This window comes from Choloepus didactylus, chromosome 5 (assembly GCF_015220235.1).
Source record: "Choloepus didactylus isolate mChoDid1 chromosome 5, mChoDid1.pri, whole genome shotgun sequence".
Lineage (NCBI taxonomy): Eukaryota > Metazoa > Chordata > Mammalia > Pilosa > Megalonychidae > Choloepus > Choloepus didactylus.
Window position 1 is genome coordinate 81,482,250 of NC_051311.1, and position 144,179 is coordinate 81,626,428.

The 144,179-nt window shown below is 37.4% G+C and overlaps 2 protein-coding genes and 1 non-coding gene across 6 annotated transcripts in view; 2 read left to right on the forward strand and 1 right to left on the reverse strand.

The window, feature by feature from the left end:
• Nucleotides 1–460: 460 nt before the first annotated feature.
• TMEM168 (transmembrane protein 168) lies at nucleotides 461–96,795 on the forward strand. Of its 4 annotated transcripts, XM_037836347.1 has the most exons (5): nucleotides 461–706; nucleotides 5,569–5,700; nucleotides 85,855–85,997; nucleotides 87,877–88,151; nucleotides 93,133–96,795. In XM_037836347.1, exons 2-5 carry the CDS (start codon nucleotides 5,638–5,640, stop codon nucleotides 93,678–93,680), a joined length of 1,029 nt encoding a protein of 342 aa, XP_037692275.1. In that variant the 5' UTR covers nucleotides 461–706; nucleotides 5,569–5,637; the 3' UTR covers nucleotides 93,681–96,795. The 4 variants fall into 4 exon arrangements, with proteins under 4 accessions (XP_037692275.1, XP_037692276.1, XP_037692273.1 ...); XM_037836348.1 differs by lacking the exon at nucleotides 5,569–5,700; XM_037836345.1 differs by lacking the exon at nucleotides 461–706 and having other exon boundaries at nucleotides 5,573–6,824.
• Nucleotides 96,796–134,461: 37,666 nt separating this feature from the next.
• Nucleotides 134,462–144,179, reverse strand: part of LOC119535357 (NPC intracellular cholesterol transporter 2-like) — a 20,593-nt gene continuing 10,875 nt past the window's right edge. The window contains exons 2-3 of the mRNA XM_037837765.1: nucleotides 134,540–135,033; nucleotides 134,462–134,508 (exon numbers count right to left, since the gene is read on the reverse strand). Coding sequence (XP_037693693.1) covers nucleotides 134,462–134,508; nucleotides 134,540–135,033 — 541 coding nt within the window. The remainder of the gene's footprint in view (nucleotides 134,509–134,539; nucleotides 135,034–144,179) is intronic.
• Nucleotides 142,718–142,824, forward strand: LOC119535639. The gene has a single exon (XR_005217252.1). It is a non-coding gene; the product is annotated as a U6 spliceosomal RNA (small nuclear RNA).

Consider the following 144,179-nt stretch of genomic DNA (forward strand, 5'->3'; position numbering starts at 1 on the left):
TTAAAGGGAAACTTAATTAGAAAAGCAGGTCGGGGCTGGACGCGAAGGGCGTTTAAGGCGAACCTGAGATGCTTGGGTTTTAGCTAGTCAGTGGACACAACGCCATCTATCAAAGAGCTGCAAAGGCTCTCTCATTATTTACAGTCCACGTGTGGCCTTCCCTCTAGTCTTGCCCCAGATTCAGTCCAGCCCGAGGCGGCGACCTGGATGTTTGAAGGATAAGGTCAGTCTGATCCTTGCAGGTCTTTTCGCTTCGCCACTGATTCCACTTCCCGGGGACCGGCGGAGGCCGGTGCTCATCAAGCGCCAGTGCCGGGGCTGCTCGCGTCCGAACAAGGTTCGGCGCACCTAGGTCCTCCGCCACGCGGCGCGTTTGGGCGCTGAGGGGTGGGGTGGGGTAGGCGGGCTTCCGACGGGCCTCAAAAAGGAAGCGCGCCGCGCGGTTTGGGCCCGGCGGCGTTCCGTATCGCGGCGGAGTCGGCAGCGAAAATATGGCGGCCGTGGCCGGGCCGGTAACGGAGAAAGTTTCCGCTGAGAATGCTTTGTGCTAGTGCTCTTGGCCTTGGGACCCGGGCCCGCCTCCCTTCTGGCCTGCCGTCTCCCAGCTACGAGCCATAGGCTCAATCCCAAAGGCTACCTTTAATGTGTTGGCCTCGAAAGCAGACTCCGAGGATAGAGAGAGCATTGGTGGCGGCGGCCGAGCCAGGTAGAGAGACCATGCGTTGAACGGCGGGGCGGCGGGAGCGGGCACAGACACATCCCAGGGCTCCGCGTAGCTCTGTCCCCAGGCTCCGCCCAGCAGGTCCCCGGGCGGGGGTAGGGGCATCTGCGCTGAAAGGAGTAGACCGTGGGGAGTGGAGGGTTTGGAGACGCCTCCCCGTATCCTCCAGTGGCTCTCCATTCACCTTTGTGTTCACTTTCCCCCAAAGTGAACGGGCGGCCAGCCAGGCTCCAGCTCTGGCCTCCCACGTCTCGCTAGCAGGAGGCAGAATGGGAGGAAAATTGCTGTTGCTGCCCTGTTGCTAAGGGATTTACTATTCGAGGTGCTGTTCTCCTCTGAGATGGGCCCAAAGAATTAGCATGAATCCAAATGGACTGAAGCACTGGAATTCCCCAACCCTGCCTTCCTAGTACGGTTGGTTCAGTTCAGGCCACTTCCCCTAGATGGGACAGAAATAGTTTCTGAGTAGAAAGTTGAAGGAAGTAAGTGATAGAAGGTTGATGGAAGTGATAGAAAGTTGATGGAAGTGACAGAGTGTATCTTGGACTGCTTAGTGAGCCACTCCCTAGAGGCAGAGTATGAAAAGAGAACTTACTGGTTTGGAGACATTTAGGTGAAGCTTTATCTGTGAAGGCAGGAGTAAAGCCGAGAAGGAAACAGAAACCTAAACTGGTGGAATCTCTTCTAGCTCTACTGCTTACTAGCTGTGCGATCTTAAACAAGTTATTTATCCTCTTTGTGTGTTAATAAGTGTTCGATAACTAATAACCTTTATTATTTAAATGTAGTTATTTCTGAATTAGCCTTTATTTTTTCAACAAGGATTTGTTGAAAGCCTTCTTGGTACCAGATTTTCTGCTAGACACTGGGCTTACAATATTGAAAATAAAACCTTGACCTTTTGATCTAATGGGGAATTCAGACATTAAACAAGTGATGCTAAGTATTTTGCTATTATAAAGGAAATTCAGGGATCATATAATGAGTCAGGGGAGACATAATGATTTAAGCAGAGACCTAAAGAGTAGGTGAAGTTCAAGGACTGGGTGGGGCCAGGAGAAGGAATAGGAAAGTACCTGGAGAAGTATTATTTTGTGCAGTTCAGAGTTGAAAGGTGAGTATCACTGGAATACAAAGAGAGAAAGACTGGTAAGAGATGAGGCAGGAGAGTTATTCAGGTTCAAAGTGGAAAACTTTATAAGGCATGTGAAAGAGTTGAAACTTTATTGCTACTGGTGATGGGAAGACATTAGAAGGTTTAAATAGTAGTGTGAGGGGACAAATTTTGATTTTATAAAGTACACTTCTTTGGAGAAGGGCAAGAGTGGCTCAAGCTGAGCCCAAACTGAGATGGTGACTTTGGGATGGGGAAAAGTAGAAACATTTAAGAATTGTTTAGGAAATAGAGCAGACAGGACTTGATGAGGATTAAGGTGAAGGAAAGGAGGGTTAGAGTAGTATATGTTTTTTTTTTTAAATGCATTTTTAAACTGTGAACTTCAATTTATATACATAACAGTGATAACTTTCAAAGTACGATTTAACAACTAGTTAGCAAATTTCAAAGAATGTTATGGTAACAGTTCCACCATTAAAGTTATTTCCATTATTGTAAAATATAACATGTATACAGAAAGGTGTTAACTTTCAATTTGTACGGCTCAATGAGTAGTTATATAGGTAATTTCAAAAATTGTTGTGGGTTATAATTCCAGTTTCAGTTCTTTCCTTACTGGGAAATATAGGGTATATACAGAAAGGAGAAAACTTTCAAAGCACAATTCAACAAATAGCTATAAAGCAAATTTCAAAGAATGTTATAGGTTACAGTTCCACCATTTCAGTTATTTCTTTTTAGCTATTCTAATACCTTAGCATCTAAATATATATTTATTTATTTATATTTATATAAAGTTTCAGTATGCTTAATCCTTTGTTAAATCCTATCTTTTCTGTTGCTGCCCCTTCTTTTTGTTTAATCTCTTTCTCAATCTTCAGCGGTGTCTATGCAGTGACCACTCTAACTTGTTCATATTGCAAGAGGGTGTTGACAGTATGGGGAAGGGGGCTGCATCTGACTGTTGTTCTTAAAGAGACTGTATATGGGGTTTTATAAAACAGACTGTCAGTTGTTAGTTAACTTTTCCCATATGCAGATCGACTCTTCTGTACTCTATGTCAACACGTTTTTATCTGCCTTTGGAGTAAGAATTATAAGTGATGGCAGACCAACTGAAAAGGATTGCAGTACATTTTTAGTTTTACTTTGATTTAGACTGTTAGTCTTTTGAAGAAGGGCAGAATGGGAAAATATATTTTTTTTTATTTAAGCCATGTAAAAATAATTATCTGCCACAGATAATTATCTGCCTTAGAAGGTGGCTGCATATATTTCATTATATGAATGTACCATACTTTATTAAATATTTACATGTTTGCATTTATTCCCCAGGTTTTAGCTCTGTAAACAGTGTGGAACAGAGCTGATGCTTTTATTTCGGTAGATTAATACATTTGTGTTAATAGAGATAGTAATTGAAAACATGGAAACAGATGAGATTGCACAGAGAAAGTGTTTAACAAAAGAAGAGCCTAGGCTAGCATTGAACATCCATAGGATGGTTTAAGAATGAGGAGCTCAGGGAGCTGGAGGAGAGACCGATGAGTTAGGAGGAAAATCTAGAGACTGGTCCTTGGAAGCCAAGGGAAGAGATTTCAGGAGGTGGGAGGAGTCAACAATGTCAAAGGTCTTTTGAAGAATGAGTAGGATACAGAGTTTGAAGTGCCCATTGGGTTTAGGAACATACAGGTCATTTCAGCATTTGCTTTGGTGTGGTGGGAACTACCATTTAGTGGTTTGAGAAGTGAATGGGTGAGAATTGAAGTAACCAAATATTGGCAAACAAGAGGAGGAACAAAGATTGAACCTGGAAGAAGAGATGGGGGTGAGAGAGGGTTGTTTTGTTTTGTTCATTTGTTGTTTTGGTTTCTAGTTTGTTTGTTTTTGTTTTGTTTAAAAAAGGAGATCTGCAAATGTTTAAGTGCTGATGAATAAAAACCAGAGATGAAGAAGGGTTTGCAGAGTGAGGTCCTTGAGGAGACAATAGGGAAGAGATACACAGTGCAGCTGAAAGATTTGGCCATAGGTAGGGAAGGGACACCCTTCTTTCCTTGTATCAGCCATCAAGAGATGTAGATAGAAGTAGGTTTGTGGTTGTTGGAAACTCATGAGCTCCTTTCTCATGTCTCTTCAGGCTGCAAAGTCATCTGGTGAGAATGCAGTGGGAAGTGGGAGGTCAGAGGCTTGAGAAGAGGGAAGAGAGGTTTGAATAGTCATGGAGTATGGGAGGAAATGTTGACTAGGGAAACACAGAAGGATGTCTCATGAATTTAGAGTGGCACCATTCAGCCTGGTGTGTGATTTTTTTTTTTTTTCCCTCTGGTAGTGTTCAGTAGTTTGAACTCAGAATGTACCATCAGCTCTTTGAGGATCTATAATCCAGCATATTTGTTGAATGATTGCATTAACACAAAGGAGTGATGTTTAAAAAAAAAAAAAGATGAAACCAAAATATACCAAAGGAAGACACTTTCTTTAACAATGTGGTATCTAAAGTAAGAAATGGTTGAATGACAATGTAACTGAGGAAAATCAGAATACTTTGTAATTAAATAGATTTAACTTAAAAAAAAATATGCTTGTTGACCATATAGAAGTAGAATTAATAATAATACTTGGAACCTCCCAGAAACCCTAAGGGTAATTCAGTGATATTCTTGTTCAGCCATATGGGTTAATTAGGGTTAATTCCAAAGTACTCTGATGTTCCTGTTATGTTTTCCTTTTAGTGTTCTGTTATTAAGAAAGTATAAATAAGCTTGTCACAAAATAGGTTCTTTTTGAATTTTTGTCTGGTTGAGTTCTTCATATATATGCAGTGTGACATGAGCCATTACAATACATCAGTTCTTTTTAAACAGTATACTAGAAAATTTTGAAGAATCATCCAATAGATGGTTAAATAATTTTTTGACCACCGTCATCTTTTAAGTGAAACTTGCTGGGGTGCTTAAGGTTGTAATAATTACCTCGGTCATCTAACAAGAAATCATTGTGGTAACTTTTTTTTTTAAAGTAGAATTCTGAAGTTCTTAATTTACTTTACAGTAACTGATGGTCAGCATTCCTATTTTTGAATTTTGACTAGGAATTTCAGGAATTGATTTGCTACTGAGATAGTATTTAGATTTGGAAAGTAGGTTTAGTAAAGCAAAGGAATTTATTTTAGTAGAGATAAAAGCATAGGGAGAATTATGAATCAACTCTAGGGACTGAGTAACTTTAATACAGTTAAACTTCCTTCTAATAAGTTTATTGGTTAATCAATGTAAAGACTAAACTTTTACAGCATTTTAGAGCTGCCTTGTAAAAAGATGTAGGCGATTTTAGGCAGATACTAATGTATATTGTTATATTGGTGCTTTTCAAATTAGAGATAATGATGAGGTCTCTTATTCCATGTAAGAGCTGAGTTGCTTTGCACTGTGCCATAATCATCCACTGCAATCTAAACTAAGTCAAACACCTTATATTTGCATGTTGTTAGAAAACCCGATATTGGAATAAGAAAGCACACACATTTTCATTTGGATAAACTGCTGAGTTTTCAAGCCAGAAACGATTGCCACTAAAAAATGTGCATATACAGATTTTAAATTGTGTTTCAGAAGAAACTATTTTCCAGGTATTCACTAGTTCATATAAGAAAGAAGCATTTGAGAGGTAAATTATATAAAATTAACACTGAACTATTTTTTCTTTTTCTTTTTCTTTTTTTTTTTTTTAGATGATTATAAACAAAAATTCCACCTGAGAAAATGTTGAAGTAGGATTGCGGATACATTGGATTTGCTGGATGAAATACAAGCAGTTCATTTTCATAACGTTGGGGAAAAGCCCAAATTGCCAGATTACATGTGTAAATCACTGCGTTATTGCTTTAGTCATTGTCTCTATTTAGCAATGACAAGACTGGAAGAAGTAAATAGAGAAGTGAACATGCATTCTTCAGTACGGTACCTTGGTTATTTAGCCAGAATGAACTTACTGGTTGCTATCTGCTTAGGTCTTTATGTAAGATGGGAAAAAACAGCAAATTCCTTAATTTTGGTAATTTTTATCCTTGGTCTTTTTGTCCTTGGAATTGCCAGCATACTCTACTATTATTTTTCAATGGAAGCAGCAAGTTTAAGTCTCTCCAATCTCTGGTTTGGATTCTTGCTTGGTCTCTTATGTTTTCTTGATAATTCATCATTTAAAAATGATGTGAAAGAAGAATCAACCATGTATTTGCTTCTGACTTCTATAGTATTAAGGATATTATGCTCTTTGGTGGAGAGAATTTCTGGTTATATCTGTCATCGACCCACCTTACTAACTACAGTTGAGTTCCTGGAACTTGTTGGATTTGCCATTGCCAGCACAACTATGTTGGTGGAGAAATCTCTGAGTGTCATTTTACTTGTTGTAGCTTTGGCTATGCTGATTATTGACCTGAGAATGAAGTCTTTCCTAGCTCTTCCAAACTTAGTTATTTTTGCAGTCTTGTTACTTTTCTCCTCATTGGAAACTCCCCAAAATCCAGTTGCATTTGCATGTTTTTCTATTTGTCTGATAACTGATCCTTTCCTTGACATATATTTTAGTGGACTTTCAGTAACTGAAAGGTGGAAACCCTTTTTGTACCGTGGAAGAATTTGCAGAAGACTATCAGTTGTTTCCACTGGATTGATTGAGCTTACATTTTTTATTCTTTCAGCATTTAAACTTAGAGACACTCATCTCTGGTATTTTGTAATACCAGGCTTTTCCATTTTTGGAATTTTCTGGATGATTTGCCATATTATTTTTCTTTTAACTCTTTGGGGATTCCATACCAAATTAAATGACTGCCATAAAGTATATTTTACCCACAGGGCGGATAACAATAGCCTTGATAGAATCATGGCATCCAAAGGGATGCGTCATTTTTGCTTAATTTCAGAGCAGTTAGTTTTTTTCAGTCTTCTTGCAACAGCAATTTTGGGAGCGGTTTCCTGGCAGGTAAGCTTATGCTTTATTTATTATGTCAATGCCTGTGATGTGTGATTAAGTTCTAGCTTCAACGGTTGAATTATTAGAATTGTAAGGTCAAGTTCCTGATTTTGAAAGGAGATTCTTTTTTGGTGCTTAAATTTAATTTTGGTTATGGAATTGAAGCACTGAATAAATCTTGATAGGATAATTTAGTTCCATCTCTAGCAAAGGGGTACCAAAATGTTAGGGATGCTCAGCATGTGACCTGCCTCCCACCTCCTGATTGTTCCTTAATGAATCACTCACATATTAAAGATCCTTAGAACATTAGCATGTGAAGGACACTTAGTGATTATGCTCCAGTCCTTTCATTTTATGGGTAAGGAAACCAAAAACCAGAGAAAACATGTCCATAGTCAGTAATTCTAGCCAGGACCACATTGCCTAGCTTCCATGTAGGTCGCTAGTCTCCCCACTACACATTTCTTTTTATGTAGCCATTTCCATGAAGATTTTATTTAAAGAATGATTGGATATACATTAACAGATCAGGTTCTTAATTATAGATTAGAGGCCTTCCTAAGGGAGGGAAAACATTTTTTATGGCAGATTTGCTTCCCACAGTGTGTTAGAAAGATACAGCATAGATGAAGACGTACAAACTGTACAGTTGGAATTTATATCTACAATAATAAAAAACCCAGTCTTTATGTTCTTTGGGTGTTTATTAACTATGCACTATATGTCAGGCACTGTACTGGGTGCTGAAGATCTAAAGATGAATAAGAAATATCTCCAGACTTAAAGAAGGCACAATCTACAGTGGGAGGGGGAAGGGGCAGACATGTAAACAAACAATTATGATTACTGTGTGACAGATGCTATAATTTGAGCACATCAGGCTGGGATGTTGGGCATAAAGGGAGGTAAACTCTACTTAATCCTGTACTCTACACCAGTTTGTTACTGCAGAGTGATATCTAGAAGTGAGTGTTTGAAGAAAGATGTGTGAAGTTGTCTGGACCTGGTGTTTTCTAGTTCCTTTGAGTTGGGGCAGGGAGCCTGTGTGGGAATCAACCAAATGATGAAAACTGTGGGTGTTGCCTGAGGGTATCTTCCTCATTTTGTTCTTAGAAGTGGCCAAATTCTTTGTCTTTTATACTAGTAGTCTTCAAATAGAGTCCGCCTATCACTGGAAGTACACAAAAGTTTCCAAGGAAGAATATCAGCAAAGATATTTTCAAGGGATTCAACTTCCAGATTCTCACCTTCCATTCTACTCTTTCCTGAAATTGATTTACTTGAGAATGTCGCTTAATTTAGATGTGGAGGGGTATCTCCCTGTGGTTTTAATTTACATGTTTGTAATGACTAATGTTGAGCATCTTTTAATGTGTGTATTAGCTGTTTACTTATCTTTGTTGTTGAATTGTCTATTCAAATCTTCTGCCCATTTTAAGAATTGTAAATTTTTTTTTTACAGAAAATTTCTTCAAGAAATTGAAGTTTTAAGTTTTAAGAGTTGAGTTTTAACAGTTCTTTACATATTTGGGTTATAAGCTATCAGATGTATGATTTAGAAATGTTTTCTCCCAGTTTGTGGCCTTTTTATTTTCTTAATGATGCCTTTTGAAGAGTAAAAGTTTTAATTTTATGAAGCCCACTTGGTAGGATTTTCTTTTGGGGAGCATGCTCTTAGTATCATACCTAAAAAATCTTTGCTGAACCTTAGGCCACAAAGATTTTTCTCCTAGGTTTTTGTCTAGAAGTTTTATCATTTTAAGCTCTTACATTTAGGTGTATAATCCATTTTCAGTTAATTTTTATGTGTGATATGTGTCACAGCCTGAGGGGGCTTTGCCAGTCAAAAGACCAAAGAAGACACTGAGCATTTCCTGAAACATGAACTTTATTTGGGGCTTACTTACAGGGAGGCAGATATCAGCAGAAATCAAACAGCTTTTTTCTTGCCAGGCAGTTACCGCTTTCGCAGGGAAGTTGGCCACGCAATTGAAAGAGAACAGCAAGCCAGTTATAAGAGCTTAAGACAAAGACATTTCTAAGGGTGTGAGAGCATCCTTTGACATGGAGGTGGTGCAGGAAGGAAAGAATTACAGGATGGAGCATTGTAAATAACCACAAGAGTGATAACATTCGGGGGCCAGGAAGCAGGTAGACTAGATAGATAATAAACCTATTGGCAGGTGGCACTATGGCCAAGTTAATGAGTTCCAACATTTAGACAAGAGGATCATTAGATAAATGATCACTACTTTGTATGTGATTTTGCTTATGATCAGGAGTGTGGGTTACAGCAGAAGCCCACTGTAAAAATGTGTTTCCTACAGTGCTATGGGTGAAAAGAAAGCTGTTATTGGAGTACAATAAGGGGTAAATCTTGGTGATCTAACCATACAGAAACTACATTCCTGTCCATAGACAACAGTGTTCTAGGCAAAGGAGCATCGTGGGGGGTTTGAAATACCACACATTTTCCCCCTGGGGTTGAATAAAGCTTTCAGGGGTTAGATCTAAAGTTAACCTGGGCATAATAAGAGTCCGCAAAGTAATACATATAGTTCCCTGGGTATGGGGGGCCTGGGATTAACAATATAACACCACTTTAGGCATTTTTTGAATAAATTGCAGCAGAATGTTTAAGTTTTGGGCAACCCCAACCTCCATGGGCTTAGGATGCCCAGCCAACGAGGCTGCATAGGCCAGGACCAGGGCCAATTGACCTTATTATCTCTAATTTCTAGTGTTTGCGGCAGATGCAAGAGCAGGGTATTATCACTGCCTTGCTGTGGCTTGAGAGCCCCTGGGCCGCCTTATTTGGATTCATAAGGCCTGCATGGATCCCGTGGTTACCATTTCCACAGGAGCAGGAGCAGCCGCTCTGGTCCTGGAGTTAATGCTAATCAGAGCTAGATACAGTCGTCAAGTCTATTGCTGTATGGAGTTTTTATCATCCTTTAAGTGTTCCTTTAAAAGACCATCCATTCTTTCAGTCAGCCCTGCCACTGTGGGGTTATCGGGCAAGTGAAACATCCAAAAGCCATCATGTTCTGTAGCCCAGGCCTGGGTTAATTACCCGGTGAAGGGGGTCTCGCTATGGCTGTCTACATGTGTGGGGACCCCGAAAAAAGGCACTTAACTTTTCTAAACTACATATGGTAGTTCATTGGTTGGCTTTTCCCACTGGGAAAGCTAATAGAAGTCCCGTAGCCATGTCTACAGCCATAAAAGCATACCTTGCACCTTCAGATAGAGGAAGCAGCCTGATGTAGTCTACTTGCCACCAGGTAACAGGAATTTGATCCTGGCCATTGTGTCCAAGTTGGTGAGGAAGCATTCTGGGCCATCGCAGTGAACAGGAAGGACAGGCATCTACTACCTCTTTTAGTTCCTGCCAAGTAATGGGCAATTTGAACTGCTGTGCCAATTTCCACAGGGTTAGATACCCTCGGTGCCCAGCTTTCTGATATAGCCATTCAGCTGCCTCATGTGTTTTTGGTGCCAAGCTGCTGATTTTTATCAGGTTGTCTGCTTTGATGTTGCTGGGCAAGGAGTTGGCGTTATGGGCTGATACATGGAAAACAGTTACCTTACTCTTTTGGCAGACTGTCCAGGTGTCTTCCCACATTTCCTTCCCATAAGGGGTGACCGACCATGGTCCATTGTTCTTGCTTCCGTGTAGCCACTGTCAGGCCTTGGTAAACAGCCCAATTATCTGTACAAACAGTTAAAAGCATCTCCCAGCTCATGGATAATCACCATCCATACCACCCGTAACTCAGCCCATTGGCTGCTTTGCAGAGTTCCCGTTTCCCCACCAGATAGTGTCGCTGCTCAGCTGGACAGCCACCACTGTCCAATTAGCTGGCTGCTCATGTGCCAACCCATCTGTATACCAAGCAGAGTCAGGTATATGTCCCTGTCGATCAACAGTGGGCATTGGAGGAGGAGGTACCTCAGGAAAGCTGGTAGGTAGGTAGTAGGATAAACTGTTCTATATGGGAGACTGGTCCCAGGATTGCATGCATTTCTGCACTTAAAGGGCTGTTGAAAACACTGCATTGTAGGAGGTAAGCTTTCCACTTTGTTAATGTGTTCAACTGAGTGCTCCAATAATGTGGCTTGCTTATGGTGTCACGGATCCATCCCTGTATAGGTATGGCTGTTTTGTTAAGTCACTGGGCATTTTTGAGTTAACCCTTCTGCTTGTAATAGGGCATTATAAGCACCACACAATTACTTCTCTAAAGGACTATATTAAAGCTCTGCTCCTCTCCATAATTGTGACCAAAATCTGATAGGTACATGTTTAGCCTGTTGCCTTTGCCACAGACCCCACCCAAAGTCAATGTCAGTACTGGCCACATACAATTTGGAAGGCACATTTGGGTCCACCCCCTTAAAGCTTGTGCTTATGCCTGTGCCATGGCATGCTTTATCTCTAAAAAGCAGCCTGTTGAGGAATGTCCTACTCTGTTTTTCACTTTCAAACTTAACAGATACAAAGGTTTAAGAATTTGCGCTAGGTGAGGTATAAAAGACCTCCAGTAACCCAGTAGCCCTAAATAAGCCATTAATTGTTTGGGGGTACATGGGGTAGGGTAATTCTGCACTTTACCAACAACAGCAGAAGGAATAGTTCTTGTCTTACCCAACCAGACCATACCCACAAATTTGATAGAACACCCTGGTCCTTGCATTTTTTCTCAGTTTATCACCCATCCTCTACTGTCAAGGTGGGTCACTACTGTTTTAGCAGCCTCTTTCTAGGTCTGGAAGAGAATTGCTAGTTAGCATTATATCATCAGTATAATGGAACCATAGTGACAGCATCAGGAGGAGTCCATTTTGTTAAATCTTTAGCCACTAGGCTGTGGCAAATAGTGGGGCTGTGAATATACCCTTGTGGCAACACTGTGAAAGTCCACTATTGTCCTCCCCACGTGAAGGTGAACACAAATTGACTGGAAAAATCTAGAGGAATGCTAAAGAAGGCATTAGCGAAATCTGACGCCAAATGAAACAGGCCTAATTTTGTGCTAATATCCTGGAGCAATGTGGTGATGTTTGGCACTGCTGCAAACAAAGGAGGTGGTACCTTATTTAGCTCTCTATAATCAATAGTCATTCTATAAGAGCCATCGGAATTCTTTACTGGCCAGACCGGTCTGTTGAAGGGACTATGGGTGGGAATAATAATACCCACCCTTTCTAACTCCTTTATGGTAGCTGTAATTTCCTCGTGCCTTCCAGGTACCTTGTACTGGCGAATGGCAACTGTGTGCCTAGCAGGAGGCACCTTTCCTGGTGACCATTTAGTGTGTCCTCTCAGGACTACTTTTACAACTCGACACCAGAGGTGGAATTCCCCTATGGTGGTTTGCAGGGTGACATTCTGCAGAATATCAATCCCCAATATATATTCTGGAATAAGGGCTGTATATACTGTGTAAGTTTGGGAAGGTAGGTGGCCAATTTGCATTAAAACCCATTTTTGAGTTGCTTTAACCCCTTGGCCCCCATAACCGGCAATGGTTAGTTTGGGGCCTCCACTTTGTGGTTTTCTCCTATATATTAGAGTCCATTCTGCTCTACTAGGGCTAAAACTCTGTTCATTAATGGGAGACTAAAACCTGGTTAATTCAGTGTGTGGCCTCCGATCCCTAGTGCCCCAATTTTACGTTGTTTGACTAGCCACTGAAAAAGCGAATAAGTCTCTATGTTAGTTCCAAGCAAGTACAATTGCTGGCATAGGGAGGGGTAAGTGGAAATGGTAGCTAACTTACTCATTTCCCACCCAGTGAGCAGAGTGCTGTCTGCACCATCATCCCATAGCTGTAGCAACCAGTTTGCTAATGACTCTCTAGGCTTTTGCCAGTGTTGATTCCCAATATCCTTTGATTCTGCTGGGGAGAATTCCCATGATATGACAAGCACCTTTGGCTCATCAGGCGCCCATTCTGCCTTACCCTCCCCTCCTTCAATAGAGCCTACCAGCCATTCTGATTTGATTTTGCACCAGACCAGAGGACAGATGATCTTATGCTTGTCTTCCACCTACCATTCCAACTGTGACTCTTCCTCTGAAGAGAAATCCACAGGGTCCCAAACCTTAGGATCCCAGTCAGGCAAGGTTAGAATTTATCTGATTTGCATTATGTACAGCTTGTGCTCTTTCACTTTAGCATAACGGCATGCAAGCGTGGCGTGCAAGCGTGGCCAAATTTTCATCTACTTGCTTTACTCTTTCATTCAAAGCATCCCTCAGCTTGGCTTGCACCAGCCTCATATCCTTTTCCAGTTTTAGTTCATCCTCCAGGCAGTGTACAGCCGCCTTTGCTGCTAAAGCTTCCTCAGTAGTGGTGCATACAGCCTCTAACAATGACCAGCCCATGACAGCTTCAGTCTGGCGGCCCCTTTTCTCTTTCTGAATTCCCAAAACTCCTGCAGCCTGCTGCAGAATATCTATTAGTTCTGCCAGGGAGGTGCACACACATCCATATTCCTCAGCAGGCCCCATTCATCCAGGAGGGTGGCTACTCCTCCCCACGTCAAAGTCCCAGGCCACCCTGGTATCCCCCCCAGTGTCTCTCCCTTCCCCGGGTTCATTCCTGCAGTGGGGGCCCCTTTGGTCTCTTGGCTGGCCCACCAATTGTCACAGCCCGAGGGGGCTTTGCCAGTCAAAAGACCAAAGAAGACACTGAGCATTTTCTGTAACATGAACTTTATTTGGGTCTTACTCACAGGGAAGCAGAAATCAGCAGAAATCAAGCAGCTTTTTTCTCGCTGGGTGGGTACCACTTTTGCAGGGAAATTGGCCGCGATTGAAAGAGAACAGCAAGCCAGTTTTAAGGGTTTAAAACAAAGACATTTCTAAGGGTGGGAGAGCATCCTGTGACATGGGGGTGGTGCAGGAAGGAAAGAATTATAGGATGGAGCATTGTAAATAACTACAAGAGTGATAACAGGAAGCAGGTAAACAAGATTAACATTCTTACTCTTGTGAGAACAAAAGTGTCTCACTTCCTGCTTACTTCCCATTTAAAGTTACAGTTTACCCTTTTTCTCTTTACTGGCTTACAAAGATGATAGGTTAAACATCAGCTGCCTAGGTGACGCAGACTGCTGTACACCAAGGTCCGCAGGCCTGTTTTGTTGAGGCCAGGGGCTGCCACAATATGAAGTAACGGTGTAATTCCTTTTTTTTTTTTTTTTTTTTTTTGCATATGTATGTGTAATTTCTCAGTCCAAAATCAGTTACTTGTAAATGAAAGATTTTATTTCTTGGCTCTCTATTCTATTGATCTATATCTTCTTAAACCAATACCATGTTGTCTTGATTACTATAACTTTATCATAAGTTTTGAAATCAAGAAGTAAAGGCCTCCAGCTGTTCTTTTTCAAAGTTGTTTTGGCTATTCTAGCTTCTTGGCATTTCCCTCTAAATTTTAGGATCAGTTTCTCAATTTATAGGAAAAAAAAACTGCAATTTTAATAGAGATTGCATTGACTATATAATTTGGTGGCACTTCCCATCTTAACAAAATTGAGTTTTTCAGTCCATAAACATGGAATATCTCTCCATTCATTTAGAGCGTCTTTAATTTTTCTCAATTTTTTTTGTGTGTGTTAATATACAAGTCTTGCTCCTCTTTTAAATTTATTTCTGAGTATTCCTTTTTAAATAAATTTTGTGAATGCAATGGTTTTCTCAATTTATGTTCAGATTGTTGGTTGCTGATTACAATTGATTTTTTAATTAAACTGGTATTCTACAACCTTGCTGAACTCAATTTATCAGTCCAAGTAGTTTTTCTGGAGATTTTGTAGGATTTTCCACATATAGTAAGTATTATGTCATCTGTAAAGACAGTTTTACTCTTCTTTTCCAATATGTATGCCTTTAAGTTCTTTTTCCTGCCTTATTATGCTGGCTAAAACTTTTAGTACAGTGGCCAGTTAGAGTGGTGAAAGGAAACATTCTTGATTTGTTTCCCATCTTAGGGTGAAACATTCAGTTTTCACTTTTAGGTATGATATTAGGTTTTTTGTACATGCCCTTTTTTCAGGTGGAGAAAGTTCCCTTATTTTCCTAATTTCTTGAAAATTTTTACTGTAAATGGATGTTGAATTTTGTGAAATGCTTTTTTTTTTTTTTTTTTTTCATCTGTTGAGGTGATCACGTGTTTTTTATTCCTTTATTCTATAAATGTAGTATATTACATTGATAGAGTTTTAAAAATGTTAAATCAATTTGGCACTGCTGGGATAAATTCCACTTGGTCAACGGTATATAATCCTTTTTATATGCTGCTTGCTTTGGTTTCTTAGTTGTCTGTTAAAGGATTTTTGCAACGGTGTTCATGAAGTTTTCTTTTCTTGTCAGTGTCTTATTTCCTGCTTTGATATCAGAGTAATACAGGCAACATAGAGTGAGTTAGGAAGTTTTCCTTCTCTGTATATTTTCTGAAAGAGTTTGTATAGGATTGGTATTCTTTCTTACTTAAATTATTGTTAGAATTCACCAGTGAGGCCATCTGAATCTGAGCTTCTCTAGGTGGGAAAATTTCCAATTATTAATTCATTTTTTTTTACTTGTTATAAATCTGTCTAGGTATTCTCTTTAGTTTTGCTTCAATGTTGGTAAATTATGTCTTCCTAGAAATTATCCATTTCATTGTAATTGATTAATCTGCATAATGTTCATGACATTCATGATATTCCCTTATAATCCTTTTTAATTTAGGTAAGTTCTGTTTTATTATTTACTTTGATAAATGTGTATTCTCTTATTTTCTTGGTCAGTTTAGGTAAAGATTTTTCAATTTTGTTGATCTTTTCAAAGATACAATTTTGGAGTCATTGACTGTTTTTTCTCTTTCTGTATTGTTGATTGCTGCTCTGAGGTTTATTAGGTCCTTCCTTTTGTTTGCTTTGGATTTGATTTGCTTTTCTTTATGGAGCTTCTGAGAAGTTGGAAGCCTTAGATGATTGATTTTAGATCTTTCTTTCTAAGACAGGCATTTTAAAGCTATAACTTTACCTCTATTCAGTGCTTTGGCTGCATACCATAATTATTTTGGGGGAATGATAATGTATTTTTTTTTTTTATTGTGGCAGAGTAGATATAACATGAAAATCATCTTGACCATTTTTAAGTAAACAATTTTGAGACACTAAGAACATTGACAATATTGTGTAACTTCCAACACTATTTCCAGAGTATTTTCATTACTCCAAACAAAAACTCATTAAGCAATAACTCCCCATTACTCCCTTCCATTACCTCTGGTAACCATTATTCTACTTTCTGTCTCTATAATTTTGCATATTGTAAGTAGTTCATATAAGAGAAATCATACAATATTTGTCCTTTTTGTCTTACTTATTCCACTCAATGTGATGTCTTCAAGGTTCACCCATGTTGTTGCAGGTAGCAGAACTTCATTTCGTTTAATGGCTGAATAATATTCCCTTGAATGGATATACCAGATTTGTGTATCCATTCATCCATTGATAGACACTTGAGTTGCTTCTACCTTTTGGCTGTTGTGAATAATGCTGCTGTTAACATTGGTGTACAAATATCTGTTCAAGTTTCTGCTTCCAGTTCTTGTGGGTATATACCTAGAAATGAAATTTCTGTGTCATATGGTAATTCCATATTTATCTTCCTGAGGAACAGGCAAATTGTTTACACAGCACGTGCACCATTTTACATTCCCACCAACAATGTATGAGGGATCCAATTTCTCTTTATCTTCATCAGCACTTGTTACTTTCTGTTTTATTTTTTAATGCAATTTTATTGCTATATAATCACATAACATACAGTCATTCAAAGTATGCAATCAGTTGACAGTATTGTTATATAGTTGTGCTTTCATCACTACAATCAAACTTTGAACATTTTCATTACTCCAAAAAATAAAATGAAAATGAAAATGAAAAAGAACATCCAAAATATCCTATTTCCCTGCTCTTCCCATTGTTCATTTACTTTTTCTTAAATACAGTTTAATTGAGATATATTCACACACCCTACAGTCGTCCACAGCGTACAATCATTCACAGCCCCATCATACAGTTGTGCGTTCATCACCAGAATCAATTTTTGAACCTTTTGCTTACTCCAAAATAAAAATGAAAGCAAAAAAGAACACCAAGTTTTTCCATCCCCTCCATCCCACCCTATTCTTCATCTAATTCTTGTCCCGTTTTTTCTATTCATCTGTCCATACACTGGATAAAAGGAGTGCGAGCCACAAGGTTTTCGCAGTCACGCTATGCAAGCTCTATAGTTATACAGTCATCTTCAAGAATCAAGGTCACTGGGTTGTAGTTTGACAGCTTCAGGTATTTCCTTCTAGCTATTCTAATAGACTAAAAACTAAAAGGTGACATCTATATGATGCATAAGAATACCCTCCAGAGTGACCTCTTGACTTCATTTGAAATCTCTCAGCCACTGGAACCTTATTTTGTTTCATCTCTCTTCCCCATTTTGGTCAAGAAGATCCTCTCAGTCCCACAGTGCTGGGTCCAGGCTCATCTCCAGGAGTCATTTTCCACATTGCCAGGAGGATTACACCCCTGGGTCTCATGTCCCACATAGGGGGGAGTGTAGTGAGTTCACCTGCCGAGTGGGCTTAGAGAGAGGGGATGCCATATCTGAGCAACAAGAGGCTCTCTGGGGAGGATTCCTAGGCACAATTATATGTGAGCTTAGCCCCTCCCTTGTAGCAACTAGCCTCACAAGAGAAAGCCCCGAGATTGAAGGCTCGGCCCACTAAACTGGCAGTCCTGAATGTTTGCAGGAAAATCTGCAATAGCCTATGGGGAAGTCCAACATTTCTGCATTTCTCCCCATTTCCTTGAGGGACCCCACAAATACACTTATATTCTCTGCCCATATCACTGTGGGATGTATTGGGATTTCACCTCAGCCTGTACAAACTCACCATATCCCACTTCCATTCATCACTCCCTGCACCTATGGTGTTCAAACTGATTATGCAAGTTAATCTAGGCTGCTACAGAAAATACAGATCCTGCACCAGACAAACATCTGCCTTGGTCTCTCATAAAAGTTGTAGTTTTAAAACACAGTCAGTATTGTTCTTTACCCTTGGGCCTGATATGCCTTAGTCCTAACCACATCCTCTTTGTTCATGTCTCTAATTAAAGTCTGAATTTTTTGCAGCTCTTTCAACAGTGCCGTATGGGGTAATACTGACATTCATAGCTGCCAAGCTCTAGCTCCGAGTCTCCTGTGTCACACAGATACTCAAAGTTCCAGAGACCGACCAGGTTATACAGAGAGCTCAGCATCTCAGTATTTAGAGATAACCATTATAACTCAGGAGTACATGTGACTGCTGTAAGAGCTTATAATCTAGGAACCATTACAGGATGTGTTCCCCTGATAAGCTGTGCCCTAAGATTCAGTTTTCAGAGTTTACAGTTTATAGTTAGTCCATATTTGTGAGGCATTATAATGTTTGTCCTCTCATTTCTGGTGTGCTTCTCTCAAAATGCTGTATTCAAGATCCATTCAGCTGGTTGCATGTCTCACAGCTTCATTCTTTCTTGTAGACACTCAATATTCTATTGTATGCATACATCACAGTTCACCATTCTGTTCATCAGTCAATGTACTCTTAGGCCACCTCTGTCCATGGAAAATAGTGAATACTATGCCATATATAACAGTGCATAAATGTCCATTCATGTCCCTGCTCTTCGATCTTCCAAGTATAAACCCATACTGAGGTTGCAGGACCTTGAATTCCCCACATACCTAGCTTCTTTTGGAGCCACCATACTGTCCTCCAGATAGGCTACACCATTCTACTTCCTGATCAACAGTGAATATGTACATCTCTCCAAGTTCTCTCCAGCACTTGTGTTCCTCTGTTTATTTTTTCCCTGTAATTTTAAAGGGTCTATTCAAATACCAATCATCCAGTGTACAGTTGTTTACAGTATCATCATATGGTTGTGCATTCGTCACCACAATTACCACTTACACATGATGAGTGCTCATAAAAAAAATTGAAACAAAAGAATAATAAAAATGATAAAAGGAAAAGTAAAAATAAAATAAAGTACAGCAATAAGGTCAGTCAACAATACCACTACCTAGAATCCTGAAACCCTCTCCTACACCCCTCCCTCCCAGACATTCAGCTTTGGTATATTGCCCCGTCACATTTAATGAGAGCATACTACAATGATACTGTTAAGCCCAGACTCTAGTTGTGTTGATTATATTCTTTCCCCCAATACCATCCCCTTTTCAACATTCTGCAGGGTTACCATTCATCTGTTCTCCCACATGTAAAAGCATTTTTACATTTGTGTATTTAGTCACCAGCACTGACCACTCTATGTTTCACCAAGCTACAGAGTCCCAGTCTCTATTGTTCATCCTTACTTCTGGTATCACACATGCTCCCAGCCCTCCTCCCTCAACCCTTCTCACAGACATCCTTGGTCAGTGCACCTACAATGCTGTGCTACCATCACACAGCACTGTACTCTCCATTTCTGGATCTACACAGTCAATCCTGTTGAGCATTCTCTAATCCTTCAGCATGAAGTGCCTGATCTCTACCAACTTTCTATCTCCTGATTACCTGTGTTCTTAGCATTCATTCTCAAAGTTTGTTTATTAATGTTAATTCATATTAGAGAGATCATACAGTATTTGTCCTTTTGTTTCTGGCTAACTTCACTCAACATAACATCCTCAGGGTTCATCCACATTATTATACATTCTATGACTTTGTTCTGTCTTACAGTTGTGTAATATTCCACTGTGTGTGTATACCACAGTTTGTTTATCCACTCATCTGTTGATGGACACCTGGGCTGTTTCCATCTCTTGGCAATCGTGAATAATGCTGCCATAAACATCAGTTTACAAATGTCTGTTCATTTCTTAGCTTTCAGTTCCTCTGGGTATATACCTAGTAGTGGAATTGCTGGATCATATGGCAATTCTATACTTTGCTTCCTGAGGAACTGCCACACTGCCTTCCAGAGTGTCTGCCCCATTCTACATTCCCAGCAACAGTGAATAAGTGTACTTCTTTCCCTACATCCTCTCCAGCATTTGTAATTTTCTGTTTTTTGGATAATGGCCAGTCTTGTGTGAGATGATACCTCATTGTGGTTTTGATTTGCATTTCCCTGATAGCCAGTGAAATTGAGCATCTTTTCATATGTTTTTGAGCCATTTGTATTTCCTCAGAAAAGTGTCTGTCCATGTCCTTTGCCCATTTTTTAATTGGATTGTTTGTCTTTCTCTTGTTGAGTTGTATGATCTCTTTATATATTCTGGATATTAAACCCTTATCTGATCTGTGGTTTCCAAATATTGGCTGCCTTTTTACTTTTCTGACAAAGTCTTTTTATATACAAAAGTGTTTAATTTTGAGGAGATCCCATTTATCTATTTCTTTTTTGATTGCTCGTGCTTTGGATGTAAGGTCTAGGAAGCCACCTCCTATCACTAGATCCTTAAGATATTTCCCTACATTTTCTTCTAAAAGTCTTTTGATCTTAGTGCTAATGTTTAGATCCTTAATCCATTTTGAGTTAATTTTTGTATAAGGTGTCAGAGAGGAGACCTCGTTCATTCTTTTGGATATGGGTATCCAGTTCTGCAAACACCATTTATTGAAGAGGCTGCTCTGTCCCAGTTGCTTTGACTGCCTTATCAAAGATCAAATGTGAATAGATGAGAGAGTCTGTTTCTGAAGACTCAATTCAATTCCATTGATCAGCATATCTATCTTTATGCCAGTACCATGCTGTTTTGACCACTGTTGCTTTGTAATATGCTTCAAAGACAGGTAGTGAGAGACCTCCCACTTCCTTTCTCTTTCTCAAAATATTTTTGGCTATCTGGGGCACCTCGCCCTTCCAAATAAATTTGGTTATTGGTTTTTCTATTTCTGCAAAGTAAGTTGATGGGACTTTAATTGGTATTGCATTGAATCTATAAATCAATTTAGGTAGAACTGACATCTTAACTCTGTTTAGTCTTCCCATCCATGAACGTGGTATGTTCTTTCATTTTTTTGTAAGGTCCTATTTGATTTCTTTTAGCAGGTTCTTATAGCTTTCTCTGTATAGGTATTTTGTGGCCTTGGTTAAGTTTATTCTTAAATACTTGATTCTTTGGGTTGTTATTCTTGATTTCCTCCTCATGTTTCTCATTACTTGTGTATGGGAAAACTACTGATTTTTGTTTGTTGATCTTGTAACTTGCCACTTTTCTGTATTTATTGATTAGCTCTAATAGCTTTGCTGTAGATTTTTCTGGATTTTCTACATAGAGGATCATGTCATCTGCAAACAGTGAAAGTTTTACTTCTTCCTCTCCAATTTGGATGCCTTTAATTTCTTTTTATTGGCTACTTGCTGTAGCTAGAACTTCCAGCAGAATGTTGAATAACAATGGTGATAGTGGGCATCCCTGTCTTTTTTCTGATCTTAGAGGGAAAGCTTTCAGTCTTTTCCCATTGAGTATGAGGTTAGCTGTGGGTTTTTCATGTATTGCCTTTTTCATATTGAGAATATTTCCTTCTATTCCTATCCTTTGAAGTGTTTTCATCAAGAATGTTGAATTTTGTCAGATGCCTTTTCTACATCGATCTAGATCATCCTGTGGTGCTTCTGTTTTGATTTATTGATGTGGTGTATTGCATTAATTGATTTTCTTAAGTTGACCCAGCTTTGCATACCTGGAATAAATCCCACTTGATCATGGTGTGCAGTTCTTTTAATGTGCTGCTGGATTTGATTTGCAAATATTTTGTTGAGGATTTTGCATCTATATTCATTAAAATGAGTGGTCTATAGTTTTCATTTTTTGTAGTATCTTTGTCTGACTTTGGTATTAGGGTGATGTTGGCTTCATAGAATGAGTTAGGTAGTTTTCCTTCCTCTTCAATTTTTTTGAAGCATTTGAGCAGGATTGGTATTAGTTCTTTCTTGAATGTTTGGTAGAATTCACATGTGAAGACATGTTCCTGGGCTTTTCTTCTTTGGGAGCTTTTTGATGACTCACTCAATCTCTTTACTTTTGATTGGTTTGTTGAAGTTGTCTCTTTCTTCTTGAGTCAACATTGGCTTTTCTAGGATGTTGTCCATTTCATCTAGGTTGTCTTAATTTATTAGCGTGTACTTGCTCATAGTGTCCTCTCATTATCCCCTTTATTTCTGTGTGGTCAGTAGTTATGCCCCCTTTTCCATTTCTGATTGTGGTTATTTATGATCCACTTTTTGTTGTTCAACTTCTGGTTTTGTTGATTCTCTCTATTGTTTTCCTGTTCTCAGTTTCATTAATTTTTGCTCCAACCTTTGTTATTTCTTTCCTTCTGTTTGCTTTGGGGTTAGTCTGCTATTCTTTCTCTAGTTCCTCCAGGTGAACATTTAATTCCTCAATTTTTTCTCTTCCTTCTCTTTGAATATAGGCATTTAGGGCAATAAATTTTCCTCTCAGCACCACCTTTGCTGCATCCCATAAGTTTTGATATGTTGTGTTTTCATTTTCATTTGCCTTGAGGTATTTAATGATTTCTCTTGTAATTTTTTCCTTTACCCACTGGTTGTCTAAGAGTGTGTAATTTAGCCTCCATATATTTGTGAATTTTCTGACCTTCTGCCTGTTATGGATTTCCAACTTCATTCCATTATGTTCTGAGAAGGTGTTTTGTATAATATCAGTTCTTTTAAATTTGCTGAGATTTGGTTTATGACCCAACATGTGGTCTATCCTAGAGAATGATCCATGAGCACTTGAGAAAAATGTGTATGTTGTGAGTTGCAGTGTTCTATAAATGTCTGTCAAGTCTAGATCATTTATTGTACAATTCAACATCTCTGTTTCCTTATTGGTCCTCTCTAGATGTTCTGTTCTTTGGTGAGAGCTGTGTATTGAAGTCTCCAACTATTATTGTAGAAGTATCTACTTCTGCCTTAGTGTTGACAGTGTTTGCCGCATGTATTTCGGGGCACTCTGACTTGGTGCATAAATATTTATGATTGTTTTTGTTTTCTTGATGAAATTTTCCCTTTTATTAATATATAGTGTTGTTCTTTGTCTCTGTTAATTGTTTTACATTTGAAGTCTGTTCTGGTTTGGTAATGCTGCCAGAATGCAAAATACCAGAAATGGATTGGCTTTTATAAAAGGGGGTTTATTTGGTTACACAGTTATAGTCTTAAGCCCATAAAGTGTCCATCAACAAAGGGTACCTTCACTAGGGAGGCCATTGGCATCTGGAAAACCTCTTTTAGCTGAGAAGGCACATGGGTGGTGTCTGCTTGCTCCCAGATTGCTTTTCAAAATGGCATTCTCCAAGTCTGCATCAGCTTCCAACGGCCTTCTTCAAAATGTCTGTCTGAGCTACAGCTAGCTCTCTCAACTCCTGTGTGTTCTTTAAACTGTCCCTCTTGGCTGTAGCAAGCTTGCTCCTTCTATCTGAGCTTATGTAGTGTTCTAGTAAACTAATCAAGGCCCAGGCCGAATGGGCAGGGCCACTCCTCCATGGAAATTGTCCAATCAGAGTTATCACCTACAGTTGAGTAGATCGTGTCTCCATGGAAACATGCAAAGAAGTACCATCCAATCAACACTAATACGTCTGTCCACACAAGATTGCATCAAAGATAATGGCCTTCTGAGGGACATAACACATCCAAACTGGCACAAAGTCCAATTTGTATGATATTAATATAGCTTCTCCTGCTTTTTTTCTGATTGTTTCGGTGCTGTATGTTTTTTCAACCTTTCGCTTTCAGCCTATTTTTGTCCTTGTGTCTAAAGTGAATTTCTTGTAGACAGCATATAGACAGGTCTTGTTTTTTAATCCATTCTGCCAGTCTGTGTCTTTTTATTGGGGAATTTAAACCATTGACACTTAAAATTACTGTAAGCATAGTACCTTCTTCGACTGTTTTGTCTTTTGGATTTTATATGCCATATCTTATTTTTTCTCTCTCCTTTTACCCTTCCTGATAGTCTTAATTTCTACACTCCTCTCCAAACCTCTCTTTCCTGTCTTTTCCTATCAGTCTTTAGCACTTCCTTTAGTATTTCTTGAAGCGCAGGTCTGTTATTCAGAAACTCTCTTCAGTGTCTGTCTCTCAAAATATTTTGATCTCTCCCTCATTTTTGAAAGACAGTTTTGCCAGGTATAGAATTCTTGGTTGGCAGTTTTTCTCTTTCAGTATCTTAAATATATCATATCACTGCCTTCTTGCCTCCATGGTTTCTGCGGAGAAATCTGTAGTTTTATCGAGCTTCCCTTGTATGTGGTGGATCATTTTTCTGTTGCTGCTTTTAGAATTCTGTCTTTGACATTGGACGGTCTGATCAGTAAGTGTCTTGGAGTAGGTCTGTTGGGATCTGTTCTGTTTGGGGTACATGGTACATCGTGAATCGGTAATTTTATGTGTTTCATAAGAGTTGGGAAATTTTCAGTGAATATTTTTTCTATTATTTTTTTCTGCCCCTTTTCCCTTCTACTTCTGGGACACCCATAACACATACATTTGTACACTTCATGTTGCCATTCAGTTTCCTAACACCCTGCTCATATTTTACCATTCTTTTCCCTATCTGTTCCTTTATGTTTAGGCTTTCAGATGTTTTATCTTCTAGTTCACTTATCCTTTTTTCTGCCTCTTCAAATCTGGTGTTGTTATTATCCATTGTGTTTTTCACCTCTTCTGTTGTACATTTCATTGCCATAAGTTCTGCCATTTGCTTTTTCATACTTTCGAGTTCCTCTGTATGTTCACCCAATGTCTTCTTTCATCTCTTTTGCCATATCTTCCCTCAGCTCATTGATTTGATTTTTGAATTGATTTAGGAGATCTGTTTGATTATTAATTAGTTGTTTCAATTCCTGTATCTCAGTTTAAGTGTTAGTTTGTTCCTTTGGCTCATCAATATTTTCATGTTTCCTAGTATGGCCTATTATCTTAAGCTGTCTAGGCATCTGGTTTTCTTGATTAATTTATTCTGGAACTTGTTTTCACTCTTTTACCTAGGGTTTTCTTGTTGGTTGGCTTTGTTCTCTATCTGTTCTTTGGCGTTCAGATCAACTTATTCTAGACCTTTACTGTAACTTCTGTTTAGTTGATGAGTTTTTCACCTCTCGTTTTTTCTGGTTCTTGCTCTACCTCTATGTAATCTTTTTGTGAGAGAGTCCCCTGAGATATGATCAACCCCAGTCAGATTTTCCCAGTCCAGACAGGCCCAAGTTTCAGGAGGAGGGTATGGAGTTTCCCTGAGAATAAGAATCTGCAGGTTGTTAGACCCTCCTGTGAAGCTTCTACTCTGTGCTTTTCCTATCCTGTCCAGCAGGTGGTGTTTGTCTACCTACAACTCCCCACCAGTGTAAAGAGGTGTCACAGGTGCCTTTAATTTTCTGCAGACCTTGTCCCTGTCAGGGGCATGGCTGATTCAAGCTGGTTTCTGTTTTCCAGCACCTGGTCACTGAGTTCTCTGAAGGTGGGCTGGCCACCTGAGCTGCCCCCCCCTCCCCTTTTCTTGTGGAAGTTATGCCTTTTAGGAATTATCTCCCCCACTAGACTCATTGCTTTGTCTCTTGGAACTATCTTAGCTTCACTCTTTCCTGGGTCCAGCAGCCAATTTCAAATCTTTGAGGCTTTCTGTAATGGGCTATTTAGAATAGTTATTCAAAAAATAAATAAATAAAGGAAAGGAAAAAGGAAAGGAAAGAAAAAGAAAAAGAAAAAGAAAAGAAAGGCCTTTCCCAAACCCCCAAGTTTTTTCAGTCCCAGTAAAGAGAATTTAAAGATAAGCCCTTTAGGCTGTTATCTCTTTCTACTGAATAGTTACTCAGCCAATTTTAATTCTGCCCTAGCAGGGGGCTTGGTTGAGACAGAAGCTCTGATGGCTTATTGAAATGCAAAGTGATAAAGAGTTGGAGAGCAAGAGAAGAGGGAAAAAGAAACCAGAAAAATGGGCTTTTCAGAGCAGGGCCCCAGATTCCCAGATTTGCATATGTGCCCCTTTCTGTTGGAGCCAAGCCCTTCTCCCATATTCTGAACACCCCAACTCCCAAAGTCTCTTTTTTGTTGTTGTTTTTTTTTGTTTGTTTTTGCTGTTTTTGCTAGCCCTGACTCCTCGCCACTGGGCTGATTGCTCCCAGATTCTCTCCTGTCTGGTCTCAGTTTATCTGTGTTTGGAGCTTTTACTCAGCATTCTGAGTTTTTTAATCAATTCTGCAGTTGGGGCCGGGTTGAGCCTCCCTCCCTATTCCCAGCACAGACTGCTTCCCCCTCCCTTGGGAAACCAGTTACAAGACAGTCTGCCATGCCTGACGTGGAGGGGCATCAGCCCCCTGGCTGGGGAAACTTACAGGTTTTGCTGTGATCTCAGCTACTCCACCCATTCCAGACTGTTGCATGATGCATGACTGATCAGATTGCCCTGAAGTGGCTGCTCCACACAGTTCCTGGCTGTCTGCCAGCTGCCCCAGAGGAGTAACTAAAACCCACATCTCGCCATACTGCTGTCTTGCCCCACCTCCACTTTCTGTTTTATTTTTAGTAACAGACATCCTAGTGTAGGAAGGTGTATCTTGTAGTTTGACTTGCATTTTCCAGTGACTAATGATGTTGAGCATCTTTTTGTTTATTGGCCATTTTTATATCTTTGGAGAAATGTCTATTCACGTCCTTTGCCCATTTTTTAATGGGGTTGATTGTTTTTTTGTTGATTTGTAATAGTTCTTTATATATTCTGGATAGTAAACCCTTATCACATGCCTGGTATCCAGATATTTTTTTTCCCATCCTATAGATTGTCATTTCATTTTCTTGATAATGTCCTTTTGATGTGCCAAAGTTTTTAATTTTGATGAAGTCCAATTTATCTGTTTTATCTGTTTTTGCTTGTGATTCTGGTGTAAAATCTAGGAATCTGTTGCCTGTACAAGGGACAGAAGATATTTCCCTATGTTTTCATGTAAAAGTTTTATGATATTAACTCATATTTAGATCATTGATCCACATGGAATTAATTTTTGTATATGATGAGTGGTAGGGGCCCAAATTCATTCTGTGGGTGTCCATTGCCCCACCACCATTTGTTGAAGAGACTATTCTTTTCACATTGAATAGACTTGACACCCTTGTGATAGATCAATTGGCCAAAGATATGTGGATTTATTTCTGGATTCTTATTTCTATTCTGTTCCAGTTTGCTAGAGCTGCCATTATACAAAATACCAGAAATGGATTGGCTTTTATAAAGTGAATTTATTTGGTTACAAATTTCCAGTTCTGAGGCCATAAAAGTGTCCATTACTAAGGCATCAACAAGAGTATACCTTCACTGAAGAATGGCTGATGGCATCCAGAACCTTCTGTCAGCTGGGAAAGCACGTGGCTGGCATCTGCTGGTCCTTTTCTCCAGGTTGTATTTCAAAATGGCTTTCTCCAAAATGTTTCTGGGCTTCTGTCTTTGCTCCCCTCTCAGCTCCTGTGTGTCCTTGCTTCTTTCTCCCCAGACATTTCTCTCTAAGCATCTTGGGCTCCTGTCTTAGCTTCTCTGGGGCAAACTCTGGGCTTCATCTCTTAGCTTAGCATCTCCAAACATCCTTCTGTCTGCATCTTCAGGTGTCTCCATGCATGAGCATCTGTGTCACTGTGTCAGCTCTTAAGCTCTCTTAAGTACTCCAGTGAACTAATCAAGACCCACCCTGAATGGGTGGGGTCCACATCTCCATGGCAATAATTTAATCAAAGGTCTTACCTACACTTCAGTGAGTCATATCTCTATGGAAATGCTCAGTCAAAAGGTTCTACCCAACAAGACTGAATTAAAATATAATGGCTATTTTGCTGTCCATAACAGTTTCAAGCTGTATTCCATTGGTCTTATATCTATCCTTAAACCAGTTTCATATGCCTTTGTTTTGTTTTGTTTTGGGGAAAAAGAGTTTTATTTATTTATATTTTCAAACAATATACTGTAAAACTAAAAATCTTTTTTTTTTTTCCTTAAAATTCTGAAAATTTTCTTAGATTATTGGTCTACTCTTTTTTTTTTTTTTTTTACACACGGTACAATCCATCCAGTGTGTACAATCGGTGCTCAGTACAATCACAGAGTTGTGCTTTCATCACCACAATCAATTTTAGAAATTTTCATTGCTCCAAAAAGAAAAACCCCATATCTCTTATACCTCTCTATTATTGATACATAGCATTGGTCTGGAACTTCTGTTACATTTTATGGAAGAATAATATAGTAGTACTGTTAACTATAGTCCATAGTTTATATCAAGAAAGGATGTTGGATTTCATCAAATGCCTTTTCTGCATCAATTGAGATGATAATGGGGTTCTCCTATGATTTTTTTTTCTATTAGTTGCAGTCTCTAGTTTATGCTGATTGCATCCCTCCCCCAATGCCTCCCCATTTTTAACACCTTGCAAGGTTGACATTTGCTTGTTCTCCCTCGTAAAAGAACATATTTGATACTCTAGATTTCACCAAGTTACACAGTCCCAGTCGTTATCTTTCCTCCTTTCTTGTGGTGTCTCACATGCTCCCCACCTTCCTCTCTCAACCGTATTCATAGTTACCTTTGTTCGGTGTACTTACATTGTTGTGCTACCATCTCGCAAAATTGTGTTCCAAACCACGCACTCCTGTCTTCTATCACCCTGTAGTGCTCCCTTTAGTATTTCCTATAGGACAGGTGTCTTGTTCACAAAGTCTCTCATTGTCTGTTTGTCAGAAAATATTTTGATCTCTCCCTCGTATTTGAAGGACAGCTTTGCTGGATATAGGATTCTTGGTTGGCAGTTTTTCTCTTTCAGTATCTTAAATATATCACACCATTTCCTTCTTGCCTCCATGGTTTCTGCTGAGAGATCCGCACATAGTCTTATTAAGCTTCCTTTGTATGTGATGGATCGCTTTTCTCTTGCTGCTTTCAGGATTCTCTCTTTGTCTTTGACATTTGATAATCTGATTATTAAGTGTCTTGGCATAGGCCTATTCATATCTCTTCTGTTTGGAGTACGCTGCGCTTCTTGGATCTGTAATTTTATGCCTTTCATAAGAGATGGGAAATTTTCATTAATTATTTCCTCTATTATTGCTTCTGCCCCCTTTCCCTTCTCTTCTCCTTCTGGGACACCAATGATACGTACATTATTGTACTTTGTTTCATCCTTGAGTTCCCAGAGACGTTGTTCATATTTTTTCATTCTTTTCTCCATCTGCTCCTTTGCGTGTAGGCTTTCAGGTGTTTTGTTCCCCAGTCCTGAGTGTTTTCTTCTGCCTCTTGAGATCTGCTGTTGTATGCTTCCATTGTGTCTTTCATCTCTTGTGTTGTGCCTTTCATTTCCATAGATTCTACTAGTTGTTTTTTTGAACTTTTGATTTCTGCCGTATACATGCCCAGTGCTTCCTTTACAGCCTCTATCTCTTTTGCAATATCTTCTCTAAACTTTTTGAATTGATTTAGCATTAGTTGTTTAAATTCCTGTATCTCAGTTGAAGTGTACATTTGTTCCTTTGGGCCATAACTTTGTTTTTCTTAGTGTAGGTTGTAATTTTCTATTGTCTAGGCATGGTTTCCTTGGTTATCCAAATCAGGTTTTCTCAGACCAGAACAGGCTCAGGTCCCAGAGGGAAGAAAGATTCAGTATCAGGTTTCCCTGCAGGTGTGTCTTAGAAAATTGCTCCACCCTTTGATGCCTCAGGTCACTGTGCTTTTCTGCCCAGCAGGTGATGCCTGTTAGCCTATAATTCTTGACTGGTGTGAGGAGGTATGGCCGTGTTCCCCCAGGCTCTGGGGTCTGGTTCTGAATGGAAAGGGCCCCACCCCTTTCCTCCTAGAGAAGACAGACCCCTCAGGTGGCGGTCATTAGCATTTCAGTGGTCTCTCTCTCTGCTTGTGGTGTCTCCACCCTTCCCAGAGTCACAGCCCTGGAAACTGAAAATGACTGGGGCTTTCTCCACTGAGCCAAAAAAGAAACAGATAGTCCCCTTCAGACCCAGTCCAAGGCGACCCTCTGGCTCTCCCAGGTCAGTCATCACCTAAAGCCTCTGTCTGTTTTTTGGGGATGCGTACCTGTAGTGAGCAGTTCACACTTGCTACTTAAAACCTCAGTTGGAGCTCAGCTGAGCTATATTCGCTTGCTGGGAGAGAGCTTCTCTCTGGCACCACGAGGCTTTGCAGCTCGGGCTATGGGGGAGGGGGTCTCACGACTTGGTTCCGCAGGTTTTACTTACAGATTTTATGCTGTGTTCTGGGGTATTCCTCCCAATTCAGGTTGGTGTATGATGAGTGGATGGTCTCGTTTGTCCCCCCACAGTTATTCTGGATTATTTACTAGTTGTTTCTGGTTTTTTGTAGTTGTTCCAGGGGGACTACTTAGCTTCCACTCCTCTCTATGCCGCCATCTTGCCCCAGGAACCTCTCCTATGATTTTTAATATGGTGTATTAATTGGTTTTCTTGTGTTGAACCATCCCTGCATACCTGGGATAAAACCCACTTGATCATAGGGTATAATTCTTTTCATGTGAAGATGGATTGGATTTGCAAGTGTTTTCTTGAGAATTTTTGCATCAATCTTCATCAGAGAGACTGATCTGTAATTTTCCTTTCTCGTAGTATCTCTATCCGACTTTGGTATTAGGGTGATATTGGCTTCATAGTATGCATTAGATAGCTTTTCTTCTCTTCAGTTTTTTCAAAACGTTTGAGCAGGATTGGTATTAATTTTTGGAATCCTTGGTGGAATTCACTTGTGAAGCCATCTGGTCCTGGATTTTCTTTGTTGGAAGATTTTTGATAACTGTTCCAATCTCTTTACTTGTAAGTAGTTTGTTGAAGTCTTATATTTCTACTGGAGTCAGTGTAGTTTGTTCATCTGTTTCTAAAAATTGTCAATTTTATCTAAGTTGTTTAATTTGTTGGCATATAGTTGTTCATAGTATCCTTTTTATTTCTGTGGGCTTGGTAGTAAAGTCCCCCCTCTAATTTCTGATTTTTTTAAATTTTCATCTTCTCTCTTTTTTCCTTTGTCAGTCTATCTAAGTGATTGTTGATTTCATTGATCTCAAAGAACCAACTTTTGATTTTGTTGTCCTTGCTTCATTCTCTTTTTTTTTTTTAAATCTCAATTTCATTTATTTCCGCTCTAATCGTTTCTTTCTTTCGTTTGTTTGTTCTTCTTGTTTTAGGATAAGTTTGTTTTTCTTTTTCTAGTTCCTCCAGGAGTGCAATTAGGTCTTTGGTTTTAACTTTTTCTTCTTTTTTAAGGTAGGTGTTTAGGTCTGTAAATTTCCCTCTCAGCACTGCCTTTATTGTATCCCATAAGTTTTGCTATGTTGTGTGTTCATTTTCGTTTGTCTTAAGATATTTAGCGATTTTTCTTGCAATTTCTTCTTTGACCCACTGGGTGTTTAAGAGCCTGTTGTTTAACCTCCATAAATTTGTTCATTTTTCAGTCCTCCATCTGTTGTTGATTTCCAGCTTCATTCTGTTATGACTAGATAAAGCGCTTTGTATAAGTTCATTATTTTAAAATTTATTGACAGTTTTGTGAGCCAGCATGTGGTCTACCCTGGAGAGTATTCCATGAACACTTGAGAAAAATGTGTATTCTGCTGTTTTGTGGTACATTGTTCTGTATATGTCTGTTAGGTCTAGTTCATTTATCAAATTATTGAAGTTCTCTATTTCCTTATTGATCCTTTGTCTAGATGTTTTGCTTACTGATGTACATGGTGTATCGACATCTCAATCTATTATTGTAGATATGTCTGTTTCTTCCTTCAGTTTTGCTAGAGTTTACCTGATATATTGTGGGGCACCCTGGTTAGGTGATAAATACTTGTGATTGTTATTTCTTCTTGGTGGATTGCCCCTTTTATTAATATATAATGCCCTTGTTTCTTATAACAGCTTTGCATTTAAAGTCTCTTTTATCTGTGTACACTATCACAGCCTTCTTTTTTTTTTTAAGATACTGTTTGTTGGAATATCTTTTTCCATCCTTTCACTTTCGGCCTATTTGTATCCTTGTACCTAAGGTGAGTCTCTTGCAGACAGCATATAGATTGCTGATTTTTTTTAAATCCATTCTGTTAATCTGTGTCTTTTGATAAAGGAGTTTAATCTTTTAACATTTAATGTTATTACTATAAAGGCAGTACTTTAGCCATTTTATCCTTTGGCTTTTAATATGTCATATCTGGTTATTGTCTCTTTTTACACTTTTAGTTACCTTTATTAATAATTTCATTTCTACACTCTCCTCCAAGCCTCTTCTGTCTTTTCCTTTTAGCCTGCAGAACTCCCATTAGTATTTCTTGTAGGGCTGGGCTCTTGTTTACAAACTCTCTCAGTTTCTGTTTATCTGCGAATATTTTAAATGCTCCCTCATTTTTTAATATATTGTGAAATTTAACATATATACGTAACAGTGATAACTTTCAAAGTATGATTTAACAAGCAGTTAGAAAATTTCAAAGAATGTTATAGATTACAGTTCCACAGTTTCACGTATTTCCTTGTTGTGAAATATAAGATATATACCAAAAGGTGATAACTTTCAAAGTACAATTTAATGAGTAGCTATAGAGCAAATTTCAAAGAATGATATGGGTTATGGTTCTACCATTTCAGCTATTTTCTTCTATCTATTCTAATACCCTAGCATCTAAAAAAATTATATAAAGATTCAGTATTTTTAATCATTTGTTAAATCCTATCTTGTCTATTGCTACCCCTTTCTCTTGTTTAAGCACTTTCTCAATCATCAGGGGTGTCTAGGCAGTGACACTAACTTGTTCAGATTGAAAAGGAGTGTCAGCATTATGAGGAAGGGGGCTGCATCATGGTTGTTGCTCTTAAAGAGGCTATTGCCTCTGGATTTTAGGACTTGCCTGCCATAGGAATGCTCTGGTGGGTTTAAGTTTCTGAGAGATAAACATAGTGAAACTTTCATGGAATCTCATATAGGGTCCTAGGTATTTCGGGACTACTGTTGGTTAGGGCTTGGCATACTGTGACCATTTGGGATATCTAGTTGGAGTTTGCATAAGAATAACCTCCAGGATAGACTCTCAACTCTATTTTAAATCTCTTAGCCACTGTAACCTTATTTTGTTACCTTTCTTTTCAGCTTTTTGGTCAAGAAGGCATTTTCAGTCCTCTCCCTCATGTTTGAAGGACAGCTTTGCTAGACAGAGAAATTCTAGGCTGGCAATTTTTTCTCTTTCAGTATCTTAACTATGTCATACTCTGCCTTCTTGCCTCCCTGGTTTCTCATCAGAAATTGACACTGAATTTTTTTGTAGTTCCCTTGTATCTGATGAATCACTTTTCTCTTGCTGCTTTCAGAATTCTCTCTTTATCTTTGGCATTTGACATTCTGATTAGTATGCATCTCAGAGTAGGTCTGTTAGGATTTATTCTGCTTAAAGTATGTTGTGCTTCTTGGACATGTATACTTATGTCTTTCAGAGGAGTTGGGAAATTTTGGGCTATTATTTTTCTCAAGTATGCTTTCTGCCCCTTTTTCTTCCTTTGTTCCTTCTGGGACACCCATCACATGGTGCCATTCAATTCCGAGACCTTGCTCAATTTTTCCCATTCTTTTCTCTGTTCTTCAGTCTCTGAGATTTCAATTGTCCTGTCTTCTAATTCGCTGATTCTTTCTTCTGCCTGTTCATAGCTGCTGTTGTGTGCTTCTAGTGTATTTTTAATCTCTTCTGTTGACCCTTTCATTCCCATAACTTCTGTTATGCTTCTTTTCATACTTTCAAATTCTTCTTCATGTCTACCCAATGTCTTCTTAATATCCTTTACCTCTTTAGCCATATTTTCCTTCGTCTCCTTGAATTGATTTAGGATTTGTTTGAAGATCTTTGGTTAGTTTTCCCAAATTCTGTATCCTCCAGAGTTTTAATGCATTCCTTTAACTGCTTATCTTCCTGGCTTTTAATTTTTTGTTGATGTCTAGGTATCTGATTATCTTGTTGAGTTTACAATGAAGGTCAGTTTCTCTTTCTTGCCTAGGGTTTTATTGTTGATTGGCTTTGTGTTAAGGCTCTTCATTGCCACTTGGATCAACTTACTCTAGACCTTCAGAATAGCCCATGTTTAACTGATAGTTTTTTTCTACCTCTTCTTCATCTGATTCTTGCCCTGGGTATGCAGTACAGTTTTTAAGATTGCACTGCTTGTGTGATTGTTTCACCTTCAGGGGAAAGCTTCCTTTCCTCCGTTTCTTTTCCAGGAATCTTGATCTGTTCTGTTTGTTTTTGTTTTGCCTCTATAGCTTTTTGGTTGTTTGTGGGGTTTTTCGTTTGTTTGTTTTTAAATTCCTTTCATTGCCTCTAGCTGCTTTTGCCTGGAGAGCAAATTCTGGGATGAGGATCATCCTGGAGAGAACCTGCCCAAGTCAGTATTTCCCAACCAGAACAGGGCCCTGGACCCACGACGAGGGTGCAAATCAGTTCCAGAGAGCCCTGGGGGAGAGTCAGGAAAGATGCCAAAAAGCCTTTTTGACAGTTCCCCAAAGCTGCGCTTTCCTGGTCTGCTCAGCAGATGGCACTTTCCAGCAAACTTTTCTCTGCTACTCTAAAATTCTGTGACTTTGAACTTACGCTTTTGTCCCTGCTTTTGACCCTGTTGGGGGGCTGCGGTGAAACAGTGGCCAGGTGGTCCCTGTCTGGGGTGGGCTGAAATCGTGGTGGCTCAAAGCTAGAACCCAGCGATTGCAATTTGCAGATCAGTAGCCATGGTTAGTACTCACCCATGCTCCCCCCTTCTTGGGGAAGAGGGCTTCTACATCCCCCTCCAATTACAGCAACCAGCCAAGAACCGTACTGAGGAGACCTGCCTTGAGAATGGGGGTTGGTTACTGAGAGTCGCTGCTGAGCACTTCACTCACAGTTCTTTACCACAGTGCCCCAGCCTCTTTGTCCTACTTTTCCCTGGAGGCTGTACAATGTTCTCCTGACCTCTGGATCCCCAGAACAGTTTTTTCAGACAGTTTCTGCCTGTCCATCAGCTGTTTTTGGAGGAGGATTGAGTACTGCAGCTCCCTACTCTGCCATCTTCCTCAGAAGTCTACTCCGTTAACTGCAGTTTACTAGCGTCTTCATTCAGTTCTTCTCTGGATGCTGAAAGTGTTCCACTAGACTTCAGAGTTCCAAAATAGTCGCTTATACAGTTCCTAATTGTTTTGTTGGGGGAACTGATTCCTGGACCTTCCTACTCCATCATTTTCCCATAATCTTCTGCATCCACTAATTTTGACATACTGCATTTTATTTTTATTCAGCTCAAGATGTTTCCTGATTTTCCTTGTAATTTTTCCTTTGACCAATGGGTTATTTATTAGTTTGTTGTGGAATTTCCCACATCTCTTTCTGTTGTTGATTTCTAATTTAATTCCATGTGGTTGGAGAACATAGTTTGAATGATTTCAGTCACCTGTGTTTTATTCTGGAGAATGTACCATGTTCACTTAGAAAGAATGAGTATTCTGCTGTTGTTGGGTAGAGTGTTCCATAAATATCAGCTAGGTGAAGTTGATTGGTAGTGTTGTTCATGTATCTATTGCCTCACATATGTTCTCTCCAATACTGAGAGAGTGGCATTAAAATATCTATTATGGTTGTTAAATTCTCTGTTTCCCCTTTTAGTTTTGCCATTTTTTATGTTACGTATTTTAGGGCTCTGTTCCTCAGTGAATGTACACTTATAATTGTTATATGTTCCAAATATAGTGATCCTTTTATCATTATTAAATGTCTTTCTTTGTCTCTAATATTTCTTATCTCAAAATCTGTTTTTTCCTGATATTAACTTAGCCAGTCCAGCTCTTTTATGATTACAGTTTGCATGGTACACCTTTTTATTTTTTTAAATCCTTTTACTTTCAACTTATTTGTGTTCTATTACTCTAAAGTTTATCTCTCTTCATGTAGCTGAGTCTTGCTTTTTTAATTAGTCTGTTAATGCCTGTCTTTTGATCGGGATATTTTGTCTCTTCACAATTAATACCATTATTGTTTTGGTTGGATTTAAATGTGACATCTTGTCAGTTTTTTCTATCTATATTATATTTTCTGTTATTCTTTCTCTTCTCTGATGCCTTCTTTTATGTTGAATATTATGAGAATGCCATCTTCACTTGTTTTTTAAACAGTTGTGTATATGTGTGTATTTTCTTACTGCTTGCTCTAGAGATTTCAATATTCATATTTATTACAGATTACTTCATGTTAATATGACTTAGTTGGGGTAAAATACAGCGACTTTGCTCCATTATAACCCCATTTCCTACCCCAGTCTCTTTTGTACTATCAGTGTCACATATATAACATCTGTATGTGCTATAAACCTCTTAGTACAGTGTACTGTAATTGTTTCTTTATATAAGTTTAGGTTTGGTTTTTTTTTATTTTATAGAAATGAAGAGAAAAAAATGTAGTTATTTGTATTTACTAACCTCTTTGCCATTTTTGATGTTCTTCATTTCTTCTTATGGATTCTTCATTTCTTCATTTCTTCTTATGGATTCACCCTACCTTCCACTGTCATTTCCTTTTAGCCTATAGGACTTCTTTATTATTTCTTACAGTCTGCTATCAATAGATTCTGCCAGTTTTTGTTCATCTGTGAGAGTCTTTACTTTCATTTCATTTAAATTTTTTTATTGTGGTAACATTTGCCGCATAAAATTTCCCATTTTAACAACTTTCAAGTATACAATACAGTGATATTAATTCCATTCACAGTGTTGTGTTACCATCACCACAATCGATTACCAAAACTTTTCCATCACCCCAAACACAACTCTGCACCCATTACGCATTAACTCCCCATTCTCCCTCCCTTCCTTCTTCTGGTAATTTGTAATCTGCTCTTTATTAGCATATTCTAGTTATTTCATTTAAGTGAAATCATACAATTTCTGTTCTTTTGTGTCTGGCTTATTTCAGTCAACATGATGTCTTCAAGTTCTGTCCATGTTGTTCCATATATCATAGCCTCATTTGTTTTTATGGCTGAATAATATTCCAGTGTATGTTTATTCGACATTTTTTTATTCATCTGGTAGACACTTGGTTTCTTCCATCTTTTTTCTGTTGTGCATAATGTTCCTGTGAACATTGGTGTGCAAGTATCTGTTTGAGTCCCTGTTTTCAAGTCTTTTGGATTATACCTAGAAGTGGGATTACTGGGTCATATGGCAATTCTATATTTAACTTTTTAAAAACATCAAACATGAGTTTACTATTTAAAACAACACATAAGTAACATAAAGAAGTTTATGTCATTACAGCTCCCTGAACTGACCATTTGAACACATTATTACACAAAACTTGACTTACTTGAAGATAAGAAAGGTCATGTTGGAATCAGTTAAGCCTAAATTGTAGAAACAATTTCTTTTTAAAGAATATTAGTTTGACTTGCCTTTTGCTATCAAGTGTTAGCAAACTGATGAAAAATTTGGGTTCACAACAGGTACACATATTCCTGAGTTACACCAAAATGTTTAAGCTTGTCTGGGAATTAATGAGTTCTTGAATGTACTTTTTTTTGTCTGTTTTGTTTTTGTAAATAGAGAACTTGTAGGCTTACGTTTACTGAAACATCATTCAGAAAGTAGAGTTCCCATATACGTCACTCTCATACATGCAATTTTCTTTGTTATTAACATCTTACATTAGTGTGGTACCTTTTTTTAATAATTACTGAAATAATATTATAGTTATACTGTTAACTTTAGCTGTTTTCATTTAGGATTTATTATTTGTATTATACAGTTCTACAAGTTTGTGTTTATGTGGGTGTGTGTGGTAACTTATATACAACTTAAAATTTCCCTTTGTATCCCTTTTCAATTATAAAATCCAGTGGCATTAATTAATACCCAAAGTTATGCCTCCATCCTCATCATCCATTGCCAAAACTTTGCATAACTCCAAGCAGAAACTCCACACCAATTAAGCATTAAATCCCCATTCCCCTCCCATGCTGGTAAGCTGTATTCTAGTTTCTTACTATCAATATGCATATTCTGCTTATTTGAGATCATACAGTATTTGTTCTTTTGAGTCAGGCTTATTTCACTCAGCATGATGTCTTCAAAATTCATCCATATTGTAGCATGCATTAGAATTTCATTCCTTTTTTCTGCCAAATAGTATTCTGTTGTATGCATATACCATATTTTGTTTATCCATTCATCTGTTGATAGACCCTTGGATTGCTTCCACCTTTTGGCAATTGTGAATAATTCTATGAACATCAGCTTGTAAATATCTGTTCAAGTCCCTGCTTTCAATTCTTTTGTGTCTGTGCCCAGAAGTGAGATTGCCAGGTCATAGGGTAATTCTATACTTAACTTTCTGAGGAAATACCAGACTATTTTCCATAGCAGCCACATCATTTTACATTGACATTAACAGTGCACAAGTTTTCCTATTTCTCCACATCCTCACCAACACTGTTTTTATAACAGCCATCCTAGTAGATGTGAAGAGCCTCTCATTATGAATTTTAGTTGCCTTTCCCTACTGGCTAATGATGTTGAGCATATTTGTATGTGCTTATTGGCCATCTGTATATCTTTGAGAAAAAAAGCCTTTCAAGTCCTTTGCTGATTTTTTTTTAATGAGTAGAAAATTTGTTATGTATTCTGGATGTTAAATCCTTATCTGATATACAGTATCCAAAAATTTTCTCCCATTCTGAGGTTTCATATTTTTTACTTTTGTGATAGTCTTTTTTTTTTTTTTGGCACATAAGAGCTTTATAAGTGACAGATGCTACTTTTTTTAATTATTTTTCAGAGCTTTTGGACTGAGATGGGGTTTTTTTTGTTGTTCTTTCTGCAAACCTTGTATTGTAAAATCAAACAGAGAAACAGAAAGTCACCCAAACATCTGTAGACCTTAATGAGTTTAAGGCAGCACCCTTGTTAATCACCATCAAGGCCAAGAGGTAAAACTTTGCAGTTCTCTACAGAAGGCACCTGTTGTGCTCCACCCACTCTCACGCTCTCCTCTTCCCCCAAAGCAACCACTGTTCTGCTCTCACGGCAATCACTTCCTTGCTTTTTTTTATTATTAAGATTTATTCACACACCATACAATCATCGAAAATATACAATCAATTGATCACATCACCATTATATAGTTGTTCACTGATCACCCTGATCTATTTTTTTAACATTTTCCTTGAACCAGAAAAAGTGATAAGAATAAAAAAATAATAGTGAAAAAAGAACACCTAAATCATCCCCCCCCGCCTTATTTTTCCTTTAGTTTTTGCTCCCATTTTTCTACTGATGTGATAGTCTTTTGATGCACAAAATTTTGGTGAAATTCATCTGTTTTTTTCTTTTGTTGCTTGTGCTTTTATTGTAAATTCTAAGAAACCACCACCTAACACAAGGTCCTGAAGCTGTTTCCTTATACCTTCTTCCAAAAGTTTAGTAATTTATTTCTTATACTTAATTTTTGATCCATCTTGAGTTATTTTTTATGTATGGTGTGTGGTAGGGATCCACCTTCATTCTGTTGCATATGGCTATCCAGTTTTCCCAGTACCGTTTGTTGAAGAGACTGTTCTTCCCCACTGAGTGGACTTGGCATTTTTGCCAAAGATAAGTTGGCCAGATGTGTGAGGGTTTATTTCTGAACTTTCATTTTGATTCCATTGGTCTGTACATGTATCCTTGTTCCAGTACCACACTGATTTGAATAATGTAGCTGTGTGTAATAAGCTTTAAAACCAGAAAGTGTGAGTCTTCCAACTTTGTTCTTTTTCAAGATGATTTTGGCTATTCAGGACCGCCTACCCCTCCATATGAATTTGATGATTGGCTTTTCCATTTCCAAAATGAAGTCTGTTGGAATTGATCGGAAATCCATTCAATCTTTAGATTGCTTGGGGTAGAATTGACATTTTAACAATAGTCTTCCAATCCATGAACGTGGAATGTCTTTCCACTCATTTCAGTCTCTTAATTTTTTTAAGCAATGTTTTATACTTTTCCATGTACAAGTCCTTTACATCCTTGGTTAAATTTATTCCTAGATATCTGATTCTTTTAGTTGCTCTTGTTAATGATTTCTTCCCCCTGTTCTTCAGGTTGGTTACATCTTATCTATTTTCAAGTTCATTGATTCTTTATTTTTTCACTATTTCACATCTACAGTGAGCCTATCTTGTAAATTTTTGTCAGTTATGCTTTATTTTTTGTTTAAATTTTATTTTTATTTTTTAAAATGCAATTTTATTGAGATATATTCATACACCATACAGTCCATCAAAAGTATACAATTAGTGGCTTCAGTATCTTCACACAATTGTGCTTTCATCACCACAATCAATTTCAGAACATTTTCACTACTCAAAAAATAAAACACAAAACATCTCATACCTCCTATGCCCCCCTGTTATTGACCCCGAAAATTTGTATGGTACATTTGTTACTTGTTGGTGAAAGAATTTTAAGATATTACTGTTAACTCTGGTCCATAGTTTGCATGGGTACATTTTTTTCCCATATACCACTCTATTATTAACTCCTTATAATAGTGTCATTCATTTGTTCTAGCTCATGAAAGAACATTTTAATATTTGTACTGTTAATCACAGACATTGTCCCCCACAAAATTCACTGTATGTTATAACCTCTACTTTCCTTCTGGTGCCGTAAGTGACTCCAGACTTCTCCTTTCAGCCACATTTAAACACAATACCGCATTGTTAATTATATTCACAGTAACATGCTACCACCACCTCTATCCATTTCCAAACATTTCAGTTCCACCATTTAAAAGTTCTGCACATATTCAGCAACCTCACTCATTATTTAGCTTCATTCTTTCTCATTGTAAGCTACAGTCTAGATTTTATGTCTATGAGTTTTCATATTATAATTCATACTGGTGAGCTCATACAATATTTGTCCTTTTGTTTCTAGCTTATTTCACTCAATAATGGCCTCAAAGTTCATCCATGTTGTGGTGTGCTTCAAGACTTCATTCCTTCTTACTGCTTAATAATATCCCATTGTATATATGTATCACATTTTGTTTATGCATTCATCCGTTGATGGACACTTGGGTTGTTTCCATCTTTTGGCAATTGTGATAATGCCGCTATGAACATTGGTGTACAAGTGTCTGTTCACATCCCTGCTTTCAGATCTTCTGGGTGTATACTGAGTAGTGGGATTGCCAGAGATAAGGCAGCTCTATACTTAGCTTTCTGAGAAACTGCCAAACCATCTTTCACAGTGGATGTATCATTTTACATTCTCATCAGCAGTGAATAAGTCTTCCTATTTCTCCACATCCTCTCCAACACTTATAGTTTCCAGTTTAATAGCAGCCATTCTAGTAGGCGTGAAATGATATTTGATTGTGGTTTTGATTTTCATTTCCCTCATAGTGATGTTGGGCATCTTTATATGTGCTTTTTAGTGATTTGTATTTCTTCTTTTGAAAAAAAAACGTGTATTCAAGCCTTTTGCCCATTTTTAAATAGGGTTGTTTGCCTTTTTATTTTTGAGATGTAGGATTTCTTTGTATATTCTGGTTATGAAATCCTTATCAGATATGTGGCTTCCAAATATTTTCTCCTACTGAGTAGGCTGCCTATTCATCTATCTGACAAAGTCCTTTGAAGCACAAAAGTCTTCAGTTTTCAAGAGGTCCCACTTAACTATTTTTTCTTTCATTGCTTGTGTTTTGGGTGTAAGGTTTAAGAAACCACTGCCTACTGCAAGATCTTGAAGATGCTTCCCTACATTTTTTTTCTAGGAGTTTTATGGTCTTGTCTTATATTTAGGTTCTTTACCTATTTTGAGTTAATTTTTGTATACTATGTGAGATGGGGTCCTCTCATTCTTTGGATATGGATATCCAGTTCTCCTGACACCATTTATTGAAGAGACTGTTCTGTACCAACTGAGTAGACTTTGGAGCCTTGTCAAGCATCAGCTGACCATAAATGTGTGGGTCTATATCTGAACTCTCAACTCAATTCCATTGATCAGTATGTTCAGCTTTATACCAGTAAGCTGCTGTTTTGACCACTGTGGCTTTATAATATGCTTTAAAGGCATGAAGTGTGAGTACTCCAACTTCATTCTTCTTTTTCAAGAAAATTTTTGGCTCTTCAAGTCACCTTACCCTTGAAAAGAAATTTGATGGTTAGCTTTTCCATTTCTGAAAAGTAGGCTGTTGGAATTTTGATTGGTATTGCATTGAATCTATAGACCAGTTTGGATCTAATTGACATCATAATGATATTTAGCCTTTCATTCCATGAACACAAAATGTCTTTGAATTTGTTTAGCTCTTCTTTGAACTCTTTTAGCGATGTTTTGTAGTTTTCTGCATACAGGTCCTTTACATCCTTGGTTAGGTTTATTCCTAGATACTTGATGTTTCTACTTGCTGTTTTAAATGGAATTTTTTTCTTCATTTCCTCCTCTGTTGCTCTTGACTATTGTATAGAAACACTACTAAGTTTTGCATGTTGTTCTTATGTCCCTCCACTTTGGTGAACTCATTCATTAGCTCTATTAACTTGGTCATAGTTTTTATGGGACTTTGTAAATATAGGTTCATGTAGTCTCCAAACTTGAAAGTTTTACTTCTTCCTTTCTGATTTGGATGCCTTTTATTTTTTCATCTCATCTAATTGCTCTAGCTAGAACTTCTAGCACAGTGTTGAATAGCAGTGGTGACAGTGGGCATCCTTATCTTGTTCCACATCTTAGAGGGAAAGCTTTGCAGTCTTTCACCATTGAGTACGATGTTAGTTGTGGGTTTTTCAAAGATGCCCTTTAACATGCTGAGGAAATTTCCTTCTATTCCTATCTTTTTTAAAGGGCTTTTATCAAGAAAGGATGCTGGATTTTGTCAAATGCATTTTCTGCATCAATTGAAATGATCAGATGGTTTTTCTCCTTTGATTTGTTAATACAGTGTATTACATTAATTGATTTTCTTTGGTTGAACCACCCTTGCATACCTGGAATAACACCCACTAGATCATAGTGTATAATTCTTTTAATATGCTGTTGCATTTGATTTGCAAGTATTTTGTTGAGGATTTTTGCATCTATATTCGTTAGAGAGATTTGTCTGTAATTTTCTTTCCTTATAGTATCTTTATCTGACTTTGGAATTAGAGTGATATTGCCCTCATAAAATGAGTTAGTATTCCCTCTTCTTCATGTTTTTGGAAGTGTTTGAGCAGGAGTGGTATTAATTCTTCGTGGAATGCATGGTACAATTCACCTGTGAAGCCATCTGGTCCTGGGCTTTTCTTTGTTGGAAGATGTTTGATGACTGTTTCCGTCTCTTTGTGATTGGTTTGTTGGGATCTTCTGTTTCTTCTCGAGTCAGAAAATTGTCCATTTCATCTAATTTGTCTAGTTTGTTGGTGTATAGTTGTTCATAGTATCCTCTTATGACCCCTTTTTATTTCTGTGTGCTTAATAGTAATGTCCTCCCTCATTTCTGATTTTATTTATTTGTATCTTCTCTATTTTGACTTTGTCAATCTAGGTAAGGGGTTGTTGATTTTATTGGTCTTCTCAAAGAACAAACTTTCTTTTCTAAATGCAATTTTATTGTGCTATAGTCACATACCAGATAATCATAGTCACATACCAGATAATCATCCAACACTTTGAATAACCTCCAGAATGACCTCTGAACTGCATTTGAAATCTCCCAGCATCTGAAACTTTATTTTGTTTCATTTTTCTTCCCCATTTTGGTCAAGAAGGCTTACTCAATCCAGGCTCATTCCCAGGAGACACATCCCACATTGCCAGGGAGATTTACACCTCTGGGAGTCATGTCCCACGTAGCGGGGAGGGCAGTGAGTTTGCCTGCAGTGTTGGCTTAGAGAGAGAGGCCACATCTGAGCAACAGAAGAGGTTCTGTGAGGGTGACTCTTAGGCATAATTATAAGTAGGCTTGGCTTCTCCTTTGCAGAAGTAAGTTTCATAGGGGGCAAGCCCCAAGATCAAGGGCTTGGCCTATTAAATTGGTAGTCCTCAATGCTTGTGAGAATATCAGGGATTCCCTAGGTGGGGAAGTTTACTATATCCACATTTTCCCCCAGTCCCTCAAGGGGGCTCTGCAAATACTTTTTTATTCTCTGCCAAAATTACTCTGGGATCTGTCAGGGCATCACACTAACCTGTAAAACCAACAAGATCTCACTTTGTATTCAAGGTTTCAGGTAATTACAGTGTTCAAATAAACTGACAATACAAGTTAAATTGGATAGTGTGCCACAGCAAATATAAATTTTGCACCAAATAAGCATCTCTTCCTTTTCAGCACAGAAGTTGAAGTTTCAAAACAGTCAATGTCGTCCTTTACACATTAGTCTGATTTGTCTTAGTTCTAACCAGACAATCTTCATTCGTATCTCTAATTGAAGTCTGATCTCTTTCAGCTTTTTAAACAGTTGCTGTATTGGTTAATGCTGAGTTTCATCACTGCATACCTCTAGCTCTGCATCTCAGGTGTCACACAGATACTCAAAGTTCAAAGAACCAACTTTTGGTTTTATTGATTCTGTAGCCTTTTCTCTATTTCATTTATTTCTGCTCTAATCTTTGTTATTTCTTTCTTTTTGCTTCCTTTGGGTTTAGTTTGCTGTTCTTTCTCAAGTTTCTCCACATGTTCAGTTAGCTCTTCCTTTTTAATGTGGGTATTTAGGTCTATAAATTTCTCTCTGAGGACTGCCTTTACTGTATCCCATAAGTTTTGATACGTTGTGTGCTCATTTTCATTTGTCTCGAGATAGTTACTGATTTCTCCTGCAGTTTCTTCTTTGACGCACTGGTTAAAAGCCTGTAGTTTAACCTCCATACATTTGTGAAATTTCCAGTTCTCTTCCTGTTACTGAGTTCTAGCATCATTCCATTATGATCAGAGAAAGTACTTTGTATTATTTCAATCTTTTAAAATTTTGAAGACCTGTTTTGTGCCCCAGCGTGTAGTCTATCCTGGAAAATGTTCCATGAGCACTTGAGAAGAATGTATATTCTGCTGTTTGGGGGTCAATGATCTATAAATATCTGTTAGGTCTAGTTCATTATTGTATTACTTAGGTTCTCCCTTTCCTTATTGATCTTGTTTAGATGGTTTATCTATTGATGTGAGTGCTGTATTGAAGTCTCCAGTTATTGTAGAGATGTCTGTTACTCTCATCAGTTTTGCTAGTGTTTGCCTCATGTACTTTGGGATACCTTGATTAGGTGCATATATGTTTATGAGTGTTATTTGTTCTTGATGAATTGATGCTTTTATTAATATCTAGTATCCTTCTTTGTCTCTTTTAACATTTTTGCATTTAAAGTCTAATTTTGTTTGATATTAGTATAGCTGACACCAGCTTTTTTTTTTTAAATTCAGTTTATCGAAATATATTCACATACCATACAATCATCCATCGTATACAATCAACTGTTCACAGTATGATCATATAGTTATGCGTTCATCACCACAATCTATTTCTGAACATTTTCCTTACATCAGAAAGAATCAGAATAAGAATAAAAAGTAAAAGTGAAAAAAAGAACACCCAAACCATCCCCCCCATCCCACCCTATTTGTCATTTAGTCTTTATCCCCATTTTTATACTCATCCATCCATACACTAGATAAAGGGGGTGTGATCCACAAGGTTTTCACAATCACACTGTCACCCCTTGTAATCTACATTATTATATAATCATCTTCAGGAGTCCAGACTGCTGGGTTGGAGTTTGGTAGTTTCAGGTATTTACTTCTAGCTATTCCAATACATTAAAACCTAAGAGGTGTTATCTATATAGTGCATAAGAATGTCCACCAGAGCGACCTCTCTGTGGACCATTTGAAATCTCTCAGCCACTGAAACTATTTCATCTCATTTTGCATCCCCCTTTTGGTCAAGAAGATACTCTCAGTCCCACAGTGCCAGGTCCAGATTTATCCCCGGGAGTCATATCCTGCATTGCCAGGGACATTTACACCCCTGGGAGTCGGGTCCCATGTAGGGGGGAGGGCAGTGAGTTCACCTATCGAGGTAGCTCAGTTAGAGAGAGAGAGGGCCACATTTGAGCAACAAAGAGGTACTCAGGAGGAGACTCTTAGGCACAACCATATGCAAGTTTAGCCTCTCCTCCGCAGCAACTAGCCCCATAAGGGCAAGTCCCATGACCGAGGGCTCAGCACATCAAATTGCCAGTCCCAATGTTTGTGACATCAACATCAGTCCAGATGAGGAAGTCCAACACCTCTGCACCTTCCCCCAGCTCCTCGGGGCTGGGTGGGGGGGAGGCTGTAAATATGTTTTTTATTATCTGCCCAGATTACTTTGGGATGTGTCACTGTTTCACTCTAGCCTATACTAACCTACCATATCTCACTTCCTATTCAAAGTTCCATGTAATTGTGGTGTTTGAACAAACTGACTATAGAGTTGTACTGTTTAGAAAATATAGATCCTGTATGAAATAGACATCTCTTCCCTTGGTCTCATATGGAAGTTGAAGTTTTAAAACACAGTCAGTTTCGACTTTTACCCTTTGGCCTGGTTTGCCCTAGTCTTATCATATCACTAATTGAAGTCTGGGCTCTTTTTCAGCTTTTTTTTTTTTTTTTTTTTAAACAGTGACACCAGCTTCTTTTTGGTTACTGCTTGCATGGAATATCTTTTTCCATCCTTTCACTTTTAACCTATTTATTTCTTTGGGTGTAAAATGAGTCTCTTGTAAACAGCATATAGATTGATCCTATTTTTTTATCCATTCTGCCAATCTGTGTCTTTTGATTGGGAGTTTAATCCATTAACATTCAGTATTATTACTGTAAAGACAGTACTTACTTCAACTGTATTATCCTTTGGCTTTTACTTGTTAGATCTATTTTTTTTCTTTCTCTTTATCCTTTTAGTTACCCTATTAATAATCTTCATTTCTATACTCTTTTCCAAGCCTCTCCCTCCGGTATTTTCTTTTCAGCCAGCAAAACTCCATTTAGTAGTTATTGTAGGGCAAGTTTCTTATTAATGAACACTTTCAGCTTCTGTTTATCTGTGAATATTTTAAACTCTCCCTCATTTTTGAAGGACAGCTTTTATGGATAGAGAATTCTAGGCTGGCAGTTTTTCTCTTTTTGTGTCATATATATCATAGCATTGCCTTCTCTCCTCCATGGCATCTGATGAGAAATGAGCAGTTAGTCTTATTCACTTCCCTTGTATGTGGTAAATTGCTTTTCTCTTCCTACTTTCAGAATTTTCTCCTTCTCCTTGGCATTTGACAGTCTGATGAGTATGTGTCTTGGAGTAGATCTGTTTGGGTTTATTCTTTTTGGAGTATGTTGGCCTTCTTGGTTTTGCATATTTATGGTTTTATTTATAAGCGTAGGGAAATTTTCAGCCATTATTTCCTCAAATATTCTTCCTGGCCCTTTTCTCTTTCTGGGACATCTATTATGCATATGTTTGTGCACATCATGTTCTTAGTCTGTTCCCTGAAACCCTGCTCAAATTTTTCCATTTTTTTCTCCATTTGTTCTTTCGTCTGTTCAAATTTGGTTGCTCTTTTTCAGCTCACTGCTCCTTTCTTCTGCCTCTACAAATCTGCTGTGTTGTGTGTCTAGTATATTTTTATTTTCATCTACACTCTTTTATTTCCATAAGGTGTGTTAGTTTTAATGCAATTTTATTGAGATATAATCACATAACATACAAGCATTCAACGTGTACATTCAGTTGTTCACAGTATCATCATATAGTTGTCTTTTCATCACCACAAACTGTGAACATTTTCCTTACTCCAAAGAATAAAATTAAAATTAAAATTAAAAATCAATACCCAAACATCCTATTCCCCTCCTCACCCCATTGTTCATTTACTTTTTTTTAATAAGATTTGTTCACACACCATACAATCATCCAAAATATACGATCAGTTGATCACATTACCATCATATAGTTGTTCATTCATCACCCTGATCTATTTTTTAACATTTTCCTTGTACCAGAAAAAGTGATAAGAATAAAAAATAATAATGAAAAAAGAACACCCAAATCATCCCCCCCTCCCACCCTATTTTTTTCTTTTTTTATCTTCATTTTATTGAGATATATTCACACACCACGCAGTCATACAAAACAAATCATACATTCAGTTGTTCACAGTACCATTACATAGTTGTACAGTCATCACTTAATCAATCCCTGACACCTTCATTAGCACACACACAAAAATAACAAGAATAATAATTAAAGTGAAAAAGAGCAACTGAAGTAAAAAAGAACACTGGGTACCTTTGTCTGTTTGTTTGTTTCCTTCCCCTATTTTTCTACTCATCCATCCATAAACTAGACAAAGTGGAGTGTGGTCCTTATGGCTTTCCCAATCCCATTGTCACCCCTCATAAGCTACATTTTTATACAATTGTCTTCGAGATTCATGGGTTCTGGGTTGTAGTTTGATAGTTTCAGGTATCCACCACCAGCTACCCCAGTTCTTTAGAACCTAAAAAGAGTTGTCTAAATTGTGCGTAAGAGTGCCCACCAGAGTGACCTCTCGGCTCCTTTTGGAATCTCTCTGCCACTGAAGCTTATTTCATTTCCTTTCACATCTATATGATGGTAATGTGATCAACTGATCGTATATTTTGGATGATTGTATGGTGTGTGAACAAATCTTATTAAAAAAAAGTAAATGAACAATGGGGGGAGGAGGGTAATAGGATGTTTGGGTATTGATTTTTAATTTTAATTTTAATTTTATTAAAACATCAAGAAGATGTTCTCCATCCCACGATACCAGGTCTGCATTCCTCCCCGGGAGTCATATTCCACGTTGCCAGGGAGATTCACTCCCCTGGGTGTCTGATCCCATGTAGGGGGGAGGGCAGTGATCTCACCTTTCAAGTTGGCTTAGCTAGAGAGAGAGGGCCACATTGGAGCAACAAAGAGGCACTTGGGAGGAGGCTCTTAGGCACAATTATAGGGAGGCCTAGCCTCTCCTTTGCAGCAACCGTCTTCCCAAGGGTAAAACCTATGGTAGAGGGCTCAACCCATCAAACCACCAGTCCCCTATGTCTGTGGTCATGTTAGCAACCATTGAGGTGGGGTAGGCCAATACCCCTGCATTCTCCACAGGCTCCTCAAGGGGGCTCTACATATTTTTTTCCTTGTTTTTTTTCTTTTTTAACTTTTTCTCTTTTTTTAAATCAACTGTATGAAAAAAAAAATTAAAAAAAAAAACAAAACGTATAATAAAAGAACATTTCAAAGAGACCATAAGAAGGGAGTAAGAAAAAGACAACTAACCTAAGATAACTGCTTTACTTCCAACATGTTCCTACTTTACCCCAAGAAAGTTACCTAATATAGCAACATTTCTGTGAACTTGTTCCTACTATATCCATCAGAAATTAACAGACCATAGTCATTCCTGGGCATCCCCAGAATGTTAAATAGCTTATCTGTTCTTTTTGGATTATTGTTCCCCCTTCCTTAATTGCTCTCTGTTGCTAGTTCCCCTGCATTCTACATTATAAACCATTTGTTTTACATTTTTCAAAGTTCACATTAGTGGTAGCATATAATATTTCTCTTTTTGTGCCTGGCTTATTTCGCTCAGCATTATGTCTTCAAGGTTCATCCATGTTGTCATATGTTTCACGAGATCGTTCTTTTTTACTGCCGTGTAGTATTCCGTTATGTGTATATACCACATTTTATTTATCCACTCATCTGTTGAAGGACATTTGGGTTGTTTCCATCTCTTGGCAATTGTGAATAATGCTGCTATGGACATTGGCATGCAGATATCTGTTCGTGTCACTACTTTCAGATCTTCCAGGTATATACCAAGAATTGCAATTGCTGGATGGATCAAAGGGTAACTCGATATCTACTTTTCTAAGGAACTGCCAGACTGCCTTCCAGAGTGACTGTACAATTATACAGTCCCACCAACAATGAATAAGAGTTCCAGTTTCTTCACATCCTCTCCAGCATTTGTAGTTACCTGTTTTTTTAATGGCAGCCATTCTAATTGGTGTGAGATGGTATCTCATTGTGGTCTTAATTTGCATCTCCCTAATAGGTAGTGAAGCTGAACATTTTTTCATGTCATTTTTGGCCATTTGTATTTCCTCTTCAGAGAACTTTTTTTTCATATCTTTTGCCCATTTTGTAACTGGGCTGCCTGTACTATTGTTGTTGAGTTGTGGGGTTACTTTATATATGCAAGATATCGGTCTTTTGTCAGATACATGGTTTCCAAATATTTTTTCCCATGGAGTTGGCTGCTTCTTCACCTTTTTGACAGATTCCTTTGGGGTACAGAAGCCTTTAAGTTAGAGGAGTTCCCATTTATCTATTTTTTCTTTTGTTGCTCGTGCTTTGGGTGTAAGGTCTAGGAAGTGACCTCCTAATACCGGGTCCTGAAGACGTTCCCCTACATTATCTTCTAGAAGTTTTATGGTACTGTCTCTTATGTTGAGGTCTTTAATTCATTTTGAGTTAATTGTTGCGTAGGGTGTGAGGTAGGGGTACTCTTTCATTCATTTGGGTATGGATATCCAGCTCTCCAAGCACCATTTGTTGAAAAGACTGTTATGGCCCAGTTCAGTGCTTTTGGGGGCCTTATCAAAGATCAGCTGATGTAGATCTGGGGGTTTACCTCTGAATTCAAATTCAACTCCATTGATCAATATGTCTATCTTTGTGCCAGTACCATGCTGTTTTGACTACCGTGGCTTTATAATAGGCTTTAAAGTCAGGGAGTATAAGTCTTCCCATTTTGTTTTTCTTTTTTAGAATATTTTTAGCAATTTGAGGCAACTTCCCCTTCAAGATAAAATTTGATAACTAGCTTTTCCAATTCTGTGAAGTAGGTTGTTAGAATTTTGATAGGGATTGCATTGAATCTGTAGATGAGTTTGGGTAGAATTGACATCTTAATAACATTTAGCCTTCCTATCCATGAACATGGAATATTTTTTCATCTTTTTAGGTCCCTTTCTATTTCTTTTAGTAGAGTCATGTAGTTTTCTTTGTATAGGTCTTTTACATCTTTGGTAAGTTTATTCCTAGGTACTTGATTTTTTTAGTTGCTATTGAGAATGGTATCTTTTTCTTGAGTGTCTCTTCAGTTCTGTGATTTCTAGCATACAGGAACATTACTGACTTACGTGCATTAATCTTGTATCCCACTATGCTAAATTTGTTTTTTAGCTCTAGTAGCTGTGTCATCAATTTCTCAGAGTTTTCCAGATATGAGATCATATCATCTGCAAATAATGACAGTTTTACTTCTTACTTTCCAGTTTGGATGTCTTTTCTTTCTTTGTCTTGCCTGACTGCCATGGCTAGGACTTCTAGCACAATGTTGAATAACAGTGGTGACAGCGGGAATCCTTATCTCATTCCTGATCTTAGGGTGAAGGCTTTCAGTCTCTCACCATTGAGTACTATGGTGGCTATGGGTTTTTCATATATGCTCTCTATCGTATTGAGGAAGTTTCCCTCAATTCTTACCTTTTGAAGTGTTTTTATCAAGAAGGGATCTTGGATTTTGTCAAATGCTTTTTCAGCATCTATTGAAATGATCATTTGATTTTTCCCTTTTTGATTTGTTAATGTGTTGTAATACATTGATTGATCTTCTTACGTTGAACCATCCTTGCATGCCTGGAATGAACCCCACTTGGTCATGGTGTATGATTATTTTAATATGTCTTTGGATTCGATTTGCAAGTATTTTGTTGAGGATTTTTGCATCTGTATTCATTAGGGAGATTGACCTGTAGTTTTCCTTTTTGGTAGCATCTTTACCTAATTTTGGTATGAGAATGACATTAGCTTCATAAAATCTGTTAGGTAGTGTTCCATTTTCCTCAGTGTTTTGAAAGAGTTTAAGTAAGATTCCTATCAGTTCTTTTTGGAAAGTTTGGTAGAATTCCTCTGTGAAGCCATCTGGTCTGGGGCATTTGTTTGTGGGAAGCTTTTGGATAAATGATTGGATCTCTTTGCTTATAATTGATTGGTTGAGTTCTTCTGTTTCTTCTCTGGACAGTCTGGCTTGTTCATGTGTTTCCAGGTGTGCCAGTTTGAATGTATTGTGTCCCCCAAAAGCCATTATCTTTGATGTAGTCTTGTGGGGCAGAGGTTTTGGTGCTGATTAGATTTGCTTGGAATTTGCCCCACCCAGCTGTGGGTGATGACTCTGATGAGATATTCCCATGGAGGTATGACTCCACCCATTCAGGGTGGGCCTTGATCAATGGAGCCATATAAATAAGCTGACTTAAAGCAAAGGAACTCAGTTTGCAGCTGTGAGTGATGTTTTGAAGAGGAGCAAGCTTGCTAGAGAGGAATGTCCTGGGAGAAAGCCATTTTGAAGCCAGAACTTTGGAGCAAACGCCAGCCACATGCCTTCCCAGCTAACAGTGGTTTTCCAGACGCCATTGGCCATCTCCAGTGAAGGTACCCGATTACTGATTTGTTACCTTGGACACTTTATGGCCTTAAGACTGAAACTGTTTAGCCAAATAAACCCCCTTTTTATAAAAGCCAATCCGTCTCTGGTGTTTTGGATTCCGCAGCATTAGCAAACTAGAACACCAGGAAATTGTCCATTTTCTCTACATTATCTAGTTTGTTTGCATGCAGTTGTTCATAGTATCCTCTTATAATTTTTTTTAAATTTCTTTAGAATCTGCAGTGATGTCACCTCTCATTCATTATTTTATTTGGTCTTCTCTCTTGGTCATTTTGTCAGTCTAGCTAGCAGCTAGTCAATCTTGATCTTCTCAAAGAACCAACTTTTGTTGTTATTTATTCTCTATTTTTTGTTGTTGTTATGTATGTCATTTATTTCTGCTTTAACCCTTGTTATTTATTTTCTTCTACTTGGTTTAGGATGGGCTTGCTGTTCGTTTTCTAGCTTCTTCAGTTGTTCCATTAGTTCTTTGATTTTAGCTCTTTCTTCCTTTTTAATGTATGCATTTAGAGCTATAAATTCCCCTCTCAGTACTGCTTTTGCTGCATCCCATAGGTTTTGATATGTAGTATTCTTCTTTTCATTTGTCTTTATATATTTAGCAATTTATCTTGCTATTTCTTCTTTAACCCACTGATTGTTTAGGAGTGTGTTGTTTAATCTCCAGGTATTTTTGAATTTTCTAAGACTCTGATGGTTATTGACTTCTAATTGTATTCCATTGTGATCAGAGAATGTGCTTTGAATAATTTCAATTTTTTAAAATTTGTTGAGGCTTTTTTTTATTTTATTTTGAAATAAATTCAAAGTTACAGGAACAGTTGCAAAAACAATGCAAACTCCATACACAGCATACCCTGACCCCCCTCCCCCGATACCCCTATCCATCAACTTTAACATGCTGTCACACCACCATTTCTTTCTTTCCCTCCCTCCCTCCCTATCATCCATCATCTATTGCTCTGTCTTCTGAACATATGAGAGCAAGCTGCACACATCCTTGAACAAACAGTATAATTCACGTATACAATTCCCATGAACAGGAACATTTTATGCAATCCCATTAAGCATAGCTAAGAAGTTCAAGAAATTCAACATTGATACAAAGCTTATATTCTGTACTTCCTTTTTTTTTCCTTATGTTCCAACTGTATCCCTTTGAGCCTCCTGTCCTCCATCCTCCGATCCCATCCAGGATCATCCTTGGCATTCAGTTGTCATCTATTTAGACTGTCTTTTTTTTTTTTTTTTTTTTTTGCAATTGTGGAAACATATATACAGCCTAAATCTTCCCATTCCACTGCCTCCCTAGCATTCCATTTGTGGGATTAATCAGATTTAGAGTGTTGTAATGCTATCACCTTCCCACCATCCATTACTAGAAATTTCCCTTCACCTCAAACAGCAACCCTACACTCATTTCTTAACTCCCCATTGCCTCTTCCCCCACTTCTCATAACCCATACTCTACTTTTCATCTCTATGGTCATATTCTCTGATAATTTCTTTGTATCTACCATGGGGCTTAAATTTAACCTCTTAAATCCATAACAATCTTGGTTTTCTTTGATACCAACTTAACTTCAATAGGACCCATAAACTATGTTCCTATACTCCTCCATTCTCACGCCTTTATATAGTTCTTGTCAAAAATTACATATTTTACAGTGAGGCCAAAACCACTGATTTGTTATTAGAGTTTATGTATTTTATATCATGTAGGAAGTAAATAGTGGAGTTACAAATCAAAAATTATTGACTTCTATTTGTATTCCATTGTGGTCAGAGAATGTGCTTTGAATATATTCAGTTGTGTTTTTTTGTTTTGTTTTGTTTTTTGTTTTAATTTATTGAAGCTTGTTTTATGTCCCAGCATATGGTCTATTCTGGAGAAAGATCCATGATCACTAGAGAAAAATGTGTGTCCTGGTGATTTGGGATGTAAGGTTCTATATATATCTTTTAAAATTCTCTGTATCGCTCTCTCCTTTCTTTGTTTCTTTGTCAGTAGGGCTCCCTTTGGTATCTGAAGTAAGGCAGGTCTTTTATTGGCAAAATCTCTCAGCATTTGTTTGTCTGTGAAAAATTTAAGCTTTCCCTCAAATTTGAAGGAGAGTTTTGCTGGATAAAGTATTCTTGGTTGGAAATTTTTCTGAGAATTTTAAATATGTCATGCCACTGCCTTCTCGCCTCCATGGTGACCACTGAGTATCACTACTTAGTCTTATGTTGTTTCCTTTGTATGTGGTGAATTGCTTTTCTCTTGCTGCTTTCAGAACTTGCTCCTTCTCTTCAGTATTTGAGAGTCTGATCAGAATATGTCTTAGAGTGGGTTTATTTGGTTTTATTCTATTTGGAGTTTGCTGGGCATTTATGCTTTGTGTATTTATATTGCGTAGAAGGTTTGGGAAGTTTTCCCTAACAATTTCTTTGAATACTCTTCCTAGACCTTTACCGTTCTCTTCTCCTTCTGGGACACCAATGAGTCTTAAATTTGGAAGTTTTGTTTTGTCTATCATATCACTGAGATCCATTTTGATTTTTTTGAATTTTTTCCCCATTCTTTCATTTTCTGTTTTGTGGTCTTCGAGCAGGCTGAGTCATTGTTCAGCTTCCTCTAATCTTGTATTATGAGTATCCAGAGTCTTTTTAATTTGGCCAACAGTTTCTTTTATGTCCATAAGATCTTCTATTTTTTTTAATTTACTCTTGCAATTTCTTCTTTATGCTCTTCTAGGGTCTTCTTTATGTCCTTTATATCCTGTGCCATGCTCTCATTCTTTGACTGTAGTCCTTTGATTAATTGCGCCAAGTACTGTGTCTCTTCTGATCGTTTGATTTGGGTGTTTGGGATTGGGTTCTCCATATCGTCTGGTTTTAGCAAATGCTTTAAGATTTTCTGTTGTTTTTGGCCTCTTGGCATTTGCTTTGCTTGATAGCTGTGATCTTCCTGGACTTCTGCTGAGCGATGGCTGTGTTACATCACAAGTGCATGCCTTCCCTCAAGGGAAGCCCTGGGCCGCTCGGCCGTGCAGGGGTGCTCCCAGCCTGTTGCAAAAATCACTGAATGGGGCATCTCAACTCCCCGCTTTTCACACAGCTCCGCCTTCCCAGCTCCGGGACAACTAGCTGTGGGTGCAACCAAGGCCACTGTCCACGGCTGATATTCTGATGTGTGCACTGTGCTGTGGGATACACTCCCCGTCAGACTGGGTTTCCTGGCGCGGCTCTGGGCTGTGGGTACGGCCCCGGGCAGGAGTGTCGCCAGCACGCTGGGGAGCCAGCTGCAAGGGGCGCGATTTCTTTCTGCTTTTGGCTCTCCCCTCTGTCCCTCTGGCCCCAGGACAATCAGCAGCGGGTGTGGGGAGGGCTATCCTCCACGCCAGACACTGAGGCGTTGGCTACAGCCTGCTCCTGCAGTGCTTCATTGTGTGGTTCTCACTGCCATATCTGCAGCCGCTCTCAGGTTTTTGTTTTTGTTTTTTAAAGAACTAGCTTGTCTCCAAATGCCAACCCGCAGTTTCCCCACACTGCAGCATGGCTGCGGGACTTTCAGCCAGCTTACTCACTTGTTTCAGAATGCAGACTCCTGGTTTCACCAAGTGCACGGACCCTGTGGTTTTAGCAGACCTTGTCCTGCTGGTGTATCGCTGGAAGTGGTGTTCTGGGTCACTTTCTGGTTTTTATCTAGTATTTTTCACGGAGGTGTTTTTTTGCCCCATCTCACCTAGCCGCCATCTTAGGTTCTCTTGAGGCTTGTTTTTTGACCCAACATATGATCTATTCTGGAGAAAGTTCTGTGAGCACTCAAGAAGAATGTGTATCCTGGTGATTTGGGATGTAATGTTCTATATATGTCTGTTAACTCAAATTCATTTATCAGATTGTTTAGGTTTTCAATTTCCTTATTGGTCTTCTGTCTGACTGATCTATCTATAGGAGAGAGTGATGTATTGAAGTCCCCTACAATTATTGTGGAAACATCTTTTGCTTCCTTTTGTTTTGCCAATGTTTGTCTCATGTATTTTGTGGCACCTTGATTGGGTGCATAAACATTTATAATTGTTGTTTCTTCTTGTTGAATTGTCCATTTTATTAGTATTTTGTGGCCTTCTTTGTCTCTCATAACCTCCTCACATTTAAAGTCTATTTTATCTGAGATTAATATTGCTACTTCTGCTTTCTTTTGGCTGTAGTTTGCATGAAATATTTTTTTCCATTCTTTCACTTTCAATTTCTTTGTGTCCCTGCGCCTTAGATGAGTCTCTTCTTTGCAACATATTGATGGTTCATATCTTTTAATCCATTCTACCAATATATATCTTGTAATTGAGGAATTTAATCCATTTACATTCAGTGTTATTACTGTGAAGGCATTTCTTGAATCAGTCATCCTATCTGTTGGCTTACGTTTGTCAGACATATTTCCCCCCTCTCTTTTTAATGTCTTTTAACATGTTCATACTGAATCTTTTTAGTTCTGAACCTTTCTCCATGTCTCTCTCCTTTCTTTGTTTCTCTGTCAGTAGGGCTCCCTTTAGTATCTCAAGTAGAGCAGGTCTCTTGTTAGCAAATTCTCTCAGCATTTGTTTTTCTGTGAAAAATTTAAGCTCTCCCTCAAATTTGAAGGAGAGCTTTGCTGGATAAAGAATTCTTGGCTGGCAGTTTTTCTCTATCAGAATTTTAAATATGTCATGCCACTGCCTTCGTGCCTCCATGGTGGCTGCTGAGTAGTCACTGCTTAGTCTTATGTTGTTTTCCTTGTAAACAGTGTATTGCTTCTCTCTTGATTTTTTCAGAACTTTCTCCTCTTCAGCATTTGATAATCTGAGTAGAATATGTCTCAGAGTGGGTTTATTTGGATTTATTCTGTTTGGAGTTTGTTGGGCATCCATGACTTGTGTATTTATGTTGTTTAAAAGGTTTAGGAAGTTTTCCCCAACAATTTATTTGAATAATCTTCCTAGACCTTTACCTTTCTCTTGCCCCTCTGGAATACCAATGAGTCTTATATTTATACGTTTTACATTGTCCATCATATCCCTGCGATCCATTTTGATTTTTTCAATTTTTTTCCCCACTCTTTCTTTAGTTCTTTCACTCTCCATTCTGTCCTCTTTGATCTCATGATTCACTGTTCAGTTTCCTCCAATCTAGTTCTCTGAGTATCCATGATCTTTTTAATTTGATTGACAGTTTCCTTTATTTCCATAAGATCATCTATTTTTTTATTTACTCTTGCAAATTCTTCTTTGTTCTCTTCTAGGTTCTTCTTCATGTCCTTTATATCCTGCGCCATGATCTTGTTGTTTGTCATTGGTTCTTTGATTAATTGCTACAAGTACTTGGTTTCCTCTGATATTTTTATTTGGGTATTTGGGTTTGGGTTATCCATATCTTCTGGTTTCTTCATATGCTTTAAAATTTTCTGTTGTTTTTGGCCTCTTGGCATTTGCTTTTCTTGATAGATTTCTTTTAGGATATGTAGGCTTCTTTGAACAAACATCTCTAATTTTTCAGGGCTACAACTTAGTGGGGTACACTTTCTCTGACTCACCAGCAGGTGGCGTCTGCAATCCACCTATTCCCCCCCAAGCCCATTCTCCCCAACTTTGTCCTTGTGGTGGTCTGCATCTTGTGGGAGTCCAATTGATGCCCCAAATTTCCATGTGTGGTTGGTTCTGCTCACACTGAATGCGGGCGGGGGGGGGGGGGTCTGAGTGGTTAGGAAGGGAGTGCAGCTTTAATAATCAAATCTCCCAGGTGTTTCTGGAGACTTACAGCTGTTGTAGGAGCCCAAACTTTCAGTTCAGTGTCCCCACAGTTTGTCTCTGCCATGGACCCACAAGACCCTGGTATTGGTGTATGGTCCCTGGGACTTCTGTGCAGTCCCGCCTCCAAGGGCCTCCATCGGGGGAAGACAGTGCAACATCACAGGTGAATGCAGTATGCAAGGGAAGTGCTGGGCTGCTGTGTCACTCAGGGGCGTTCCCAGCCCACTGAAAAGATGGCTGTGTGGGGCATGGTTATTTTCCCTTTTTCATGGACCTCCTCCTCCCTAACTCCGGGATAGTTAGCTGCAGGTTTGCAAAAGGCTGTCATCCATGCCAGATATTGAGGCATGTGTGCATGTTGCTGGAAACACTTCCTGCTGCTCTGGGTTGTGCAGCACAGCTCTGGGCTGCAGCGCAGGGCAGGAGCATTCCCAGCCCACTGGGAAGATGGCTGTATGGGGCGTGGTTATTTTCCCCTTTTTGCTGACTTCTGCCTTCCTAGCTCTGAGACAGCTGTGCATGTGGGAAAGGCTATCATGCATGCCAGATATTAAGACATGCCCACGGGTTTTGGGGAAGCAGTTTCCGCCATGCTTTACTGTATGGCTCTCGCTACTGGCTCTGCAGCCTCTTGGGTTTTTAATCTAATCCCTCTCCAAATGCCAACCCCCAGTTTCTCCAGACTGTGGCATGGCTGCCTGTTCACCAGCAGGCTCACTCATTCATTTCAGAATGCCGACTCTTGGATTCACCAAGTGCATGGTCCCTGTGGATTTAACAGACCTTGACCAGCTGGTGCATCACTTGAACTGGTATTCTGGAGCACTTTCTCTTTTATATAGTATTTTTCATGGAGACTTTTTTTGCCATGTCTCTCCTAATCTGCCATCTTCCTCCCCAGAAGTGTGTTATTTTTCTTTGTATTTTTTTCAAAATCTTCTTTATGCTCACTTATTGTCTTCTTAGTATCTTTTATCCCTTTATCCATATCATTGAATTTGTTTTAGGAGATTTGCTTGAACATCTTTGATTAATTGTTCCAAATTCTGTATTTCCTCTGACTTTTTAATTCATTCATTTGACAGGGCCATATCTTCCTGTGTTTTAGTATGCCTTGTTATATTTTGCTGACATCTGGCCATCTGTTTATCTTGATGGGCCTATTGTGAAGGTTGGTTTCTCTTTCTTGTCTAGAATTTAGTTGTTGCTTGGGTTTGTATTAGGACACGCTTTGACAGTTGGATTGTTAGTATTTCCCAGCCAAATCATTGTGGGATATCCATGCATGGGGCATAGGCCAGCTCCAGTGGGCCTGGGACAGGGTCTGGAATAATTCAAAAATCCCTTCATTTTTCCCCTACACTTTCTTTCCTGCCCTGGATGTGGTGCTCTTCAGCTACGTATTTCACCTCTGGAGCCCTTGAAACAGTGGACCCATCAGTGTCTTACCAGTTGGAACTGAATCTGTGGGGATCTCTTTTCAGTGGACAATATTTGGCTCACTGTTGGACTGTGTCCCCTTCTGTACTTGGAGCAGAGGACTCCTGCAGCAAAACTAATCTGCAGCTGTCCTCTAGGCAAGGATCAGGCCACCTACTGCTACTTCCCTTGAGGGTGGGGGATGGGCACCAGAAGCCATGTCTGGAATTACAATCTTTGCCCACATTTTCTCTGTCTCTTCATCCCATACTGACCTGGGCATTGAAATATCCTCTCCTGTCCCCTGTGTCCCCAAACAGTTGGTTTAGACAGTTTCCACCTGACTGCTTGCTGCTTTTGGGAAAGAAGTAGGTTCTGCTGTTCCCTCCCTAATCCTTCATTTAGTTATTGCACTTTTTAACTCTAGTATTTCCATTTGATTCTTTTTTATCCTTTTCTGTTTTTCTATTGATGTACTCAAGTCATTGTCATATTTTCATTTACTTCTTTAGTTATATTTATATTAGCTCTTTTGAAATATTTTTCTGCTAAATCCAACTTCTGGGCCCTCTCAGAGACAATTCTTACTAACTGCTTTTTTTCCCCATTATGGGATACCCTTTCCTGTTTCTTTGTATGTCCTGTAAATCTTTGATTATTGGGTATTTTAGGTAATAAATTGTCACAATTTTGGAGTCTGAATTTCCTGTTTTTGGGTTTTTTTTTTAACTTTTGTTTCAACTTTATTGGTCTTAAACTGGGGAAGGAATCTGTCTCCTCTTGTGAAGTTCAGCCATTGATGTCTCTGATCATTTTTTTAAATTCATTTTTAAATTCTTTTTAGCTTGGCTTCCCAGGGATGTCCATTGTGTCTATAGAGTTTAGTGAACATCCAATGATTTGGGCAAATACTGTCCTAAAACACAGTTTGCTTGTAAGGGTTTCACTTTCTGCTAATTGATCTGTGTGTGAGTTAAAAAGCACAAAGTGCAGCCACTTCTCAAGTATTCCTTAGTTTTTACTTTCAGTTCAGCTTTTTCAGGTCTCCTTGTGATATGTGCATGGTTTTCCAGCCAGTCAGGGATGCAGGGTGAGCTTTTGTCAGCCTTTCTGTTGGTCTCTTGTGTCCAGAATCTTCCTGTTAAACTTCTGGCTGGTTTACTACTCATCCCAAGAAAGACCCAAACTCAGGCTAGCAGAACTGCATTATTTCATTTCATTTCTTACCTGAAAATCACTTTTCTTGAGAGTGCCACTGCTAGTTTTCCCCCCTTAACCTGAAATTGAGCCCTCCTCATCAGGCAGCAAAGTGCCTGTTCTTTGGGGCCAGTCTCACACTGGCAAACTGCTGTTCTCACACTTAGCTAGGAGGGTGATCTTGGATGTGACCCCAGGCAAGAAGATTTCCAAAATTCTAGCAGTTTTTCTTGATCAAACTTCCTCAGTTTGTTTGCCTCCTGTCAACTACTAAAACCTTGAAATGATTTTTTGATAATATTGTCCAGTTTTATATTTGTTTGGGGGGGAGAAGATTTGCCCGTTTTCACTTCACTATAGCTTTAAGTACTTCATGCATTTTTAATTTTAATGTCAAGTTTTTCTCCAGTGTGGCTGTACCAACTTACTGCCCTACCACTTGTATGCAAGTGTCCACATTTCCCTACATGTTTGTCAACACTTGAAGTTATTTTTAAGGTTTTTACCTAACTTTTGGCAAAAAGCATGCCTGTAGTTTTCATTTACTTTTTTCTGGTTTCTAGTGAAGTTGTCTCTTTTCCTAAGGTTATTGGTTGTTATGGTAGTCAGCCACCATGGTGGTCCCCAATGATCCCCACTTCCTGGTATTTACACCTGTCAGTTAGAAAGAGAGACACATTATCACCTCTCCAAGGGAGGAGTTTCACCACATGGAAGATAGCAGGAGCATAATAATGCCTATCACCAGGAATAGCAGTCCTAGGGTCCCAACCCTGTTCACACTTTACAGGTGTCAGAGTTGACTCACAGAGGTACTGGATGGAACCATGTTTGCTTACATAGAAAAGAGTGTAAGGTTAGATTTTGCTAGTAGATATTGGTTCTCCATGGCCAGAAGATCTCAATTTCATGGCTGATGCAGGGAGCTGGTCTTTGCACACACCTCTTCCATTGTAGCAGAGGGGGTGCCAGTTCCTCCCTGTCAAGAATAATACCCAGTGTGTATTGAGCTGGGTACCGTAAAATGTACATACTTTAGCCTGAATGCCTCCAATGAGTGTTTATGTATGCTTGAGGCAGAGGAGAAGGAATTTGCTGACAGACCACTAATTTGCTAGGGTATGTATTTGACCTCAAGGTGCTCCCAAGATAGAGTCAACCTACATTCATCCTAGGCACCAGGCTAACACATCTAATCCCGTAGGATTTATTTGTGTCCCAGGGAGAAATGACAAGCTGTGCTTGGACCTTTCCCTTCCACATTGTAACAAAGTTGGTCTGTAATCAATACCATATGGCAGGTATGCTGGTATGGCACTTCTGATGTTGGGTTATGAAAAGATTATGGCTTGCTCTCTGTCTCACTTGGGTCACTAGCTGTGGGGGGAAGCCAGCTGCCATGGTATGTGGGCACTCAGGTAACCTATAGAGAGGTCACCTTGATGAGGAATGGAAGGCTCCAGCTAGTAGCCAGTAAGGAACAATGATTTATAGCAACCATGTGTGTCACCTTGAAAGTGGATTCTCTAGACCTATTCAATCTATAAGAGGACTGCAGCCTTGGCTGACAGATTGACTCTAGCCTCAAAAGAGATCTTTAGCTAGGAGCACCCAGCAAAGCCACATCTGGATTCCTGACCTTAAGAAACTGTGTGAGATAATAAATGTTGGTTATTTTAATTTGCATGTTCTAGGATAATTTATAACTCTTTTGTTTAAAAACTAAGTTAAAAGGCTGTTCTAGACCAGAGGTCCACACATTATAGCTTCCATGCCAAATAATAATTTTCAAAAAAACAATTTAGTGAGAAAAGTGGCATTTTTACATTTTTGCATTTTTTTTTTTTACCGTGTGTCTTATTGAAGTCGGTTGGGTTCTCATATCTGCCTTTGCAGTCTGTTTCAATAAGTTGTTTTAAATATGAGAAGAAACTCTGGCCCTCACAGACATGTAGTTGGAAAAGAAAGGCTGTATTTTAATAGTCTTTTTGGATATTTATGCATGTTCTTCTTTGATACTACAACAAAACTTCACATGGCCAGGAGGTTTTTTTTTTTTTCCCCTGCAGTGTTATTGAAATATATTCACATACCATATAAATCATCCACATTGTACAATCAGTTGTTCACAGTATCATCATATAGTTGTGCATTCATCACCACAATCAGCCCTTGAACACAATCATTACTCCAATAAAATAAAAGTACAAAAAAAGTTAAAAAAAAAAACACCCAAAACATCCCATATCCCCTTTTATTCATTTACTTTTTGTCCCTATTTTTATACTCATCTGTCTGTACACTGGATAAATGGAGCATGAGCCACAAGGTTTTCACAATCACATGGTTATACCGTATAAAGCTATAAAGTTATACAATCTTCAAGATACAAGAATCAGGGCTACTGGAGTGCAGTTTGACAGTTTCAGGTATCTTCTACCTATTCTAATACACTAAATACTGAAAAGGGATATCTATATAATACATAAGAATAACCTCCAGAATGACCTCTCAACTCCATTTGAAATCCCCAGCCATTGAAACTTTTTTTTTTTTTTTTTTTTCATTTCTCTTCTCCCTTTTGGTCCAAGAAGGCTCTCTCAATCCCACGATGCCGGGTCCAGGCTCATCCCGGGAGCCATGTCCCACATTGCCAAGGAGTTTTACACCCTTGGGAGTCAGTCATGTTCCACATAGTGGGAAGGGCAGCAAGTCACTGCCTATTTTTGTAGATTTTTTTTTTTTAATTATTTTGATTTATTTTTGAAATGTAGAGTTGAATGTTCTGACATGGTGGGTAGGTAATCTAAAAGAAAATATTAAGAGGTTGAGAAAACACAAGGGAGCAGATAGGAAAAAATAGGATGAGAGAAAACATAATGATGGGTATCACTGAGTTTATATCCTAACCGGCATTTGTAATTTATACAACACTTTATGGTGATTTACTTTTTAAAGTATGTTTTTAGGCAGTCAGACATACTCTCATTTTACTACCAAAGAAGTAAAACCTAACCAAACAAAATCATAAGATTAATCTGCCATATGGAATGCAACTATAACTTACTTAGACCTTAATTCCCCAAAATGGTTTTAGCTATCTTTTCTTCAACTTCTTTTGCATATGAATAGTTTTGTTTGATTTTTGTTAGTTTTATTTAGTTTAGTAACATAAGAAATTTTTTTGTTAAGGTAAAACTGACAGTAAAATTCATCCTTTTTAGTGTATAATACTGTGGATGTGACAAATGAGTCACTGGACTATCACTACCACAGTCAAGATATAGAGCAGTTCTGTTACCCCTTAAAGTTCTCTCATACCCCTTTGCAGTCAGTCCTTCTCCAAACCCCCAACACTTGGCAACCACAGATCTGTTTACAGTCTTTAGAGCTTTTCTTTTTCCAGGATGTCATACACATGAAATATATAGTATGGAGTCTTTTGAGTCTGGCTTCTTTAGCTCAGCATAATGCATTTGAGATTCATCTGTATTGTTTATATCAGTAGTTTATTCCTTTGTATTACTAGGTAGTATTCCATAGTATAGATGTACCACAGTTTATCATATACTCAATTGAGCTTATTTAGAGTTTTGGGTAATTATGAATAAAGCTGCTATATATACATTTGTGTTCAGTGTTTTGTGTGAAACATGTTATTTTAGTTGGTGTGTAATTACTATGTCATATGGTAAGCACATGCTTAACTTTGTAAGAAACTGCCAAAGTTTCCAAAGTGGCTATGCAACTTTTGTATTCTCATCAACAGTGTATGGGAGTTTCAGTTGTTCCACAGACTCACCAGTGCTGGGTATTGTCTATTTGTGTTTAAACCTAGCATAGGTAGAATTGTGGTTTTTTGTGAAGTGCCTATTCAAATCTTCTGGCCATTTTAAAAATTGGGTTGTTTCCTTAATATTGAGTTCTGAGAGTTCTTTATATTTTCTAGATATAAATCCTTTATCAGTTCAATGATGTGCAAAGATTTTCTCCCAGTGCATGGCGTGCCTCTGCATCCTCTTATTGTTGTCTATTGAATATCAGTTCTTAATTTTGATATAGTTGACTTTTTCAAGTTGTTTTTAATGAATTATCTTTTTATGTCATATCTAAGAAATCTTTGCCTGATGTCTTTTGCCTAATTCTACACAAATAGCTTTATTTTGTTAGTTTTGCTGAATTTAATAACATTTTCAAAATGAGTTGGTAATAACATTCCACGTCATTTACATTTAAAAGCTGAAATTTTACCATTAACGTCTGTTGTGTTTTTTTCACAATCTCATTCCAGCTTTAAAATGCACCATTACAGCTGTTTCCTTAAGTTTGTAGTATATTCATTGACTGTGAGATTTACTTTCCTGTTTTATACTTTTTTCCTGAAATAAGCCAGTAAGAAAGGCTTACACAGTACTATAGCATTTGGTGCTAGTTTTATTGTTCAGCTTTAGGCTTTTCTGAAAGTTCATAGAAGGATAAAAGGGAGTGGGGTGGGGGTGGAATTGACTGGATACCTAAGGAAACATACCCCATGACCATTTCTTACATTTAGGGATTCTCTCTGAAATCTTCCAAATGAGATTTCATATGCATTTCAGTGGCAACTATTGTCATTTGTGGATTCCATGGGAGTTTGTAGCTTTTTGTAGAAGTTCTTATGACCCAAATCAGAAAAACCATAATCATAATCTGTACCTCTATAAGTGAAGTAATAGTAATCACTGAGTGTGACTGATTGTCATAAGATCAGCCTCACATACAAGGAAGAAAGGCAATCCACGGACAAGATCAGTTTCATTTCTAGCAAAATGGTAGGATCAGCCATGTTACTTTACTTGGCATGGGGAGCGAGGAGGAGTTTTTAAATCTGCCAAATCTAAAGTACACGTTTTTCATAATTTTCTGTTTTCTTTCTCTTAAAGTTTTGAGCTATTTTAGTCTAGATGAGAAAGGGGTACTAGTTTTTTTTTTACTATTATTATTGAATGTAAAGAGAGCCTCTTTTAATTTGATATTTATTGCTTTTTGTTAGAACACTATGAAACAGGAATATAACGCTTTTCTTTTCCTTAAAATGCCAATAACAGTTATCTGAATATTGCTCCCTTCATGAAGTAAGAACATATTTCCTCTTCCCCCAACTGGTTTTCCAGCTTTCAAAAACTCTAAAAAAAAAATTGTAATGACTGTAAGTGTAAATTTTTCCTATTTTAATAATAATAGTAACCATTTATTAACTGTTTTCTACATGGTAGACACTATGCTGTGTACTTTATATGTCCTAATACAGTTTAGTCCTCATGACACTCTGAAATCGGTACTATTATTCCCTTTTATAGATGAGAAACTAGTTTGAGAGGTTAGGAAACTTACTTAAGGCTATATACCTGGTAAGTATGAATCCAGGCAATCTGCCTTCACAGACTAGACTCTTAACCACTTTACTTAGTTTCATGAAATTTTAGATTGGAAATGAGTTTAGAGCCTATTTAATCTAGCCTCTTTATTTTGCGCATGGGGAAAAGGAAGATTCAGTAGACAGTTTAAGGTCACAAAATGAGTACTAGACTTCAAGTTTGATTCCCATACCAGTGTTCTTTTTTTAAAAAATTAAATTTTATTGAGATTGTTCACATACCATACAATTATCCAAATATCTAAAGTGCACAATCAGTTGCCCATGGTACCATCATACAGCTGTGTATCCATCACAGTTGATTTTTTTCCAATATTTAGAACATTTCATTACTCCAGAAAAGAAATAATGACAAAAAAGAAAACTCAATTCCTCCTCTATCCCTAGCCCTTCCCCATTATTGGCTCATAGTATTGGTATAGTACATTTATTACTGTTGATGAAAGAATCTTAAAATACCATTAACTGTAGTATATAATTTGCAATAGGTATATTTTTCCCTATACACCCCTCTATTATTAGCTTCTAGTTATAGTGTCATACATTTATTCTAGTTCATGAAAGAGATTTCTAGTATTTCAGTTAATTATGGACAATGTCCACCACAAGATTCACTGTTTTATACATTCCCATCCTTTAACCTCCAACTTTCCTTCTAGTGACCTATGAGACTCTAAGCTTCCCCTTTCCACCAAATTCACATACCATTCAGCATTGTTATTCTCACAATAATGTGCTACCATCACTTCTGTCCACTTCAAACACTTAGGTTCAACCTAGTTGAACATTCTGCTCATGATAAGCAACTGCTCCCCATTCTTTAGCCTCGTTCTCTATCTTGTTAACTTATATTTCATGTCTGTGTGTTCACATATTATAATTAGTCATATCAGTGAGACCATGCAATATTTGTCCTCATGTGTCTGACTTATTTCACTCAATGTATTGCCCTCAAGGTTTCTTCAACTGTTTTTTTTTTTAAAGACGGTTTTGTTCATCCACCATACTTTCCATCCTAAGTAAACAGTTGATGGTTCCCTGTATAATTACATATTTATGTATTCGCCACCCTCACCATTATCTATATAAGGACATCTCTATTTTCTCAACAAAGAAGGAGGAAGAGTCAAAGATGGTAGAGACAAAATAAAAAAAAAAAAATGACAGCTAAAAAGCAACAAAAGGAAAGATAGAGTTAACCTAAGGTAGAATAAAAGTCAGACAACATCACCAATGCCAAGAGTTCCATACCTCTCCCTTATGTCCCCCTCTTAAAGGCATTTAGCTTTGGTATATTGCCTTTGTTACATTAAAGGAAGCATAATACAATGTTTCTGTTAACTATAGTCTCTAGTTTGCATTGATTGTATTTTTCCCCAATACCACCTTATTTTTCACATCTTGCAAGGTTGACATTCATTTCTTTTCTCTCATCTAAAAACATATTTGTACATTCTATCACAATTGTTGAGCACTCTAGGTTTCATTGAGTTATAAAGTCCCAGTCTTTATCTTTCCTCTTTCCTTCTGGTGTCCCACATGCTCCTAACCTTCCTCTTTCAATCATACTCACAGTCATCTTTGTTCAGTGTACTTACACTGCTGTGCTACCATCACCCATAATTGTGTCCCAAACTTCTCACTCCTTCTTTTCCTGTCTATAGTACTCCCTTTAGTATTTGCTGTAGTGCAGGCATCTTGTTCACAAACTCTCTCATTGTCTGTTTGTCAGAGAATATTTTAAACTCTCCCTCATATTTAAAGGACAGTTTTGCCAGATAAAGGATTCTTGGTTGGTAGTTTTTCTCTTTCAGTGTCTTAAATATATCACACCACTTCCTTCTTGCCTCCATGGTTTCTACTGAGAAATCTGCATATAGTCTTATCAAGCTTCCTTTGTATGTGATGGATCACTTTTCTCTTGCTGCTTTCAGAATTCTCTCTTTGTCTTTGATGTTTGATAATCTGATTATTAAGTGTCTTGGTGTAGGCCTATTCAGATCTATTCTGTTTGGGGTACACTGCACTTTTTGGATCTGTAATTTTGTCTTTCATAAGAGATGGGAAATTTTCATTGATCATTTCCTCTATTATTGCTTCTGCCCCTTTTCCCTTTTCTTCTCCTTCTGGGACACCCATGACATGTACATTCATGCATTTCATGTTATCCTTCAATTCCCTGAGATGTTACTCATATTTTTCCATTCTTTTCCCTATTTGTTCTTTTGTATGTAGTATTTCAGGTGTCTTGTTCTGCAGTTCCTGAGTGTTTTCTTCTGCCCCTTGAGATCTGCTGTTGTATATCTCCATTGTGTTTTTCATCTCTAGTGTTGTGCCTTTCATTTCCATAGGTTCTGCCAGTTTTTTCAAACTTTTGATTTCTACCTTATGTTCGCCCAGTGTTTTCTTTATACCCTTTGTCTCTTTTGTTATATCTTCCCTGAACTCATTGATTTGGTTTTTTATTTCATTTAACGTATTTCTTTGAAAATCTTTAATTCATTAAACTGAAACCATATGTCAACTGTTTCTTGATTGATGTGTAAGTTTGTTCCTTTGGGCCATATCTTCATTTTTCCTAGTATAGATTGTAGTTTTCTGTTGTCTAGACATGTGGTTTCCTTGGTTACCCCAGTCATATTTTCCCAGACCAGAATGGGTTCAGGTCTCAGAATGGGGTTGTATTCAGGGTATATCTTAGAGGAATGACAGACTTTCCTGTAAGGTTTCCAGTCACTGTGCTTTTCCTAACCTGCCCAGCAGGTGGCACCTATCAGCCTGTCACTCCCAACTGGTGTAAGGAGAGGGGCCACTTCAGTTTCTTTTATGGCTGTCCTCCCCTAGGCTCTGGGGTCTGGTTCCGAAGGGAAAGCTGAGCCCCACCTCCTTACTCTTAGAGAAGTTAAACTGCCTTGGAGTTTTCATCTGCATTGAATTGTTGTCTCTCTGACTCTGTTATCTCCTCCTGTCTGGGTCAGGGTGCTGGGAACTGAAAATGGCTGTGGCTCTCCTTCTGAGCCCCTCAGGTTGAGAGAGAAAGAAAAAGGGACTTAAAGCCCCCTTTGGAAGCCAGTACACAGCCCGCCAGATTCACTTGTCAGCCAGAGGTAATACCTGGTCTTCTGGGCTCCCCCTCCCAGGTCAGATGAGTCTCCTGGTTTTTTAAGGTCAGTCATCACTAAACCCTCTGTTGGGGGTTTGTAGCTTCTATTCAGCAATCCACATCTGTTAATTAAAATCCCAGTTGGAGCTCAGCTGAGCTATATTCGCTTGCTCTGCTGAGACAGTGCTGCTAGTTTCTACCACAGTGAGGTTTTGCAGCTCAGACTGCTGTGGGGGAGGGGCTCTTGGCACGGTTCCACAGCTTTTACTTAACAGATTCTGTGCTGTGGTCTCAGGCATTCCTCCCAATCCAGGTTGTACAATTTGTTGACAGTCACAGTTGTCTCCCAGTAGTTATTCCAAATTATTTACTAGTTTTTCCTGGTTTTTATTAGTTGATTCACGGGACTAACTGAATTTCATTCCTCTGTATGCTGCCATCTTGTCCCTCTTCTCCCCCATACCAGTGTTCTTTTACCATTGTCAGAATTGTGATCTAAAAAACTTTCCAAATTTCTTATCTTTTCCAGAGAGTAGATTTTTTTTTTCTACTTGCTTTATTATTTTTTTTTTACTTTATTTATGGAAAATTTTAAAACAAAAAAACACATTTCAAAGAAAACAAACGATTAAGAAAAACAACCTAAAATAACTACTTTTCTTCCAAAATGTTCCTACCATACCCCAAGAAAATTAATAAGCCATATCTAAACAAAGGAATAAGAAAAGCAAATAATCTAAAATAATTACATTGCTTCCAACATGTTCCTACCATATCCCAAGAAAATTAACAAACCATAGTCAAACAAAAGTATGAGAAAAACCAAATAACCTAAAATAACTACACTGAGGCTAAATTTTAATGCAATAGTTTTTTTCATTTTATCAAAAAATTAAAAACAAAAGATTCAAACAAAACAAAACAATGAGAAAAACAACCTAAATAGCTGTATTGCTTCCAGCATGTTCCTACCATACCCCAAGAGAATTAACAAACCCTAAGAAAAGAAAGGAATAAGAACAGATAACCTAAAATAACTACATTGCTTCCAACATGATCCTACCATACCCAAGAGTTTGCAAACCATAATTCCTGAGCATTCCCATCACATTGAGATTATAAGTACTAGCTTATCTGTTCTTATTAGATTATCATTCCCCTTTCACTATTTGCTATCTCTAGGTCCCCTACATTCTACAATATAAAATATTTATTTTATGTTTTTCACCGAGTTCACATTAGTGGTAACGTACAATACCTCTCTTTTTCTGTCTAGCTTATTTCACTCAGTGTTTTGTCTTCAGGATTCATCCACATTGTCATATGTTTCACAATCTCATTCCTTCTTACTGCTGCATAGTGTAACACTGTGTGTATATATAACATTTTGTTTATCCACTTACCTGTTGAAGGGCATTTGGATCATTTCCATTTATTGGCAATTGTAAATAATGCCACTATGAACATCGGTGTGCAAATACCTGTACATGTTACTGCTTTCAGATCTTGTGGGTATATACCAAGAAGTGCCATTGCTGTTTCGAAGGGTAACTCAATATCTGATTTTCTAAGGAACTGCCAGACTGTCTTCCAGAGTGGCTGTACCATTATACAGTCCCACCAACAATGAATAAGAGTTCCAATTTCTCCACTTCCTCTCCAGCATTTGTAGTTTCCTATTTCTTTAATGGCAGCCATTCTAATTGGTGTGAGATTATATCTCATTGTGGTCTTAATTGGCATCTCCCTAATTGCTAGTGAGATGAGCATTTTTTATGTGTTTTTTAGCCATTTGTAATCCCTCTTCAGTGAACTGTCTTTTCATATCTTTTGCCCATTTTATAATTGGGCTGTCTGTACTACTGTTGTTAAGTTGTAGGATTTCTTTATATATGCAAGATATCAGTCTTTTGTCAGATCCATGGTTTCCAAATATTTTTTCCCATGGAGTTGGCTGCCTCTTCACCTTTTTGACAAATTCCTTTGAGGTACAGAAACTTTTAAGCTTGAGGAGTTCCCAGTTATCTATTTTTTCTTTTGTTGCTTGTGCTTTGGGTGTAAGGTCTAGGAAGTGGCTGCCTAATACAAGCTCTTGACGATGTTTCCCTACATTATCTTCTAGGAGTTTTATGATACTGTCTTTTATATTGAGGTCTTTGATCCACTTTGAGTTAATTGTTGTGTAGGGTGTGAGATGGGATCCTCTTTTATTCTTTTGGATATGGATATCCAATTCTCCCAGCCCCATTTGTTGAAAGACTGTTATGTCCCAGTTCACTGGCTTTGGGGGACGTACAATGATCAGTCAACAGTAGATCTGGGGGTCTTTCTCCAAATTCTCAATTTGATTCCGTACGTCTATCTTTGTGACACTATCATGCTGTTTGGACTACTGTGGCTTTATAATAAGCTTCAAAGTTAGGGAGTGTAAGTCCTCACATTTTGTTTTTCTTTTTTAGAATGTTTTTAGCAATTCCAGGCATCTTCCCCTTCCAAATAAATTTGATAACTAGCTGTGATGGTTGGGTTCATGTGTCAACTTGGCTAGGTGGCCTAGCTGTCTGGTCAAGCGGGCACTGGCCTGACAATTGCTGTGAGGCTATTTGAGGCTGGTTAATAAACCAACAGGCTGGTTTGTCGGATCATCAGTCAATTGATTGCAGCTGACTGATGACTCATCAAGGGGCGTGCCTTCCACAGTGAGAGAAAGCAGTTGGCTGCATTTGGTCCGGGTGATCAGTTGGAGGCTTATAAGCCAGACAGTTAGAGAACCTTCACTTCTTCTTCAGCTGCTCAGTGAAGCTTTTCCTGGGGAGCTCGTCGAAATTGCCAGTTCGTTTCCTGAGGAGTTCGTCAAAGTTGCCGGTTCGTTTCCTGAGGAGTTCGTCAAAGTTGTCGGTTCGTTCCCAAGGAGTTCGTCGGACATCTTCCTTGGAGTTGACAGCTTGTTGACGGCTCTGCAGAATTTGGACTCGTGCGCTCCCTCAGTTGCGTGAGTCACTTTTACAATTTGATAATCAGAGACGTCTCTCATTGATTCTGTTTCCAAGGAGAACCCTAACTAATACACTAGCATTTGCAAGTCTACAAAGTAGGTTATTGGAATGTTGATAGGAATTGCATTGAATCTGTAGATAAGTTTGGGTAGAGTTGACATCTTAATGACATTTAGCCTTCCTATCTATGAACACAGGATATTTTCCATCTTTCAGGTCCCCTTCTATTTCTTTTCTTAGAGTTACATAGTTTTCTATGTGTAGGTCTTTTACATGCTTGGTTAAGTTTATTCCTAAGTACTTGTTTTTTTGTTGTTGCTATTGAGACTGGTATCTTTTTCTTGAGTGTCTCTTCAGTTAAGTCAATTCTAATGAATAGGAACATACTGACGTACATGCATTGATCTTGTGTCCCACTAATTTGCTAAATTTGTTTATTAGCTCACGTAGCTATGTTATAAATTTCTAAGGGTTTTCCAGATAGAAGATCATATCATCCGCAAATAATGACAGTTTTACTTCTTACTTTCCAGTTTGGATGCCTTTTCTTTCTGTGTCTTGCCAGATTGCCCTGGCTAGTACTTCTGTCACAATGTGAATAACAGTGGTGACAGCAGGCATCTTGTCTCGTTCCCGATCTCAGAGGGAAGGCTTTCAGTCTCTCACCATTGAGTACTATGCTGGCTGTGTGTCTTTCATATATTACCTTTATCATATCAAGGAAGTTTCCTTCAATTCCTACCTTTTGAAGTGTTTTTATCAAAAAAGGATACTGGATTTTGTTGAATGCCTTTTCAGCACCTATTGAGACGATCATTTTATTTTTCCCTTTTGATTTGTTAATGTGTTGTATTTCATCGATTGATTTTCTCATGTTGAACCATCCTTGCATGCCTGGAATGAACCCTACTTGGTCATGGTGTATTATTTTTTTAATGTGTCTTTGGATTTGATTTGCAGGTATTTTGTTGAGAATTTTTACATCTATATTCTTTAGGGAGATTAGCCTGTAGTTTTCCTTTCTTGTAGCATCTTTACCTGGCCGTCTGGCCCTGGGCATTTATTTGTGGGAAGCTTTTTGATGACTGATTGGATCTCTTTGCTTATGATTGGTTGGTTCACATCTTCTGTTTCTTCTCTGGTCAGTCCAGGTTGTTCATGTGTTTCCAGGAAATTGTTCATTTCCTCTATACTATCTAGTTTATTGGCATACAGCTGTTCACAGTATTCTCTAATAATTTTTAAAATTTCTTCGGGATCTGCAGTAATGTTGCCTCTCTCATTTATTATTTTGTTTATTTGGGTCTTATCTCTTTTTGATTTTGTTAGTCTAGCTAGGGGCTTGTCAGTCTTGTTGATCTTCTCAAAGAACCAACTTTTGGCTTATTTATTTTCTCTACTGTGTGGTTTTTTTTTTCCTCTGTCATTTATTTCTGCTTTAACCCTTGTTATTTTTCTTCTGCTTGGTTTAGGATCAGTTTGCTGTTCATTTCCTGGCTTCTTCAGTTGTTCCATTAGTTCTTTGATTTTTGTTCTTTCTTCGTTTTTGTGTATGCATTTAGAGTTATAAATTTCCACCTCAATACTGCCATTGCTGCATCCCATAAACTTTGCTATGTTGTGTTCTCATTTTCATTCATCTCTATATATTTAACAATTTCTCTTGCTATTTCTTCTTTAACCCATTGATAGTTTAGGTATGTGTTCTGTAACCTCCAGATATTTGTGAATTTTCTAAGTCTTATGGTTATTGACTTCTAAATGTGTTCCATTGTGCTCAGAGAATGTGCTTTGAATAATTTCAATCTTAAAATTTGAGGCTCGTTTTATGGACCAGTACATGATCTGTTCTGAAGAAAGTTCTGTGAGCACTAGAGAACAATGTTTATGCTGGTGATGTGGGATGTAATGTTCTATATATGTCTGTTAAATCAAATTCATTTATCACATTGTTCAGGTTCTCAATTTCCTTATTGGTCTTCTGTCTGGTTGATCTATCTATAGGAGAGAGTGATGTATTGAAGTCTCCCACAACTATTGTGGAAACATCTATTGCTTCCTTCAGTTTTGCCAATGTTTGTCTCATGTATTTTGCAGAACCTTCATTGGGTGCATAGACATTTATGATTGTTATTTCTTCTTGTTGAATTGCCCCTGTATTAGTATGTAGTGGCCTTCTTTGTCTCTCATAACATCCTTGTGTTCAAAGTCTGTTTTATCTGAGATTAATATTGCTACTCCTGCTTTCTTTTGGCTGTAGCTTGCATGGAATATTTTTTTCCATCCTTTCATTTTCAATTTCTTTGTGTCTCTGTGTCTAAGGTGAATCTGTTGTAAGCAACATATTGATGGTTAATGTTTTTAAATCCCTCCTGCCAATCTGTATCTTTTAATTGGGGAGTTTAATCCATTCACATTCAATGTTATTACTGTGAAGGCATTTCTTGAGTCAGCCATCCTATCCTTTGGTTTGGGTTTGCCAGATTTATTTTCCCTCTCTCTCTTGATTTCCTTTCATGTATCTGTTCTAGTTTGCTAATGCTTCTGGAATGCAAAACACCAGAAATGGACTGACTGTTACAAAGGGGGTTTATTTGGTTATACAGTTACAGTCTTAAGGTCAGAAAGTGCCCAAGGTATCACATCAACATTCGAGTACTTTCACTGGAGGATGGCCAGTGGCGTCCGGAAAACCTCTTGTTAGCTGGGAAGGCATGTGGCTGGTGTCTGCTCCAGGTTCTGGTTTCAAAATGGCTTTCTCCAGGACATTCCTCTCTAAGGCTTCAGCTCCTCAAAAATTTCAGTCTTAGTTGCTCTTGGGATGTGTGTCCTCTTTTAGCTTCTCTGGAGCAATAGTCTGCTTTCAACAGCCGCCTTCAAACTGTCTTGTCATCTGCAGCTCCTCTCTCAGCTCCTGTGCATTCTTCAAAGTGTCCCTCTTGGCTGTAGAAAGCCCGCTCCTTCTGTCTGAGCTTTTATAGAGCTCCAGTGAACTAATCAAGGCCCACACAGAATGGGCAGTGCCACCCCTCCATGGAAATTATCCAGAGTTATCACCTACAGTTGTGGGGGAGGCACATCTCCATGGAAACAACCCAATCCAAACATTCCAACTTAATCAACACTGATATGTCTGCCCCCACAAGATTGCATCAAAGAACATGGCTTTTTTTGGGGGGGGACACAATAAATACAAACTGATACAGTGCCCTTACTAAATCTCTCTAGTTCTGAACTCTTCTCCATACCACTTTCTCTTTTCTTTGTTTCTCTGCTGGTAGGGCTCCCTTTAATATCTCAAGTAGGACAGGTCTCTTGTTAGCAAATTCTCTCAGCATTTGTATGTCTGTGAAAATTTTAAGCTGTCCCTCATATTTGAAGGAAAGTTTTGCTGGATAAAGAATTCTTGGTTGGCAATTTTCCTCTTTCAGAATTTTAAATATGTCATATCACTGCTGTTCTAGTTTGCTTATGCTGCCAGGATGGAAAACACCAGAAATAGATCGGCTTTTATAAAGGGGGTTTATTTGGTTACAAAGTTACGGTCTTAAGGCCATGCAGTGTCCACAGTAATACATCAGCAATCATGTACCTTCACTGGAGGATGACCAGTGGTTTCCAGAAAACCTCTGTTAGCTGGGAAGGCACATGGCTGGCATCTGCTCCAGAATTCTGGCTTCAAAATGGCTTTCTCCCAGGACATTCGTCTCTAGGCTGCAGTTTCTCAAAAATGTCACTCTTAGCTGTCCTTGGGGCATTTTTCCTCTGTTAACTTCTCCAGAGCAAAAGTCGGCTTTCAACAGCCATCTTCAAACTGTCTCTCATCTGCAGCTCCTCTCTCAGCTCCTATTTGTTCTTCAAAGTCCCTCTTGGCTGTAGCTCTTCTTCAAAATGTCACTCACAGCTGCACCGAGTTCCTTCTATTTGTCAGCTCATTTATATGGCTCCAGTGATTTAATTTAGACCCACCCTGAATGGGTGGGATAACACCTCCATGGAAATTATCCAGTCAAAGTGAGCACCACAGTTGGATGGGTCGTATCTCCATGGAAACATCCAGTCAAAAGGTCACACCCTAATCAAAAAGAGTAATCAGTCTGCCCTACAAGACTGCATCAAAGATAACAGTATTTGGGGGGACATAATGCATCCAAACCAGCACAACTGCCTTCTCACCTCCATGGTGGCTGCTGAATAGTCACTGCTTAGTCTTACGTTATTTACCTTGTATGTGGTGAATTACTTCTCTTTTGTTGCTTTCAAAACTTGCTCCTTCTCTTCAGCATTTGACAATCTGATCAGAATATTTCTCAGAGTGTGTTTATTTGGATTTATTCTGTTTAGAGTTCATTGGGTATCTATGATTTGTGTATTTACGTCATTTAAAAGGTCTGGGAAATTTTCCCCAACAATATCTTTGAATATTCTTCCTAGACCTTTACCCTTCTCTTCCCCTTCTGGAGGAGCAATGATTCTTATATTTGCATGCTTTGTGTTGTCCATCCAATCCCTGCGATCCATTTAGATTTTTTTTTTTCTCCATTCTTTCTTTTTTACTGTCACTCTCAAGCCTGCACTCTTCCAGGTCACTTATTCTTTCCTCAGCTTCCTCTAATCTAGTATGTGTTTCCAGAATCTTTTTAATTTGATCAACAGTTTCTTTTATTTCTGTAAGATCGTCTATTTTTTGTTTACTGTTGCAAATTCTTTATGCTCTTCTAGAGTCTTCTTCATGTCCTTTATATCCTGTGCCATGATCTTGTTGTTTTTTATTACTTCTTTGATTAATTGCTCGAAGTACTGTGTCTCCTCTGATTTTTTTATTTTGGTGTTTGTTTGGGTTTGGGTTATCCATATCTTCTGGTTTCCTCATAGGCTTTAAAGTTTTCTGTTGTTTTTGGCTCCTTGGCATTTGCTTATCTTGACAGGGTTCTGTTAGAATATGCAGGCTTATTTGAATAATTATCTGTGTAACTTCTCAGAGCTATAGCTTGATGGAGTGCACTTTCCCTGACTTACCAGCTGATGGCACCCCCAAGCCACCTATCACCATCAAGCCAGTTCTCCCCAACTTCATCTGTGTGGCAAGTGGGGGTCTGAGTCTTGTGGGAGTCCAATCATGGCACCAAATTTCCATGTATTTTCGGTGCAGGCAGCCCTGAAGGCGGGGGTATCTGCCCTGCACAGTTAGGGAGGGAAGGTGGCTTTAAGTCTCAAATCTCCTAGCCGTTCCTGGAGACATCAAGCTGTTGCACGAGTCCAATCCTTCAGCTCAGACTCTCCACAGTCTCTCTCTGCCATGGGCCCACAAGTCCCTGGGATTAGTTTAGGGCCCTTGGGAGTAACATGCAGGACCCCGCCTCCAAGCCATGCCCTCCATGGGCTTCAGCAAAGGAAGACTGCACAACATCAGGCTAGCAGAATCTGCAAGGGAAGCTCTCAGCCACAGTTCTGCACAGTAGCTTTCTCAGCCCCCTGAGAAGATGGCTGTATGGGCCATGGTAATTTCCCACTTCTGCGGACCTCTGCCTTCCTAGCTCCAGGACAAGTAGCTGTGGGTGTGCAAAACGCTATCATCTATGCCAAATACTGAGGCAGGTGCCTGGGGGCATGGAAGGCACTCCCCCCGCACTCAACTGCACAACTCTCACTGCTGGATCCACAGCTGCTTTTGAAGGCACTCCCCCCGCACTCAACTGCACAACTCTCACTGCTGGATCCACAGCTGCTTTTGGGGTTTTTAAACTAATCCATTTCCAAATGCCAACCCCTGATTTCTCCCCACCATAGCGTGGCTGCTGTTTCCCCAGCAGCCTCACTCACTCATTTCCGAACACAGTCTCTCCTTTGCACCAATTGCACAGTCACTGTGGATGTAGCAGACCTTGTCCAGCTGGTACAACGCTGGAACTGGTATTATGGAGCACTTTCTTTTATCTAGTGTTTTTCACGGAGAAGTATTTTGCTCTGTCTCTCCTAATCTGCCATCTTGGATCTCCCTCCCAATGATTCTTATATTTGTGTGCTTCATGTTGTCCATATCCCTGAGATCCATTTCGAATTTTTCTATTTTCCTTCACCATTCATTCTTTTGTGCTTTTACTTTCCAACCTAGACTCTTCCAGTTTGCTTATTCTTTCCTCAGCATCTCTCTAATCTAGTACTGTGTATCAAGAATCTTTTAAATTTGATCAGCAGTTTCTTTTATTTCCATAAGATCCTCTACTTTTTTATTTACTTTTGCAAATTTTTCTTTATACTCTTCTAGGGTCTTCTTGATGTCCTTTATATGAGCCTTGGAATTGGTGTTTGTGATTATTTCTTTGATTAATTTCTCCAAGCTCTGTATCTCCTTTGATTTTTTAATTTGGGCGTTTGGGTTATCCATGTCTTCTGGTTTCTTCATATGCTTTATAATTTTCTTTTGTTTTTTTCCTTTTGGCATTTGCTTGTCCTGCTAGGGTTCTTTTAGGATATGCAGGCTTATATAAACAATTATCTATAATTTGACAGAGCTACAGCTTGGTGCAGTGCACTTTCCCTCACCTACCAGCATATGGCACTCCTGAGGCACCTCTTATCCTCAATCCATTTCTCCCTAACTTTGTTTATAGAGTGAGTGGGGGTCCAAAGCACATGGATGTCCAATCAGTGCACCAATTTTCTGTGTGCAGTAGGGACTGCCAGTCCTGTGGGTAGGGGTTGTGCCCTATACAGTTTGGGAGTACTCAGTACTCCCAGCCATTCCTGGAGTTGTGGCTGTGATACCCTGGGGCTGCGGAAGGCATCTATCCCTTCAGCTCAGACTCCCCTCAGTCCCTCTTTGCCCACAAGTCCCTGAGCTTGTTGTAGGCCTCCTGTCATTTCCGTGCAGCAACCCTGCCTCTTGGCTGTGCAACTGGCGGGCTTCTGCAGAGGAGGAGTTGTGCTGTCAAAAGCCAGCCATATCCTGAGTTCCCTTGAGGAGGCTCTCGGCCCCAGCACTGCAAAGGGGTGGCTCCCAGCCCTTTTCAAAGATGGCTGCGTGGGGAGTGGAAAATAATCCACTTCCGCAATCATCTGCTTGCTGCAGCAGCTTGTCCCTGACTTGAGGACATTCAGCTGCGGGTGTGCAAAGGGCTATCACCCATGCCAGTTATCGAGGCAGGTCCCTGGCTTGTGGAAGGCACTCCCCATCACAATCGACCATAGCTCCCTCTGCCATCTCCCTGGCTGCTCCCTAGGTCCCACTCCAACCTGCCTCCAAACACAGAGTGAGTCCAACTGCTGTTTTCCCAGCAGCTCTCCAGTTCAAAGACTTACACGATTCCAAATGCAGGCTCTTGGCTTCTCCAAGTGCTCATTCACTATGGGTATACAAGTCCCTGCCCAGCCGATGGAACCCTGGAAATGGTATTCCAGAGCATTTTCTGTCTTTTATCTAGTGTTCTGCGCGGAGTAGAATTTTCCTCTGTCTCTCTTAATCTGCCATCTTGGATCTCTCATCCAATGGATTCTTGTTATGACACCAAAAGCAAAAACAACTGGCTTGCTGGAAGTGAAGAACAGAACATCCTGCTCACAGCTGGACTTAGCAGCTGGGCAGCATGGTTTTCTTCCCCCTTGGAGCTGACCGGCCATGGACTCCAAGAGAAGACATTGGCTTTTCTTTTAAGAATAGATTTCTAACATTTAGATACCAAGATCTCCTAAATAATAATAGTCATTTAGATTTGTGTTGTTGCTCATAATGACCTTATTTCAATTTTAAAATGCTTCATTGCAAATTATAGCTACCATCACCATTTATTGTGCTGGGCATATTTCACATATTTCTAATCTATATTATATGCTCATAAGGTAGATACTATCCTCCTTTTATACATTCAGGAAATTAAGATTCAAAAAGTTTAAATAACTTACGTTCATATACACACTGGTGTTAAGTGGTTGAGCTAGGATTGAACCAAAGTATTAACACCAAAGCTTGAGTCCTTTCCACTACACCCTATGGCATCTATGTGAAGTCATCAATAGACTTTTATACTGTAAAGCAGCTTTCCTAATGTTCTTAAATCTGGGTTTCTCACACTGAAGATCAAAATAATTCCATTTTTATATTGCTTTGAAACATACATTTATATGCTCTGTTTCTGAGTTGTACTTTACTTTCTTTAGATGTCTGTGTATTTTATAATATGACTTAGATAAGGTGATTTATACCAAAATACTCCTAAACAAACAAAAAAGATTTATATGTCTCTAATTTAAATGTTAGATCTTTTTTTAATGAAATTCTGACATTGGTGCCTATAAGGTGCATAAAGATCTTTAGTTCCTTTTACCTGAAAAATTTTATGAATTGAAAGTGTTTGAATATTTTAACCATGACTTGAAAGCCTAGCTGAATAGAGAATTAATAGCCAATAACTACTTTTACACAAAGGACATTACTGACAAATTATTTGTTGGTCTGTTAGTGTGTTCAGAGTATAAACACTCACTCTGGGATTTGAGCCATGTTTTATTTGATTAAAACAAGTAAGCTCATCTTATTTATTATAGGGTGTTGTTTATAATGGGTACTCCAAAATCATAAATGATTTCTAAATTGAAGATTTAGAATATAGGTTTGCATGCCAGTAAAATTGAAGCTTTCTGAAAATGGCAAGTATACGAAACTAAATTTATTTTGGCTCCCCCAGACATATTTGCCATCTGTTAAGACTGTGAGTTTTAGTATTGTCCAACTCTGTTCACTTTTATTTGAGTGTTATCTTGATAGAATGTTTTCTAAATTGTTTTTCTAGACTCATTTACTCAAAGTAACCTAATAAAAGTATTTAATGATTTTTTACTGATAAATTTGCTCTTTAAAAATTAATGACAGCACAAAATTCTCTATTTGTGTTCTTTAAAAGCAAGTAATAACAGATCATCTGTTATCTATGAATTGTGGTCTGTAAACTGCATATCTACCTTATTTAGTCCTAGTGTACTAAATATTATCATCAGTGTTGTAAAACAGACACAAAGATATTGAATAACATCAATATCAATTAGCATTTTAATTGGAATTTAAAATTCTTTAATTAGGCTTCCCACTTGAATCATCCACAAATTGGCTGGCAATTGAACTTTATGTAGTACACTGCTAAATTAAAAACTGCTTAATACTTTTTTTAATGGTAGAAACTACCATATATCTGGAACGTCACAATGTAGTACTAGTAGCTTTATAAAATTCTTTAAAATAATGCAGAATTCAATAATAGCCATTGGTATTCTGTAGGCATGAATATTTGGTTAAAAAGGATCATTGTCTACATTTGATATATTTGGTAAATAGGGCTGTTTAAAGTAAACAAACTTTTATTTATTTCTTAAATAAATAATATTTAATTATTTAATTTATTAGGCCTGCTTTTAGGAATGGAAACTTCCATTCTCTTTTCTGTAAGAAATGAGGAGAAATTGATAGCAAATTAATACGTGGTTTTAACTAAAGAAAAATTATTTGACTAAAAAAGTAAACACTTTTTGATGGTAACAACATCCTAATCTTTAACCATTTATATGTCAATATTAAGTTTCCATTCTAAGGAGAATATCAAATTCCTTAATGCTTATTATGATTTTTCTTTAAAATATCTGTTTTTCTCAATGTCATTACTTTTCTTAATAGCTCTTGGTACAGAAAGGATATTTATATATGTGAACTTCCCACTCTAGTTTCTAATAACTAACTATCCAGATATTAGGATTAATGTACAGGTTTTTTTGTTGCTTATTTTTGTTTTTTAGAGAGGTTGCTATTTCCTTGTAATTATTTTGTTTTAAAACCCTATAATTATGTTCTTTGTGGCAGAAAAAAAATAAAAATGCTTTATTTCGCCAGAACATTTTATGCCTTTAGGTGGCAATGCACCTACCCTTAGAATCACCACCACGGTTTATTACTTTACAGCTGTTACACATATCCACTTGTCTGGCCCCTGAAGGCATTTGAATTTGTGACCCCTGCTGTGAAATGTAAGATAATGAATTATTTAGTTCCTTATATTGCTCTCTTGATCAGAAAAGTCCTCATTATGTAACATTAAAGGTAGAAATAATGAAGTCATCATAATATTGTTCATGTTATTGACTATTTAGTAATTTTGTATATTAATGGCAGACATAATTTGAAAGTAATACTTTTATGTGGATAGGAGGTTAAATGATCAAAGCATTTTCTGTTATGAAGTAACATATGCAATAGAAATTATAGAAATTGAAAAAAACGTAATAAAATTATCAGTATTTGCAAATAAGACGATTACCTGGCAAACCTAAGCATTAACTGAAAAACCAATTTTAAAATACTGTAGTAGTATATGTGAGGATGTTTGTTGTAGAGAACTGTGTTGCTCCTTTAAAGTTGTAAACTTTATCTTAAGAGGTTGATTTTGCTCACTGATTTAGTTATCATTACCCCATCCAGTATAGATTGTTTATAAATTCTCTTGAATTTAAGAACATTTTTTCCTTATACATGTTGTATAAGAAGAAAGTGTTTATAATGAAAAAACATATTTAAATACCTCTAATTTAGCAAAGGATAACATGTAAATATGCAAAGATCAATAGCCTGGAAATCAATAATTAGAAAATGTAATGGAAATGGCCACATTCATAAGAGCAACATAAACATAAAATGCCTGGAATTAAGTTTTAAAAGAAACTTAGGAGAATTTTATAAAGAAATACTATAAAATTCTACTGAATTTATAAAAGACTTGAATAAATGGGAAAAAATATACTTTCTAGGATAGAAAGACAACACTGTGCATTGAGGACATTTGTTACTGTAGAGGAAATGGTTTTCAAAGCTGAGCTGCACATTTGGTGCCCTCAAGAGGAGCAAAGTCAAAGCCCAGGGCCTCCAGGAGTGGGTAAATTGCCTTTCATTTGAAGCTGAGACACTAAAGGAAAAGGGTACAGCTGTGTATATTATAGTCCTCTCATAAACTTTCATCCTGACCTTGTGTCCTTTTATTGTTCCAACCTGTATTAAGTGGTCAAATCTGGAAGAAACAACCAAAAATTCTCTCTTGAAAAAGCATTATTCTAATCCTCAAATTAGTCATACACACACACACACACACACACACACATTTACATACAGTGCTCAGCTCATAAATATAACCAGGAATACACACACGCATGACACCTGGAGTAAGCAGCAGCAGAACCAACAGACAACAAACCGACTTAAAAGTCTTGAGATTGAAATTATCAAATGCAAAGAGAAAACCATCATGCTTACTAAGTTGAAAAAATAAAAGCAAAAGATAATAAATAATGGTGGGGGACTAAAGACTATAAAAAGTGACAAGACAGATTTGAAAAAGAACCAAATAGAAGTTCTAGAATCAAAAAATAAAATATAAAATTAACTCATTGTGCAAGTTTAACAGTGAGTTGGAAGATATGGTTTAGTAGTTAAGAAGCAATACAGTGAAGAACACAGAAAAGGGAAAAAAATGAAAATACAGTACAAAAGAAAAGGTAAAAATGATAGAGGATATAATGAGAAGTTGTGATTTATGTTTGATTGGAGTCCCAGAAGGAAAGGGGAGAAATAAAGGCCTAAGGAAATATATACCAAAGGAATAGACTAGAGAATCTAGAAAGAGCTCCATGAATACGTGATTCATGACAAAGGTAGTACTATAGAGTAGTGTGGAACAGTTTATACTTTTTCAGTAATTAGTGCTTGGACAATTGGGTGTTCATATAGAAAAAAATTAAATTCAGCCCTTACTATTAAAAAAAAAATCAGTTACATTTGGATTATGGACCTAAACAAGAAGGGCAAAACAATAAATCCTTTAGTATATATTGTAAAATGTCTTCTTGACCTTTGGGTAGAGAACGATTTCTTTAATAAGGCACAAAATGACTTCATTACAATTAAGAACTCATGTTAAGCAAAAAGAGCATTAAGGGAGTCACAACAAGGAGAAGGTATTTGCAACACAACCAACAAAAGATTTTTATCTAAAATACATTGAGAACAAAACAAAAATGTACATCAATAAGAAAAGGGCAACCCCATGGAAAAGTGGGCAAAATATTTAACACTTTACAGAGGATGAAATCCAAATAGTCAAAGGTTTTTACCTCATTAATAATCAGAGAACTTGGTATTTATTCTGGCTTTGTTTATAATAATGGAAAATCACAAGCAATCTAAATGCTAATAATAGGGGATCAGCTAATTTAAATTTCCACACATGTGATAGGGATGCCATTTGGTCTTTACAAATATTAGGCTCACAATATTTTTAAGTTTGCAGTGAACATATCCCATTTTTTGTGAAACTATACATATACATATGTATATATGCACATGTTACATGAATATATACTCAAATATATATATTGTATGAAGTCAAACTATTTCAACAAAATATTAGTAACTAGATGGTGATACTTGGAATGATTTTAGTATCTTTTTTACTTATTTATATTCTCTAATGTTTCTAAATTGAGTATATACTGTGTTGTTTATATAGCTGATAATACAGAATATAACAAAATAGGGCAGTATATCCATTTTTCTATTATGGGAGTGAGCTATTTTTATTAAAATTTTCATCAGATGACACCCCCACCCCATGTTAAAAATGTGTGTCCGTGTATAATATGTTTGTGCAGTAGCAACAGAAAAAATATGGAATAGTGTCTATTCTAAAGATATATTTCAGGAATGAATGACTATCATCCTTCCATTCCCTTTTTACTTAAATAGGCAGTTTAATTTTTTCTGCTTATATTTTTATTGCAATTACTTTCTAATCTTACTTCTTTTTAATATTTCTTCACCTCTCCTTTCTGTTCTTAGGATATTTAAATGTACTAATATATTTTCTCTTTTCTTCCTTGTTTTACAATTTTGAATTTAGATGTATAAAGACACTAGAGTTTTCCAGAGGAAAACTGTATTATAAGTTGAATTAAACATAGGAATTAGAATTAATTTTGATAGCTTTAGGGTCATAAATTTTCTTAAGATTTTATTCTCATAATTTCCAGACTCTTTTCATGGGGGGGGGGGGGCGGGGGGAAGAGCCCTCTCTAAAATAATCTTCTGATAAAGTAAATGAAGATGTTATTTGAAAAATGATTTGGGGCATGTGGATTTTATCAGGAGAGGATTTGTTTCTGGCTTTTTTTCTGTCATATGAAGAGTGATGATCTTTTGTTTTTTTAGTTTTGGGTGGAATGTTATTTGACAGACTAAAAAACATAACGTACTGTGTTTGTTCTGCCATGGCTTCCAGGAAGCTTAGAAATAAATTTAGGGCTTATTACACTCGTTAACTCATCCATATATACTTGTCCATTTCAGCTCATAATTGTTTTTTAGTTAGTTGTCTTTTATCCTTTTTGGAAGTAGGGGCAAAAATCATAAGTAAACATATATGTAAATATATATACACATGCACGTAAGTGTATGCACATACACAAACATGCTATGTAAACATGTCATTTTAAATTTCTTTTAGCCAACAAATGGAATCTTCTTGAGCATGTTTCTAATCGTTTTGCCATTGGAATCCATGGCTCATGGGCTGTTTCATGAATTGGGTAGCTGTTTAGGAGGAACATCTGTTGGATATGCTATTGTGATTCCCACCAACTTCTGCAGGTACAGTAATCTAGCCTAGTTAGTAATTTGACTCAACATTTTCTTAATATTGCTTGAATATAAATATAAATTATAATAGCCCACTTCTCAAAACTATAATATTTTCAAAATAGAAGTCTGTTGCATTTCTTCATTTATTCCAAATTTTTAAAAACCTTTACTACAAATAATAATGTAATATTCAATGCTCAATTTAAATATTTTTAAATAAATGTGACTAACTTATATTTTAGCTAGAAACGAGGAAATACAAATGAATTTTCTAAGGAAAGGTCCTAACCTAAAAGGGATATCTTGTTTGGAAATTTTCTGTTTAACAATGTGGTGAAATACAATAGAATGTGCACAGGACTTGAGAGTCCTGAATTCTACTTCTTTATTACCTTGGGCAAATCATAGCTTCTCTTACTCTCGGTGTCTTTATCAAAAATACAAGTAATAATATCTGTTATGCTTGTCTCAGAGGAATGTTATGAAGAGCTAATGAGAACATGAATGTAAAAATCATCCTGCACACAGAAAAATGCCATCCAGATAAAAGACTCAGAATTGGCAATGAAGTTGTGTTTGTTTGAAGTTTTTATTCCAAAATAATTTTTGTCCCCAGCTGTGTGAGAAATCTGTGAATCTTTAAATTTTGCCATATTTTAATTTCTTTTATAGATAAGTAACCTTGCAATAGAAAAAAATAATTCTTTGTCATTAATAAATTGTGATGATCAAGGTTTCATCACGCTTTCCCTTGGGAAAAACAAAAACTTGGAAAAGTTTTTATTTAATTTCAAATATTTGACATGAAAACCCCAAAAAAACTATTTAGTAAATATTTTGTTGCATGTTAAAGGCTTGATAAAAAGTTGAAGGCTCTCATGTGGGGTAAAATAAACAGATTTGGAAGGGTACCATAAAGTAAGAAGTGACAACTATGTAGAAAGAATGTTTGGAAATAATAATTTGCATAATCAGATTTTCCTTCCATTGTAATTTTTGTTTATATATTGCTTAATCTTTTACTCTTTTGTGACTGTTAAATGTTACAAACATGGAACAAAATTTTTATTCTTTTAATGAAAACTAAAGTATTATTAGACTATATTGCTAATATATGAAGCAACATGTAAACTTTTCAAAATTCCTGAAAGAAATTCTTTTTCTGGAAAGGAGTAATAATTTCCCCCATCCCATATTATTTTAATTCTGCTAGTTATTACTTGATTTATCATCTTTACTCAAGTACCATTTTACATATGTTCTAGGATCAGATAGAGCTAAGTGTTATTTAGTATCCAGTAGTATAAGGCAGTGACCTAAATTTTAATAATTGCTTTAAAATGCAATTTATTAATAGATCATCTAACATTTATGTATCCTAAGTTAGTAAAACTTGAACACAACTTTATAAAGACTGTATTTTCAGTATAGAAGTTAAACATATAATTTAAAATATTGCTTCCATATTTTATGTTAAAATTCCTTCCCATTTATAGTCCTCACCCAGGTGTTCATGAAACGTTTTGGGGATAAAATTAGAATAATAAACTTGTTTTTTAAAACTCTTATCCAGAGTCTGTCATTTGGTGAGAAGATATGAATAAAGTGCAAAGAGTAGTAACACCTGTATTTAGAGATACTATTCTCCTAGCTTTTAGTTTGTTTTATTGATAAGAAATATAATTTTTAGAAGCCAGATTTTTATTTTCCAAGCTTAATTTGTAGCTCTGTAGGAATATTAGAAAAGATGATTTATGATTTAAAAGAAAACTGCTATTGAGTTAGCAGCAACTATTATGATTCTTGGATAATGGCGTATAATGATGGATAAAAAGTGACATAGAATGAACACTTCTTGAATACCAAAATAATCTTTCTCTCTTCTCAGTCCTGATGGTCAGCCAACACTTCTTCCACCAGAACATGTTCAGGAGTTAAATTTAAGGTCTACTGGCATGCTCAATGCTATCCAGAGATTTTTTGCATATCATATGATTGAGATCTATGGATGTGACTATTCCACAAGTGGACTGTCTTTTGATACTCTACATTCCAAACTGAAAGCTTTCTTCGAACTTCGGACTATGGATGGACCTAGACACGATACGTATATTTTGTACTACAGTGGGCACACCCATGGCACAGGAGAGTGGGCTCTGGCAGGTAAATTCACCTTTAGCAATTTCACTATTGTGAAGCTATACATATTCAGGATTGTCAATTTTTCACCCAACAGTTTACCAAGTATACATATTTTGGCTCTATTTTGTTTTTCTTTTCTCAAGCATATCTTCTTAGCATAAGTTTTTAAAATCTCTAAAGATAAGGCTTTGAGAATTTTGTCTTGCAAAGAGTAGAAGAAAAAAAATCTGAGTGCTTAATATGAGACTTCTAATCAGTTTCCTTTTAAGGTATTTTCAGTACTATTAAATATAGTTAAATTTTTCACAAGCTGATAACTTCTTTGACCAGGACTTCTAAGTTTTTAAATGTTATGAATGCAGATTTTCAGTAGTTCTTCATATGTGCAGTTTTATTTATGTTAGAAAGATCACCGAAATTTTAAATAGCAAATGATGTGAAATGGTGGGAATAGCAGTTAAGTCAGGGACCTTGCTTCTGTCTTCATTTGCAAAAACTGTTGTTTTAGGCAAGTTACTTATCTCTAGGCTTCAGTTTTCTCGTCTATAAAATGAGAGGTTAATTAAATAATTGAATTTCATTGTAAGGTATAACATTTTATAGTTTTTTTTTGTCCTTTCTGGATACTTTTAGGCAAATGGAAAACATAAAATAACTTTAACTTATGTGAATTATCAGAACCTAGAAAACACTTGTCTTTCTCAAAAGTTACTGGCAAGGGAGAAATGAGATGTTTCTATAAGATATATAAGTTTGTCAATCTTCTCAACTAAAATAGAGGCTCCATAAGCCAATGACTTGTTTTTTGAACTGTTGCATTCTCAGCTCCTGGAACAGAGCCTGACACACAGTAGGGGTTCAATAAATAACTGATAGATGGATGAAATCATTAAATGAATCATGAAAGAAGATAATTTTCTTATTTTAGATTAGAAATAGGTCTTTTAGATATAATTGCATCCTGCCTTTTTTTAATAAGATTTTAGATGTCTTAAACCAAGAACACATATAATAATGAAATAGTTATAAAATATAAGTGAAACAGTTATTTGGACGCAAGCAAAAATATAAGCAGATATGGGGTAGAAGAACAGAGTCCAAGCTGCCAATGTAAGGACTCCAGAAGGAAGGAAACAAACTTAAGGTTAAAGTAGACATAATTTTAAGCAAGCATAATTTCTTAATTTCTTAAAATTTGTAATTGGGGCTCTTCTCCTAAGGAAAAAAATTTTTTAAATAAATATTGAATTCAGTGGCTGTCTAGAGCATGAGTTATTATGCTGGGTAAATTATTAGATTTAATCTTAACGTGAACCTCTTTGAGTTGGATACCATCACTCCTATTTTTCAAATGTAATGGAAGCTGAAAGTGTTTACATATCTTACCTACACTCATACCACTGGTATGTGATGTAACCATGATTCAAGCCCAGGTCTGCCTGACTACTAAAGTGTGTTTTATTTCAACTGCTATTTTGCTGCCAAGGGTGAAAGCCATGGTGATAGAAAAGTGGCATTTTCTAGTGAAGTAGATAATTTTGTTAGCATGGATCACCAATTTTCAAAAACTTGGGAAGTAGAGGAAGATATTCAACACTAAAACTACTTGAACTTAGTTTATCAAATTATTTGCTTGACCTATAACTTTTAAACAGCTGAATGTAGAAAACAATTCCTTAAACTTTATGACTACTTCAGTTCCAGGTAAATTAAAGTATAACATTCTGTGTACTCCATAGCACAAGAGAAAATAGTTCTAGTCCAATTAAAAAATCTTTACAGAAATAGAATTTCAGACCTAAAGCACTGAATGATTATTGAAAACTTACTGCAGTGCTTATAATAATAAACTCTCTTCAAAACAAACCAAATAGAAGAAAGGAATAATTTTGGCTGTCATCCATATATTCCTAGTTATTTTTAAGTATTATAAGATAATTTTTAAAATAATTTTTCTTATTTACATGAAGGCTTTATTACCTAATAGAAAATATTTTAAATGTCTGTATTTTTCTTGTTAAATCTTAAAATGTACTTCAAATATTTTTTTAAAGATATCTTTGAAAATATTCTAAAAGTTCAGCCTATTATTTATATCAACTTCCTCCTTTCCAAGGAAAAGTAGTAGACACAAGATAAATAATAGTATATAAATCAGGGTTCTTAAATTATCATTCTCTGTGAGTTAGAAATAATTTATTAAGACTTAAAGCTATAAAGAAGGGTTATATTATTAGGTAAATGTCTAACAGTTACATTATGGAATGATATCTTTTACAACATTTTTTGAAGTATGCCACCAAAAAACAGACCATTATAAAACTCCTCTATTATCCAATATTCGTTCCTTTGTACATTTCTTTCTCAGAGACTTTATTATGAAAAGTAGAAAAATATAATAATAAACACATAGCTTGACAGAGCCCTCCCTCCCCTTAGAGAGAGAGAGATTTTTGCCCAGTAATGCTGCAGCTACGTGTTTTCTGGCCTGGGGCACCTGGTTCACTTGGAGCTAACCAGGTTGAACCAGGCCCAGAGACTGAGCCCTCTTTTTGGTCAGTTTGTGCTCTGGCTTGCCCTAGACAGACAGCCCCTGAAAGCTGATTCTGCCTCAGAAACTGTTAAGCACACTTGCTCTGAAGAAAATGCTTCAGTCCGTCCCAAACCAAGTTACAAACAGTTTTAAGCTTTCAGAATTTATTAATAGTTATTGAAACCATCATAACTGGATTTTACTTACTTTTTAGTAAGTAAAAAGCAAGTCCAGAACTAAATATTGCTGTAGGGAAGACAATCTATATTTGCCCTTTATCCCATAACTTTATTTACAGTACTTTTTACAAAACGTAGTCTTCTTACATTATGAGGTTTTGTAACATGTAACCTGATAACTTTTTCCTCTTTGCAAAAACAATTGTGGTAATCACAAGGAAGACAAATAAAAGAAAAATGGAGGAATCTATAAAGCAGTTTATCACAGATAAAGCCTTTAAAAAGCGGTCTCAATTACTTGAAATACATCAGATGGCTGTTATGAGATAAATGTAAGGACTTTGTATCTGGGCCAAAAGCCAAATGCAACATAGAGCTTATACTAGAAAGCAGAGTAAAACAAAATGAGAAGATAAATAGGAAGTTTTTAAAAGGCTTTATTGCTGCTTTAAGTGTCTTGATGATGCTATCTTACGAGCACATATATAACAGAATTAGGATATCATAAGTAGAATGTGCTAAAGAATATTTATGGAAACAGTTGTGAATGGTGTGTTAGGCAGTGATGTTCTATGGAAAATGGAATGAGATATCAGTGAAACAACATATTTGTAATGTGTATAGACCATGAATTGAGATAGTGCTTCTGAGATGATACACATAACTGTTAGGGCAATTAATGATACAAAATTTTTCATTTTTAGAATCTAAGATGTGGCAGGCTGACAAATAAAAGAATATTAACTAATTGAATAGAATCTTCCAAAGAATTCTGTTTCCAGTGTTGTCATTTTGATGGTTTAACAAAGAGGATGGTTGCTCTTGGTAGAAATGTGTATTCTGAATCTAGGTTGTAGATCTTGTGTTTGTAAACCTTTTTTCTTTTTTCTGATTATAAAACTACCATATGCTCACTGTATAAATTTTGGAAAATATAGAAACATGTAAAGACAGAAATATCACCTGATATCCAAATACCCAGCAATAACTACTGGTAATATTTTTTGTAGTCAGATTTCTATATGGGGCTTTTTTCCTAATATCATAGACATTTTCTCATGTCATTAAAAGTTCTTTATTATTATTATTTTATAAAATTCCCTCATAAAATTATACTATAATTTATTTCCATTCCACTTGATTGTTTCAGATATTACTGTATCTTAGAGTGGGAAGAAAATCGTTATATGTAATTTTTTAACCTCGTTTTTGGTCTTTCCTTAGAACAGAGTCCTAGAATTTGAATGATTGGGTCAGTGTACAATTAAGGGAAGACTGGGACTAGGGTGAGGTGAGGCAGCATTTGCTTTGGGCACAAAATTTAAGCAGACGCTAAAAAAGTATTCTAGAAATATTATTTTAACCTAATATTTGAATAAAAATTAAAGCAAAAAAATTCACAGTGAACCAGGTAAAATGCCATCAATAAAGGCATGTTTCTCATTCAGAAATTCATTTATTTTAGACCTCTCTGTGTATATTATTTTTAACCCTTTGTTTTTCTTCAGGTATAAAACTGATTTAAAAATAAATCCATCCTTAACCTCCTTCTTGGTTCAGATCGAATGTTTCCTTTTCATTTAGTTGATACCTACATATGAAGATAAAGATAAGGTTGATTTATCAAGTTGTAGAACTGTGGTTGGCAAACGTTTTCTGGAAGGGACAAATATAATAAATATTTTTGGCTTTGTGGTCCATAAATCCCTGTTGCAACTACTCGGCTCTACCATTATAGAGCGAAAGGAGCCATAGACAGTATGTAAATGAATGTGATTATGTTATTTATGGAAAGAAATAATTATCTGAAATTTTAATTTGATATAATGTTCATACCATGGATAGTATTCTTTTGATTTTTTTTTTCAACCATGTAAAAATGTTAATAAGTCATTCTTAGTTTGTAGGTTATATAGAAACAGGTGGCAGGCTGGATTTGGTCCATGGGCCTGAGTTTGACACTTGGTGTGGAATATTAGCTTGCTTGTGTAAAATCAATTTTTTTCTATTTTTTAAATAAATTTAACTTTACAAAACAATTTAATTAATTTATCATAGACTATTCCTTTATTATGTGAGTAACAAGAATGATTGGAATTTTTTTCTGAAGTTTAAAGTCCGTTTTATTAAGTAAAATATCTTCTGAAAAGATACTTTAAAAGGAAGGCTCCATCTCTTTTTTTTGTTAACATATTTAAATCCAAGAATTTAAAGAAAAAACACTTAAAATAAGAGAGTATTCTTTATGAGAGGCTTTAGAAATTAGTGTTCTGTTTTCTTTTGTTCATAGGTGGAGACATATTACGCCTGGACACACTTTTAGACTGGTGGAGAGAAAAGAATGGTTCTTTCTGTTCCCGGCTTATTATTGTATTAGACAGTGACAATTCAACCCCTTGGGTAAAAGAAGTGAGAAAAATTAATGACCAGTATATTGCAGTTCAAGGAGCAGAGATGTCAAAGACAATAGATATAGAAGAAGCTGACCTGCCGCAGCTAGGTGACTTTACAAAAGACTGGGTAGAATATAACTGCAACTCCAGTAATAACATCTGCTGGACTGAAAAGGGACGCACAGTGAAAGCAGTGTATGGTGTATCAAAACGATGGAGTGACTACACTCTGCATTTGCCGACAGGAAGTGATGTGGCCAAGCACTGGATGTTATACTTTCCTCGTATTACATATCCATTAGTGCATTTGGCAAATTGGTTGTGTGGGCTGAACCTTTTTTGGGTCTGCAAAACTTGTTTTAGGTGCTTGAAAAGATTAAAAATGAGTTGGTTTCTTCCTACTGTGCTGGACACAGGACAAGGCTTCAAACTTGTCAAATCTTAAGCTGGAACCCCAAGTAGAATATTACTGAAAGTTCATATTCTCAGTTATCACTAACTTGCCATTTTTTGTATGCTGTATTTTTATTTGTGGAAAATACCTTGCTAATTCTGTGGCTGTTCTCACTTTTTCTTTTTTCAAGTAATTATGGTATATGTAAGGTGTTGGGAGTAAGCATCATTTTATACTAAAAGTATGTAAAGAGTTGAATGCTGATTTTGTATAAATGCATAAGAGATGTTAACAATAACAGTGCACTTTGAAGAATGTTTGTATATGCCTCTTATTAGAAACAAAACAGTTGTCTATACTCTATAGACAGCCAGTGCAGAATTACTAATGCCTTATTTTCCCAGCATGCATTAGAGAATATAGACCAGACAATTTATTTACTAATACAAGAAAACTACCAGCCTGCTTACTGAAAATTCTTTTTTCATGTGAACAGTAGGTTTGAGTCCAAGACCATGTGGAGAACTACAAACTCTTCTTAGAAAAGGAAAAAAAAAGAAGTCTCCCCAAAATGAATGCAAATCTTGGTTGTGGTCAACTACATTCAGATGTCTTTGTTAGCAGAATAGCAGAGAAATCCAAATTACTTTTGTAAACCAAAACTCTCTGTGTAGGTAACTGTAAGAAGTTACAACCTATAAGTTGCTTCCTCGTGCATTGTTGGGAGCCTCTGAAAGCACTGATAATTTTAAGTCTTTCTCAGGGTAACAGTGTTTTCTTAATGAAAAATGTTTCCAACTCCAAATTCCTTTCAAATAAATTGTCTTCCTTTTCAAAAAGTACTCTTATAAAAGAAATTTAGCAATTTCTCATTCTGATTCAAGCTATAAGTATTCAGAAAGGAGTTTTTTTGAATGTATTTTTAGATAATTTGTATTTTTTTCGATACAGAAGAAAATAACTACCTTTAATTCCACCATCTAAAGACAGAAAGGATTTTGATCACTATAGAGTTCATGTTCTTCCAAGAGAATTATTTTTCAAATCCCTATTAGTGATAACATTTATTCTATCTAAGGTCAAAGAATAGGAAATACGTCATTTTTCCTTTGTATACATATACTGTATTATGTTAAAAAGTATTCATTAGTGGCAATTTTAGTTAAGCTTAATGGTGTGGTTGTAATTTTTAAAACTTAGTGTTTTGTCTGATTAAAGCAGACACTGATCAGGGTATCTCCTAATTCACTTCCTATTCCCTTCCAATAATCCTTACATTCTAGATGTTCATCTAACAATGGGGGAATATAATTTGGAGATATTCTAATCTTTGTTATGTAAATACTGTGACTTCTCACCATTGAAGCCATTTTTCCACCTCAGCGAGAGGAAATAATGCCTCTATCATTTTCTCCTTGGTGACTTGAAAATTGAAGTTTCAGTTAGAAGTCACTTAGTGTCAGGGAACTTGTATACCACTATCTATGCAGCTTTGTTATAGTCTGATTATTCCTACATTTTGAATATGATTTTCCTAATGCTTTGAATAAAATTTTGGTAAAAATTCATTCATTTATGTGCAAATAAGTTATTAAATATTTTAGTATATTAAAAGTGATTGTCATTAAAAATGCGCACGATTTAGAGTTCAGGCTTGGTGGCAGTTTAATGTGAAGTTTTTCAATATTTGGTTAAATATTTTTTTATCAATCAACATCATCCAAAGAAATAAAGTAGTATACTACAAAAGCCAAGTGTTAAAATTATGAGCTTGTAGCTCCAAAAATTGTTAAATTTATGTTAAGTCAAATCTCCTTTTAAATTTCTCTATGAACCACAATTGAGAAAGCCAAATATAAATATATATGTATATTTGTCATTCTTCATAAAATAGTATTAAGATGGTACCAAAATATCACATTTCAAAAAGGTAGCATACAATTTTAGAGCCACAAAGCTCACTTTTTGATATTTTCTGTAAAAGTACATCCAAAAAGAGTCTTTGAGGTAAAAATGTTACTTGAGCCAATTAACCAAAAATGTTATTGAATATCCAATTTTGATGAATACTCCTATATTAAAAAAAAAAAACTATAAATGACTTGGGGGTGGGAAAGCTCAGTAGAAGAAGGTATTCTAAATTAAATCTGCTAGTTTAAAAACATTAAACAATGAAGTAAACTGATAGTGCAAAGAAGGAAAATTACAAGACTAACATGATTACTTTCACCTGAAGAGTTAAAAAACAGATCTGACCATTAATGAGACTAGTTTTTCTATGGCTTTCATTTTATAAGTCATATATTTAAAGAAGGAGTTACTTGGATGGAGAGGAATTATTTTAGGGCAAAATTTACCATTCCACCAAAAAGAAATGATAATGCAGAAATAGGTTTCAACATATTGACTTATTTCCTAAGTGATAATGTGTTGAAGCCACAAAAGCACTAGCCCCTAAAAACATCTTTTTAAAAAGTATACAGTTACTGTGATAAATCAAGAAGCCAAGTTCTTTCTCTCTCATAAAATTTCAGTTATGCTATTTCAAAAATTTTGTTTTTGTTTTGCTCTGATTTTAACGTCTTCCTCTCTGAGAATACTTGGATTTATCTCTCCATAGCTTTCTGTGTTGCTCTTCTTAATAAAGACTTCACTGGAACGGATATTTCTCAGCAGACCATTTTTATGAATAGGTTTTCATAAGTTGTGTGCTTTTTTAAAAAATTATATTAAAATGCATTTATATACAGTGCATTAGTGGACAGATTTTTGTTTTGAGTAAAATCTTCATTAGAATCTATTTGTAACTGTATATTTTGTTTGTAATTTTTGCCTAAATATATTTGTTGTTTTGGCTACTACCTTTTTATATGTATTCTTTCACATGTAGAGGTTGGTCTTTTTTAAAGTAATGTTCTATATTGCCTTTCAGCAGGTGATGTAATAGTTAATATTATATATATCAGAAGAACATGGTTTAATCTTGACATTGTGAATAAGTGTGTTTGATGTTGAATGCTCAAAGGAGTTAGATCTGTCAGAACATCTCCTCTGTTGGAAGCTACTAGCCTGTCATTTCTTTCCAGGAAGAGGCTTACACGTCTTGGTTTTTCTGATACACAATTGCCCATAAGAGTACCTTGCCAATAATAGACAGTTAATAATATTTTTGACTTTGTGAATGAATTGAGCATCTTGAGAAATTGGGCTAACTTGATTGTAAATCACTATATTTTCTTTACAATCTTATTTAAATGGATATTTAAAAAGCCTTGTTGAGCATGAAATTAGTATACTATATAATCAGCAAAAGGAAAACAACACATCTCACATTTGTAATTAAAAGAGTTAATACATGTCAAGATTGAAAAGAGAGATTAAGTTTCAGACTGGTTTGAATAAAAATACAGGAAAGCCTCACTCATGAACAAAGAAAGAATTTGGCCATGCATACTAGTGACAACTGAATTGTAGTCAGAAAAATATGCTCCAAAACAGAAACAGGTTAAGGGCAAGCTAATGGAAAAACAAGTATCTCATTTTTGGAGTATCTTCCCTACTCAGCAGTTGCAATAAGTAGAAATAAAATATAAAACAATAAAATTTAAGCTGTAGTGTTGTTCTAAGAACAATTTTTGTTGATAAACTAATTTACATTTATGTTTATTAGGAAATATTATTATTACCTAGTCCAAAGATGAATAGAAATTGAAAACTAGGCTAACCACTAAGTTTTCTTCTTATATATCTAATACATAAAATCCATTTTGATTGATTAAAGAAATGAAATTTATCAAATTGACCATCTTGTGTTTAGATACTATTTACCATTATGAACTTAAAATAATTAGTAGGGAAAAATTTTAGTTAACTTTTTGGTTATTATTGTTTGGGCTTAGTTATTCCAAGACAAAGAGTATTAATAGTGTGCCAGGGATATATGAGGAGGGTGTCATGGTATCTTCCCATACCAGCAATGCTTACACCATGTTAGTATCAGTGAGAACTGTGCAAAATTTGCATTGATTTTTAATATAAACCATAGGACTTCAAAGTAATTTTAGTCCTGCAATGATCATTTCTGTTTTATCCTCCTCTCCCCAGAACACTGAAGAGTCTCTGTACACAATACTGGATATTAATGACTCTAGGCAGGTTATTTTTTTAAAAATGTATCCTTTGTTTTGTGCCTTGGAATACAAATAACACAATCAATTTTCTTTAAACAGATCATTTTGTTTGTCTACATAAATGGAATTTTGAATGGATGCCATTTTAATACAATGTTATATTAGCTATTTCTACATTCTTCAGAGCCTTTATCCACACTGAGTTTTTATTCTACACAACTAGATATTGCTAAGGAAAATGGAGTGGGAATTTTAATTTGTAATCCCATATCCACATGCATTAATAACCATTCTCTCCTATTTCCTCTTTCTGTCCAACACTAAACCTTTGGATTCTTTTCTCCTTCCCACATAAAACAATCCATCAATAATAAAAATGACAATAAGTTGTCATCTATTGAGTATTCTCTGTGTTCTAGGCATTGTGCTAGGCACTTCTGTATTTATGATTTCATTAAATACAACCACCTTCTATAGTGAATATACCTATATTTTTAAGAAGAAATTGAGAGAATGGATTTAAGTAACTCCTGAATTCACACAGCTGTGTCTAAGAAATTGGGTTTCAAACAGCTCTGTCTCCAAACCCTTTGAACCAACTGTTAGGTTTAGGTCCTGGGCCCTCACTCCACCCCCGCCCTTAGGAATTTTGCCATAGATCCCCCACCCCTTACCCTACCCAAGGAACCCTGCAGGTCTGCAATAAGCTACCACCCCCACCCTTAGGAATCCTGAATGTTAAAATTTTAAACTTTCTCACTTCCAAGCCCTAGCTTTCAAATTAGCCAATGGATACTTGCCAGCTACCCCCTTTCCCCAAAGTAGCCAATGAGTAACTGTCATACCTAGACCTGCCAGCCTCCCCTTCCCTGGACAAAGAACTTCCCACCAACCATCCTTCATAAGCCCTACTGTTCCCTTGGCTCAGGACTGCCGCCATTTTCTTAGGCTTCAGCCCGCCTGCCCACGGCTGGACAATAAAACTGGTGATCGAGTTTTCGTCTCTTCTGTTGATTGAAAAACCTAACACTAACCTAATCCTACCAGTTTTGTATCTTCAATATCTCTGCTAGCATTTCTCTCTCAGAATACACTATAAACATTCTCAAGGCTTTTTGGTAGTAAAGAAAGCTTCCCTGAATCCTACATCAGATCTTTTATTTTCTTATTCATAGCTAAGTTACTTGAAGAAATGAGTATTCCACATTTGTCTTCAACTGCTTGGTTTCCTACACATGTGTTATCCCTATGGCAATCTGGGTTCCACCCACAGTACTTCACTGACAATAATCTTAGCTCACCAATGTCCTCCATATTTTTAAATGAATAGATACTATCTTACTTGATCTCTAGGGCATATTTTGACTACTTCCCTTTTCCATTTTCTCTCTCTTTGACCTCTGTAACACTGCTCTTCATTTTCCTGCTACTTCCCTGGACATTCCTTAATTTGCTTTGCCAGCCCTTCTTTCTCTACTTGCTGTATTTTGTTTTTTTTTTTCTCCATACCACACAATCCCCAGACTCTTTTGTTCATGCCATTGTCTGCTTTCAGTAACCTCATTCACACCTGGGATTTCAACTAAACTCACTACTCTCAAATGCGTATCTCCAGCCCAGGCATCTCAGGCACTCCAGGTACATGTACTGTTTGTTATACACTGAACATCCATACCTGGATGTTTCATAGGTTCCTCAAACTCAACAAGTCCCAATCAGAACCCCTACATTTTATCCTCCAAATTGCTTCATAACTTCTGTTCATATACATGTCAATGGTGCCGCTCCCACCTCATTATTCAAACCGAAAAGATGGGTTGCATCCTTGATCTTCCTTTGTTCTTATTACCCATATCCCATTAGTCTCCAGATCCTACCAATTCTGTTTTCTAGTATTTTATATGGCCAGCCTCCCCTCCATTCCCACTGCCTCTGCCTTTTAAAGGCCTTCATCATTTCTCCCAGTAGTTGCTGTTATAACCTCTTAACTGGTCTGTTTCTGTTCCAATAAAACTCATATTTTTGTCAGAACAATCTATATTCCCTATGACTTTAATTAAAAAAAAGATAAATTCCTTGCCTTAGCATATTAGGCCTAACTTTGTGATATGTCAGTTTTCAGTATCTCTAGCTTCATCTCTTGTTCCTCATCCCAATCACACTCTCCTGTTTAGAACCAGTTGCTTATCCCTGAAAATGTCATCTTTTTTTTTCAAAAACAGTTCTACATGAGTTAAAAACATGCTGCAATGGGCAGGAAGATGGGGGAATGTGGGGTTGCAGGGCTCACTCTTCCAAAAACAGCTACTGGACAGGCAGAAACTGCCCAAAACAACTGTTCTGGGGCTCCAGAGACCACAGACATACTACATAGCATCCAGAGAAGAGTGTGACAAAGAGACTGACCAACTGCAGTGAAAAACTCTGAATAACTCAGTTGGCTCTGGCTCCTGGTGCCAACTTCCTGCCCCCTAGACAAGCACCTTCAGATTGGCCTGGTTCCTGCCTGACAGATTACTGTGCACTGGAAGGGCCGAGAAGCCATCCTCCCAAAGAACAGAGGACAAGGCAAAGTACTGAAGCAGCTATTGGGTGGCAAATTTAGACTGCTAGGTCCTGCTGCTTTATTCTGTCCTGGACAGGCACTGGCTGCACCATTGTTTTGACCTGCATTGGGGGCGGAGCTGACAGAGGGCTAAAAATACCGTGCCACCTTAGGGCTGTGGGGAATAGGTTGCCAAAGAGCACCATCTGCTGGAGAGGCCAGGAAAGTACACCCTTGGAGAGCTGAAAGAAAAGGCTTTTGGGCATCTTTCTGGATGTTCTCCCCAGGGCCCTTTGGAACTGGTCTGTGCCCTTAGTGTGGGATCCTGGCCCTGTTTGAGCTGGGAAATACCGGCAAACCAGTATCAAAAGAGCCTTAACACAAAGCCCATCAATAACAAAATCCTAGACAAGACAGAGAAACCAACCTTCAGAATAATCTCATCAAGATAATCAGATGCCCAGATACCAGCAAAAATTATAAGCCATACTAAGAAACAGGGAGATATGGCCCAGTCAAAGAACAAATTACAAAGTACATGATATGGAATTGGGAACAACTAATCAAAGATGTTCAAACAAATCTCCTAAATCAACTCAAGGAGATGAAGGAAAATATGGCTAAAAAGATAAAGGATATTGAGAATACACTGTGAGAGCATAAAGAAGAATTTGAAAGCATGCAAAGAAAAATAACAGAACTTATGGGAATGAAAGGCACAACTGATAAGATTAAAAATATGCTAGAGGCATACAACAGCAGATTTGAACAGGCAGAAGAAGGATCAGCAACCTACAAGACAGGACAAATGAAACTGAACAGACGAAGAGATAAAGAATGGAAAAAGTTGAACAGTGTGTCAGGGAATTGAATGACAGTATGAAGCACACAAACATGCACATCATGGGTGTCCCAGAGGAGAAGGGGAAAGGTGTAGAAAGAATATTTGAGAAAATAACAGCCCCAAATTTCCCAACTCTTATGAAAGACATACATATTGAAGAAGTGTAACATACTCCAAACAGAATAAATCCGAATATACCTACTCTATGACATACTAATCAGGCTGTTAACTGTCGAAGATTGAGAGAATTCTGGAAAGAAGCAAAAGAAAGGTGATTCATCAGATACAAGGAAATACCAATAAGATTAAGTCCTGATTTCTCATCAGAAGTCATAGAGATGAGAAGGCAGTATTGATATATTTAAGATACTGAAAGAGAAAAAATTCCAGCTAGGAATTTTTTGTCTGGCAAAATTGCCATTCAGAAATAAGGGAGAGTTTAAAATATTCATAGATAAACAGAAGCTGAGAAAGTTTAACAAGAGACCTGTCCTGAAAAAAGTACTAAAGGGTGTTCTGCAGGCTGAAAAGAAGACAGTAGACAGTATCAGGAAGGGCAGAACAAGATGGTGGAGTGGTGAGGTGTGGGTTTTAGTTACTCCTCCAGGGCAGTTGGTAGAAAGCCAGGAACTGTGTGGACAGGAGACCGCAGAGCAATTTGACTTTGGGCATACTTCAGACAATACTCATGAACGCATGGAACAGCTGAGATCAGCGATTTCTGTAAGTTCTCATGGCCAGGGGACCCATGTCCCTCCCTGCCAGGCTCAGTCCCATGGGAGGAGGGGCCGTCAGTGCTGGGAACCAGGAGGGAGAACTACAGTTGCAGCTCTGATTGAAAACTCAGACTGCTGATCCAAACTCCAAACAGACAGACTGAGACCGGACACCGGAGAATCTGGGAGCAGTCAGCCCAGCAGAGAGGAGGAGATACAGCTAGCAAAAACAGGAAAAAAAAAAAAAAAAATGAAAATAAAAATAACAAGAGACTTTTTGGAGTTCCAGTGAACATAAAACAGAGAAGGGCAGGGCTCAAACAGAATCAGGAACATATGCAAATCCAGAGGACAGGGACCCTTGTTTGAAGAACTGGTATCTCTGCTTTCTTGATTGTTCCTTATGGCCCTAAACTCCTTGTCTCTTAGCATTTCAATAGCCCATTAGATCTGCATGGAGGGCCCCTCTTTTTCATTTTTGTCTTTTTTTTTTTTTATCTTTTTCTCTTTTTCTAAAACAATTACTCTAAGAAGCCCATTACAGAAAGCCTCAAAGACTTGCAATTTGGGCCCAGGCAAGAGCAGAGCTAAGATAGCTCTGAGGGACAAAGCAATAAGTCTAGTGACAGAAAATTCACTAAACACCATAACATCACAAGGAAACGGGGGCATCCCCTTACAGCCATCTTCCCGGCGGGCTGGGAATGCTCCTTCCCGGTGCCAGCACCACAGCCCAGAGCTGCCCCCAAACAACCCAGTGTGACAGGAAGTGTTTCCAGCAACATGTGCACATGCCACAATATCTGGTGTGGACAATGCCTTTTGCGTACCCGCAGCTAATTTTCCTGGAGCTGGGAAGGTGGAGCTGTGTGAAAAGGGGGAAATTAACACACCCCATTCAGCCATCTTTTCAGCAGGCTGCGAACACCCCTACACAGCCCCATGGCCAAGAACTTCCCTTGGGAGATAGTACTCACCCATGACGTAGCACAGTCTTCCCTCAACTAGAAGGGCATGCCTAGGAAGAGGGACCCACTCACATGTCCCAGGGACCATACGCCAATACCAAGGACTTGTGGGTCAGTGGCAGAGATAAACTGTGGCAAGACTGAACTGAAGGATTAGACCATTGCAACAGCTTTTAATCTCCAGGAACACCTGGGAGATTTGATTATTAAAACCGCCCTCCCTCCCTAACTGCTCACACACCCCACATTCAGGGAGGGCAGCACCAACTACACAGGCAAACAGTGCACCAATTGGACCCCCATAAGACTCAGAATCCCAATCACCGCAAACAAAGTTGGGGAGAACTGGCTTGAGGGGACTAGGTGGCTTGCGGATGCCACCTGCTGATTAGTTAGAGAAACTGTACTCCACCAAGGTGTAGATCTGACTAATTAGAGATAAGTGTTTGAATCAGTCTACATATTCTTAAAAAAAAGCTATCGAGTAAAGCAAGTCAAGAGGCCAAAAACAACAGAAAATTTTAAAGCATGTGAAAAAAAAACAGATGATATGTATAACCCAAACCCAAACACCCAAATCAAAAGATCAGATGAGATACAGTACTTGGAGCACTTAATCAAAGAACTAAAGAAAAACAATGAGAGCATGGCACAGGATATAAAGGACATGAAGACCCTAGAAAAACATAAAGAAGAAATTGCAAGAGCAAATAAAAAAATGGGTGATCTTATGGAAATGAAACAAACTTCAACCAAATTAAAAAGATTCTGGATACTCATAGTACAAGACTAGAGGAAACTCAACAGTGAATCAGTGACCTTGAGGATGACAGAAAGGAAAATCAAAGAACAAAAAAAAATGGGGAAAAAAATCAAAAATATTGAAATGAACCCCAGGGATATGATAGATAATATAAAATGTCCAAATACAAGAGTCACTGGTGTTCCAGATGGGGAAGAAAAGGGTAAAGGTCCAGGAAGAGTATTCAAAGAAGTTGTTGGGGGAAAATCCCCAAACCTTCTAAACAACATAATTACACAAATCATAAATGACCAGCAAACTCCAAATAGAATAAATCCAAATAAACCCACTGCGAGACATATTCTGATCAGATTGTCAAATACTGAAGAGAAGGAGCAAGTTCTGAAAAGCAGCAAGAGAAAAGCAATTCACCACTTCAAAGGAAAGAGCATAAGACTAAGTAGTGACTACTCAGTGGCCACCATGGAGGCGAGAAGGCAATGGCATGACATATTTAAAATTCTGAGAGAAAAATTGCCAATCAAGAATTCTTTATCCAGTGAAGCTCTCCTTCAAATTTGAGGGAGAGCTTAAATTTTTCACAGACAAATGCTGAGACAATTTGCTAACAAGAGACCTGCCCTACTGAAGATACTAAAGGGAGCCCTAACAGCAGAGAAACAAAGGAGAGAGAGATATGGAGAAAGGTTCAGTATTAAAGAGATTCAGTATGGGTACGTTAAAGGACATTGAGAGAGGGAAAAAATATATCTGACAAATAAACCAAAGGATAGGATGGCTGATTCAAGAAATACCTTCACAGTAACAACACTGAATGTAAATGGATTAAACTCCCCAATTTAAAGATATAGATTGGCAGCATGGATCAAAAATATGAACCATCAATATGTTGCATACAAGAGACTCATCTTAGACACCGGGACACAAAGAAATTGAAAGTGAATGCATGGAAAAAAATATTTCATGCAAGCTACAGCCAAAAGAAAGCAGGAGTAGCAATATTAATCTCAGATAAAATAGACTTTAAATGCAAGGAGATTATGAGACACAAAGAAGGCCACTACATACTAATAAAAGGGGCAATTCAACAAGAAGAAATAACAATCATAAATGTTTATGCACCCAATCAAGCTGTCCCAAAATGCATAAGAAAGCTTATGGGATGCAGCAAAGGTAGTATTGAAGGGGGAATTTATAGCTCTAAATGCATGCATTAACAAGGAAGAAAGAGCTAAAATCAAAGAACTAATGGATCAACTGAAGAAGCTAGAGAATGAACAGCAAACTAATCCTAAACCAAGTAGAAGAAAAGAAATAACAAGGATTAAAGCAGAAATAAATGACATAGAGAACAAAAACACAATAGAGAGAATTAAATAACACCAAAAGTTGGTTCTTTGAGAAAATCAACAAGATTGACAAGCCCCTAGCTACACTGACAAAATCAAAAAGACACAAGACCCATATAAACAAAAAAATGAATGAGAAAACTGACACTGCTTTGGATCCCAAAGAAATTTAAAAAAGTATAAGAGGATACTATGAACAACTGTATGCCAACAAACTGGATAATGTAGAGGAAACGGACAGTTTCCTGGAAACATATGAACAACCCAGACTGACCAGAGAAGAAACAGAAGACCTCAACCAACCCATCACAACAAAGAGATCCAATAAGTCACCAAAAAACTTCCCACAAATAAATGCCCAGGGCCAGATGGCTTCACAGTGGAATTCTACCAAACTTTCCAAAAAGAACTGACACCAATCTTACTTAAACTCTTTCAAAACATTGAAGAAAATGGAATACTACCTAACACATTTTATGAAGCTAACATCAATCAAATACCAAAACCAGGCAAAGAGGCTACTAAAAAGGAAAACTACAGGCCAATCCCCCTAATTAATATGGATGCAAAAATTCTCAACAACATACTTGCAAATAGAATCCAAAGAGACATTAAAAAAATCATACACCATGACCAACTGGGGTTCATTCCAGGCATGCGAGGATGGTTCCACATAAGAAAACCAATGTATTACAACACATTATCAAATCAAAACAGAAAATCAAATGATCATCTCAACAAATGCTGAAAAAGCATTCAACAAAATCCAATATCCCTTCTTGATAAAAACACTTCAAAAGGTAGGAATTGAAGGAAACTTCCTCAATATGATAAACAGCATATATGAAAAACCCACAGCCAGCATAATACTCAATGGTGAGAGACTGAAAGCCTTTCCTCTAAGATCAGGAATGAGACAAGGATGCCCGCTGTCACAACTATTATTCAACATTGTGCTAGAAGTGCTAGCCAGGGCAATCCAGCAAGACCAAGAAATAAAAGGCATCCATATTGGAAAGGAAGAAGTAAAACTGTCATTATTTGCAGATGACATGATCTTATACCTGGAAAACCCTGAGAAATCAATGCTACAGCTACTAGTAGAGCTAATAAATTTAGCAAAGTAGCAGGATACAAGATTAATGCACATAAGTCAGTAATGTTTCTACATGCTAGAAATGAACTAAGTGAAGAGATAATCAAGAAAAAGATACCATTTTCACTAGCAACTAAAAAAATCAAGTACCTAGGAATAAACTTAACAAAAGCTATAAAAGACCTATACAAAGCAAACTATATAACTCTACTAAAAGAAATAGAAAGGGACATTAAAAGATGAAAAAATATTCTGTGTTCATGGATAGGAGGGCTAAATGTCATTAAGATGTCTATTCCACCCAAACTGATCTACAGATTCAATGCAATCCCAATCAAAATTCCAACAACCTACTTTGCAGACTTGGAAAATCTAGTTATCAAATTTATTTGGAAACGGAAGATGCCTCAAATGCTAAAAACACTCTAAAAAGAAAATGAAGTGGGAGGACTTACACTTCCTGACTTTGAAGCTTATTATAAAGCCACAGTAGTCAAAACAGCATGGTACTGGCACAAAGACAGACATATTGATCAATGGAATCAAAATGAGAATTTGGAGATTGACCCCCAGATCTACTGTCGACTGATCATTGATAAGTCCCCCAAAGCCAGTGAACTGGGACATAACAGTCTTTTCAACAAATGGGGCTGGGAGAATTGGATATCCATATCCAAAAGAATAAAAGAGGACCCTTATCTCACACCCTACACAACAATTAACTCAAAGTGGATCAAAGACCTCAATATAAAAGACAGTACCATAAAACTCCTAGAAGATAATGTAGGGAAACATCTTCAAGACCTTGTATTAGGCAGCCACTTCCTAGACCTTACACCCAAAGCACAAGCAACAAAAGAAAAAATAGACAACTGGGAACTCCTCAAGCTTAGAAGTTTCTGTACCTCAAAGGAATTTGTCAAAAAGGTGAAGAGGCAGGCAACTCAATGGGAAAAATTTTGGCAACCATGTATCTGACAGAAGACTGACTTTCATACATAAAGAAATCCTACAACTCAATGACAATAGTACAGACAGCCCAATTATAAAATGGGCAAAAGATATGAAAAGACAGTTGTCTGAAGGGGAAATACAAATGGCCAAGAAACACATGAAAAAATGTTCAGCTTCACTAGCTATTAGAGAGATGCAAATTAAGACCACAATGAGATACCGTCTCACACCAATTAGTATGGCTGCCATTAAACAAACAGGAAACTACAAATAGTGGAGATGTGGAGAGGATGTGGAGAAATTGGAACTCTTATTCATTGTTGGTGGGACTGTATAATGGTTCAGCCACTCTGGAAGTCAGTCTGGCAGTTCTTTAGAAAACTAGATATAGAGTTACCCTTCAATCCAGCAATTGCACTTCTCAGTATATACCTGGAAGATCTGAAAGCAGTGACAAGAACAGATATCTGCACACCAATGTTCACAGAAGCTTTATTCACAATTGCCAAGAGATGGAAACAACCCAAATGTCCTTCAACAGATGAGTGGATAAATAAAATGTATATACATACGATGGAATACTATGCGGCAGTAAGAAGGAATGATGTTGTGAAGCATATGACAACATGGATGGATCTTGAAGACATAATGCTGAGTGAAATAAGCCAGGCACTAAAAGAGAAATACCATATTCTACCACTAATGTGAAGATTGACAAATGTAAAATAAATGGTTTATAATGTAGAATGTCGGGGAGCTAGCGATAGACAGCAATTAATGAAGGGAGAACGATAACCCAATAAGAACAGATAAGCTATCATGGGTAAATTTAATGTGTGGGAATGCCCAGGAATGACTATGGTTTGTTAATTTCTGGTGGGTATGGTAGGAACAAGTTCACAGAAATGTTGCTATATTAGATTATTTTCTTTTGGTAGAGTAGGAACATGTTGGAAGTAAAATAGTTATTTTAGGTTAGTTGTCTTTTCCTTACTCCCTTGTTATAGTTGTTTGAAATGTCTTTTTATTCTATGTTTTAAAAAAATTTTTTTTGATATACTTAATAGTTAATTTTTTTTTTAAAAAAGGTTAATTTAAAGAAAAAAAAAACAATGAAAAATATATGCAGAGCCCCCCTAAGGAGCTGGTGGAGAATGCAGGGGTACTGGGCTTCCCCACCTATGGTTGCTGATGTGCTCACAGACATAGGGGACTGGTGGTTTGATGGGCTGAGCCCTCTACCATAGGACTTGCCCTTGGGAAGTCTGTTGCTGCAATGGCAAGGCTGGGCCTGCCTATAATTGTGCCTAAGAGTCTCCTCCTGAATGCTTCTTTGTTGCTCAGATGTGGCCCTCTCTCTCTAGCTAAGCCAACTTGGCAGGTGAAATCACTGCCCTACCCCCTATGTGGGATGTGAGACCCAGGGAAATAAACCTTCCTGGCAATGCAGAACATGACTCCTGGGAAGGAATCTAGACCCAGCATCATGGGATGGAGAACATCTTATTGGCCAAAAGGGATATGAAAGGAAATGAAATAAGCTTCAGTGGGAGAGAGATTCCAAAAGATGCTGAGAGGTCACTCTGGTTGGCACTCTTACACACAATATAAACAACCCTTTTTAGGTTCTAATGAATTGGAATAGCTAGCAGTAAATACCTGAAATTATCAAACTACAACCCAGAACCCTTGAATCTTGAAGAGATTGTGTAAAAATGTAGCTTTGAGGGGTGACGATGTGATTGGGAAAGCCATATGGACCACAATTCCCTTTGTCCAGTGTATGGATGGATAAGTAGAAAAATGGGGGGGAAGGCACCAAGTGTTCTTTTTTACTTTAATTGTTCTTTTTCACTTTAATTTTTATTCTTATTATTTTTGTGTGTGTGGTAATGAAAAGGTTCAGAAATTAATTTTGGTGATGAACGCACAACTATATAATGGTACTGTGAACAACTGAATGTACACTTTGTATGACTACATGATATGTGAATATATCTCAATAAAATTGAATTTAAAAAAAAGAAGACAGTAGAGAGAGACTTGAGGGAGAGTGTAGAAATGAAGATTAACAGTAAGGGTAACTAAAAGGGTAAAAAGGGAGACAATAACAAGATATGACATATAAAAGCCAAAGGATAAAATGACTGAAGTAAAACTGACTTTACAGTAATAAGTGGTAACTGAATGTTAATGGATTGAACTCCCCAGTCAAAAGACAGATTGGCAGAATGGTTTAAAAACAAAAATGAGCCCTCTAAATGCTGTCTGAAACAGACCTTAGATCCAAGGATACAAATAGGTTAAAAGTGAAAGGCTGGAAAAAAATATTCCACGCAACCAGTTACTAAAAACTAGACTAAATGTAAAAATGTTACAAGAGACAAAGAAGGACATTATATTAATAAAAGGGGCAATCCACAAAGAAGAAATTACAATCATAAGTATTCATGCATCTAACCAGGGTGCCCAAAATACATGAAGCAAACATTGGCAAAACTAAAGTGACAAATAGATATCTTTACAACAGTATTTGGAGACTTCAATACACCACTCACATCAACAGGTAAAATATCTAGACAGAGGATCAATGAGGAAACAGAGAAATTGAATAATTTGATAAATGACTGTGCTGTTTTGTGTATATATTATGTCCCCCAGAAAAAGCCATATTCTTTGATGCAATGTTGTGGGGAAAGATTGATTAATCTTTTTGATTAAGGTGTGACCTCTTGATTTGATGTTTCCATGGAGATGTGACCCACCCAACTGTGGGTAATACATTTGATTAGATTATTTCCATGGAGATATGGACCCCACATATTCAGGATGGGTCTTGATTTAATCACTGTAGTCCTATAAAAGAGAGCTCACAAATGGACTTCATAGAAGCTGAGAGTGACATTTTGGAGAGCAATTAAGAGAGGACAAAACACACCAAGAGCAACATTTTGAAGAATGCACAGGAGCTGAGAGAGGAGCTGGAACACAACCTGGGATCAGCAGATGGCAGCCACATGCCTTCCCAGCTAATGGAGATTTTATGGATGCCATTGGCCTTCCTGTGGTAAAGGTGTACTCATGTTGATGCCTTAATTTGGACATTTCCATGGCCTTCAGACTGTGAATTTGTAACCAAATAACCCCCCCTTATAACAGCCAATCCATTTCTGGTATCTTACATAATGGCAGCATTAGCAAAGCAGAACAATGACCTAACAGACATATACAGAGCATTGCATCCCAAAAGAGCAGGATATACATTCTTCTTAAATGCTCATGGATCATTCTCCAGGGAATACCACATGTTAGAAAACATGTCTCAATAAATTTTAGGACTGAAATTATACAAAACATCTTCTCTGATCATAATGGAATGAATCAATAACAGGCAGAGAACTGGAAAATTCACAAATACATGGAGGTTAAACAACAGGCTCTCAAACAATCAATGGGTCAAAGAAGAAATTGCAAGAGAAATCAGTGAATACTTTTAGATGAATGAAAATGAGAATACAACATATCAAAACTCAGAGGATGCAATGAAGGCATTAAGAGGAAAATTTATACCCCTAAATGCCTACATTAAAAAAGAAGAGCTAAAGTCAAAGATATTACTGCACACTCAGAGGAACTAGAAAAAGAACAGCAAATTAATAAAAAGCAAACAGGAGGAAAGAAATACTGGAGCAGAAATAAATGAAATTGAGGAAAAAAAGAGAATCAACAAAACCAAATTTGGATTGGTGAGAAGATAAATAAAATTGACAAACCATTAGCTAAACTGACAAAGAAAATAAAGAAGATGCAAATAAATAAAATCAGAAATGAGAGGAGGGCATTATCACTGTCCCCACAGAAATAAAAAGGATCATTAAAAGGATACTATGAACAACTGTACACCAACAAACTAGACAACTTGGATGAAATAGACAAACCCCTAGAAAAACATGAACCTACACTGACTTGAGAAGAAATGGAAGATGTCAATACCAATCAAAAGTAAACAGATTGAATCAGTCATCAAAAACCTTCCAATGAACAAAAGTTCAGGACCAGAGGTATTCAAAGGTGAATTCTACCTATCATTCCAAAAAGAATTAATACCAATCTTGCTCAAACTCTTCCAAAATATTGAAGAGGAGGGAACACTACCTAACTCATTCTATGAAGCCAATATCACCCTAATACCAAAGCCAGATAATGATACCAAAAGAGAAAATTGCAGACCAATCACTCTGATGAATATAGATGCAAAAATTCTCAACAAAATACTTGCAAATCAAATGCAACAGCAATTAAAAGAAATATACAGCATGAACAAGTGGGTTTTATTCCAGGTATGCAAGGATTGTTCAACCCAAGAAAATCAATTAATGTAATACACCACATTAACAAATTGAAGGGGGAAAACCACATGATCATCTTGATTGATGCAGAAAAGGCATTTGACAAAATCCAGCATCATTGCTTGATAAAAAACCCTTTCAAAGATAGTAATAGAAGGAAATTTCCTCAACATGTTAAAGGGAATATACGAAAAACACACAGCTAACATCACACTCAATGGTTAAAGACTGAAAGTTTTCCATCTATCATCCGGAATAAGACAAGGATGCCCACTGTCATCACTATTATTCAACATTGTACTGGAAGTTCTAGACAAAGCAATTAGGCAAGAAAAAGAAATAAATGGCATCAAATTGGAAAGGAAGAAGTAAAACTTTCATTATTTGAAGATGACATGATGCTATATATAGAAAGCCCTGAAAAATGTACAAGAAAGCTACTAGATAGAGGTAATAAAGGAGTTCAGCAAAGTTTTGGGATACAAGAAAAACATGCAAACAGAGGTGATTCTATATACTAGTCATGAGCAATCTGAGGAGGAAATCAAGAAAAAAATCCATTTACAATAGCAACTAAAAGAATCAAATATCTAGGAATACACTTAGCTAACAAGGTAAAGAACCTGTATTCAGAAGCTACAAAACACTGCTAAAGGAAATAAAGAAACCTAAATAAATGGAAAGACATTCTGTTTTCATGGATTGGAAGACTAAAAATTTTTAAGATTTCAATTCTAACCAAATTGATTTACCAAATCAATGCAATCCTAACCAAAATTCCAATAGTATACTTTGAAGAAATGGAAAAGCCAATTATTAACTTTATTTGGAAGGTAAGTGGCCTCAAATAGCCAAAAACATCTTGAAAAAGAAAAAGTTGGAGGACTCTTGCTTCCTGGCTTCAAAGCATATTACAAAGCTACAGTGATCAAAACAACATTTTACTGGCATAAGGATAGACCTATTGATCAATGGAACAAAATTGAAAGTTTAGAAATAGACTCACACATTAATGGTCAATTGGTTTTTGATAAAGCTCCCAAGTCCACTCAACTGGGACAGAACAGTCTCTTCAATAAATGGTGCTGGGAGAACTGGATATCCAGATCCAAAAGAATGAAAGAAAACCACTGTCTCACACCATATACAAAAATTAACTCAAAGTGGGTGAAAGACCTAAATATAAGAACCAAGACCATAAAACTAGAAGAAAATATAGGGAAGCATCTTCAAGATCTTATGGTAGGCAGTGGTTTCTTAGACTTTACACCACAAGCAGAAGCAATGAAAGAAAAAACAGATAAGTGGGATCTCTTCAAAACTGAAGATTTTTGTACTTCAAAGGACTTTTTCAAATAGGTGAATAGGCAGCCTACTCAATGGGAGAAAATTTTGGAAAACACATATTTGATAAGGGTTTCATAATCAGAATATATAAAGAGATCCTACAACTTGACAATAAAAAGAAAGCAACCTCTTCTGGTTTGCTAATGCTGCCAGAATGCAAAACACCAGAAATGGATTGGTTTTTATAAAGGTGGTTTATTTGGTTACAAAGTTACAGTCTTAAAGCTATAAAGTGTTCAAGGTAAGTCATCAACAATCAGGTACCTTCACTGGAGGATGGCCAGTGGGTGTCCAGAATACCTCTGTTAGCTGGGAAGGCACATGGCTGGCATCTGCTTCAAAGTTCTGGTTTCAAAATGGCTTACTCCCAGGATGTTCTTCTCTAGGCTGCAGTTCCTCAAAAATGTCACTCTTAGTTGCTCTTGGGGTGTCTGTGCTCTCTTAGCCTCTCCAGAGCAAGAGTCTGCTTTCAACAGCCATCTTCAAACTGTCTCATATCTGCAGCTACTGTCTCAGCTTCTGTGCATTCTTCAAAGTGTCCCTCTTGCCTGTAGCAAGCTCGCTCCTTCTGTGTGAGCTTATATAGTACTCTAGTAAACTAATCAACGCCCATGCTGAATGGGCAGAGCCACACCTCCATGGAAATTATCCATTGAAAGATCTCGCCCACAGTTGAGTGATCATATCTCCATGGAAACATCCAATCAAAAGTCTCCAACCCAATCAACACCAATACATTTCCTGCCCACACAAGACTGCATCAAAAAATAATGGCATTTTAGGGGACATAATACATCCAAACCAGCACACAACCCAATCAAAAAATGGGAAAAGACTTTAACAGCCATGTTTCTAAAGAGGAAAAAAATGGCTAAAAAGCACATGAAAAGATGTTCAACATCACTAGCTATTAGGGAATTGAAAATCAAAACCACAATGAGCTATCATTTCACGCCTTCTAGAATGGCTACTATTAAGCAAACAAAACTGCAAGTGTTTGGAGAGGATGTGGAGAAATCGGAACATTATTCACTTTAGGTGAGAACATAAAATGGTACAACCATTGTGGAAGACAGTTTGGTGGTTCCTCAAAAAGCTAAGTATAGAATGGCCATATGATCTGGCAATCTTCCTACTAAGTACATACTCAGAAAAACTGAAAGCAGGGACAAAGACATTTGCACACCATTGTTCATAGCAGCATTATTCACAATTGCCAAAAGATGGAAACAAATCAAGTGTCCACCAACCAATGAGTGGATAAACAAAATGTGGTAACATACATATGATGCAATATTATTCAGCAGGAAGAAGGAATGAAGTCCTGCAGCACAGGACAACACAGATGAACTTTGAGGACATTATGTGGAGTGAAATAGGCCAGACACAAACCACAAATATTTATGATCTCACTAATATGAACTAAACATAATAAGCATATTCATGTAGTTAACATCTAAAATATAGGTTACCAGAAGATAGAATGAGGGTTGAGAATGGGGAGTTGATGTTTAATTTGTGCAGAAAATTAATAAGGTTGATTGTAAATGTTTGGAAATGGATAGAGGTGATATTAGAACACTATTGTGAGTATAATTAAAACTGCTGAATCATGTGTGTGACTGTAATTAAAAGGGGAAGTTTAGGGTCATGTATGTCATTAGAAGGAAAGCTAGAGGGTGAAACATGGGACTGTATAACAATGAACCCTGTTGTGGATGATGAAGATAGTTAATAATACAAATATAAGAATGTTCTTCCATGAACTAGGACAAACATATGTCACTATTACAAGGTGTTAATAATAGGATGGTTTATGGGAAAAAATACACAATGTATTATGGACTATAGTTAGCAGTAATGTTATAATATTCTTCCACCAACTATAACAAACGTAACAGACCAATGCTAAGTGTCAATAATAGGAGGTATAAGGGGTATGGAGTTTTACTTTTTGGAGCAATGAAAATGTTCTAAAACTGATGGTGGTGATGAAAGTATAACTCTGTAATTATACTGAGAGCCATTCTCTACCTCTTAATGGTATAGTCACCTGTTTGTTCCTTTACTATTAATTCAGTGAGAACTGGAGGAGAAGCTATACAGGCATGTATGTGTTCACCATATTGAACTAGAAGTCAAGGCAAATTTCATTTCTTAGAAAACCTGGTAAAATTGATTTCTACCTCTGGTTAGGCTATAAAATCAAAGTAACTTTTTTCTGGAAAAGAATTCTAGATTAAATGATCATACTTTTTAATGGAATTATTACAGAATAATGTATCCAAGTAAGTCGAGATGCAATAAATTCCAGACAGGGACAAGTTCTTCATAAATGAGTAGAGATGCAGCAGCCTCCCTTCCTCAGCAAATGCTTGTTTGGGTGCTGGTGAGTGAAGAGCAGGGGTGCCACAGACCAGGAGATTTTGCAGGGAAGAAGAAACTGGATGAGCTTTTCACAACATTGTGGATTTGTGGGGTAGACTGAGGTCTGCAATGGTTCCAAACTGAGTCATTAAATATTTCACCCAATAATTCTCCTGCCCTTATTCCAGAAGTTTGCAAAGAAGGTAGCAATGGAGGAGGGCCTAAGAGGAAGGAAAATGCATGCAGTCTATCACAGTCTCATGGTGCTTGGATTCCAGTGCTTGGATTGCCAGAGTTGAAACCAAATGTGAAGTAAAACTATCTGAAACTGAGACCCAACCCTCTTCCAGTTCACATATTAATAAAACCAAATTATTCAGTCTCTTGGCAGTGGAGGCATGGGAGGTTGGGAATTGGGCAAACTGGGGTTGAACGCTATCTAACTAAAGCTGCAGCCCCATTAGAACTGATTTTGACTCCTAGAGGATTCTGAAGGATGTCTCTCACCCTAACTAGCACACAGAAAGAAAGATGTGCACTCCTTGGACACATGCACATGCATACAATAACAGTTTACTCTCCACTATTCTTTTACACACAATGAAGAATACAATATGAAAAATACAAGACATATAAGGAAGGGGAACCTATAACCAAGAGCAAGCAGGCAGTAGATAGACACTTGCAGATTACCAGCAGATGAGAATGTTTAAAATATATGTTTAAAGTATGTTGAGGAATTTTACAGGAAATGATGGATATAAAAGGAAAAAAGAGAAGAAGTTTCAGAACCAAATGGAAATTCTAGAGTTTGATAAATACCAAAATTAAAAAATAATTGGATGGGTCTTTGGGGTGAGGGAGGGTGCCTAGATATGGTGTATCAGAGTGTGAGGCAATAATCTGTGATGAAAAGTGGTCTGGCACAGAATGAGGAGGGCAAGGGGTGGGGGATAGAGGCAAGCCAATAGTTGGAAAGTTTTATGAAAAGGATATATACATAGTCTCAAAGTATGCCCCACAAAATACTTAAAAGGTACAAAGGGATAAAGGGTGTGCTGGTTTGTATATATTATGTCCTCCAGAAAAAGCCATATTCTTTGATACAATCTTGTGAGGGCAGACATATTAGTGTTGATTAGGTTGGAACCTTTGGATTAGGTTGTTTCCATGAAGATGTGACTCACTCAACTGTAGGTGATAACTCTGATTAGATAATTTCCATGGAAGTGTGGCCCATTCAGCATGGGCCTTGATTAGTTCACTGGAGCCCTATAAAAGCTCAGACAGAAGGAGCTCACTGCTTGCTGCAGCTGAGGGACACATTTTGAAGACGGTCATTGAAAGCTGACGCGGACATTTTAGAGAATGCCATTTTGAAACACAACCTGGGAGCAAGTGGACACCAGCCACATGCCTTCCCAACTTACAGAGGTTTTCCAGATGCTAATGGCCTTTCTCCAGTGAACATACCTGGTGGTTGATGCCTTACCTTGGAGAATTTGTGGCCTTAAGACTGTAACTTTGTAAACAAATAAATCCCCTTTATAAAAGCCAATCCATTTCCAGTGTTTTGTATAACAGCAACATTAGCAAACCGGAACAGATTTTGGTACCAGAGAAGTGGGGTGCTGCTGAGCTTGCAAATACCAAACATGTTGGAACAGCTTTTTAAATGGATAAGGGGAATATTGTGGAAGAATTGTGAGGAGCTGGATAGAAAAGGCCTAGACTGCTTTGAAGAGAATGTTGGTGGAAATATGAACTCTAAAGATACTTCTGATGAGCCCTTGAACAGAAATGATGAATGTGTCATTGCCAACTGGAAGAAAGGTGATCCTTGTTTTAAAGTGGCAGAGAATTTGGCAAAATTGAGTCTTGGTGCTAGATGGGAGGCAGAATTTGAAAACAACAACCTGGGATTCTTAGCTAAAGAGATTCTGACACTAAATATCAAGAGTGTGACCTGGCTTCTCCTTGCAGCTTATAGTAAAATGCGAGTGGAGAGAGAGAAACTTAGAACTGAATGCTTGGATACAAAGAAACCAGAAACTGATAGTTTGGAAAATTCTGGGCTTCCAAAAAGTGAGACCCCAGAAGCTACAGCCCCACAGGAGGATTTAACCAAACACGGAAGCTGATCACCATTTCAGTACAAGCCAGGACTGGAGATGAAAGGATTTGTGGAAAGTCCTATTGTCTGACAGTTTTGACCCCTGTAAACTGCATGCCAAGCCTACAGAATTTTTGCAACATCTGTGTAGATGGAGCCACTGCCAGTCTGGATGGAAGGGATGGAAAAGGAACAAATTGAAGGAAAAATTACTTCAAAGACAGAACCATGGAGGTTGAGGTCTGAAACCAAGATGTCTTGGGCTTGGGAGAGTGGAGCAGCCCATGCATATGGTAAGGGTGAGTTTGCCCCAGAGGTCAAGGGCGGGTCTTCCACCTCGATGCTCAGGAAGAGTGCTGTCAACCCAGGCCCCAGAGAGGGTGGAACACATTCCCCAGGGATTGGGGAGAGCCTGACTGCCACCCCACAGTTCAGAGAGGGGAGAGCCATTGCCCCAGAGAGGCAGAGTCCAGGTAGCACCCCGAAGTTTGAGGATGGTGGGGCTGAGAAGGTGGTTTCCCCAATGCGTGAATATGTTGGAGCACTCACCCCAGCATTTGGAGAGAAAAGGGTTGCCACGAAGTCACTTGGAAAGAGTTGGACTCCCACTCTCTCAAGCCCCAAGGATACAAAGTTGTTCTACAAATGACTCTCAAACTTTGAAATCTAATGGAGTTTGCCCTGCAGGTTTTAGGAATTGTTTTGGTCCCTTAAACCCTATTTTTCCTTACTGTTTCTCCTTATGGCAATGGGGATGTTCATCCTATGACTGTCCTACCTTGGTATACTGGAAGCAGATAACTTGTTCTAAGTTTCACAGGTCTAGAGCCAGATGGGAATTTGGCTTTTGGACAGACCACTTTGGCTTTTGAAGATGACCATTGGAAGCTGACACTGACATTTTGGAGAACGTCATTTTGAAACACAACCTGGGAGCAAACAGACACCAGCCACATGCCTTCCCAACTTACAGAGGTTTTCCAGATGCTAACAGCCTTTCTCCAGTGAAGGTATCTAATTGCTGATGCCTTACCTTGGACACTTTATGGCCTTAAGACTGCAACTTTGTAACCAAATAAACCCCCTTCATAAAAGCCAATCCATTTTTGGTGTTTTGCACAATGGCAGCATTAGCAAACTGGAACAAGGGATAATTTCACAGTGAAGATACCTGAGAGACATCAGTATAATTAAGAAAGCAAAATTAACATTATCAGTAATATGATGTTGTGTGTCACCTAATGGATGCAAGGAGAAGAGCACAGCATATCATAGCATAATGCTACCAAAGATATATAACCTGAATCTAATCATGAGATGAACTGAAACTGAAGTACATTCTACAAAATTACTGGCCTATACTCTGCAAAAAATGCAAGGCTGTCCTGTGCATTGCAGGATGTTTAGCAGCATCCATGGCTTCTATCACTCAATGCCAGTAGCACCACCCCATGTCCTCCAGTTGTGACAGGCAAAAATATCTCCAGATATTGCCAAATGCCCCTAGGAGGCCAAATTGCCCGTTTGAGAACCAATTAGCTAGATAAAAAGCAACATTCAACTATATGCTGTTTACAAGAAATGTGCATTAAATATAATGATGCTGATGGTATTAAAGGATGGAAAAAGACATCCTGTGCAAATATCATAAGAAAGCTGGTATGACTATTAATATCAGACAAAGTTGACTTGAAGACAAGAAGTATTACCAAAGATAAGCACACTTCATAATGATAAAAGGATCTACCCAGTAAAAGAACCAAAGTTTACATGCACCAAATAATAGAGCTTCAAAATACATAAAGCATATATTGAAAGAAATAAAGGAAAAAAGAGACAAATCCATAATCATATTTGGGGATTTAAACCCTCTTCTTTCAGTAAGTGCTAAAACAACCAAAGATCGGTAAGATTATAGATGATTTGAAAAATGCTATCAGCTAAAGTAACCTAAAGTTATACTCTTAGAATTTTACACTCAAATATTACATTCAAATGTTCCTGGAATGTTCACCAAAATAGACTATACACTGGACCATAAGACAAGTCTCATTGAATTACAAAGGACTGCAACCAAACAAAATATTTTGTCTGGCCATGACAGAAATAAATTAAATATCAAAAGTAGAAAAGGCACCTAGAGAAACCCAATATTTGAAAGTTCACATACTTCTCTATAACCTCTGGATCAAAGATGAAATCACAAGGGAAATTAAGAATATTTTGAACTGAATGTCAAGGTTCTTCGAAATGATTTGTTTAGGCATCTCTGACTTGCTAGAACTTCAAGTAAGTGCTAAAATAAGACAGCACTGATGCAGGATTATTTTCATTGCCTGTTTATAGAGGCTTATAGTTGATAATTGCCAGAAAAATCACATACTGCATTTTTACAGTACACACAAGTCAAATGATATATGGAAGCAGTTTGTCAACCAATACATAAGGTAAAGGAATATTTTTGATTAAAAAAGAAGTCATAAAGATTCCTCCAAGGATTGATAGATATATTTTATTATGTATGAAATTTGAAGACATTTTTCAAATTCAGGAACCCTAGAGCCTTAGCTCTGTTCCCCTTTTAGAGTCAGAGAGGATAAAACTTCCAACACTAAAATGAAGTCAGAACCACGTGGAACTATTCTCTCTACTTCTTGACAGAGAAAAATGTTCCAACTGAGCATCTAGTCTGACTTGAAGAGGTGACTGTCTCTCTTGAATAAGTCACTGAAGTCCCTTGCACAAGTGAGTGGGATTAATTTATTCTGGCACAAAAATTATATAGATATTCCTATCTTGCTAGGAATGCAGCTTTGCACTGGCTAGGATGAAAGGCTTCTGCTTAACAGAGCTTCATCAAAATCCATGACTGTCTGTTAGTCTTCCTGGAGTATCTGTAGTCCTCACTCCATTTTTCTTCATCTGGCCTATCCAATTGCTGCCCAGATTCCCAATAAGGATCCATCTGAATGTAAAACATGGATTGAACCATTTAACCTTGGAATTATACTTGCCAACCCTTTGGTTGGTCATATTGGCTATAATAAATTGAGAACTCTGTCTCATGCCCAACTGCATTTGGAAAGTCAAAGGAAGTGTTTGTTAAAATCATTGAATTTATTTCCTTGCCACATTGAGCCCTCAACTTCATTTTTAACCACTATTTGTAGAAATGGAAAGCTAAAGAAGGTAGTAAATGTCATGTTCACATTTAGTTATTCAGGAGAGACAAATGAAATGAAAAGATTCCAATGTTCTTTTGTTTTATACATCCAGAAGTTATTGTTTTCTTTGAGTATAGTGGGTGTTATGATTGTAGAAAATTATGATTAAACTAGTTTTAAAAGTGTGTTGGCATTATTATTTATTTTTTTTTTTTTGCAAATGAGGTGTTTCCAAATAAAAATGATCTTATAACTTTAGCTATGATGTGAAAGGCATAATTTTAGTGATAGATCCTGTTAGGATATTTTTTTTAATTTACATTTAGAAACATCATAGTGAAAATACAGAAAAGACAAGACAAAGAGAAAAATCTAAAGCAACTAGATAAAAAACCAGATTATCTTCAAAGAGCCAAAAGGTATACTGACACATCTGACTTATCAATAACAATAAGAAAAGTCAAGGGACAATGCAATCATATAATTAATGTGCTCAAAGAAAGTAATAACCAATTCACAATTCTATAACCAGCAAAAATATCCTTCAAGCATGAACATGGAACTTCTGGAAAGGTGGCAGATTAGGAGAGACAGAGCAGAATGCTCCATGAAAAACACTAGATAAAGGACAGAAAGCACTCCAGAACAGCAGTTCCCAGGGTTCCACTGGCTGAGCAGGGACTTCCACACCCATAGTGAATGTGCACTTGTAGAAGCTGAGAGACTGCATTTAAGACCAGCGAATGTTCAGCCCAGAATGCTGTTGGAGAACAGGTGATTGGAGCTGGCTGAGGAGCATGGAGTGGGGCAGACTTCCATACTCCAGCAACCCTCCTCAGCACTTGACTGAGGTGATTACCCTGAGCAGACCCACGGGCAAGAGCCCCCATGCCACAATTTGGTGGCTGGAGCAAGCAGACGAGTATGGAAGGGGGCAGCTTTTCATGGTCCATGCAGCCATCTTTGCAGTTGGCTTGGAAGATGATCCTTCACAGCCCAGCAGCCAAGTACTTCCTTAAGGGAATTTGTGATTCAGCAGACTTGTAATGGCATCCACTCTTCCTCAATGGATGCCCATGATGTGCACAGCCTAGAGGCAAGGGCACAGCATGGATGTGCCAGGAACCATTCCCTAATCCCAGGGACCTGTGGGCACATGGTAGACAGGCATTGTGGGGTGTTTGAGCTGGAAGGTGAGACACGCAACTCTGCAGCCCCAGAGTACTCCACTTGCAGCCATGGGAATGGCTGGGACCACCATATCCTAGAACAGACTCCCTGCCAAACTACAGGGCTGGCAGTCCCCAGTGCACATGGAACATTGGTGCACTGATGGGACTTCCAAATGGTTTGGACCCCAACTCAGTGCACAGTCAAAGTTGGGACAGAACTAGCTTGAGGGTAAGAGGCGCCTCAAGAGTGCCACTGCTAGTAGGTCATAGAGAGTACACACCACCAAGCTGTAGTTCTATCAAAATTACAGATAAATGTTCAAATAATCCAGCAAATACTAAAAGAACCCTATCAAGATAAGCAAATGCCAAGAGACCAAAAACAACAGAAAATTATAAAGCATATGAAAGCCAGAATATATGGATACCCAAACATTCAAATTAAAAAGCCAAAGGAGACACAGAACATGCAGCAATTAATCAAGGAAGTACACACAAACATCAATGTCATGGCTCAGGATATAAAGGACATGAAGAAGAGCCTAGAAGAGTATAAAGAAGAATTTGCAAGTGTACATAAAAAATAGCAGATCTTATGGAAATAAAAGACTGTTGATCAAATTTAAAAGATTCTTGAGCTTTGAAGAGGTAGTGGAATGAATTAGTGAACTCAAGGATAGAACAATGAATTGAAAAAGCACAAAAGAATAAATGGTGAAAAAAACAAAAAATTTGAAATGGATCTCAGGGAAATGATGGACAACATGAAGTCCACAAATATAAGAATCATTGGTGTCCCCAGAAGGTGAAGAGAAGAGTGAAGGGCTAGAAAGAGTATTCAAAGACATTGTTGGGGAAAGCTCCAAACTCTTCTAAATGACATAAATATGCAAATCAAAAATGCCCAAAAAACTCCAAAGAGAATAAATTTAAAAAAAAAACACTACAAGACATATTATGATCAGATTGTCAAATGCTGAAGAGAAAGAGAAAGTTGTGAAAGCAACAAGGAAGAAGCAATTTACCATATACAAGGGAAACAACATAAGACTAAGTACTGACTACTCAGTGGGCAACATGGAGATGAGAAAGCCATGGTATGATATATTTAACATTCTGAAAGAGAAAACTTGCTGGCCAAGAATTCTTTATCCAGCAAAGCTCTCCTTCAAAATTGAGGGAGAGCTTAAAATTTTCACAGACAAACAAATTCTGAGAGAATTTGTTAAAAAGAGACCTGCCCTACAAGAAATACTAAAGGGAGCTCCACTGGCTGAGGAAAAAGATAGGAGACAGAGGCCTGGCATAGAGCACAGAAATGAAGAGTATTGGTAAGGGTAACATAAAAGAAATAAAGAGAAAGAGGGAAAAAGAGATCTGACAAATAAAAAAGGATAAGAAGACTGATTCAAGAACTGCCTTTACAGTAATAACACTGAATGTGAATGGGTTAAACTCTCCAATTAAAAGATACAAATTGGCAGAATGGCTTAAAAAATATGAACCATCAATATGCTGTTTACAAGTGATTCACCTTAAACCCAGTGACACAAAGAGATTGAAAGTGAAAGGATGGAAAAAAAATCCATGCAAGCTACAGCCAAAGGAAAGCATGGGTAGCAATACTAATTTCAGACAAAATAGACTTTAAATGCAAAGATGTCATAAGAGACAAAGAAGGACACTACATGCTAATAAAAGGGACAATTCATGAAGAAGAAATAATCATAAATGTTTATGCACCCAATCAAAAGTACATGAGACGAACATTGGCAAAACTGAAAGAAGCAATAGATGTAACCACAGTAATCATTGGAGACTTCAATACAACACTCTCTTCTGTAGATACAGCAATCAGACAGAGGACCAATAAGGAAATTGAGAACCTAAATATGTGATAAGCAAATTAGACTTAAGAGACATATATAGAGCATTACATCTCAAATTACTAAGATATGCACTCTTCTCTAGTGCTCAGGGAACCTTCTCCAGGATAGATCATATGCAGGGGCATAAAACAAGCCTCAATAAATTTAAAAAGATTGAATTATTCAAAGCACATTCTATGACCACAATGGAATGCAATTAGAAGTCAATAACCATCAAAGATCTAGAACACTCACAAATATCTGAAGGTTAAACAACACACTCTTAAACAATCAGTGGGTCAAAGAAGAAATTGCAAGAGAAATTGCTAAATATGCAGAGATGAATGAAAATGAGAACACAACATATCAAAACTTATGAGATGAGGGGTGAAAGATGATGGTGGCATAGAGAGGAGAGGAGGTTAGTGAGTTCCCCTGGAACAACTAATAAACAAACAGGAACAGCTACTAAATAATCTGGAATAACTGCTGGGGGACAACTGTGACTGTCCACACATAGTACACCAACCTGGATTGGGAGGAATGACTGAGATCACAACATAAAATCCATAAGTAAAAACTGTGGACTTGAACCAGGAGCCCCCTCCCCCCACAGCCCAAACTGCAAAACCTTATGGTGATTGCAGCATTCTCTGAACAAGCAAATATACCTCAGTCCAGCTCCAACTGGGGTTGTGATTAACAAACATGTACTGATCAATATAAGCTACAAATCCCCAAAAAGCAGACAGAGGCTTTTAGTGACAACTGATCTTAAAGAGCCAGAGGACTTCTCTGTGCTGGGAGGGGGAGCCCAGAAGACCAGGTACTATCTCTGGCTGGGGGGTGAATCTGAGGGGACCACAGACTGGCCCTGAAGGGGGGCTTTCTGTCCCTTTTTCTCTCTCAACCTGTGTGGCTCAGTGGAGAAAGCCTCAGCCATTTTCAGTTTGCAGCATTCTGACCCAAAGGTGGGGATAGCAGAGTCAGACAGACAAAGAAACTATTTAAATGCAAATGGAAACTCCCTAGGGGGTGTGTCATCCCTAAGAGGAAGGAGGTGGTGCCCAGCCCTACTACTGGCCTCCTGTTCAGAACCAGACCCCAGAGCCTGGGGGAAAACAGCCAAAACAGAAACTAAGGACTAAGTGGGCCACACCCTTTACACAAGTCAGGAGCTACAGGTTGACAGGCACCACCTGCTGGGCAGGTGAGGCAAAGCACAGCAGCTTGAGGCCTCACAGGGTGTGTCAATCTTCCAAGACACACCATCAAGGAGACCTGATATTGAATATTGCCCCCTTCTGAGATCTGAGCCTGTTCTGGTCTGGGAATACCTGATTGGGGTAACCAAGGAAACCAGATGCCTAGACAGCAGAAAACTGCAACCTACATTAAGAAAAATGAAGTCACAGCCCATTCAAAGAAACAAATTTACACTTCAACTGAGATACAGGAATTGAAACAACTAATGCTAAATCAATTCAAAAAGCTTAGGGAAGATATGGCAAAAGAGATGAAGTGTATAATGACAACACTGGGTGAATATAAGGTAGAAATCAAAAGTTTGAAAAAATAACTGGCAGAATCTATGGAAAAGAAAGGCACAACACAAGAGATGCAAGACACAATGGAGACATACAGCAGCAGAACTCAAGAGGCAGAAGAAAACACTCAGGAACTGGAAAACAAGACACCTGAAATCCTACACAAAAAGAACAGATAGGGAAAAGGATGGAAAAATATGAGCAATGTCTCAGGAAATTGAATGACAACACAAAATGCATGAACGTACATGTCATGGGGGTCCCAGAAGGAGAAGAGAAGGAAAAAGGGGCAGAAGCAATAATAGAGGAAATAATCAATGAAAATTTCCCATCTCTTATGAAAGACATAAAATTACAGATCCAAGAAGCACAGCATACCCCAAAGAGAATACATCTGAATAGGCCTACACCAAGACACTTAATAATCAGATTATCAAATGTCAAAGACAAAGAGAGAATCCTGAAAGCAGCAAGAGAAAAGCAATCCATCACATACAAAGGAAGCTTGATGAGACTATGTGCAGATTTCTCAGTAGAAACCATGGAGGCAAGAAGGAAGTGGTGTGATATGTTAAAGATACCAAAAGAGAAAAACCACCAACTAAGAATCCTATATCTGGCAAAACTGTCCTTCAGATATGAGGGAGAGCTTAAAATATTCTCTGACAGACAATGAGAGAGTTTGTGAACAAGATACCTGCCCTATAGGAAATACTAAAGGAAGCACTACAGACAGATAGGAAAAGACAGAAGTGAGAGGTTTGGGATACAATCTTGGGTGATGGTAGCACAGCAATGTAAGTACACTGAACAAAGATGACTGTGAGTATGGTTGAAAAAGGAAGGTTAGGAGCATGCGGGACACCAGAAGGAAAGAGGAAAGATAAAGACTGGGACTGTATAACTCAGTGAAACCTAGAGTGCTCACCAATTGTGATAAAATGTAGAAATATGTTTTTACATGCGGGAAAACAAATTAATGCCAACCTTGCAAGGTGTTGAAAATAGGGTGGTATTGGGGGAAAAATACAATCAATGCAAACTAGAGACTATAATTAACAGAAATATTGTATTATGCTTCTTTTAATGTAATAAAGGCAATATACCAAAACTAAATGCATATAAAATCAGGACATAAAGGAGCGGTATGGAACTCTTGGCATTGGTGATATTGTCTGACTCTTTATTCTACTTCAATTTAATGCTGTCTTTCCTTTTGTTGCTTCCTAGCTGTCATGTTTGTTTGTTTTTTTTTTCTCTTTTTCCTTTGTCTCCCCCCCTTCTTTGACCCTTCCTCCTTCTTTGTGGAAAAAATGGAGATGTTCTTACATAGATAATCATGATCATGGTGAATGAATAAATACATGATTATACAGGGAACCAATGATTGTTTACTTAGGATGGAATGCATGAACAAAACAGTCTTAAAAAAAAAAAAACAGGTTGATGAAGAAACCTTGAGTGCACTACATTGAGTGAAGTAAGTCAGACACATAAGGACAAATATTGTATGATCTCACTGATATGAACTAATTATAATATGTAAACTCATAGACATGAAATATAAGTTACCAGGATATAGAACGAGACTAAAGAATGGGGAGCGGTTGCTTATTATGAGCAGAATGTTTAACTAGGTTGAACTTAAGTGTTTGGAGATGGACAGAGGTGATGGTAGCATATTATTGTGAGAATAATTAACAGGGCAGAATGGTGTGTGAATGTGGTGGAAAGGGGAAGCTCAGAGTCAGGTACATCACCAGAAGGAAAGTTGGAGGTTAAAAGATGAGAATGTATAAAACAGTGAATCCAGTTATGGGCAATGGCCATGATTAACTGTACAAATTTTAGAAATTTCTTTCATGAACTAGAACAAATGTGTAACACTATAACTAGAAGTTAATAATAGAGGGGCATATAGGGAGAAAAGTATACCTACTGCAAACTATATACTACAGTTAGTAGTATTTATTTTAGCATTCTTTCATCAACAGCAACTAATGTACTATACCAATAGTATGAGTCAATAATGGAGGGGGGGTGGTTAGGGGCATGGGAGGATTTGAGTTTCCTTTTTATTTTTGGTCTTTATTTCTTTTCTGGAGTAATGAAAATGTAAAAATTCAAAAAAATTTACTTGTAGTGATGGATGCACAGCTGTGTGATGGTACCAGGGGCAACTGTTTGTACACTTTGGATCTTTGGATAATTTTATGGAATGTGAGCAATCTCAATAAACAAAAACTTATGGGATGCAGCAAAGGTGGTTCTAAGGGGAAAATTTGTAGCTCTAAATGTATACATTAAAAAGGAAGAAAGAGGTAAAATCAAAGAACCAACAGAACAACTGAAGAAGCTAGAAAATTATCAGCAAACTAATTCTAAAGCAAGCAGAAGAGAAGAAATAATAAGCATTAAAGCAGAAATAAATGATATAGAGAACAACAACAAAAAAATAGAATAAATAATACCAAAATTTGGTTCTTTGAGAAGACCAACAAGATTGACAAACACTTAGCTAGCTGACAAAGTCAAAAAGAGAGAATACCCAAAAGTAATAAATGAGAGGGGGAACTTCAGATACCAAGGAAATTTTAAAAATCATAAGAGGATACTATGAACTGTACATCAACAAACAAGATATTTTAGAGGAAATGGATAATTTTCTGGAAACACATGAACAACCTAGACTGACTAGAGAAGAAATAGTAGATCTCAACAAACCAATCACAAGAGATATAATCAGTCATCAAAAAGCTTCCTGCAAATAAAAGCCCAAGGCCAGATGGCTACACAGGGGAATTTCACCAAACTTTCCATAAAGAACTGATAACATTCCTACTCAAACTCTTTCAAAAAATTGAAGAAAATGAGATACCACCTAACTCATTTTATGAAGCCAACATTGCTCTAATACCAAAACAACATAAAGATGCTACAAGAAAGGAAAACTACAGGGCAATCTCCCTAATGAATACAGAGACAAAAATTCTCAACAAAATACTTGCAAATTGAATCAGAAAATAGATTTAAAAAATTGTACAACCTGACCAACTGGGATCCATCCCAGGCATGCAAGGGTGTTTTAACACAGAAAAATCAATCATTGTAATATAATACATTAACAATTCAAAAGGGAAAAATCAAATGATAATCTCAATAGATGCTGAAAAAGCATTCAACAAAATTCAGCATCTTTTTTTAGATAAGAACACTTCAAAAGTTAGGAATTAAAGGAAACTTCCTCAATATGATAAAGGATATATATGAAAAACCCACAGCCAGCACAGTACTCAATGGTGAGAGACTGAAAGCCTTCCCTCTAAGATCAGGAATGAGACAAGAATGCCTGCTGTCACCACTGTTATTCACCACTGTGCTAAAAGTTCTAGCCAGAACAATCCAGCAAGACAAAGAAATAAAAAGCATCCAGATTGGAAAGGAAGAAGTAAAACTGTCATTATTTGCAGATGATATGATCTTACATTTAGAAAACCCTCAGAAATCAATGGCATATCTACTTGAGTTAATTAATAAATTCAGCAAAGTGTCAGGATACAAGGTTAATGCACATAAGTCAGTAATGTTCCCATACAATAGACATGACCTAACTGAAGAGACACTCAAGAAAAAGATTCCATTCACAATAGCAACTAAAAAATCAAGTACCTAGGAATAAACTTAACCAAGGATGTAAAAGACCTCTACACAGAAAATTATATAACTTTACTAAAAGAAATAAAAAGGGACCTAAAGAGATGGAAAGATACTCCATGGTCATGGATAGGAAGCCTAAACATTGTTAAGATGTCAATCCAACCCAAACTGATCTACAGACTCAGTGTAATTCCAATCAAAATTCAAACAACCTACTTTGCAGAACTGGAAAGCTAGTTATCAAAATTTTTTGGAAGGGAAAGGGGACTTGAATTGCTAAAAACCTTCTAAAAAAGAAAAATGATGTGGGAAGACTTATACTTCCTGACTTTGAAGCCTACTATAAAGCCACAGTAGTCAAAACAGCATGGTATTGGCACAAAGATAGACATATTGATCAATGGAATCAAATTGTGAATTTGGAAATTGACCCCCAGATCTAAGGTCAACTGATCTTTGATAAGGCCCCCAAATCAACTGAACTGGGACATAACAGTCTCCTCAACAAATGGGGTTGGCAGAACTGGATATCCATATCCAAAAAATGAAAGAGGACCTCTACTTCACACCCTACACAAAAATTAACTCAAAGTGGATCCAAGACCTCAATATAAGAGAAGAACCATAAAACTTCTAGAAGATAATGCAGGGAAACATCTTTAAGAAATACTGTTAGGAAGTAACTTCTTAGACCTTATACCCAAAGCACAAACAAGGAAAGGAAAAATAGATAAACGGGAACTCCTCAAAGTTAAAAGCTTCTGTACCTCAAAAGAATTTGTCAAAAAAAGGTGAAGAAAAAGCCAATGCAATGGGAGAAAATATTTGGAAACTGTATCTGATAAGAGACTGATATCTTGCATATATAAAGAAATCCTACAACTCAATGACAATAGTACAAATAGCCTAATTATAAAATGGTCAAAGAGGTGAAAAGACATTTCTCCAAAGAGGAAATACAAATGGCTAAAAAAACACATGAAAAAATGTTCAGCTTTAATTGCTGTTAGGGAGATGCAAATCAACACCACAACGAGATATCATCTCACACCAATAAGAATGGCTGCCATTAAACAAACAGGAAACTACAAATGCTAGAGAGGATGTGGAGAAATTGGAACTCTTATTCATTGCTGATGAGACTGTATAATGGTCCAGCCAGTGTGGAAGACAGTTTGGCTGTTCTTCAGAAAACTAGATATCAAATTACCCTGTGATCTGGCAATTTCACTTCTCGGTATATACCCATAAGGTCTGAAAGCAGTGACACAAACAGGTATTTGCACACCAATGTTCATAGTGGCATTGTTCACAATTTCCAAGAGATGGAAACAATCCAAATGTCTGTCAACAGTTGAGTGGATAAACAAAATGTGGTGTATACATATGATGGAATACTACACAGCAGTAAGAAGGAATGAGGTTGTGAAACATATGACAACATGGATGAACCTTGAAGACATAGTGCTGAGTGAAACAAGCCACACACAAAACGAGAGATATTGTATGTTACCACTAATGTGAACTCTGAAAAATGTAAAATAAGTGTCTTATAATGTAGAATATAGGGAACCTAGAGATAGACAGAAGCTGGTGATAGCAGAATGATAATCTAATATGTACAGATGTGATAATGAGGGTTAACTTAAAGGTATGAGAACGGATAGGTGTGACTATGGTTTGTTAATCAGATTATAAGTAACAGTGATGCATTGAAGGCAAACATGTTCATAAATGGTTTAAATGCTTATAACCCACAGAGTAGCACCACAAACCCTAAATAAGTGTTAGCATGATATACTTGTAAGGTATGACACTGTGCAGAGGGTTAACAACAGAGTGGTATATGGAAAACCTATCCATTACATATTATAGACTGTATTTGATAGGAATATCTTACCAACACTACACTAAATACTAGGGATTAATAATTAGCAGCTGATAAGTTCTCTAGGATGTATCATGTTATAATAATTGTTTAAAGCTGAGAGTGATGATGATTGTACAAGTAAGTTAAGGTAATGTAAGAAACTGATCATTTATCTGTGGATAGAATATATATTAAATGAAATTAAGAACCCACTACTTAATAAATCAAGCCCTCGACTTAAGGCATGCTCTTGTGGAACTTAGGGTTGTAAATAGGAGGCTGAGATCTCCTGTAATTATGCCTAAGAGTCACCTCCAGGGAACCTCTTTTGTTGCTCAGATGTGGCCTTTTTCTCTCTAAGCCCAACTTAGCAAATTTAACCCCCCCCCCCCCAAGGGACATGACTCCCAGGGGAATGAATCTCCCTGGTGACGTTGGACATGACTCCCAGGAATGGCCCTGACCCTGGCAGTGAGGGATTGGGAATGCCTAGTTGACCAAAAGGGGGAAAAAGAAAGGCAACAAGCTGAGCTCACAGTGGTTGAGACCCAAAATAGAGTTGAGAGGCTATCCTGGAAGTTTCTCTTACGCAAGCTCCAGCTAGACATCTCAACTGGCCACAGCATGCCATGCCCTTACCAAAAGTAGTCCCCAAATACTTAGGTCCCTAACTGAGATTATATAAAAGATTCACTCACTAAGTTTTATCTCTCAGAAACTTTGATCCACCAGAGTATTCCTATGCCAGACAAGTCCTGAAACCCAGACACAAAGGCCTCTTTAAGAACAACAATCCGACGCAGCCCCCTTCCCCATGCTGTTGACACCCCCTTTCAATATGAACAAGTTAGGGTGCTCACTGCCTGACACCCCTGAAGATGGAGAAAGGGAATAAGTGAGAAGAAGCGGTAGCAACAAACAAGATAAGATTTAATAAAGGTGTATGAAAACCAAAACTTCATATGAATACATATTTTTTTTAAATGCTGGTAAGTTGGTATAGCTGGAAGGAGGTAAATGACATGGTGGAACTGTAACCTATAACATTCTTTAAAATTTGCTCTATAAACATCTTGACCAAAAGGGGGATGCGAAATGAAACGAAATAAAGCTTCAGTTGCTGAGAGATTTCAAATGGAGTTGAGAGGTCACTCTGGTGGACATTCTTATGCACTATATTTAACATTTTTTACATTTTGAAATATTGGAATAGCTAGAAGTAAATACCTGAAACCACCAAACTCCAATCCAGTGGTCTTGACTTTTGAAGATGATTGTATAACAGTGTAGCTTACAAGGGGTGACAGTGTGACTGCGAAAAGCTTGTGGATCGCACTCCCTTTATCCAGTGTATGGATGGATGAGTAGGAAAATGGGGACAAAACCTAAATAAAAAATAGGGTGGGATGGGGGGGTTGGTTTGGGTGTTCTTTTTTTATTTCTATTTTTTATTCTTATGCTGACTCTTTATGGTGTAAGGAAAATGTTCAAAAATAGATTGGGGTGATAAATGCACAACTATAAGATGGTACTGTGAATAGCTGATTGTTCACCATGGATGATTGTATAGTATGTGAATATCTCAATAAAACTGAATTTAAAAAAAAATTGCTCTATTTCTAGTAGTTGAATTGTGCTTTGAAAGTCTTCACCTTTCTGTATATACCCTATATTGCATAATAAGGAAAGAACTGAAACTGTTTTGAAATTATCTAAATAACTGCTTGTTGAGCTGTGCATCAAAAGTTAACATCTTTTTATATGAATGATATATTTTACAGTAATGGAAATAGCTGAAGTTGTGGAACTGTGACCCATGATCTTCTTTGAAATTTGCTCTCTAATTACTTGTTAAATCGTACTTTGAAAGTTGTCACTGTTATGTATATATGTTAAAGTTCACAATAAAAAATGCTTTAAAAAAAAAGAATGAAGATGAAATAAAGACATTGTCAGTCAAAAATTGAGAGGATTTGCATCCAGACAACCTTTAGTAAGGAAAAAAGAGTGATCGTTGGGCAGAAGAAAAATACCATTTGGAAGGTTAATATATGCAGAAAGGAAAGAATACAAAAGAACATTATAAATAAGTGGATAAATCTAAATGAACATTGTCTATGGAAAATAACCATAATAAAGTGTTGTAGGATTTAAAATGCAGAGATAATTAAAATAATGAGTTTATATAAGTAAGTTGCATTTTCTAGATGGGGAGTTAAAGTACGAACTGACTTAAAATTTCTAGGGTAAAAAAACTGCATAACTTCCAAACTAACAGAGGAGAAAATACAATTAAAAAAAAAATCACTCCATAAGAAAGAAAGGAGGAAAAAAACAGAATGTAGAAACATAGAACAGATGGATAAATAAACCTGCATTTATCATTTTAAGATTTTTGAAGCTACAGAAAAGAGACTAACAGACTTAGTCAATCCTAATTTGCCTTGTTCCAAAAAGACCTTTTTAATAAATTCTGATCAATAGGGGGTTTTAAATTAGCACTTCTTGGGAATCTTATGTACCTTCCACGGCCCAGCTCTGGCAAGGCACTTTGCATCCTTCATGTCTATAAGGCTTGCAATGATCCTGCAAAGTAGGTTTTATGTCCCCAATTTAGAAGTGAGGATTGTATAAGGTTGCTCAGATAGTAAGTGACAAAAACAGGATTCAAACCAGTTCAAACCGATCCCAATCTCAATACATATCCCACTATGGCACAATTCCTAGCATTTAATAACATACAGTTTAGTCATGATGTTCAATTATACCCGAGGTTCTTAATCACCCAGAAGAAACAGGAGGAGAAATGTTTTGCAGGAAATCTACCTTCTTTTAAAATATGTGTCCTGAGATTGCTCAAGTTATGAATAATTAGATCTTCAAAACAAATGTTCCAAACTTAGCCTATAGTCCTAGGCACAGCTACTCATATTCAAAGTAAGTGCTTCCATTGGTGCCATGCATCCTATGTTTTCTTATATTGTCCATTCTGCATATGCATTTCAGTTTTCTGCTTGGACGTCCATTTGATTCTGCTACCAACACAAATTCATTTCTTGTTAAATGTAGAGTTTTCATTTCTCAAATGCCTTATACTAGAAGACAATGTAATTACATTAGAAGACATTTTAATTTGCAAATTCATTTCCAGTCAAGATTTGTGTAAAATGAAATCTAATTTATGCCAAAGCAAACTAAACCTACTAATCAATTCTCATTTAATGACTTCCTAGGAAGAAACTGGTGTTGGCTATGATTCTTCCCACAACACAGTTATCTTCCAACCATATTGCCTTTTTTTTTTTTCCCATGGCTGACAAGTTTTTATTTAATGGCACATTTCTAGGTGCATAAAGAGGCCACGAGTTAATGTTGTTAAAAAAATCAAACATCTGCTAAACAAGTGTTGCATTTAATAAAGTCACCTAAGACAGAAAAGGAGACACAGAAAACTGGACGTTCAGAGTTGAATTTCAGTCGTAGAACACTTCGCCTTCAATAAAGAGCTGGATTCTATTGGAGAGGAAGTCTGTACGGCCGAAGCAATGGAGCTGGAGGTGCTCTCAGGCATCGGCAGACTCGTTGGCCAGATGCAGCGAGCTCAGTGAGGCACTTGAAGACGAGGAACTTGTGGTTTGGAATGCATCCTCCACTGTGAGGGCTGACAAGTCTAGGGCAAGCTATCCGATATCTCTCTCAGGTCCTGTCTAGTTGGGCCCCCCCATTCCAACTGCAAAAATCACTGAAGATAACAATCAATCCCTAGCCCTAGTGTCTCGTTCTCGCTCCTTCCTTCAACCTTTTTTCAAATGGTATACTAAGGGAAACAGTTCTGAGGTCTCGGTAACAGGGTGGTAGATGCTTTGGGAAGTTGAGGCAGAAAACAGTAATCTGGACGTTCCTTTCATCTTACTGCACCGATTTAGCTTCAGTCTTTTTTCTCCTTCCGCTCCTCTCCTGCCCCCACTCATGCCCTCCCACCCCCCAGACAGATCTACTGGCATGAAACTGCTCTAGGAGGTTATCTCCATTGGGATTTTCCAGCAGAAGAGACACTGGTGTTTTTTTTGTTTGTTTGTTTTGTTTTTTTTTGTCATTCTGAAGTTCCCACTTCACCACCACTTTAACAGAGGGGTATTCGCTCTTCACCGGCAGTTTATTCAGGTAGGTATAAGTCTGGTCTTTTACCATGGGACACTTAATTCCACTCTTACAACCATCAGGTTCACGAATCATAAAGGGAACTTCAACACCAAACACAATGTCCTGCACCAAGGCTGTGCTATTTTGAGACTGAATTTTGCTGCTGAAGGTCACGTTGACACTGTCAGGCTGTCCCTTCTGCAGTTGGCAGAGCTGAGTGGGACACGGGCTCACATTTAATCCCTTTGTAACTCCCACCTCAGAACCGCAGTCCTTGAAATACACCGGTTCCGCCAGGGCGGCGGTGCAGAGCGCCAGGAGGAGCGCTGCGGCTGGGAAACGCACGCGGCCAAGGAAGAAAAGGCTGCCACGGTCACGAGATAAACCTGCCAGGCGGGGTCGGGGAGGAAGCCAGTCACACAACCAGTCATCACCATCCGGGCTGAGCCACCATATTGCCTTTTAAAAGTATTTGATCTATTTCTATGCTTTTTCAGAAATGATTGCATTATCTGTTTACCACAAAATGAGAACTCTGTTGCCCAAACTATATAAAAAAGACTTTGGATTTTTCTTTTAGATCATTTATTTCCAGACACATTCACTTTTATTTCCTTCACTTTTTACTGCTTGATTCCAAATGGCTTCAATAATGATTTTGTTAACTACATTTTAATATTATACAATATAATACTGAGTGACTGTAGCTTTTCCAAAGACCATTTCAAAAGAACAAGCTGGAGACAGAAAAATCATTGTTAAAAAAATAAATGGATGACAAACTGGCCTATAAACCCTGTTTCTCGTGGAAAATCCCTTGCAATAGATGAAAAATTGCCAGAAAACATGAACTGCCTCATTAACTTTATGCCCAAGTTCTATCAGCAATAGATTTTAATGCCTATGTTCATCATTTATGTGCTGCTCGCATTCTTATATATATTATAAATTAACTTCAGAAGTTGAATTAGTTACCTCATGAGGCCCACTGCATCATCTATATAAAGAATTCGAGGAATAATTCAGAGGAGAAAGAACACTGATGAGCCAGGGCACTGTTTGGTGATGCAAACGACTAATTAGTAAATGTCAAATGTAGCAGCTGTAATTGTCACTCTATTTGAAATGACCTTAAAAATTGCCAAACACATCATGAAGTATGCTTTTGTGTTGGGGACAATTAAGGTAGCATATATAATATTCACCTTCAGCGATACCGGTAACATGCAACATGGCCGCCAGGGCTGATGCAAGAACAGCCTAAGCTATAATTAGCCTTCTTCTAGGAAGTAACAGTAGTTCCCGCCTAAGCAGTAGCTAGTTCGCACCTAAACAGTAGCCGCCCATTGGCCATCCACCCCAGCAACAGCTACCACCAATCCCAGACCCCCAGCAACAGCAACCGCCAATCCCCCTACGTTTGCCTTCCACCCTAGCAACAGCAGCAGCCAATCCTAGATCGCCACCCGTCCTTACTAGCCACTCCCTCCACCCTTAGAGTATATATACCCTGCCTCTTCAATAAAATTTTGCAGCTTGATCAGAAACCTGTCTTGCTATCATTCCTCGTGTCTCTTGTCCCATACCATTCTTCCTTCACAGGACTTAGAGCTTCCATTGATCGTCCCGCGGGCCGAGACACTTTTGAAAAATCAAGATAACACTGCTTTCTTTTATTGGATTTCCATGAGATCCTTCAGCCAAGATTCCTGACAATACACAGTGGGGCCATCTGCATCACAATATATCTATTATTGATAGAAAGATACAGATTTGGAAATTTCTGCATGTCAAAGCAAAGTAGATTAAAGGGAGCCAAATACATTAGTTTTCAAAGTGGGTTCTAGAAGTGCCAATTCCATAGACACAGTAAACAGTCCATCGAGATTTATAGAGTTCCCTGGAATAATTTTTTAAGACAAAGTTTTTTTTAAGTACAGAAAATAAGGTTCTAAACAAGGTTTTATAAACCTGCTTATAATAAGCTGTAGGACAAAACTGTTATGGCTAGTTTTCTTTTACTAGAATTACTGGGACTAAGTTAAAATGAATTGCCAGTAGTAGGTTAATTTGGGATAGCTAACATTGCCTAACACAGCCAGCCTCCGTTGTAAGCATTTGACATATGTTAACTCATTCAATCCTTTTAACAATCCTGTGAAGGAAATATCTTCATGATCCCTATTTCCCAGGTAGGAAAATGAGGCACAGAGATCACTACAATAGGGAGGGAGGTATCAAACCCAGGTAGCCTGGCTCTGAAGACTGATTCTAACCACTATGCTAAGCTGCCTCTCTTCAACTGAGTCCTTGAATTGAGTGTGAAATTTCTTATTTCATTAAAGGCAAAGAAGAAAATTTAGAGGAATTCTAGGATATGCAGGAGGCCTTGAAGAATTCTCAAGCTCCAGCCAATCATTAATTGTATTTGACTTTCAGCTGTCAACCAAAGACCTCATTCTGCACCTGCAGTCTTTTAGCACCTGACACGTAAATTCTTGCTCAGTGTTCTATGTTATTTCATTTAATCTTCACAACAACCCTATAGAATAGAGTGGATTTTATTATCTCCAATTAAATTAACACATGCATGGACTTGTGCAAAAGTGGAGCAGAGGACCCCACAAGTATTCATTCTGTAAATGACAAGGGTTTAATATATTTCTCCATCCCATTTACAGACTTAAGAAAAATTTTGTTTTGTGAACTTTAGATCACAGATCTCAACACCAAGTAATTTTGATTATCTGTACTCCTCTAATAGGGTTTTTCTAATATATGTTAGTTAATACAGTAGATATATTGAATAATGATATTAGGATAATGTGGAAATCAGGTTGGTTCATATACTATTTTTCCAAGTTAAGGGGAACTAAATTTGTAGGAATAGAATTACAAACGTCAGTGGAAAGAAAAAGCCCTTGGCTAGGCTGGTGATCTGACAGCATAAGCCTTTTTAGTGTGTTTTAGGAAAATTAGAAACAAGTGCCTCGGGGCAGCTTTTGACTCCCAGCGGGATACACAGCCTCCTAGAGGGCTGCCCCTCACAGGTTCTGATCTCCATGTCTGTTTGCCTCCTCTCAGTCCTATCAGCCCTCTCCTACTTAAATTTCATCAGCATTTCTATTCTGTTGGCTTCTGTGCAATCTAATATTCTCTGTGGCAAAAGCCAGCCACACTGAGCTGCCTGTCTTGGTGGGCTATGTTAATCCTTAGGTTATTTCGGTGGTAGGTGTTAGTGCTCTGCTTATTGTTATTTAAGATAGCTTATAACTCAAAACAATAAAATAATCGTAAACAAGTATAATCATATGGAGAATACTTTTTAAAGGATAGCATCTTTCTTGATAATGCAATTCTCCACATCCAAGCTTACTTCTTCCATGTTTACTTTTTACCTTATTCCATGTTTACTTTTTACCTTATCCTTTACCTTTTTTTGGATATCAAAGTGACCTAAGAAGCCTTTCTAAATAACTCATTCTTTAACTGTTTTCTTCTGCAAGATTATCTTGAGAAATGGAACATAACCTTCCAATTCCTAAAAACACTCCAACTCAAACAAGAATTTCAAGATACTTAAGAATTTATACTTTTTTTTTTCTTTTGACGCAGGGAGAAGGACTCCATGTTTAAAGCACTCGTAGTAAGCTTTCTTTGATGTTAAGTAAAGCATCTTGTTTTACATCATACATCATCATATAACATCATGTAACATTTTTGCAGCAATTTCAAAGTTTCTTTCCTACTTATATTGAGCAAGATGCTGTTAGTGTTCAAATATCAGTGGGAAAAAAAAGGTAACTGAAGACTTCTTAGAATTCTTTTCAGAAGAGAATTTTTCCCACCTTGCTCTTAATTTAAGGAAATCTTAGCTCTTTCAATATAAATATTTGCTTCCTTTGTAGCTTTCTGTATTTGCCAAATGACTTCCCCATCCAGAAATTAGAAGGCATTATCTTTAGGCTGGTGGCCTTCAAGCAAATGAAAAACGGAGTTGAGATGAAGAAATGCTGTGTCTGTCTGCTCAAAGTATCTCCTGTTTTTCCTTCATCTTCTGCTGTCTAGTTTGAAGTATCCACCATTAAAATTTTGCCACTCCCTGTTAGACAACTGGGGGGTTGTTGGAGGACTCATTTATTAATTGGCACAAATAATCTTATAATTTATATTCCACATATTTCCAACATATTTGAGGTCATTAACAATAAAAATATGTTCATTCTAGAACTTAAAGAAGTAACCCCTCCCCTCCTTCCCTATTACTTGCCCCACTCCCAATAATAGAAAGAAATAAAGGCCAACTTAGATTCAGCCTTTGTTAAAATTATAGGAAACCATAAATCACAATTGTTCCTCAGGTACATAGGAAATAAAGAGATTAAATAGGTGGGGAGAAGTTTTTGTTTAGAGTTAAATGAATGTGCCAATTACTAGGTGGTCTTTCAGCACCAAATCTACACTTTCTGCTCTGTCATGTGATCCTGGAGCAGGGACTTTGCAAAAAGAATTTCTGCTTTCTCAGCTGGCTCCATATTAAGCTCTTCCAGTTGATGTGGAGGAGACAAGTTGGGGTGCATGAGGGAGAGAGGAGGAGGATTTGCTCCTTTGTGTTTGCTTCCTCTCTGTTTCCTGTTCCTGTGACCATTAGTGCAGTAATGCTTCTTTGCCCTGAGGGTGGCAAATCCTTCCCATAACCCTTGTAGAACCTGCCTTTTTGCACCCCCCAGAAACACCAGTACTGACTGGCTGGTGCCCCCTCATCAGAAATCCGAGTTTCTGCTCCATGGGCCTCTTCTCCAAGCGTCTACATTTTAATACTTCCTGCACTAGGGGTGGTAGCTACTTCCTACCATTGTTTCCTTATGTTCTTTTTGCTTTTCAGTCACCTAATTAACAACTTTATACCTAACTAGCAATTTTTTTATGTTAAATTTTCTGTTAAATAAATAACTATGTGCTCTTAATGTAAAGGCTTTTCCATATTATTTCTTTTTTGTTTAATATAAAGTTTATTTCATAGGGAATCATATAAAACATTTTTTCTTTTTCAATTTTGGTAAAATCCTTATTGCTAGGATTGTAATTTGTTCTCTCTTAATGTAGAAATGAACCATTTCTGATAGACTCATCACTCATGAATCATATAGGCCCTTCTGTAGGTTAGAAAACTTCAGATCCCACATCTAATTTTTCTATTAGATAGCTTGGTAAATAAGGATGGTGTCTATAGCAGATTAAAAACAAAACACACCAGGATGTCTGGGTTCTAGAGTTCTATTCAGCATTATATTGGTGGTTCTAGTCAGCACAATAAGGCAGGAAAAGAAACTAAAGGTGTATAGATTAGAAAGTAAGAAGTAAAAGTGTTTTTATTTGTGATGATAACGTGATATTAGAAATAGAAAATCCCAAAGAATCTACAGGAAAACTACTAGAATTAATAAACAAGTTTAGCAAGTATATAAGATGAGTGTACAAAAATCAATTCTGTCTTGATATACTAGTAATGAGCAATCTGGAAATAAATTCAGAAAACAGTTCCATTCACAATAGCATCAAAAAGAATAAAATACCTAGATATAAATTTAACAAAGTGCAAGACCTGTTCCCATGCATATTACTTAGAGAAATTGAAGAAGCTCTAAATAAATGGAGCAACATAACATATTCATGGATTGGAAGACTCAATATTCTTAAGACAGCAATTAACCCCAAATTGATCCATAGGTTCAATGCCATCCCAATAAAATCTCAGCAAGTTTTTTTTTTTTAAGAAATGGACAAGCTGATATTAACATTTATATGGAAATGGAAAGAACCTAGAATAGCCAAAACATTTTTGAAAAGAACAAAGTTGGAGATCTTACATTTCTTAATTTCAAAGCTTATTATAAAGTAATCAAGACAATGTAGTAGCAACACAAGAATAAATACATAGATCAATGAAATAGAGGAGAGAGTCTAGAAATAAACCTTCACATTATGGTCAACTGACTTTTTACAAAGGTGCCAAACAATTCAAAGGTGAAAGGAAAGTCTTTTCAACAAATGGTGCCAGGACAGTTGGATACGTATGTGCAAAAAAATGAATTTCAACATTGCCTCACACCACACAGAAAAACCAAGTCGAATGAATTATAGCTAAGAGATAAAACTATAAAACCTCTAGAAGAAAAGAGAAGGGAAAATCTTTGTGTTGTTGGTTTAAAAAAGATTTCTTAGACATGACACAAAAAGCAGGATCCATAAAGACTTCATAATATCAAAACTTTTGCTCTCCCACAGGCATTAAGAAAATAAAATAGGTCACTGATTGGGAGAAAACATTTGCAAATCTGATAAAAAGTTTGTATCTAGAATATAAAAAAGACTCTTAAAACTCAATCAAAAGAATAAAGGTAACCCCATTAAAAAGCAAGCAAAAGATTTGATCAGACATTTCACCGGGAAGATATATAAATAACCAATAAGCACACAGAAAAATGCTCAATCGTCATCATTAGTCACTAGAGAAATGGAAATCAAAACCACAAGATACCACTCCACACTCATCAGAATGGCCATAATGGAAAAATCTGACAATTCCAAATGTTGGATAGTATGAGGAGAATATGGAACCCTCATAATAGTGCTAGTGGGAATACAAGATGGTACAGCCACTTTGTAAGTAATTGCCAAAATGTTTTCCAAAGTTAAACATTAATTTACCTTTAACCAGCAATTTTTCTCCTAGGCATCTACTCAAGAGAATGAAGACATATGTCCATATAAACATTTGTACATGAATACTTACAGCAGGATTATTCATAGTAGACAAAACCTGGAAACAATCCAAATGTCCATCAACCAGTGAATGGATAAACAAAGATATGGAATATTTCCATTATGACAAGGATCCCTCATTTGCCCTTTTAGAACCACACTCACCTGCCTTTCTACTTCAACCTACCCCCTCCTTATCCCGGACCTCTGGCAATCATTTTTGTAATTTGTAATTTCCAAAATATTACATAAATGAAATTATATAGTATGGGACATTTCAAGATGGACTTTTCTCACTTGACAAAATTCTCTGGAGACTCACTCATCCTAGTTGTACACATCAACATTCCATTTCTTTTTATTGTTGAGTAGCATTACATGGTATGTGTGTACTAAGTTTGTTTAACCATTCACCCACTGAGGACAGTTGGGTTGTTTCCCATTTTTGGTTTACTATGCATAAATCTGCGAAACATTCTGTGCTGGTTTGGATGTATTATTTCCCCCAAAATGCCATGTTCTTTGATGCAGTCTTGTGGGGGCAGATGTATTAGTGTTGATTAGGCTGGAACTTTTTGATTGTTTCCATGGAGAAACATGTAACACCTTTGATTAGAGTGTGACCTGTTGGTGGGATTGTTTCCATGGAGGTGTGGCCCCGCCCATTCAGCTTGGGTCTTGATTTAATAATTGGAGCCCTATAAAAGCTGACAAACAGAAGGACTTCAGAGGAGCTGCAGCTGAGATAGACATTTTGGAGAATGCTATTTTGAAACTCAGCAAGCAGATGCCAGCCATGTGCCTTCCCAGCTAACAGAAGATTTCTGGATGCCATTGCTGTTCTTCAGTGAAGGTACCCTACTGTTGATGCCTTTGTTGGGACATTTTCATAGCCTTCAGACTAACCTTGTAACGAAATAAACCCCCTTTATAAAAGCCAATCCATTTCTGGTGTTTTGTAACACGGCAGCATTAGCAAACCAGAACACATTCTTATACAGGACTTTGTGTAAAAATAAATTTTCACATATCTGGGATAAATGCCCAAAGAGTACAATTGCTGGGTCATATGTTAGCTGCATGTTTAGTTTTTTAAGAAAAGCTCTTCTCCAGAGTGGGTGGGAATTATCTTTTAAAAGATAATTAGCCCAACTTGATTCATTTAGGCCACACCTTAACTGAAGTAACATCTCAAAGAGATCTTATTTACAATGGGTCCAACCCAGAGGAATAGATTGAGTTTAAAAACATGTTTTTCTGTGGTACATAGCTCCAAACTACCCCACTGTTACATATTAAGAAAAAAGCAAATGAAGTCTCCAGTGGTTCCTCAACTTCTGAATATATAAGAATCACCCCGAGTGCTTGCTTCAGTGGGACATACACTAAAATTGGAATGATACAGAGAAGATTAGTATGGTCCCTGCACAAGGATGACACACAAATTCATGAAGCATTCCATATTTTTATGCCTAAGAATCACCCCCAGAGAACCTCTTTTGTTGCTCAGATCTGGCCTCTCTCTCTAAGCCAACTCTGCAGGTAAACTCACTGCCCTCCCCCCTACATGGGACATGACTCCCAGGGGTGTAAATCTCTCTGGTAACATGGGACATGACTCCCAAGGATGAGCCTGGCCCTGGCATTGTGGTATTGAGAAAGCTTTCTGGGACCAAATGGGGGAAGAGAAATGAAACAAAAGATTCAATGGTTGAGAGATTTCAAATAGAGTTGACAGGTCATTCGGGAGGTTATTCTTATGCATTATATAGATATCCCTTTTTAGTTTTCAGTGTATTAGAATAGCTAGAAGGAAATATATGAAACTGTTGAACTGTAATCCAGTAGCCCTGATTCTTGAAGATGATTGTATGTTTATGTAGCTTACATAGTGTGACTGTGTGTTTGTGAAAACCTTGTGGCTCACACTCCCTTTATCCAGTGTATGGACAGATGAGTAAGAAAATAAAGACAATAAAGAAACAAAGAAACAAAGAAAGAAACAAAGAAAGAAAGAAAGGAAGAAACAGAGAGAAAGAGAGAAAGAGAGAAAGAAAAAAGAAAGAGAAAGAAAGAAAAGAAAGAAGAAAAGAAAGAAAAGAACAAAAGAAAGAAAAGGAAAGAAAGAAAGAAAGAAAGAGAAAGAAAGAGAAAGAAAGAAAGAAAGAAAGGAAGAAAGAATAGGGTGTTATAAGGGATATGGGATGTTTGGGGTGTTCTTTTCTATTTTTATTCTTATTTTTATATTTTTGAGAAATGAAAATGTTCAAAAATTGATTTTGGTAAGGAATGCACAACAATATGATGATACTGTGAAGCACTGATTGTACACTTTGGATGATTATCTGGTATGTGAATATAACACAATAAAATTGCATTTTAAAAAAGTCACCCAGATACTTGGAAAAAATGCACAATCCTGGACTACTCTGGCTCAAAACTTCTGAATACAGGGTCTGGTGAGGGACTCAAGAATCCACATTTTAACCAGTCCCCATTTGACTCTAAAACTTTGAGAAACACTGACAATGCCATGGCCTCTTCCTGAGACGTTTGCACTTTCTAGTTCATAGGTTGAGCAGTTCTTCAGCCACTCCATAAACAGGGGTGGGCATGTCTCAAGTAATTTCAGGCTGGATCAGTATCTTTCCTAGTTTCATCTTTAACCTTCTAGTAATTCTTATTTTAAGCATAAAGGGAAGGAATGAGAGGCAGCTGTTTTAAGGTAAATGAGGTCACCCTAATATATCTATTTTGTGAAATTATATTGTCATTCAATAAACATTCACTGAATGTACCGACTTTTAAAAAGTGAAGAATAAA

What these genes read in the sequence shown, in the direction of transcription:
- TMEM168 (XM_037836345.1), top strand. Translation starts at nt 5,697, where the DNA reads ATGTGTAAATCACTGCGTTATTGCTTTAGTCATTGTCTCTATTTAGCA. An exon ending in TGGGAGCGGTTTCCTGGCAG is followed by an intron (nt 6,825 to 85,854) that starts GTAAGCTTATGC and finishes AATTTCTTTTAG; the next exon opens with CCAACAAATGGAATCTTCTT. An exon ending in AGGAGAGTGGGCTCTGGCAG is followed by an intron (nt 88,152 to 93,132) that starts GTAAATTCACCT and finishes TTTTGTTCATAG; the next exon opens with GTGGAGACATATTACGCCTG.